This window comes from Monodon monoceros, unplaced genomic scaffold, assembly GCF_005190385.1.
Source record: "Monodon monoceros isolate NGI ecotype Baffin Bay Population unplaced genomic scaffold, NGI_Narwhal_1 Super_Scaffold_15, whole genome shotgun sequence".
NCBI lineage: Eukaryota > Metazoa > Chordata > Mammalia > Artiodactyla > Monodontidae > Monodon > Monodon monoceros.
In genome coordinates, this window is record NW_021703771.1 from 69420366 (window position 1) to 69556280 (window position 135915).

At 38.3% G+C, this 135915-nt stretch overlaps 1 protein-coding gene across 1 annotated transcript; it reads right to left on the minus strand.

Moving 5' to 3' along the window:
* Positions 1–3081: 3081 nt before the first annotated feature.
* Positions 3082–109058, minus strand: EPM2A (EPM2A glucan phosphatase, laforin). Its single transcript, XM_029223377.1, has 4 exons — positions 108758–109058; positions 51609–51783; positions 13472–13713; positions 3082–5497 (listed from the first exon to the last, which is right to left on the minus strand). Exons 1-4 carry the CDS (start codon positions 109056–109058, stop codon positions 5220–5222), a joined length of 996 nt encoding a protein of 331 aa, XP_029079210.1. The 3' UTR covers positions 3082–5219.
* Positions 109059–135915: the final 26857 nt, after the last annotated feature.

Consider the following 135915-nt stretch of genomic DNA (forward strand, 5'->3'; position numbering starts at 1 on the left):
AGTGTTTTACTGTGACTGTGGTCTGACATCAGGCTAAACCGGTAAAAACAGGAAACTCAGTCCATTCTGATCCCTTCTTCCACATTTCCACTCTTCTCCAACCTGCCTGGTTTTTCATTCATCATAGTCTACTGGAAGCTGTTTTCTGTAGTGTTATGGTTTGAACTGCATCCTCACCAAAATTCATATGTTGAAGTCCTAACCTCCAGCACCTCAGAATACGACCTTATTCAGAAATAAGATCTCTGCAGTGTAACTAGTTAAGACAAGGTCATACTGGAGTAGGGTGGGCCCCTAATCCAATGTGACTATACCAGTCCTCATAAGAAGGGGAAGTTTGGACACAGACACACACACATAGGGAGAATACCATGGGGAGGTGAAGGCAGAGGTTGGGGTGATGCTTCCACAAACCAAGGACTGCCAAAGATTGCTAGCAAATCACAGAAACCAGGTGAGAGGCCTGGAGCAGATTCTCCCTCAGAAGGAACCAACCCTCTGATACATTATCTTGGACTTCTAGCCTCCAGAACTGTAAAACGTACATTTCTGTCGTTTAAGCTACTCAGTTTGTAGTACATTTTTATGAAGGTCCTAACAAACTAATACATGTGGTGTGCCCAGAATTCATATAGGCGCTTCTCCACCAAACCAGGAGTGAAACTGTCCTATTTGCCTTAGAATAAGGTCACATTTTCTTTGTGCTTTCTTATCTGTCAAATGGGATAATAATAATATTTACCTCGTAGGATTTGCTGGGAAGATTAAATAAGCTCCCAAGTATAGGTAAAGCACTTGGAGAAAAGTGCATGGACCATATACGCTCTCAAGAGTTACTAGTTATTCTTGGCCTTGACTCATTGAGCTACATGCCAAGCTCCATTACAGGCACTGTAAGTACATCACCAAACAAAACAAATACAAATTTTGGCCTTTATGATTTTTACATTTGTAGTGAGAGGATGTAGAGAATAAAACAAATAAGCAGATTATGTGATATACTGGCCAGTAGTAAGTTCCACGAAGAGAAATGAAGCAGAGAATTAGGAGAGGGAGGTCTGGGATTGGGTGCGGCAGTTTTCAGTAGGGTGGTCCAGAGAGGCATCCCTGGAGGAGGGATGGGAGTGAGGCATGTGCTCGCCTGGAAAAAGACCATTCCAGGCAGAGAGAAGAGCAAGTGCGAGTGCCCTGAAATAGGAGCCTTCATGGAATAGGCAAAGAGCAAGAAGGCCAGTGTGGGGAGAGCAGAGTGAGGTGGAAAGTAGTAGGAGGTAAGGTCAGAGACATAACAGGGGACCAGGTTGTGTAAGTTCTTAGAGGTCTTTGGCTTTTATTTTGAGCGACATGGCAAGACTTTGGAGGTTTTGAACATGGGAATGATATGATCTGACATACATTTTTAGAGGATCACCCTGGCCACTGTATGAGAATAGTAGAGGCAGCGGGAGAGGGAAGGCATGACACAGGCAGAGCAGGTAGGAGGCTGTTTCTGAGGTCCAGTCTAGAGATCATGGTGGCTCTACCTAGGGTGGTTTGGGGGAAGAGGTAAAACATAGTCAGGCTATAGATATTTTAACAGGAGAGGTGACAGGTTTTCCTGATGGATTAAATGTGATGTTTGAAAGAAAGAATGGAGTTAAGAATGTCTCTGAGGTTTGAACCTGAGACTCTGGAAGCATATTTCCATTAAACGAGTTGGGAAAGAGTGCTGGAGTAATTGGGGAAGGAAAGAACAAAGTTGTTATTGTTGTTCTGCTTTTTCCCTTTATTATTATTGCCATTATTGTTGTTGTAATGAGAGGTAGATGCATCAGTCCTTCCCACTTTATTCTTAGTCCCATCTCCTATCAGATTTTCTCTTTTTCCCAGCAGGTAATAAACCTCTGTGCATCCCTCCCCTCTATTTGGTCAGCACATTACATCAAACTGGTCCCTTTTCCTACTGTGATTTAGTCCCAAAGAGAAGTATTATAGATGGATACTTAGCATGACCCCCTATCCTGGGAACATAAACTTGACCCTAAATGCCTGTTTCTACATGCACATCTTCCTTCTCAATCCCCCCAATACTATCGTTATGAAAGGAACCACCTGCTTTTTCTTCTTTTGGAAATTTCGCTGCCCTTTGCTTTTTCTCATTTTAGCCACTTTTCTTCCACTTACTCTAGTTTCCATTAATCTTCCCACCAACTCTTCCCCACTAACAATACTGTCTGCTCTCACTCCCATGAACTTTCCTATGACCCCTCAATACCGCAATAAATCTCCTGACCTATCTACCTAGCTCATCCCTTTCCACCGCCCTCAACTAAAGCTTTTTGTGGCAGGAAGACCCATTTGAGGTCTCTGAGACTTAGTTTGCTCCTCTATAAAATAAAGGAATTAAACAGATTATCTTCAAAGATACTTTCAGTTTTAACTTTTGATCAAACTGACTCTACGTTTAGCTATTCAGTATTCTTTCATGTGTGGAAGTTCTCATTTCCTAGCTAGTTCGTCCTCGATATTTCCTTTCATTACTTCTTTATAGGTTCCAAAGTCCTAACCACATTTTTTCATCATTATTTCTTAGGCCAAGCCAAGTGGTTTTCACCCACACCTTAATGTTGGTCAAAAGAGTGTTTCTTTTCTTAAATTTTTCCTAACATTAGCACACAAAATAATTGAAGGATAATGTTTCAAGTCTAAAAGAAAGTAAACTTATTGGGACATCTCTTTACCCTGAGTGAGATCTTATGTTGTTCTTTGAGAAATCTGTGACTGGAAAGTTTTGTTAATGCCAGTGACGAGCAGCTAATGGCACAACATCTGCTTTGATTTTTTCTGACACACCCTTGAGCTTTCCATCCTCACTTCTCTGTGGTGGCCTCACCTTTGACTTTCTTTTTTCCTGTAACTGCCAGTTTTGATCAGCTAATGAGAGCGATAAGGAAAAAACAATTTAGCTCAACCGAATGCCTCTTTTGACAAATAAGGAAACACAGTTTGTTCTTCTGGATTTCAGACTAAATTAACAACATTTAAAAGAAAATCCTGTACACAGAGGTCATTTTTAATGCTTTTATTTAGCAAAAGTTCCAGGTGATTTTGAAATACATTGGACATTCCATTCACTGAGGATGAGACGTTTTTCCAAAACATTTTCAATAGCCCTAAACTGATTATGTCTATCAAAGCAAAAAAGGGGAAAATCCACCCCCAAAAAGTCTTTCTATGGTGGAGGTTACATAGCTGGACTTCGTAGACATTCAAGAAACTCTCACACACACACATTTATATAATTAGTTAGAAATATTCCATTTTTAAGATTAAATTTTACATAACACATTATGACTAGGGGTTACTCGAATACCATAGTTATTTCTACCTATTTTTAGCAAGAGAACTAGACTTCACATTACTTAATCCTGGCTTATAAATCTGACTTTGTAAAACTGTAGGATACATGTGTACTGTCTAGTCTTTTCTGCCCAAATTAAATGCCATCGCCTTTGAGTCCCAGTTATAAGATGCCTCTCCCTCCTCTGAACTCCACTGGGACTTACCTTTCGTCCTGCTTTTCCCCATACTTCCTAAATCAGAGTCTCTCATATCTATCAATAAATGTTTATGGAAGAAAAGGAGGAGGAGAAAAATAAATAAGCATTTTAGTTTAACAGAAAAAGTATGGGCTTTGAGTCAGACAAATCTAGTTTTGTATCTTATTTTATCTATTTATTCACCATGTGATAGAGGACAGTTGATTTAATCTCTCTGGGTCTTAGTTTCCTCATCTGTACAATGGAGAAAATAAAATCTCCCTCATAAGGTACCGTGAAGATTACATTAAATAAGATTTAAAGCACCTAGCACATAAGAAGTACCCAATAAAAGTTACTTCCCCTTCCGCATTCCAGCAAATCATTACTAGTTCAATCCTGCAGTGCACCTGATTGAACACAGGGCTTTTTCTAGGCTATGAGCATTTTGAAGACAACATCTTATTAATCTTTATATTTCCTATAGAACCCAGGATAGTGAGTTGCATAGTCTGGAGGCACAGTAACTGTGTTTTGTATTAAACTGAGGGATAACGCCTATGTTATCATTCCTAAACTGTGGATCACTCCTAAACTGTGGAACAATTGTCTGTGGACTTTGGCACTTGGGGCTCTTTTGGGAATACAGCTCCTCTTGTGAGCTATGTATGGCTCAGGCCACTCTGGCCTTGAGACAGCCCCCATGGTTTAAATTAGGATAACTACTTTCCTGAATTCTATGGCAACTGATCAGAACGCTGTTCCATTTCTTACTGTAAAAACTGCTGCAAAAAAATCGACCTTCCTCTGACAGAGACTGAACTTTGTGCTGGCAAAACCACAGGTTGTGTTGAAAAAAAAACGGAGTCAAATAAACTCAGGTGATAAACTCCAGCTTGTCCCTCACCAGCCATGAGACCTTGGGCACGCTCCCTCTGCTTCCGGAGCCTCAGCTAAAACAAATAGAGATAATAATGCTACTGAGGCTGTCACACAGGGTTGTGGGTAGAGAAGGAAGGCGAGGCCTTGGAACACATTTTAACAACCATGAAGCAGAATGCAAAAAAAAAAAAATCTAGAAAGTCATCACTTTGGGTCATATGAGGCTCTTACTTTATCATAGCCTAGGCTCCCGCCCACACTTATTCCCTTCTTTGGTCAAATGACCAACTCTCTTACTTTATAATTCCATCTCAGTTCAGCAGAAAAGCTGAGCATGTATGTACGTGTGTGTGTGTGTACGTGTGTGTGTGTGTGTGTGTGCATGGACACACGCAGTGATGCCATCTACATAACTCCCAACCTTTTCTTCCGCAAGACAAGTCACAACGCAACAAGCAAGGGCGGTCATGCATTCACAGTACCGCAAAGCAGCCACCATGCTGCAGGGGCCGAGCCACCTGCAGGCACAGAACTGCACCCATTCACTTTCTGTCTGATGCCAGAACCACACTGCACAGTCCAGCTGCTTGTGGACTTTTCTTGTGTGTCAATTACAGCTTCCTTTGTAAAATATTCCAAAGAAGATACAGCTCAACCAAAGCGTAACCAAAAGTCAGTGCCAGACTAAAGAAGGCAGGTCAGGGGAGAAGCCAAGACCCGTCTTTCCAGTTGAGGAAGAATCTTGGTTTCTAGGTCATTTACAAGCATCACTCCAGACTTCGTAAGGAAACCGGGAGGGAGGGGAGGCAGATCCATCACCTATACATCGCATATAGAAGACCGAACCTTCCCAAATTTCTGATAAAAGTCTTCCTCTGCCCGGGCCAAGGCGTCTTCATCAATGTACACAGCCGGCCTTTTGGCCACGAGGAAGTACTGCACCTTCCTGCGATTCCATCCCAGCACGTACTGGAGCCAGCCGCAGATGGCGGCGGTGGAGCGGCCCACCCCGGCGTTGCAGTGCACGTACACGGTGTGTCCGTTCTCAAGCAGCGCGTGGAGGAGACACACCGCCTGTGGCAGCATCTGGACGCGGCCTGGGATTGAGAGAGCACAGCACAGACCGGTGAGAAGTGAACTCCGTGTTGCCGCTAATAGTCACTCCTCCAGCGCACCGAGAAATCACAATGTTTTGGCGGGAGGGGCAGGGATGTCGGAGCTTGCTTCACTCCTTTGTTTTGAAAGAAAAGGTGAGACAAGACCAAAACCTGCTAATTATAAAGTGGAAAGAGCAGCCAGAGGCAATAGGTCAGCTCTGAACCTTCACTTGATTTTCCTTTGAATGACGTCTGCATCCGTGCAAATCTCCCTTCAAAGATAATTTCACTACTGCCTATCCTCAGAAGAATGGATTTTTACATTCATCAGAATGGCCTGTACAGATTGGGCAGAGGTTTAAAGGATTTCAAAGAGAAGCTCACAGGTCCTGTCACCTGAATTTCCTTTAATCCAAAAGGATCTTCCAGGTAAATCCAAAACAGAGTTAGTCCACATTGGTTAAAGGAGTCAATCTGGCTCTTTCAACATAGGCTAATTTTAATTTGTCCAATGAAATGGCTAACTTATTAACTGATACATGTGGGATAGCCAGTCATTCATGTATTCCCTCACGATGCAGTGTGTATTAAAACGGATTCAGGGCTTCCCTGGTGGCGCAGTGGTTGAGAGTCCGCCTGCTGATGCAGGGGACACAGGTTCGTGCCCCGGTCCGGGAGGATCCCACGTGCCGCGGAGCGGCTGGGCCCGTGAGCCATCGCCACTGAGCCTGCGAGTCCGGAGCCTGTGCTCCGCAACAGGAGAGGCCACAACAGTGAGAGGCCCGCATACCGCAAAAAAAACCCAAAACAAACAAACAAAAAAACTGATTCAATTTCTCCTTTACTGTGCAATTATGATTATAGGTGTTGCTGCTCTATGGCTACTATCTTGATGATTAGAGGATCCAATGTCTTCCCCTCGTCACACTGAGACAGGATATACAATGCTCTGCTGAGGCTCGTTGGACTCAGGCCCTTTTCATCATTCTAGGGACAAAGAGCCCCCTAAAACCAGCACACTCCTGGATGCCTGGAGTTTCTTCTGCTCACAGATTCTCAGAGCAAAATGAATTTAGTGGATTATTTTGGAGAGTGGAGGATGGTCATTATAAATTGCTTCAAGAAGCAAATAAAGAGGGAAACTATACAGAGTCCTGGATGAAAACTCTGTGCTATGACCTCACATTCTCCAGCTGCTCTCGTCCTCAACCACATGGAGACACCACAGTCCTGGGGCGATCTTCCGAGGGCCACAGAGAATGCCCTGTCCAGCCCTCACATTGCCATCCCGTTGGATGACGGCAGAGGTGGGAAAAACCCCTCCCTCAAATGGTTTCATGAGGCCTGGAATTCTCCCATGAGAGCTGCTCAAGGAAGTTTAGACTTTCCTTAGATGTCCTTTTTTAAAATGCCTTGCAGGGACCAACACAACACATTGCAATCAGGCATCACCACCTTAGAAGGAGAGAGTTACCAAAATCCCATTGTGGCCTGAAGTCACCTCCCTGCTGGGGCAGCGGGTGGGAGGGGGCTAGCACTTAGCTTCAGGCTCAGCCTGCTCTGGGATCAGAGCAGGAGATCTATATGGAAGCCAGATAATATTCTAGTTTCTCCTGGTGCTCTGTTGCTGCCTCTGACTAAGGGATCTGAAGGCCCCACGCGGCAGTTTAGAGATGCTTTTAACAGGAATGCTTGAGGCAGAGCACACTTTGAAGCTCCTGAAGCTCCGTCTCTTGCCAGTACCTGTTGCCACACTTTCATGTTCCCTGCCTTGTCCCTGAAGGCATCTGAATTGGAGACACACCAGCTCCAAGCATTGATTGATTTCTCAGAGTCCAAACATAAACTTTAATTGATCTATGCTTCTGCGCTTGATTGCAGGGTGATCTGAGGTTAGAGCTAGGTGGGCCTGCCATTCAGTCAGTTACTCATGGTCCTCTCCTAGAGGCAGTAAGTATCTCCGGAGATGTAACAAGGCAGAAGACACCATATGTACCAGAGAGGTGTCTCGCTGTGTGTCTCAGGGAAAGGACTATTTGGTCCACCATTTGAGTTGAGGGATCAGAGGCGGCAAAACCTCCAAGGTCTGTTTGAGTGGCCCTGCTGATAAGGGTGAGGCCTGTTCAAGGGCACAGCTTTTGTTCCGCTGAGGGCATGTTAGAGGTTTACTTCAAGTGATGTTGTCCAGGAAGGGAACTACCAGTGACGGATCTGGGAAGCTTGGGTCACTCCTGCTTCTGCCACAGTAGGCATCACTTTTCAAGTTCCCTGTTACGGCTGCCTCTCCAGTTACCATGTTCATTGCCAGGAAATAAACACAAACATTTTTAATATGGGTTTTCATCAAATGCCAAATACACAAGTAAACCACAGTGGACATTTGCAGGAGGAGCTGCTGCAGAGTCCCAGAGTCAATGCTCAGCTCTTGCAGCATCCATGGAGCCAGCCTGCCCCGGCCACGTCTATATGGACCCATCAGGATCCCTTCCGCTGACCTTCACTCTGGCCAGAGGTTCCCCAAGGAAGGGTCTGCACCAAATGGCCGAAATGACCTAGTATCTCCCCCTCTCCTTTTTATCTGTAAAAGATTCTTCAACAGGTATGTACACAGCTTAGAAGGTGAAAAGGGATTTGTGTTAGTTTAAGGTTCAGTGAGCTCAGACACATAATCCTGGAATGTAAATGTCAGCTGCCACGTGGAAACTCCAGCAGGCTCCCAGTTTAAACACAGGTCTCACCCACCAGTGGTCTTCTCCTAGAATCACTCGGCCGTCCCACTTAAGAACTGTCAAACAATTATTTAAATGACATAAAGAATGAATAAAGAATAAAAAGGAGCACCGGAGAAGCAGTCAGTCTAGGGGGCCCACCCCTCTCAGCCTGGCTTCAGCTGGAGCCCTCCTTTACTTTGACCCTGTTTTGATTGATGACAGCTAACACATACTGAGCCTTTTCTACCTGCCAAGCGCTGATCTAAGCACTCCGTGTGCAATAGCTCCTTTATGGCTACCTCTCAACAGCTATGAGGTTGGTACTATTATTATCCTCAGTTACATCTGAGATTTGCCCAAGGTTATTCCCTAATGGCCACCTCCAACCCAGCCATCCAGATTCTAAAGCCTCTGGTTTTAACCTCTGTACTACTGTCCTTCCCTAACCTACCTGGTCAATGGCACTTGCTAGCCACTATGCTGTCAATCTGAATTTTCAGTCAGTCCCTGCTCCCCCACTTACCTGGTCATGCTGCGGCTCTCACTCCTGTGGGACAGTAACACCCTCCATGGGATTCAGCGCCTCTGCCCCTACCCTAGAGGGGCCATCTGTGCCCTACAGGCGCATGTCCTTCTGCTTGAAAACCCATCCTAGGGAGGCTGAGCTAATACGTAACCCACCAAGGAATCACAAGACAGTCCCCAGGGTCAGGGCTCACACAGTAAAGCCAGTGTCAACCAGATCCCCTAATTTTTATGTTTCATATATTTAGGCTCCATATAGAATTTAATTTGATAAAATGTTTCCATTTTTAAAAACAATAACACCCCAAGGCAAAAGAGAACCACTGATTTTTTAATGTGAAATATTCCAAATTTTAAGTGTTGGCAACTAAGTTGAAAATTTTAAAGCCTGTGCAGGTCCAACAAAACACTCTACCATCTGCGATTCTTACTTTGGAATTTAAAACAGGCCTTGACTCTCCACAGATGCTCAATAAACACTCATTAAATACATGAATTAAAACAATGTAAAAAAACCCGTTAATACCGATTTGATCTGAGACAGTCCGAGACCCCTCTTATCTAAATTTCTGGTCCACATCTCCTCCAGGCTAATCCAACTCTGGAATGATTAAAAGCTACCTGAAAACATGCAATGAGCAAGCAAGCACAGGTGAGAAAGGGGACAAGGGCATGGTGGGGCAGCCTGAGGCATGAGGGGGCCTGAAATAAGTGGAAGTGGGGGGTCCCTAAAGATATCTGAGGTTGACCTAAGTCTGACCCTGAACGAAATCATTCCTGGCACAACTTTCAGCCTTCCAACACACACACACACACACACACACACACACACACACACACACACACACACATCTTTCCTTTCTTAATCCAGAGGCAGATTTATGGCTGAATATATTACTATTTTATTTGAGCATATCTTCTTTTCCTTAATATTGATAAGGTCTATGTTATCTGTAACACCCTTTGGTAGAAACTGAAGAACTTGGCACTAATATTATAGTCCCAACTTTGGAATTTTGAAAGCACTTTCATATCAATTATTTTATTCTATTGTTATAACCGTGTAAGTCTGCAATTATTATTCCCCATTTTCCAAGTGCAGGAACAAGCCTGCCCGTATCACACGATGGTGATAAGGCTCAAGCCCGGGCGGTGAGGCTCCAAGGCCAGTGTCTCCGCCTCATGGCAGCACTGAATTTAGCATGCTGGGTCAGAGAAAGAACTAAGACTGTGACCACAGATGGGTGGCTCTGGGGAGCATGTTAACCCATTTGGGAGACAAGGGTAAACCATTTGTTATAAACAGCACTGCGCTTACAGAGGTCAAAACCCAATCTGAGTACTTCCCGTGTGAAGGAAAACTGACTTTTAATGAACAGATTTTATGTTTTCAGGTGAGTGCTAGATTTGGGAGCTTTTTGTTCCTCAGGTGAAAGACACAAATCAAAAGAAAAGAAAAGAAAAGGAAAACCCTAAACAGCCCCAGTCCCACTGCATAGGACAAAAAGTACAAGAGAAAGAATCGATGGCACAGTTGACTGTACCAGGTCTGTGACAACCAGTGGTGACAGTCAGGCCTAACAAACTGTCTTCTTTCTCAGACTTTATCTGACAGCATTATGCTGCGGCTCAAAACACTTCCAGATGGATTTTTCTCTAGAGTTCTAAAAATATTCAGCTGAATTAATCTGTGTGTTCATTGTGCTAACGTTGTGAGCCACAGAGATTGATCTATTGGTCAGAAATTCCTTGGCGACTCAGGAGTGTTGTTAACTCTTTGATTACTCCCCCAGGTTATGCTGAACCAAAGAAACCCTTTATTTAGTCTTGGGATTTGGCCTTTTTCAAGTGGGAGCTTTCATTTTGCTGCCATTTCATGTTTCCAAAGTGCCTCAGGGTGGAAGACGCTCCGTTGTATGACTGGGTCCTGGTGACTCCGTAACCCCCCCCCCCCCCCACCCCCGACAAAGGTTTTAATACCATTACAGCGGGTCTTTGGAGGTAGAATTTTCCACCAGGCTTCTGTATATTCCCAAACTATCAAGCAAATTGCCTATCAGTCAGCAGGGTTTTGGAGAATCAGTGCATGGGGTGGAGCGGCTATATTCATCTCAGCTTCTCTGAGCCTCGTCTCACATCCTACTCCAACAGGATAACAATGCTCTAAGATGACAACCAAAGAAGCAAAAATCAAAACACTCCCAAGAAGCTACAGGCACACTGTCCTAACGACCTTCTCCATTTTGAAACCAGAGAAACAAACTGGACAGGGCAAATATGACCTAGATTCGACCAGGGCTCTTCTGTGCAAGTAAGGTGGGTTTTTTTTTTTTTTTTTTTTAATTCCTTGAAAAAAGACAGAGCTCTTGCAGCTGAATCAAGCTCCTTTGGATCGGCATTAATTACCAAGAAGAGTAACCAAACTATCTCCTCCTTCAGGAAGAAAAATTATACATCCCCAGTGACAGTTCAGTTCAGACAGACCCACAAAGGGGTCTAGCCCGGACAGGAGGACCATAAAGATTCATTAACAGCCAAGATGGCCAAGGTCCTGGGACACTCTGGGGTGACAAGCTACCTCCCTGGAAACTCGTGACTTTGTCTAACTCCAGCTGACGATGTACGTGACAGACTGAAGTGCGGGTGGTGGTCTGCAGAAAGTGCATGAAGAGTCCACGTGAGCACGTAGAGAAGCTTCATCATATGGTGTCAGGAGCAATGTTCTGAGCCTGACTGCCTGGGTTGAAATCCAGGCTGTGTCTCTGCTATGTGACACAGGCCAGGTTACTTAACTTTTTTGTACCTCATTCTCTTCCTCTGCAAAATGCAGATAACTGCAACATCTGCCTGGACTCTTGTCTTGAGAATTAAATGAGTTAATGTATGAAATTACTGAGAAGAGTGTTTGATACATAATGTACTTTGCGGAGAAGAGGGCTGATGATAGAGACGCTTCCTCCCTGGCCATCACTGTCTTCCTTCTTTCCCCCAGAATAGCAGTTCACCAAACTCCCTCAGCCTGCACCAGTCCATAGCTCTCTGCTGCCCCCTGCTGACATCTGGTTGATATGATTCGTGTAACTTGTTCCCTTGGCTCCACTCCTTTCTACAAACAAGAACCCTCCTCCACAGCCAGGCTGACATACAGATCGTTCCTCTAAAATACCATGCCTCTGGGCCTTGGCTGTTTCTTCCACCTGGCATGCTCTTTCTCCCTCTACCTGGCCCTGCCACGCCCACCTCAAATCCCAGGATACTCATGTAGCCTCCCTGCGCTCTGCCGTAAAAGAGCTCCTCCCACGCTATAACCCTCCTAGTGCGCAGGGCTCATCTCTCTCATCACATTCTTCTTTCTACTATAATTAGTTTTGAACTTGCCTTACTGCCTCTTACCATGAGATCAAAAGTGTGCCTTGGGCTTCCTTGGTGGTGCAGTGGTTAAGAATACGCCTGCCATTGCAGTGGACAAGGGTTTGAGCCCTGGTCTGGGAAGATTCCACATGCCACGGAGCAGCTAAGCCCATGAGCCACAACTACTGAAGCCCGGGCGCCTAGAGCCCGTGCTCTGCAACAAGAGAAGCCACCGCGATGAGAAGCCCGCGCACCGCAAGGAAGAGTAGCCCCCGCTCGCCGCAACTAGAGAAAGCCCGTGTGCAGCAACGAAGACCCAACACAGCCAAAAAAAAAAAAAAAAGTGTGCCTATTTATCTCTGTTTCCCTGGCAGCATCCATGTCACACCCTACTTCCCTCTTCACAAAGACACGCTCAGCCAGTGTTTGTGCAGTAAATGAAGCGTCACTATTGCCACCCTGCCCCGAGCTGCGTTCTCTCTCGTCATCTCTCACCTTACCTACTGCAGTCGCCTCCTAACTGGCGTCCCCAGATCAGCTGGGGCCCACTCTGACATTCTCTACACTGCAAACGAAGGGCACTTTTAGAGGGGAAAAGAAAAGTTAACTTGACATCTCCCAGCCTCCCGCCCTTTCAACTGCTTCTCACTGCTTTAGGATAGCATCTAAAGTTTTTATTGTGCCCCAAATCCTGCAAGACTCTGTTCCCTCCTTCCCAGCCCTGCAGCCAAACTGGCCTTCTTTCAGTTCCTCCAACACTCTGTGCTCTCCTGCAACGGGAATTCTTCCCAAGCTGTTCCCTCTGCCTGGAAGCCTCTTTCCCACCTCACCCGTGCCAACTCCCGCTTCAGATCTCAGCTCAAACACACCCGAGAAAACCTTCTCTGGCCCTTCTTCCTAGGTCTGATTTGCCTGCCTAGGCTCTCACAGCAATATCTATGTATCTTTCAAACCAAAAACTCATCATAGCTTTACAACTCTATTTGTAGTCATTTGATTAACGCTTGTCTGCCCTATAGAACTAGAAGCTCCATGAGGACAGGAGTTGTGCCTGCTTTTCCTCACTGTTGTATTCCCAACCACCAGCCTAGGGCCCCACACATAGTTGATACACAGTAAATACATGTTTAATGAATAAATAAATCGAAGGACCCATGTTAAACAGAATCTAAGCCAAGGTGTCAAAAGATATATATATTAAATATATTAAACCAAAAACCTTATATTTATTCCATATCTGTCATTCACGTTTAGGTCATTCAATTATAGACAGCAAGGTAGGTAGGTAGATAGGCAGACAGATAGACAGACAGACAGGCGAAAAACCAGCAAGGGCTTCTTTGAAACACATTCAATGAGGAGCCAGAAAGCTCCTTCTCATGCTTACCTTCAGTGCTCATATCCGGTGTCGGCATCCAGATGTAGGCCAGGCCTTCTTCCTTATACAGCTTAATCATAGTGTCAGGAGTCATGGGTTCTGGGTAGCGGTTACAGCCTGAGGAATTCTGTACAATATCCCATTCTGTCTGGAAGTTCATTACAGCCGTAATCCCCAGTTCATGCTTCAGTTTGATGGTTACATGTTCCACTTGGCGAGGGCAGCTACCCAGCCAGATATTTGGTAGAATTCTAATAAGAACACATGGAGTCAACTATTACTATTGTTGGTGTTATAGGAGCTGCATAAAACATGCAGTGTTAAAAGGCAATTAACCTTTAAAGCTGGAACAGGAAAAGCTGTATTAAGAATATGAGAACCAATATTATTAGCAAAAGACTGAAATACTGGTGGTGGTGTTTTGGGGGAAACAAATGATTCAATTAACTAGAACGCCAGGAAATAAGCATTAGCAAACCAAATCTAGCAATATATTAAAGTACGTCCACCAAGTTATACCTATTCCAGGAATGTATATGTGGTTCAATACTAGGAAACCCATCAACATATTTCAAATACTAACAAATTAAATGTAAAACTCCTATGATTAATTCTGGAAAATATGTGCTAAAATTCAGCATTCATTCCTGTTTAAAACTCTATACAAAAATTTCAAATAGCATGAGGTTAACATAAACTAATAATCAACAATCTTCTTGTAAATAAAATCAAAGTAAAGATTATTTCCATCAGTAACAACATTGTATGATTCACCTAATGCTACAATGTAAGAAGAGGAAATGTAACTCTGAAAAAGAGATTAAACTACAAAAGCTATGAAAAATATTAAAAGTATTAAGATATCTGGATGAAGAAAAATATAAAAAATCAAGCAACCATTCTCTGTACTACCATAGCCAGGTAGAAATAGAATGGGAGGACCAGGGAAAATTTCATTCAAAAATAACAAAAAAGGCTTCCCTGGTAGTGCAGTGGTTGAGAGTCCGCCTGCCGATGCAGGGCACACGGGTTCGTGGCCCGGTCCGGGAGAATCCCACATGCTGCGGAGCGGCTGGGCCCGTGAGCCATGGCCGCTGAGCCTGCGTGTCCGGAGCCTGTGCTCCGCAATGGGAGAGGCCACAACAGTGAGAGGCCCGCGTACCGCAAAAACAAAACAAAAAACAAAACAAACAAACAAACAAAAAACAAAATTATAAAACATCTAGGAATACCTTTAACCAGAAAGCACTATAAAATTTTATTAGAGGACATTACGAAAACAACAACAAATAAATAGAGAGACATACTGTGATATTGTGATTTATAATAAGAAATATATATTTGCTCTTCATAACCATTTCCGGCACAGAGCTCCTAAAACCATTGAAATTTCCTAAGTGATGAGAGCTGTAACGGTGTCTTTTGTTAATGAGGTAACTTTTGGAATACACCCAAGCATGGAGACTGGTTGCCAGGGGGTACCAACCTTGTGATTAGAGAGTTGGAATTTTCATCCCACCCCCTGACCTCCTGGGAGGGAAGAGGGGCTGGAGGTTGAATCAATCACCTTTGGCCAATGATTTTATTACTCATGCCTATGAAATGAAGCCTCCATAAAAACCCAAAAGAACAGGGTTTGCGGAGCCTCCAGGTTGGTGAACACATGGAACTGAGAGAGGGCCCTGCCCTTTTCCCCATGCTTCACCTAGGTGTCTCTTACATCTGACTGTCCCTGAGTTACATCCTTTTATAATAAACTGGTGATCTAGGAAGTAAAATGTTTATCTGAGTTCTGTGAGCTGCTCTAGAAAATTAATGAAACTCAAGTCTAAGGAGAGGTATGGGGAATCTCCAATCTGTAGCCAGTCAGAAACACGGGTAACAACCTGGGTTTGCGACTGGCTTCTGAAGGCAGGTTGGGGGCTGGGTCTTGTGTGACTGAACCCTTAACCTGTGGAATCTGATGCTGTCTGTAGGTAGGTAGTGTCAGAATTGCATCGAACTGCAGGACACCAAGCTGGTCTCTGGAGAATTGCTTGGATATGTGAGAACACTCCCTACCCCGTACATTGGAATTAGGTCCCAGAACCCAAAAGATATACCATGCTCTTTAGTTGCAAGACTTAAAATCATAAAATGTAAGTATCTTAAAAATGTAAATATTTTCCAAATTAATATATAAATTGAACACATGTTATTATAATCTGTTGCATATGGTATATGTTGTCTTGTTCACTGATTATTTCACATGCGTACATTCTCTCCAGAACTAATAGGTGAATAATCTATTTCAAACTTTACTTGATTCATGTAACCTAGAACCTTACTAGGTTCATTACAGGGCGTTCAGACTATAGTCCTTAGATGACAGTGGCAGGCATCACGGATGCTCACCAGTGTTCCCAGGTATCCCCTTTCAAGCACGGAGGACTAAACTTCCTCTCCACCTCAAAGCTAGATATGGCCACATGACTTGCTTTTGTCGATAAAACGTAAGCTGAAGTGACCAGTGTGACTTCAGAGGGACATACTTAAGACCTTATGCATGATCTTCCACTCCCTCTTTCCCTGCTGCAATGAGTATGAAGGCACATGTGGATGCTGAGCTTCTAGGAGCTGAAGTCACCCGGATGGTAACCTAACTCAGGGAGGACAGCAGCCCAGAGAGCTAACGGCTCATTGTGTTAAGCCAATTTGGGCATTGTTTGTTACCACAGCCTAACTTGACTTGTTCTGACTAATATAAAGCCTAAATAAACTAATTGCTTAAAGTCTCTAATATGCAGGGAAGAAACAGAGCAGAGGCACTACACTTTTATTTAGTTACTTTCATTTTAAGTTTAGAGCAGTCATTCTCAATTGGGAACAGTTTTGCTTCCCGAAGGATATCTGACAGTGATTATGGGGACATTTTTTGATTGTCACACTGGGTGGTGCTACTAACATCTAGTAGATGGAGACCAGAGATGTTGCTAAGCATCCTGCAATGCACTGGACAGCCCCACAACAAAGAATTATCTTCTCCAAAATGTCAATAAAGTGGAGGTTAGGAAACCTTCATTTAGGGGAATAAAAGTGGACTAGAACTCTTTACTTTTTGTAGGAAGAAAAGGAATGTGGAGCTGGAGTAAGACCAACATACCTGACACAGAATTTGTAGCTCATCAGCTACAATATTCTGATGATAATATGATTCCATGTCATATTTGGAAATATGTAAGTATGCATGTATGTGTGTATATGAAGAGAGATATAGAGAATGAAGCAAAAGCCTAATATTAGATAGCTGAGCAGCAGGATAACATGTTAAGTGTGGCATAATGGAAAGGGCACTAAACACAAGCTAGAAAAACTAGGTTCAAATACCAATTTTAGCACAGTATTTTTAAAAGCACTTGGTAATAACTGTCTGACCTTAGGCCAACCTATTTATCATCTCTGAGCCTTTGGTGTGCTCATCTTTAAAATGGGTCTCAAAATAACTAATTCACAGGAATTTTGTAAGGAGTAAATACAATTAAGTAATGTATTTGAATAAGTCTGACACTAGTGGATACACAATAAATACCAGTGGAGTTTATGTCTAGTTATTATAATTTACCTATTTTAGTAATTTATTTGATATTGAAATGACTATTTATATAATTTTTCATTGTCCTATATATCCTTCGTTTGAATGCTGCAGAGCGTAGACTATTCACCCTATTTTATAATATGAAATCCAGCTAGTTATTCTCCTTTGGTTGTTGTTGTTGTCACTGTGGATGTTAACATTAAGAAGCCAACTGACTAATCCTCAAATGTGGGTATTATTCATCCTCAATGAAAATATCTTACAAGGGCGAGCATCATCTTTCTAAAGCTTGAACCCTACTTACTCTCCAAGAGAGGATAAACCAATTTTTATTGCCGCTTGGGTTCTAAGTATAATAGGTTATTAGGAATTTCCTTGTGGATATTGAGGATTATTATGGAAGCAATAAAAGGATACAATTTAAAACAAAGAGAAACCCAGGTGCTGTGAAGAAGGGCACAGGATCCAAAGGTTTTTTTTAAACTTTATTTCTGACTCCAAAGAATTCTCAGACACCCCATTGGGCCCAGTGAACTGAGAGAAAGACCACCAGCAGGGACACATTTAGAGTATCCCAGAGCTATGCTTGGCCAGGACACTGTTAGCTGAGTATTTTATCTTTGCAGGAATGGAAACTTCACATCCCCTGGGTCGTTGCCCCTACACTCCGGCTGTTCAGTGAGAGTAGGAACCTTCCCCTGTGTAGATGTTCCATCCTTCCTTCCATTATTCCATAAAGATTCCTCCTGCAGCAACCTGCTGGATGCCTAGTAGGTAATAGTGTTGGGCTGCTTTACCTATACTTTGGGGTTTAACTGAGCGTACTTGAGAACACTCAGCTGGAAAAAGAAGGAAGCGGACACCTCAGTTATACAACCTTCTGAACAACAGTGTACTTTTACTGTCCGAATCTTGAAGTGGACTGGTTACATATTAGAATGAATATTCATGACAGGTAAGCTAAATTCCAAATGTTATCCAGAGTTCTCTTGAGTACTGTACTCTTTGAGTGGGAGCATTTAGTATTCAACTAGTAAATAAATGCCAAAACAAAGTGGTTGGCATGCCAGATTTGCGTATATACCAAAGAGTAGTTCATAGAGAGATATAAAGGGTAAATCAGGACACTTGACCCTATAAAATAAGAAATCAGAATCCAAAACCAGACTCAATATATAGATCACATTGTGTTGCTAAATAAAAAGGTGTTATTTTATCATCTCATTCAGCCCTGGCCTTCAAATGCATTTAAACTAGCCAGTAACCTTAAGAAACTCAGAACAAATCAAAGATTAATAGGTCCAAAGTTGGTACCCTAACATATATATTTCCCACATCAAGTTTCTAATGGAAATAAGCCCTTGAAATACACACCCACACATACTCACACACAAATAACACCAGTTTCTATACCAGATACTTCCAACTTTTACTTAACATAATTAATTCTTCCTCTAACAATGCTAGAAGTCAGAGTACATATTCAAGAAATTAATATAAAATAATTCCTGATTTTTTTAGAGTAAGATGTTCTGAACCTAGGAGGTGGATAACTAAAGATAAATTCTGAAAACAAGCAGTGTAGTGAAGGATAGAGAATTGAAGTTGTAAAGTAAATTATACTGAACCATTACATGGGATATAGAGACAAAATACTGGACTTGTTGGAAACACACAGATCAATAGATTCTACTTAGACAGCTAAAGTGCCCTTTATATGCATCCTATTTCAGTTTGTTGTCTCTAATAGTAGGTGATACATTTCTAGTTACACGATACACTACAGTAATAAGATGCATGATGTCCTTTCTAAACAGTAATTAAACTTTTACTTCATTCAAAAGAGAATGACTTGACACCATTAAAAATCAATTTTTACTGATCTCATCTTAGTTTTAATCTTCTTTTGGTGTCAATGATACTTTAAATGATTTTTTACATCAGGATTTTTTTGTAAAGGTGAGAAGAAATTTATTGAAATATAAGATTTAGGGAATAAAAAATCTTCTGTAAAGGTAGTTTTAATGCAAGACATACCAAACCTCAAAGATACAATAACAGAATAAAAAGCAGAGCTTAGGGCTTCCCTGGTGGCGCAGTGGTTGAGAATCCGCCTGCTGATGCAGGGGACATGGTTTCGTGCACCGGTCCGGGAAGATCCCACATGCCGTGGAGCGGCTGCTGGGCACGTGAGCCATGGCCACTGAGTCTGCACATCCGGAGCCTGTGCTCCGCAACGGGAGAGGCCACAACAGTGAGAGGCCTGCGTACCACACACACACACACACAAAAAAAAGCAGAGCTTACAATTATATTGTAAACGACATCATAAAACTTCCAGAGAACTAGTTTATGAATAACTCACTATCAATCACGAATTACAGCAGAGATTTCTCACAGCTCCACTATAGATTATTTGGAAAGGTCAAAGAGAAACCACTGTACCAAATGGGCATTGACACTCAGTCAACCCAGAACAGAAGTTCCCAGATCTGGCTTTGCATTCAAGTCACATGCAGTGCTTTTATAAAAACTTCTATTACCAGGATCTACCCCAGAGATACTCATAAAGTGGCTCTAAAGGGAGGCCTCAGATTCTGCGAATTGATTCTTACTTTATTTTTTTAGAAATTAACCATATTACATATATTACATATGTAGCTAGATTCCAGAACCACTAGCCTAGCAGATCCCAATAAACATCCAGGAGGAGCTGAGTATACAGATCTCAATACCTTTTAGTAGCGGTGAAAAATATGGAGATGAGAGGATGTGGACTTGCTCAGCTCTACACATGGACATATAAAGTGAAGCCCTTACTTTCTCCAAAAATAGTTTCAAGACTGCAACTGATTCCTAGACAGACAGTGAAGAATGGGAAACTCTGTTATAAGAGAGTAGTTGTGAGAACATGTGTCTTTATGTTTAATGCATATTATCTTCCAAAACATCAAAACTAAATCTCTTTCTGAGTCATGCCAAATACTTAACACAGTTATATCCACTAAGAATGTATTATAGTAGAAAAAAATTATTCACTTGGGTTTTGACTATTGCCACTATGATTCAACAAGATTGAATTTAAATAAAATCCATCCTAGTCATATCACAACTTGGCTAAAGACCAGGGGAAAGAAATAGATGGCTGACATTCTGGAACCTTACTTTCTTGGATTGCAAATCAAAATCAGTTTCATTCATTTGAGTGAATCTGGATTTGTGGTCCCAGGTAATCACATCGCAATACTACACCAATTGCTTCATTTATCAGGCTAGGACCTACGGTACAACAGCTACTGAAGCATATGAATCAGAATTCACTTGCTCCATCTCAGCTGTCAGTTAAAGGAGGCCTCACTGGCAGTAATGAGTACATCAAGCAGAATGAGCACCCAAGCACTTTTCAAAAACATCACAGGGTACGGACAGGAGGAGGGAGCGTGGAAAAGACAAGAGATATCAGGAAAGGAGACAGCTGAATAGACTCCACATCGCGGGTTCCATCCTTAATGGCCACAAGAAATGGCAGAATAGCCTTTTCCTGAAGGTGAAAATTAGCATTATTTTTTGTCCACAGGAAAAAAATTAGGAAAACCACAGGAATGGTGGGATCAATGTATGAACATAGGCTTTTGTTTATTTCTTATCACACCAAGAGACCACAACTCTTGAATTGTAGCACCCTCTTCTTAGCCATACAAACACAGCACCATTTCAAAGACAGAGAAAATGGATTTTGCTGAGGTTCTTCACAAAATCCAGCTAAGAATTCAGGAACAAAAAGAGATTAGCACATTTCTTAAGATGCATAATTGTGCTGCATTTTACCTTATTTATTATTTTATGGGCAATTCGATGTGCAATTAAAATGTGATCTGGCTTTTAAACAATAGGTGAAGAAAATAAGTCTATTAGTGCCGTAATTTAGATCTCATTAGGCGAAAAGCAAGAGAAACATTAAAATCAACCTCTAGTAAGCTCCAAGCTTCATTAGCACATATAGCTCCTTCCGCTGAAAATGTGTTCTCTGGTGTCAGGTGTTAAGTTATTAATGCCAAATTTCTACCCCAAAAGGGTGCTTATAACAGACTCCAGTTAAGGCTGAATAACTGCTCAAAGACAAATTCCAATTTAAAGAATGATGCTAATTAACTTCCTCAATAAAAAAGTTTTTGTATTTTTTTTTAAAGATTTATTTTTTTTTTTGGCTGCATCAGGTCTTAGTTGTGGCATGCGGGATCTTTCATTGTGGCATGCAGGCTCTTCATTGTGGCGTGTGGGCTTCTCTCTAGCTGTGGCGTCTGGGTTTTCTCTAATTGTGATGCATGGGTTCCAGAGTGCGTGGGCTCTGTAGTTTGCAGCACGCAGGCTCGCTAGTCGAGGTGTGCGAGCTCAGTAGTTGTGGCATGCGGGCTTAGTTGACCCACGGCATGTGGGATATTAGTCCCCAGACCAGGGATCAAACCTGCGTCCCCTGCATTATAAGGTGGATTCTTTACCACTGGACCACCAGGGAAGTCCCAATTAAAAAGTTTTATTATAGTTTGCTTATGGGTCATAGACTACAGTCTATATAGAGCATATATGAATTTTTATAAGTGCAGTTAGTTTCTTAGATTTTTTGGATGTGCTGTGTAGTTTTTGGCCACATAAAGCAAATATTTTTGACATGTTCTTTTATTTTCTACATTATAAAATGCCATTTAAGTAAATTAATTATGAAGGTCTGTTATGGGTTGAATTGCATTTCCCCAAAATTCCTGTGTTGAAGTCCTAATCCCTTAAAATGTAACTTTATTCAGAGAAGGTTCTCTACAGAGATAATCAAGTTAAAATAAAGTCACTAGTGTAGGCTAATTCAATAGGAATGGTGTCCTTATAAGAAGGGAAAATTTGGACACAGGCACATATGGAGAGAAGATGATGTGAAGATAAAAGGAATAAGATGTCAATCTCCAATGCAAGGAAAGAGGCAGATCCTTTCCTCACAGCCCTCAGAACAAATCAACCCTACAGACACATTGATCCCATACTTTTAGTCTCCGGAACTGTGAGACAATGAATTTCTGCTATTTAAGCCATCTGGTTGGTGGCACTTTTTTATGGCAGCCCCAGGAAATGAATATAAGGTGTAAAATACAGACTTAAAATACGTACAATTATCCAGACTCTTCAAATATCCATATATCAGGTGCACTTAAAGTTAAGCATTTGAATAGATATTTTTCACCTTTCATCCTGATGTTTGGAATTCTAAAATTGCAACTAACGTTTGATTGTGGTGCCAAATTGTTCTTTATACACAATACTACCCACACTCCTTCCTTCACTCAGGTCCTTCAATCCATCACCTGAGTACCTCCAACGTAGGGGAAGAGACCATCAGGCCCCTGGCTGGGCTATTTGTCTTTTTTCTTGATCTAATAACTCAGTTCTAAAGTCCTGAGGTATCTATCAACAGTTCTGATAAATACAGTAGAGTCTTGGGCCCCTTTGCTTGGCTTTCAGGGAATGAGCCTCATTGGAGAATTACCTGAAATGTATAAGAGCACAGTCTCTCAGACTCATGATTTCTTCAGACCCTTAGTCCCATAGAGTTTGTTCTTCTTATTTTTGCATATGTATTGGCCTGAAATTTGGTTTATATGCCGTATTGACAGACTGTACTGGTAAATACGGCAACTAGCACACTTCACTTTCTTAAAGTCAATCACAAGGTACCACAGACTAAGACAAATAACTAGGCTAGCAGCCTCAATTGGTTCCCTTGATACAAGTTTCAACAAAATGTTCCATTAAAATATCGTCTTGGCATGTTAATTTTGTTTCCAATGCTGAGCATTCCTTGAAAGAGTAAAATGTCATGTTTAATATTTCTTCACATAATGAACTTGAAAGGATTTCTTCAAAATTAATCACTTGCATAATGAATTAGGAACCACAGAAGATCAAGGAAGTAATAAAAAATTAAGCATGTGAAATTTTTTATATTTATTCTACAGTCATCCTTTCTATTCAAGAAAAGTGTAATGATGCCTGCTTTTTGCCAGGTACTCAACAATTGGTGGTGAGCAAGACAGTCAAGGTATGCCCTTATTGGAGCCTACTTTCTTTGAGGAAGACAGACAATAAATGAATAAATATCCAAAATGTATAAAATTTATAAATTAATTTGTCATGTGCTATTGAGGACTTAAACAGGGAGTTAAAATAGAGAACCACAGAGGAATCAGAATTCAAGTAAGACAATCAGGCAGTTCCTTCCTGAAAAGGTGACATTATTTTTTTTAATTGAAGTATAGTTGATTTACAATGTTGTGTTAATTTATGCCATACAGCAAAGTGATTCAGTTATGCATATACATACATTCTTTTTTATATTCTTTTCCATTATGGTTTATCATTGAATATTGAATATAGTTCCCTGTGCTGTACAGTAGGACCTTATTATTTATCCATTCTATATATACTAGTTTGCATCTGCTAACCCCAAACTCCCCCCTCATCCCTCATCCACTCCCCCTCCCCCTTGGCAACCACAAGTCTGTTCTCTATATCTGTGTCATTTCTGTTTTGTAGATAAGTTCATTTGTCTCATATTTTAGATTCCAAATATAAGTGATATCGTATGGTATTTGTCTTTCTGTTTCTGAATAACTTCACTAAACATGATAACTCTAAGTCCATCCGTATTGCTGCAAATGTCATTATTCCATTCCTTTTTGTGGTTGAGTAGTATTCCATTGCATATATGTACCACATCTTCTTTATCCATTCATTTGTCAATGGACATTTAGGTTGTTTCCATGTCTTGGCTATTGTGAATAGTGCTGCTGTGAACATAGGGATGCATGTATCTTTTTGACTTCCAGTTCTGTCTGGATATATGCCCAGGAGTGGATTGCTGGATCATATGGTAATTCTATTTTTAGTTTTTTGAGGAACCTCCATACTGTTTTCCATAGTGGCTGCACCAACTTACATTCCTACAGACAGTTTAATGTCCCTTGAAAAGGTGACATTAAAACTGAGACATGATATAGAGGGACTTCCCTGGTGGTCCAGTGGTTAAGACTCCAAGCTTCCACTGCAGGGGGCACAGGTTCTATCCCTGGTCAGGGAACTAAGATCCCACATGCTGCTTGACATGGCCAAAAAAAACCCAAACAAACAAACAAAAAAACCCCTGAGACATGATGTAGAAAAAGGAGCAAGACATACAATGTTTTATGGTGAGGAAGAGAGGTATATACTTTAGGAACCAAGAGAAACGTAGAGACAGGAGTGAGGGGAATAAGGAAGAAGTGTGGCATGAGACAGCTTGAAAAGACCATGCCAGGCCTCATTGATGTACTAAGGAATTTGTATAAGAATATAAAAGCAATGAAATGTCAATGAACGATATTTAAGTATAGGAGTCACATGGACTTATTTCATAATTTTTATAAGGTGACTCTGGCTGCTATGAGGAAGAGGGAAGACCTTTTGGATAGTGACAGCTTTGAGTATAGTTAGTGGTGCAGATAGAGAAGTGGATTAATTCAAGATGTACATTAGCAGTGGAACCAACAGAACTTGCACATTAATTGGATGAAAGGATTGAGAAAAGGGAAGATTATAAAATGACTAAGTTTACTAATGTAATATTATCATTTACAATTGCTTAAGCAGGTCTGCCCTCAATGAAGCCTATCTCTCTAAGTTTCCTTACTACATATTTTTACAAGTTTCAGATTAACCAACATTTCATTGACTAGACATCATGCTAATGGCATCCATATGCCCAAAGTCTTGAGAATATCAAACTATTCAAACTTCCTTTCAGTTTTCCACTCAACTCTTTCATTTCTATTATGGAACTGTTAATAAGGTAGGGGTTTGTTTTGTTTTTTTGATGTAAGAACTTTGTACAGAGGACATGTTGCCCATCAATTACATTTAACTCACATCAAGGAAATATCCATTGTAGGCAAAGTGATACACAATGAAACTGATTGATTTATTTAATCAGTTCTCTAAAGAGTTAGTTTTTAAAATTTATTCTTTGCACCTGTGGGTCGTTATTTCAGCTCTGGAACAAAAATGAATTTAGAAAACAAGATGGTTGGAAAAATGAGAAAAATGATTTTTTTTCTTTTTTATGTTAATTCTTCATCATTGCCAACTAATCATTTGATTTACTGAAATACAAGGAAGTTCTATTGTGAAAGGAATTCTATTATGTACTTTGAGCCACAGTAGGCGCTTTCCTTATAATTTTCTTGACCCAAAAAACTCATCTGGGGTATTTGTATGGTTATTATTCATCTAGACCAGTGTTTCTTAAATATTAATGTACAGGGCTTCCCTAGTGGCACGGTGGTTAAGAATCCACCTGCCAAAGCAGGGGACACAGGTTTGAGCCGTGGTCGGGGAAGATCCCACACGCTGTGGAGCAACTAAGCCCATGCACCACAACTACTGAGCCCGCATGCCAAAATTACTGAAGCCTGCGCGCCTAGAGCCCGTGCTCCGCAACAAGAGAAGCCACTGCAATGAGAAGCCCGCGCGCCGCAACGAAGAGTAGCCCCCGCTCGCCACAACTAGAGAAAGCCCGCGCACAGCAACAAAGACCAAGTCAGCCAAAAAATAATTAAATAAATAAATAAATTTATAAATTAAAAAAAAGTATATTAATGTACAGAGGAATCATCTGGGGATTATGATAAGATGCAGAGAGTGATTCCGTAAATCTAGGTTAGAGCCTGAGATTCTGCATTTCCACAAGCTCCCCTGTAATATCAATGCTGCTGGCCCTTGGAACACACTTTGAGTAGCAAGGAGTACTCTAATAGTGATATTTAATCTATATGCTATTATGATATCATTCTACAATAGATCAGTGCAATTCATAATGCTCAGGTGCACTGAGAAGTAAACAAAATAAGGTCCCTCTTGCAAGTAGAAGCAAAAAGAGAAGCATTTTATCTCTATTGTTGATACTAATACTAGATACTAATAACTGCAGAGAGGCTTGCTATTTTTAAAAATTCTACTAATTACAGAAAAAATTTTAAGTCTCTTTAGCCCTCTTTCTTGATTTCTCAGTGAAGAATCTGTAGGAAGCCAAATGGTTGTATTTACATAATGACCTTCCTTGGTTCTAAAACATTCCTCTTTTCTCCTTATTTACAGTGCTCACTGGCCTCTTGATAGGGGGAAAAATTCCCTTTTGTGTTATCTTTTTAAAGTGAAGCTTGAGATTTTTTACATGTGGATGCTGAAAACTGGGGATGATACACGCAAGGCTTGAAATTTAGGGAACACCAAGGAATTTAAATGGTTGAGAACTCTGATGCAATTAGCAGTGTTGCAGTCAGGAGTGTCAGGAATTAGATAAGCTTCCAGAAAGACAAACAGAAACACCTCCTCTCCCCTATGAGATGTAAGTAGTTTAGATGACAGGTACAGAAGAGAGATTCATAGCTACAAATACTGTAATATTGGGACTGAGAAAATCCCTGGGAAGTTTTGCTTCTTTCATTCAGCCTGGAATCAGGGCACATATATTTCATGAGGACCAAAACAAAGTCATGACAGTCAATAAACCCACTTAAAGAGGTACAAATCAAAAAGGCCTTTGTTTACTTTATGTTACCCACAGATTCTGAGAATCCATAGATAGGGAAGAAAATCCACAGATATGCCAGATATCAGTGATACTTGGTCTACTTACATTATTTCTAACTAGGAAAGGTCTTAAATAAACAGTCGGGCATGTAGTCTAATACAATTCACAAAGAGAATTAAACACCAGTAATACCCAAACTAAAACTGTCATATTTAAATTGGTGAATTTCAAATAACCCTAATCATCACGAGAGTGAATTCAGTTATGTGGTGCCCTTATATGCAGTTAATTCATTCTGGCAATACCTTCACAATACAGATTTATTTCAGATCATCCATTCCACTGAGCATATATTAGCTTCCATCCGTTGAAGTGCTTAATTGGGAAAAACTGGTCTTACATTTTTTAAGCTAAAATTGTCTCTTCCATGTTTCATGGTCAAGGACATCATCGCCTCTGACTGCTGTGCTTAGATGTTTTCAAGATTTTTCAGGAACATTATTCTGCATTCACACCTGGGCTTAAGTGTGTGGAGAAATGTTTGGATTTCAAACTTTTGAAACATATCTGATATCTAAAACATCTGTCCCTTAAATAATATAAATCATCCATAGGCTTCTACTAAGAGAATTCAGTCCAGCAGCCAGAGACCCAACACCTATCAAGTCCCATCTGACATAGTTGATATTTCACAGTTTAATGTACACTTTCTATCTCTGTCTCAAATTACCTCCCTATTACATCTATCAAATTACCTCCCTATGGGCTTCCCTGGTGGCGCAGTGGTTGAGAGTCCGCCTGCCGATGCAGGGTACGCGGGTTCGTGCCCCGATCCGGGAGGATCCCACATGCCGCGGAGCAGCTGGGCCCGTTGAGCCATGGCCGCTGAGCCTGCGCGTCTGGAGCCTGTGCTCCGCAACGGGAGAGGCCACAACAGTGAGAGGCCTGCGTACCGTAAAAAAAAAAAAAAAAAAAAAATTACCTCCCTATTACATCTATCAAATTACCAAATTACATCCCTATTCTATTATCCCAAATTACATCTCTGTCCCAAATTACATGTATCCTATTGATCACTTCCATTATCCCACATACTCCTAGTTTATTCATACTTATGCTCTGTTTCCCTCATAAACTCTGTGTCCTCTACAAGCCTTAAGTGTGAGTGTTTCTCAGGGTTCCAAACTCTGGTCTCTCTTCAATTTATATACTCTTAAGTTATCTCACTAATATACGTTGCCATCTATAACTGCCATCTACATGCTGGTAAATTCCAAATCTACTGCCTCCAGCTCAGACCTCAACGCTCTATTGGAATTCTCCACTTATAGTCCCGTAAGTATCACCTGAACTTGTATTCACCATCTTCCAATCTTTGCTCCCGGCCCACAAACCTGATTCTCCCCAGTTGCTCTAGATTTCCATGTATTGTGCCAGAAGCTGCCCAGTCACCTAAGCCAGGAAACTTTTCTTCCTTCTTTCTGCTTCCCCTCTCTACAGTCATTAACCCAGTCATACAAGTCAAAAAGCTGCAGAATTCTGAAAAGCTGCAGATTCGGTCCCCTGTTCTCCATTCCCATTGCTTTCCTTCACAGCCTCAACACTCAAGAAGTGAATTACACTAACAGCCTCCTAAGTGATCTCCCAGTCGGTCTCCCTTCTACATTGTAGCTAAAGTGATCTTTCTAAAACACAACTCTGATCACATGACCCTACTGCCGAAAATACTAAGGTGACTACCCATCACTTCCATATGAAGTCTCAAGTCCTTGGCCTGACCCTTTGGAATCTGACCCCGACGTAGGTCTCTCATTCTGAAGCCCCATATGAACCCCACCGTCCAATTTAGGGGAGATACTTGTAATTCTTCTGAAGCACCACGCACTCTCCCTTCCCTGACATTTATCCTGCTGTTCTTCCTCTTGGAATGCATTTTCACTGCTCATCTACCTGATTAAACCTATTCAATCTTCCTTGGTCCTCCTTCTTTGTGTTCCCATAACATATACACACCTTTATTTCAGTCTCTGACCTCTCTCACTAGAAATTTTGGGTTTTCTGAGCATTTCTCCCACTGTACTGTGTACCCCTTGAGAACAAGCATGACATCTTATTGATCACCTTATTTCCAGAACTTAACATCGTATCCAGCATAACGTTAGCAATTAAAAGCAAACAGGTGATTGAATAAATGAATGAGTGAATGAACAACTGTAGAAATGTCTTTACTTACTCAAAATATTTGGTTCATTCAACTACATGATGGTTCTTACAACTATCACCAATTGAACAGCATTTCTATAACTTTTGCAAAACTGTGGTGAAGATATTTTTAATTGTGTTATCCTAAGGATATATGTTAAATTGCTGGTTGAAATTAATTTAAAAATAACAATTTTCTCTGCAGACAAAGTGAAAGCTGTTTTTAGCCAAAATATAAAACTATATTTATATCTTTTTTTTGCCTTAACTACCAAAAAAGTTAAAGACAAATTTAGTGTTCAGTAGTAGTAATTAGACCATCTCAAGTCCCTGCTAATTTCTATCCCATTTCCTCTCATAAATGTTCTATTTCTATCCTAAATTACTTTACTACACATGATTTATTCTCTAAATTCTTCTATTATAAATGATTTTAATATTTGTAAGTAGGTAGAGAATGGTGGCAAAACCTAATCCTTCAAAATATGTATTTCTTCCACCTTAAGTCCCAGGCATTAAAGAGTCACATCAGGGCTTCCCTGGTGGTGCAGTGGTTGAGAGCCCGCCTGCCGATGCAGGGGACGCGGGTTCGTGCCCCCGTCCGGGAGGATCCCACGTGCCGCGGAGCGGCTGGGCCCCGTGAGCCATGGCCGCTGGGCCTGCGCGTCCGGAGCCTGTGCTCCGCAACGGGAGAGGCCACAGCGGTGAGAGGCCCGCCTACAGCAAAAAAAAAAAAAAGAAAAAGAAAAAAAAAGAAAGAAAAAAGAGCCACGTCAAAGTGAAGACTGAGGGCGGGAGGGGGACGAATTAGGAGTATGGGGTTAACAAACTACTATACATAAAATAGATAGGCAACGAGAATTTACTGTATATCACAGGGCATTATATTCAATATCTTGTAATAACCTATAATGGAAGATAATCAGAAAAAAAATAACAATCACTTTGCTGTACACCTGAAACTAATACAATATTGTAAATCAACTATACTTCAATTTTTTAAAAAGTCAAGACCAGCCTCTATCTGAGCCATACAGACTTCTGGCAACCTATCAGAATCTGAGTTTTCTGGTTAGTCTGGTTCTGCAGCTATGCACGTCGATCCAAACATCCCACTCACATAAAACTGACTGCATATTATAGCCACCAGTACAATTTATCTGCAATGCTGAAGTTCCACTCATGCTTGGAATGTGGTCACATTTTTATTAATTATAACCCATGGACCATAGCCGTAAGTTTCATTTCATGCCATGTAGCATTTTAAATGTTAGCTATTAATGCAGGTGGACAAATTTAGCAGACGATAACAAACGTGATTCACAATCCAGCTCCATACAAGAACCTCATGGGGGTAGCTTTTGAAACACTAAAACCAGGTCCTCAATTAAAATGTAATTTCTGAAGAAGTAGGGTGGGGCCTACCATCATTTTTTCCAAGTACCCCAAGTGATTCTACTGTACATTGAGACTTGAGAATCAATGGCTCAGTGCCGGGGAAAGAGGTCCAAGTTAGAGATAAATATTGGTCATATTTCTCTTAACAGAAGATTGCCTATCAGATTTTTTAAAGTGAAAATAATTCTACTTTTTAAAAATCAAACTGTATTTACCCCCACTGAAATGAAGCTGGTTATAAAAGCCTGAATTAAAAAGGGAAAATTAGAGACGATTACTCATTTTTAAAAGGATTTCTGTCTTTACAAAGGATTAATTCGAGCATTTCTTCAAGTACCAGGTGGTGATTTAACTGATTTGTAGACTGGTCTCAGTTATTAATTAGACTTGTGACCTTTGCAAAGTCACCTGAATCTCTCTAGACCTTGCTTTTCCAATGTGTTAACTGAGAGAACTGGATGAAAGAAGCACTTTCTTAGCTCACAGTTTCCCAGAAGTGTCTAGATATTACACAGAGGTGGAAGGGTAGCTGAGGGCACAGACCCTGGAGGCAGACTGCGTAAATTTGTATCGAGGCACCACTAATTATGCTACCTTGGGCAGATTAATTAACCTTTCAGTGCCTCACTTTCATCAACTATAAAATGGTATTAACAATACTACATACTTCATAGGGCTTTGAGATTAAATGAACAAATATATGTAAAAGCGTTTAGAATAGTTCTGGGCACACAGTAAGCACTATTAAAGCATAAATTATCATTCTTATTACTTATATTCCACCCCTGAAGAAAGTCAGGGCCTTGAGTATTGCTAATGTATTGGTGAGCCTCTAAGAAGGGGGAACATCATGTAGCACTTCAAAGATATATTTGACCAGTTAACCTTTGATTGCAGGGGGACAGCTGTCTATGGATCACACATTGGGGAAAGCTGGACTGCATGATTGCCATATCCCTTTAAACACTAGTATTGTATGACTCATCCCCATGTCTTAGAGACCCAGAAAACTATGGCCCATGGGCTAAATCCAGACGACCATCTGTTTTTGTAAATAAAGTTTTCAGGGAACACTGCCATTCTCATTTGTTTACATATTTCTATATCTACTTTCACACTACAACAAAAGAGTTGAATAGCTACAACAGAAACCATATGGCCCACACAGCCTAAAATATACACTGTCCGACCCTTTGCCAATCCCTGCTTTAGACGTGTAATGTACTGCAAAGCCTACAGCTCTTCTCCATGGTAACTTAATCGAGACAAATTTTATTTTATGAATAGGCATTTCTATTCCATCGACCCAGTTGGCTGGAGAGAGGAAACAGTCATCAATGTGGGATGCAAAAAGAGACTGGGTATGGGGGTGGGAGGTTCTCGATTATATGGTCTGGAAAGGATAAACAGCAAGGATCATAGAGGAAGAACTGCTGATGGCGAAAAAACAGAAAGCAATTGGAAAAACAGAAGGTGACCCAAAGACCCTGACACTAGTTAAAGGTGCTGACATAGGATGGGCATCTTCTCCCATAACCTTCCAAAAGTCTACTCATCCTCCCTAAAATATTAGATTTCTTTTATAATTACTACTATTAATCAAGTACAATCCTAGAAAATGCTTTTGTTATGCTATTTGTTTCTTTTTCTATTAATTTTTATTGGAGTATAGTTGCTTTACAATGCTGTGTTAGTTGCTGCTGTACAGCAACATGAATCAGCTATACATAGACATATATCCCCACTTTTTTTGGATTTCCTTCCCATTTAGATCACCACAGAGCACTGAGTATAGAGTCCCCTGTGCTATACAGTAGGTTCTCATTAGTTATCTATTTTATACATAGTAGTGTATATATGTCAAATGTTATGCTATTTGTTTCGTTATATAATTATTATCCTAATTTTAGAGGAATAAACAGCAAAGTTCAAGCAACTTTCCCATAGCTGATCAATGGCTGAGCTCTTAGTCAAAACTAGTTTCACTGATCTCAGATTTTCCATTATGCCTCAGCTGAAGTTATTTGGTTTTAGACATTCTCTTAAATGCAGATAAATGCTAGATAAAATTCTGATGACCAGAATTTTTTATGCACTATTCTAAATAATTGTTTATCACTGGGCAAAGCTTTACTGTTTCTACCCATACAAACAATCTATCGATCTCCACAAGTTTAGCTCTTGGGTGGGGGTGAGGGAGGAGGGGAATGGATAGGCAAGGTGATATAAGGAGTCTGACTGCATTCTGCATAGATAGGCAACCGTGTTGAAATTTATCAAGAAAGATAAAGAAAGGAATCCATTCAGGATGAACAGAAACACAGGAAGCTACTGAAGAATAGACAAAAATGCACTGTTTGAAATGGCAGCTGCAAATCTTATCACTTATATTCCACTGCTACAAAGACTAGTCAGCTTTTCTTAGCTAAATGTGAATTAGAAGAAATATAATTTAGTGTTTAGAAAATATGCCTAATTTACCACCAAACCTATATAGCTTTGTCTTGAAGTAAGGAATTCTACATCAGCTTTTTAAAATGATGGTGATTAAGTAGACTACAATATACTTCCAGTGTTCTGTTCTTTTCATTATTTGTGGCTCTCTGATGAAAAGTAATTATGCTTTAACAAATTTTCCTCTTAGATGTAATTTGGACCGCTTATCTGAGATTCTCAGAAGGGAGCTGACTTGACAACTAAAAGAGAACACCTGTTTCTATCAATGTAAAGGAAGCCTTCCTGAGAGGCTTTTCCTCTGCTTAGCAAGGCACAACATTTCTACAACGAGAAATACTGAGTGATGCATTAATGAATTGCCTTCTCTATTTAGCAAACAGAGCCAGGAATTAAATGGTATATCTTTATATTTACATAAGGAAAGAAAGAATGGTCATGAATATAAAAAAACAAAAAGAGAAAAGGGAGTGTGGCAGTGACTGAGAGGACTGAGCTACACTGATGTCTGCCCTAGTGACCCGCCCACCTGCAATGAGATCTCTCAGCTACTCAGGTGCTTTAAAAAAAATTCACAATTTGGGATTCTGTTATTTTATTAAATAGGTCAAAGGGGATCTGCAGAAAAGGTTCGTGTATGTTTTATTGTTTCCAACACACACTGTGCGTGTGAAAATTCCATCCATCATCTTCACTGACGTTAAAAGCAGGCAGCTGGCACGATACTAACGGTTCATAAAAAGAGGATGGTCCCACTGCTTTATTGAAATACTAAATAATTCCATTTTCTGACTAGGGCAAGTGAAGCTTCAAATATACTTTTAAGAGGCTTTATTTATTCCTTTTATGATCTATAAAAAGGCTACACGGCTATTACTTTGGCTTTTCCATCCTGTTTTAATGAACATCTAAAAGCACTTTTACAAATACAATCTTTTGGTCTCTCTGCATTCTTGAGATGAACATCAACAAGTAAAATAAGTACAGTACCAAAGATCTAAGACACAATTTATGTGGATCTACTGAGAATCAGTTAATGGACTTCAAGGAAATTTGTTTTTCTTTGCCTATACGTTACCATCCCTTTTTGTTTGCCTCTAATGGGAATCTAATTTTCTTATGGAATAGTTTATGGAAACTATTGAAGGGAAATTCTGCAACAAGTTATTTTGGTTATTTATATTTGTAACACATTAAGAGCTTGCACCCTATCAATTTTTCTAAGTATCTGCAAGACTGGGTACATGAACTTTTAAAAACTTTTTATTGAAATGTAATATACATTAAAAATACACATAAGTGTTCTACTCAATAATTCTTTTTTACAAATAAGGCATTCATATAGCCAGCACCCAGATTCAGAAACAGAACTTCTACCAGGCCCTAGAAGACTCTCCTCACACTCCTTTTTACTCATCATAAAGATAACTGAACTTCTGAACTTCTCCTAATCCTAAAGATGTCAGTTCCATAGGGTCAAGGGTGGGCACATTAAATCTTACAAATCAGGAATTCCCTAGTGGTCCAGTGGTTAGGACTCCATACTCTCACTGCCAAGGACCCAGGTTCAACCCCTGGTCGGGAAACTAAGATCCCACAAGCTGCACGGCACAGCCAAAAATAAACAAATAAATAAATAAAATAAAATAAAATAAATCTTACAAATCCTCATTGACCCCCCAAACATAAGCCTGGCCTCAAAATTCTCCACAGCAATAATCAAGTCAGGAGATTAAAAACAACATCTAAATATATTTGAAAGTAATTCAAAATTCTATATCTAATCAAGTTGCCATCTATGTATAAAGACAATATGAAGACATATTAAATATGTAAAAGATTTAAGAAATAAACTCTCATGAATCCTTCTTGAAAAACTACCTTGTGACTTAATCTAACCAACCCAGTGATGACTTTAAAAAGACTCAGGAAAGATAATGCCCTTATATGAAAGATATGATGGTCAAGCAATTTATTTAAATATGTAATTAAATCTAAAGAATTGATTATAGTGACAAAACAATGTGTTGTCACTTATAAAAGTAAAGCTATACAATATTAAAAATAAATAATTATAAGGGACAGGGAAAAATCCCACTAATACTAAAAACTGAGGTTGTAGCCAAGGGATAGTGGGCTCTTTATCTATCTATGTAATAATATCTATGGTCTTTCAAAAGGAGGCCTCTCTGGGTGCTTTCAATTGATAAAATTGAATTTGAAGTAACAGTATGTTCACATTCAAAAGATAACCTATAGTAGAACAAGAAACATTCTATATATCTTCTAATTATCAGAAAGATGATCATATATAAAAGACAGAATGACAGGAAATGTTTAAAAAGCATTAAAAACAGGAGACTTAAGATGGTATAATTAAGACTGAGCATTTTATAACACTAAATATTAATGGGCTATATTTACCTATTAAAGAAAAACTACTCTCCCACTGATTCAAAAAACAAATCTAACTACATATTAAATATAAAAGGCAAAGTAAAAACAATGTAATTTGGAAATGGGTAAAGTAAATAGACAAAAGTTTATCTTTTTACTATTAATTTATCATTAAATTATTATTTGCAAAAATAAATCAAGGAACAAGATTTTAATAGAAGGCAAGATTGAATTCAAGGCAAGAATATTAAAGGATTTCATTTTATATTAAACTGAAAGATTTGATTATTTCAAAGGAGCCAACCTTCTGAGTAGAAAATTAAGATTGTATTTTATGACTTAAATGAATATAGAGCTTTTATTATCTATAAGTGGCCAAAGAAATTATTGACCTCCCCATATTTTTATCCAGGGAGAATTTCCCTACTGAATTCTGGAAGACAAAATAAACTTGTTGCTTGTTTATAATGCCAGTTATGAAAATAATTAAACACGTTTGGCACTTACTGTGTTAACGTTTTATCTCATTTAATCCTAGCAACAGCCTATTAAGGTTTAAGTTTACTATTAACATTCTCTTACAGATGATGCACAGCACTGAAGTAACATACCCAAAGTCCTACTGCTTAGGGAGTGGTAAAGCTGGAATTCAATCCCTGGCAGCCCAACTCAGAGCACATGCTTTTAATGACTACATTAAAATATGGTGGGAAAAAATAACAAAAACCCCATTCACACAGAATGGGATGCATGTACCTGGGATTCGCATCCAAGATGACCAGATACCAGTCTAAGGCTAAAAGTCTACCTGCACCTCTACCGATTGGTGGTGAAGGGCCCTCTGAGAGCCTGCAGTCCTAGCCAGGACTGGCTCAACACATTAGCTAGGCTGAATCCCATAAAGTGAATATGTCAGGGCTCCTCAAGATCACTCCAGGTTTGGTGATTTGCTAGGTGATCTCACAGGACTCAGCATATAGTCGTACTTGTACTGAGATTTATGACAGTAAAAGGATACAAAGGAAAATCAGCAAAAGGAAAAGGTGCATGGGAGAAGTCTAGATGAAACTAGGTGCACGCTTCCAAGAGTCCCCCAAACACACAGTGTAATTGCATAGGACATGCTTAATTCCTCCAGCATCAAGTTGTTAAAATAAATGGGAAGTATTGTCTACCAGGGCAGCTCATTAGAGACACCACCAATGGGTTTTTTGGAGGCTGGTATGTAGGTATCCTCTGCCCAGTATGTACCAAAATTCTAGATTCCCAAAAGGAAGGCAGGTGTTAAGTATAAACATATTCTTTGCACAGTTTAGGCACAGTGAACCACAAATAGTATTTAGGGAGAGTTTTATATCAGTGTGTGGGACCGTTTACTAGCCAAATTCCCAAAGACCAGCAAGAGGGCCAACCCTGCAAGCAGGCTTTTCTAAGAATAGGCAATTTCAGACCTGCACTATTCTTTTTCTGCACAATGAACATGAAGCATTCAACTACCCCGTTCTGAGTTTCCCTCTATGATTTGTGAATTGACACTATAATATTCTACAGTCCTATATTTTTAGTTTTCTTATAATTTAGATTTCTTCACCTTTCTCTACTCCCACCTGCTTACTCACTCTGTCCACTGAAATGTGTACTCATCTTCATTAGTTACTTCTGAAAAACACCCCCTCTGAACTGCTGACATTACAGAGTCAGACTCTCTGGCACTCTAGAGATTCAAAGAGGGGAGAAGGCATTGTGCCTGCTGGTGGCCAAGCTATGACTCTGTAGCAATTCAGTTATCATTTCCTCCACCCCTCAGCCCCCACCCCAGCACTGCACACGACCTACCTATGAGTTGTAAAACTTTTGGATAAGTTCCTAGATGGCAAGTAATAGTGAGCCACTGAATGAAGTTCATCATTCAATCTATACATATAACCATCAGTTATGTGCAAGGCATTGTGTTAAAAGCAGTGAATAGATGTGACACTGAATTCAGACATATATCCTACATCGAAGGAGTATATAGTCTTATAGGATGCATGATTAAATAACTTTTATATGAAATAAGAAGTGATGGATTACAAAGTGTAGGCACCGTAACTGGGAATACAACAGTGACTGAAATAGACAAAGTCTTCACTCTTATTACCAGAGAAAGGGCAGGTGGCATCAGAGAATGGGCCTAATCAATATCTGGATATGTCAACATGATGACACAATGTCATCATCATGGAAAACAGTTGACACAGGTACAGTGCTGTTGCCAAAGGAGCCATATGAAGCCAGATGGGATAATTTCCTGATCCAGTGTGACTGACTATGTTCTATCTGCAGAATGCCATGCATAGTATTCTAAGTCTCAAAAACATCCCTGCTCTTCAAGGCTCTTTAACACTCCTTTGACAGTGTGGCAGCATGAAATTTGCCCAGTCTTGTAGATAAAAATGGGTACAATTCAATACTGTACTTCTACAGGTCAAATAATCTCCTGAATCTTATGTTTATTAGTTTATTTTCAGGAAATGTTAGAAATTTTTTTCAGTGTCCTCTCATAAAACAAGGCAGGACTCACTTTAGAGAATGTTTATAATAGGTTTAGAATCAACAATAAAATTTGAAGAATGATAAATTACAATAAACAAAAGAATATGCTCCATCATTATTTTTTATTTGAGAAATTTCACCATTCTAATTTTTTTTTCCAGACATGTATTGTAATTTTTTTTAATGGAAGCTATGCTTCCTATCTAATGGACGGGATTTATTCTCATCATTAAGTTGTATTTAGGTTTTTCTTTCTGGTCTTTGCTTTTTCTCATTTACATTCTTTATTCCTTTTCTTCCATTTGCTCATGCTCCTTCTGTGCTGGCTTCTCTTAACCACTTGATCCATAATCAGAGATCTGACTTTCAATTTAAGTGGCATTTTTGTAATAATCTTTTTGGTCAGTTGGGGCCTCAAGCTACCACAAGGCAGGTTTTAATTAGAATTTTAGGAACACGAAGCAGCCTTTTGCTAAGATTTTCAAGTTCATTTTAAGGGCCAATTTCATGCTCTAATCAAAAGACTATCATTTCACTCTTAAGATAGCAGAAGATTTACAATCCCTCTTCCCAGAGTCTGCTGAACTCAGACATACAGTCACTCAGGTGATGTATCTCATGGGACTGCTCTTCAACTTTGTCCTAAACTGATAATACCAAATTCCCATCAGCTTAGTATATCATAAGACTACGTTTGTTCCTTTGACCGTCTGGAATAAAACTTTGTTTTCTTAATTTTTTAGTACACTAGCTACTTTTATGTGCACTCTATATTTGCTATTTTGATTTTCCCAAAAAAGCTATTTGAATTAGCAAGAGAGCAGCCTAAGACAAACATCTTTAAATAAGCTGAAGAAATTAGTCACTACGTTAAGCCAAAATTGCATAGTAAATACTGTCAGCATCTGTCCAAGCATGCAGTCATACTTTACTGTCTCTTTATTTTGCATTTTATTTACAGATATGCTCCGTTAAATGACTGACCTGTTCCGTACTAGCCCACAGCATTTTTTAAATTTATGGGCTTCTTATTTTTACTGAAGATCTGTTAGTTTGGATTCACCATTTACAATACAATAGATGGCTTTTGCTCCTAAACTCATTATTTCTCCTTCTCATTACAATTACTAGAACTCTGAGATAGTTTCAGTCAGAGAGTTAGTTCTTCCTTACTTTTACTTCTAAGCCTAGAAGAGGACTTTCCTATTCTTTTTCATTTAAAATAACTTTTTCTGTAATGGCATAGTTCCCTGAATTCCAGATGAAAGTTATGTTGTTTTCACTAAAATTCATTTCATAATTAAGCAATAAAAAATCTACTCTGGGATGACACATGCCTTATAAGGCTATTTCAAAAACCCATATATGTAGAAAAATCTACTTTGCCTTTTATAAGTTAATGTAGTGAAAAGCCATAATGGTTTTCTAAATTCAAAATCTAAAAGTGGCTTTGATTTTTAATTAAATTAATGTCAACTCTTAATCTTCCCAGTACATTAGGGGCTCTCATATAATTTTTTAATCTCCATTTTCAAGTAGTGTTTAGAAATATTTGTTTCTAGGCTTAGATACTTTTCCCTACGCAAATTCTAGGATGATTTTTCAGACTGTTGCAGGGGAGGAATAAATTCTTTTTCTAATACCCTTCTAGGTTCTCTGACTGGAGCTCTATAAGTCAGACTCACAAAAGACAGATTAACATGAGAAAAGCATACAAATTTATTTATATTAATATATACTTATTTAATATAAAATTTACAAGACACAGGAGCCTTCACAGGGACACAAAGACCTGAAGAAGTGGTTAAACCTGAGCATTTTTATACTAGGTTTGATGAAGAGTGGAGAGTAGTGGGAAAATGTAATAGAACAAAAGGATGTGAGCTAAGGGTGGTGAACTGGGGGAAACTAGCAAGGTATGTGCATTTGGATTCCTCTGTCTTCAGAGACAAGGACGCTCCTTTCCTCCAGGTGTAGGGGTATAGGGAGGGCACTATTCACACAAAGGTCTTGATACCTGCTTTAGGAGAAGCTCAGATACATGCTGTTTCTCAAATTCCTTCAGCTTAAAATATTTGATATCCTAAGGTGCCATATTTGGAGTAGCATATACTAAACCCCATCACTGTGAAACTGGACATACGCGAAGATTATATAACATGAAGTGTAACCAACCAGGACGTTATGGGCCTTCCCGGGACAGGCAACCCCCACTCCCACCCTCTGCTTTAGCTCCTCTATGAAGTACGGAGATAACAGTATCAGATGCACATTTCCCGGATAGTTTTACAGATGCTAAAGCCCCACCAAGTGGAAGAAATTAACACATCCCCTCTGCAGTACGGCGGGAACCAGGAAATATTTGCAACGACTTATCTGGCCTTTTACTTTACCTCACCATCAACCAATCAGAGGATTGTGCGGGAGCTGATCATACCCTGGGACTTCCTTCCCTTGCCTGGCCTTTAAAAATGCTTTGCTAAAACCCATCTGGTAGTTCGGGCTTTTTGAGTACTAGCTATCCCGGTCTCCTTATAGGACACCCTGCAGTAAATGCTGCACTTTCTTTCACCACAACCCGCTATCAGTAGATTGGCTTTACTGCATGTGGGCAAGTGGACCCAAGTTTGATTTGTCAACAATAGGCCTTAACTCACTCAGAGTCCCTTAGGAAATGTGATGGAATATCAGTCAATTGACTTGCAAACTAAATAGTTTAACGCAGGTAATTTCTTAGAAGTTATTACATCTGGGTCCAAAACATACTATAAAGTTTTTAAGTATATGTCAATCCAAAAAATTATAATGCCCACCACATAGATTTGTGTGTATTGTCTAAAATTATTACCCAACCAGGACCACCACATGTAGCAAGGCAGGCTTTACACTGCACAGAGTGAGTGGTAGCAGGGTGGGTGGAGAGGGGATTCACGTAAACTACTATATGAGTCATATATTCTGGAGTTGTGCACAGAAAAGGTCCTGGACCCAAGCCTCTATGAAAATTTATTTTGAATAGTGATAAAAATCTAAAGCCCAATTTTAAGACAGTGCTGTACTTTACCCAGAAGGCTTTTTCTGTACTTCAACAGAATAATTATTTAAAAGATTTTATTAGGGTGAGAAAATAAGAATGTGAGGTAAATAACACTTTTATTAATTTCCTTACTTCATAAAATGTTAAGCATCATGGTCTCTCCCTTTATTAAAAAAGTCTGTTCCTGAGAATTAAATATTAACTAAGTTTTTGTAAGCAAAGTCACATTTTACACATGGAGAGATTTCAGCAGGAATTCAAGACCTTGATTCACTCAAAGCCACTTAAAGAAAATAGGGTGAAAAATCTCAGAAAAGAACTAAATTAATGGATTAAGGTTTTCACAGTAATACATATTTGTTTTCTCTCTACTGTGGGACTATTAGCTTCTGAAGGAGAGACAATAGGTCGTGTTTAACTTTGTACCCCCAGTATCTGGCATCTGGCAAAAAGTAGGCACTCGAAAAATAGTTGAATAAATGAATGGAGACAGACCAAAGTCAGTTGATTACCACATTAAGAACAGAAAGTACTAAATGTTTTAAATATTTGTTTAGACATGGACTTCAATTCCATATTTTGGTCAGTTAATAAAGTATCAAGACAAAAATGAAGGAATGGAACAAGGACGTTAAGATAAGAAAAAAGGGGACAGGAAAAGACAGAGGGTAAAGGACCAACAGGGAAACAGGTACAGTGTAAGAGACAGTGGGGAATAAAAGGGAAGTGGGGGTAGGAGAAGAGTAGACTGGAAATACAGAAAACGGTAGAGAAATAGGAAAGGTGGCAAAGAATAAGGGCAAAACCTAATAGACAAAGGTGCATTTGTACCAAAAAATTTATGACTTGCCCTCCTGCAATCTGCAGCTCACCAGCGCCATGAATTTCAGAGTCTAAACTTCTCATCACTCATCTTTGAAATGTGAGTTAGCTGGTTAATTACTGTTCACAGTTTTGGGGTTGTTTCCCTGTAATTAATTTTTCTTAGTCATAGTGGCAGAGGCCAAAACAAAAACATTCCTATTATTAGTTCAGGCCAAGGAGTGATCCTTTCCCATCAGCTCTATCCTGATACTGTCTACCATCTAAAGCAAGAGAATCCTTTCACAAAGGGAAGAACACTTTTGTGATATAAACAAATACCACATCATTTCATTATTATTTAAGTTGAAAATTGTTAACAGTACCTAACACAGTACTGGGCACATGCTATACAATCAAAATGATACTTCTAAATTCAGCTTTTGAGGTTGTTGGGTTTTTTTTAAGTAGAGAATGTTAGTCTCATGAAAAGGGCATTCTGAAAGTTGGTGTTCTGATGTTCAAATCTATTTCTATAATCGATTACTTACACGTATTTTCCACTTCTGTGATACCATTTTTATCATCCTTTTTATTCCACCTTGACTTAATTAACAATATATTATTTGAATACCCTGAATTAAAGGGCAGCTCTCAAAACCCCAGCAACTGTAAATAGCTATGATGATGGCTGCAGATCCTTGATCAATGCATTGCTGACCCCTCTCAGAATGGTTCTTTCACTTTCACTGCATCCCTGAGGTTTTTTTGTTGTTGTTTTTAAACATCTGAAGTAATAAAAACTCACTGTCATGGCTAAAAGCAATGAGACACAGAAGAGGCCCTATTTTCAAACCTCTGGTAACGTCAGAAACAACAGATTAATCAAGGTGAACTTTAAAGGGACAGAGCGACGGAAAGAAATGGGACTAAGAAAATAATCCATGGTTCCCCCTGTTATCATAGAATAGCTAAGTGACAAGTGGCCAAGTCTATGTTCCTTCATTCTTCCCACTTTCTTCTCCATCTCCCTCCTTTTTTCTTTCTAATTTTTCTAGGATATGATGAAGAAGCAACTACAAACATACAAGTAGCTGTATAGATATAGATATATTTCACTTTGCACAACAAAATGGGTCCTTAAAAAGTTGTATAAACCTATTATTTTGTAACAAATTGATCATGCTTCTCTTTATCATTTTTGAGATGCTTAATTTTCATTCCTGATTAATCATTAATTTTGGCTTTAGGTTTGTTTCTCTTCCCTCCTAAAACTAGACTGAAAAATAAAAGTCTGGAAACAAACTCTTAGATCCTTGGGAAAGTCACGATTTATGTAAATTCTCTGGTAACTTCCTGTTTAATGCAAAAATGTCTCTTTGAGATTTGGGATTTTATATATTGTTTCCATAGAACTTAGCATGAGGAGTCACACCAACTATAACTAAGCTGGAGTAGCAGCAGAAAAACAATGTGATGTAGTTTATACTGGAAGATCCTCTCATAAAATGTCTTCCTCTACCATTAATAAGCCTATTCATAATGGGGCAGGGGGGTAAACATGTCTGAGGAGAGGGCGTAGCAATGGAAATGCCAGTGATTAAATTAAGAAGATTAATAATAATTGCTGGAGAAAAACAAAACAACCCAAACAAATTAATCTTTTGGAAGAAAGGGGTGTTGGGACAGGATCTGCAATCTAGGAAAAGGGAAAATGAGACAAGCAATTAATACTACAACTTAAGATTATACGGTGAGGAAGGATAATGAGGTAAGTTGATGCCTGAATAAATAGCAATTTCCAAAAAATGGCATAAAGATGCTGGGGGAGAGAAAACGTTTTGGGGAGAGAAAATGTTTTTAGGTACTTCTTATAATTAATTCAACTTCTTTTGACTTATACAAACTATCTAAACTTTAAACGTTGATTCGTGAAAATAAGCAGGAATTCTTTGTCATTTATTTGTGTCCAGATGTGTATTTGGATCAGAAGTTGATGGCAGAACGCGATGGTAGAAGAAAACAGAGCCCCCATTTCATGAGGAGGAAACAGAGGCACGTGGAGGAGAGTCTGAGAATGGGGTCAGCTGTCGTGACCTCAGAGCAGGACCTTGTAGAGTTGATTCCCATTTTGCTTCTCTACAACAGGAGGGGATACTGTGTAGGATGCCTTTTCTCTCATAGTCAGAAGTAGTTCAGGGTTATAAAGCATTATTAAGGTTTTACTTGCCCAACAGAATCCTCAGACAACACCTAAAATCCACCCCCTGCTTTCATTAGCCTGAATCTGAGTTGTGCCCCACCCAGCACTCTGTCAAACACATCATGTGGCTGCGGGTAGAAAACAATCCTTTCCTTATAAAATGGAGAGCCTGCAAAGTAGGTGTTACCAGTGTGTGTGTGTGTGTGTGTGTGTGTGTGTGTGTGTGTGTTGCTACACCCAGTACTTTTTTTCAGAGTATTTATCTACTACGTGGTGAAACACTTAGCATTTACATATGCTAATCAATTAAATTATTGATTCATTTATCAAGAACGATAAGTCTACAAGGCATTCAAAGAAAAAAATTAACTTTGAGAAAGAAGGTTGAGAAAGGCAATTCACAATGTATCAAAGGATGAGAATAAAGATCTTCCTCTTCAAAAAACGTCCGTAAACGTACAAGTCATTATAGGACCTTTACGATATAGAAATAGTCAACAGGAAAACTGATTATCTTATTTAGTATGTAACATATGCATTTTCACTACTCTTTCTTCACTGACCCCTCCTCCACGGGTTTCATAATCTTTGCATTCTGTTCAACCAAAGATGAGACTATATTCTAAGAAACTAATCATTTTCAGTCAATTTAAATGATCACAGGGATTGGCAAAGTGATAGAAATATACCAACCCCTTGAAAACAAGAAAGGAGCATTCCCCAATGTGTTCACTGACTCCAATATAAATAGATCCATTGTTCTTCCAGAAGTGGACCTTCCATAATGGCCAGCATAATAAATTTAATTCTAGCTCTGAAAAATATGTCATATAATTCCCAATCTACAAAGCCTCCATTTTAGCATATTACTTAGACTTCTTTCTGATCTGGCTAGAGTCACACAGAAAACTGTCAAAAATATTCTGTCTGTCTTCTGTACTCATTTAAAATGAGAGAATAACTTCTTTGTTTGTCATAGTCACTGTAATATTGGAATTGGGAGAGTCTTGTAAAAATAAAAATTCATGAGTCAGTACGTTCACATTCCATTAGTTACCCAGTCTATATATCTCATTCAAACGTAAAATTCTTCTCTCTTCTCACTCTCATCTGATGACCTTGCTTCCTATTTCATGGAGAAAAGAGAAGAAATCAGAAAGACGCAGACGTAGAGAATGGACTTGAGGACACGGGGAGGGGGAAGGGTAAGCTGGGACGAAGGGATAGAGTGGTATGGACATATATACACTACCAAATGTAAAATCGATAGCTAGTGGGAAGCAGCCAAGTAGCACAGGGAGATCAGCTTGGTGTTTTGTGACCACCTAGAGGGCTGGGATAGGGAGGGTGGGAGGGAGACGCAAGAGGGAGGAGATATGGGGATATATGTATATGTATGGCTGATTCACTTTGTTATAAAGCAGAAACTAACACACCATTGTAGAGCAATTATACTCCAATAAAGATGGTAAAAAAAAAAAATGAGAGAAGAAATCAGAAACTGAACTTCCACATGCCCTCACTACTTCGCTGACATACCTGCACCCATGCCAGTTCTCTGCTTCCTCAAGGACCATGGATGAACTCTTTGTTCTCCTGCATTCAGATCACTCTTGTTTACAAAAAGATTTTGCCCCTATGACTCTCCCCTTTCTCCTCTTAATCATTAATTTTTCTCCACTCTATGACATCATTGTCATTAACATCCAAACATTCTTTAACAGCACCCACCTTATAAATTACTTTCCCCTATCCTAAATTTCCTTGTTTCTCTGCTCTCTTTTGTAGTAAAAATTCATATTTTTATAGTAAAATTGCCAAGTTTTCCCCCCATAATGACTTAGGAATCCAAATTGCTTAACTTATATGATAGAATATTCCCTTTTTCTTACTACCATTCCTATAGACACAATCTGAGATCTGACAACCAAGTTCTCTCCTTTAATCAAGCTTCTCTCTCATTGGCCTGACAGAGACATTTCAATCATAATTTAAATAACAATGCTGTTGATAATATAAAGGCAGCAAAGATCCAGCTGCTTCCTTTATAATTGTACTGAACCCACAACAGCACTATCAGCAAAAACTGACTTCTCCATAAACTTTAGCAAATATGTTTTAAATAACTTCTAAGAAACAAGAATTAAGGGGTATGTTTACAATTAGTTCATATTACCATTAGGATGCTAATATCTATCACTAATTTTTTGTATGATACTGAAAATAAATCATCCCAATGTAACTATACATAATATAAAATATATAATCTATTTTAATATATTTAAATGTTTTATATAAAAATATGTATTTTAGGGCTTTCGTGGTGGCGCAGTGGTTGAGAGTCCGCCTGCCGATGCAGGGGACACGGGTTCGTGCCCCGGTCCGGGAAGATCCCACATGCCGCGGAGCGGCTGGGCCCGTGAGCCATGGCCGCTGAGCCTGCGCGTCCGGAGCCTGTGCTCCGCAATGGGAGAGGCCGCAACAGTGAGAGGCCCGCATACCGCAAAAAAAAAAATGTATTTTAATCATATGAAAAAGGGGACATCCATCAATTAAGTTGACCTCATAAAATATGAACAGCATTATCTATTTAGGGAAAAGGAACTCTTCAAGGAAATCTCACACACTCAATTAATACTCAATAAAAATCATTGCCCGATCAGAAGAACTCAGTAAGAAGGAAGATTATGCTGTTTTCCTTTCCTAGTAGGATGAACAATTATAATCTTGGTTTTACTGTTTAGAAAAATCTCAAATCATTCAATCAGATGCAAATAACAACTGAAATTAGATTCGTCCTTTGGCCAGTAATTTCTTGATTGTGAACTACAGAAGCAGGACAATGTAATTAGGTCCTGCGGCACACAGAATTTTGTGATTTTTCTGTATTTAGTCCAAAAGAGATCTCCTGTCAAAATTTGATTATGAATATAAGCAATGTAAAATATCATTTTATAATAAGTATTTACATACTTATTAGGGATTAATTGTAAAATGACTATAACGTATGTATATTTCCAAGTATTTCTGTAGTGTTGGACTGAATGTATGTCCTGGGCTACAAAAATGAAGGAAAGTGCCACCTAGAGGCAGCACTGGATTGCAGGCATTTGACGGCTGAATCTGAAACCAAAGAAGCTGATATGGAGTATAGTCACTGTTAAGTCAATATAATATATTGGCAAAATGTTGAATAAGGCTTAGCTTTTTAAATTAACTTTAATCCTTGATTATTTCCAGAACTGACTTCAGTATTCATCTAGTTTAACCAACTCACTTTGCAAATCAGGAAACTGAAATTCAGAACTGTTACAGGATTGTCCCAAGGTTGCCCTGTAGTAAATAAGAGAGCTGGGCTGGCACCAAGTTCCTCACTCTTTCTCGAAAGTAATTAATCCCATTCATTTGGAAAATGTGCTAGACAAAACAGTATCAAAAATGTGTGAAAGTATTGTTCTACAGTGTATAAAATAATTTTGAGGTTTGAAAATTACTGTATATCTTTTCTTTATAAGCCAAAGAGGCTGCAAACAATAAACGAGCTTTTATAATACATTTTCTAAACTGTAATATTTTTATAAGAATATAAGTGTGCCCTTCATAAAGTCTAATTTATGGCTCTTGAAATGCGTTTAATTGGCAATAAACCTTTTCAAGATACAGAAGATACAGCCCCTTTCCACTAAAGTCTAATTAAATTAGTTATCTGTGTCTTTAATGCAAACATTCATTCTTTTGCATAAAAAAATCTATTGAAGAGGAAGATGTAGTTTGATATCAAGTATAGGCTGAATATGGAAGTACACATTGATTTTTAAAATCTCATTCTAACATGGTAGAATCTTATCTGGGTCAGAGTAACACAATACAAACTAAATGTTAGAAATAAAGAATGTATTTACTATTTATTGAGCTACACTTTACGAAGTTTTATGTTAGACACTTTTAATACTTTATTTCACTTTGACTTTATTGCAGAAAATTTGATTTTACACATCTAACTTTCACCAAATCCCTTTAAAACAAGCATAAAGAGATTTTGTAGAAAATTAAATACATAAAAACCCAAGAAAGAGAGAACAGGAGCAAAGATAACAAAAAAAAATTGTGGAAACTGTAAAGCAATTGGTTGATTACTGAAAAATTTAGCAGACTGAGAAAAACTAAGTCCTAAGGCCAACAGTGGAGAAAGCTGAGAACTGTCTGGAATTACACTACAGAATCCCCAACAGGCTCAGAAACTGGGATTTCCAGGTACTTCTGGATGTGGGTGAAAAGAATAAGGGAAACTGGCAAGTCTGTTTAGAACGCAGCCAGACCCTTAGATTCATCTTCCCACTCTCCTCAGCTGGGACACTTTCCCTCCCCAGTCCTGACAAAAGACTGGAGGTTTATTCTCTGGGGAAGGTTAAACAAGTCTCTGGACTGGAAGACACTCAGATAATTAAATGAAGAGCTCCCAGAAAACAAAAATGATAGCAACAATAAAAAACTAAATAGTAGGGCTTCCCTGGTGGTGCAGTAGTTAAGAATCTGCCTGCCAATGCAGGGGACACGGGTTCGTGCTCTGGTCTGGGAAGATCCCACATGCCGCGGAGCAACTAAGCCCGTGAGCCACAACACTGAGCCTGCGCGTCTGGAGCCTGTGCTCCGCAACGGAAGAGGCCACGACAGAGAGGCCCGCGCACCGCGATCAAGAGTGGCCCCCGCTCACCGCAACTGCAGAAAGCCCTCGCACAGCAACGAAGACCCAACACAGCCAAATATAAATAAATTAATTAATTGGGGGAAAAAAAACTAAATAGTAGTGATGGATGATTAAGTAAGTTGAGAAAATCTGTTAGAAAGGAGAGAAAAAAAAAACCCCAAAGATATGCAACATATAAAATACTCAGACCAAGTTTCCAATATCTAAGTAATAGGAGGTCCAGAAAGGGAAATAAATCATCAAAGAAATAATTCGAGCAATTTACCTTTAAACATTTGAAATTGCAGAATTTGCAGAATTTACAGAATTAAAAAATCTACTCACTGAGAGGTTAGCAAAATGCACAAAAAGTAACCACATCAAGACATTCCATTATGAAATTTCATAATATTGAAAATGAAGATTCTGACAGCTTCTCCAGAGTGGGGGGGAGGGAAACTCAGCTCAGACATAAAGGGTTAGGAGCCATAAAGGCTTCAACTACTCGGCAGCAAACCAGAAAGCTACACATTCTTCAAAGAAGACTTAGACATGTGTGAACAGTTAGGGGGTGTTAAGCGGAATTTACACAGGCATACAAATAAACATGTGGCATACCAATCTCATCAGAATGATGGCATAACTATGTTGGGAGGGTTGAACAACAGAAGGATGTCACTGAGGTTTGTGGGGGAAGGGGAAGAAAAAAGAGCTACATTTTCATTTTTCAGGTGTGAAATCAATAAATAATACCAAAAACTAAAATCAAGCAGTAATATAATCATATTATTTATCATTTAACTGAAAGTAATTAGCAAATAATCAGCTTAAAGATGTGAAAGCGGTTGCCTGTGGACAGCCCAAATGAGAGGAGGTGCGGACGCGGGGGAGCGGCAGACTTCTCTTCCTAATAAAGCTTGTAGATCTACTAGATTCATCAAACATGCACACGTACACCTTGAGTATGAAAGACTCATTTATATTTGCTAAATTAAATCTAAGTTCTATAACCCTTGGAAATGTAAAAGTAATGAAAAACAGGAGTTAATGGGTGGAAGCAGATGTGGAGGAAGATATAGGGGCAGTAACTCTCTTATCTTACACAGTAGGAAATCAAGGGGCACTGTCAAAAACGTACGAGTCAAGAAATAGAATTTTTATGAAGCTAAATAACAAAAGAATTTTTTCCATGAGCTTGGTAGGGATTGGAAGTGGGGAGAGAAGATAAGTGAGCTAAATTTCTCTCATGTCATAGAGGGGAATCAAAAGCTATTTTTAAACTGACATATTAACAAATAAAGTATATGCATATTATTTAAGACTTGGATTTAAGTTCCAGAAAAACTAACCATAAAATGGTTAAAAATAATCACTTCTGGTGAGTGGGAATGAAGGAAAGTATATTGAAACTTACTTTTCATTTAGCAGCCTCTTTGGTGTTTGAATTTGTATTTTGGCACATATTGTTGGTATAATAATTAAATAGACAAATAAAAATAAATCTATTAATAAATACTGGGTGGGTCAAAAGGTTCCTTCGTTTTTTTCCGTAAGATGGCCCTAGTAGTGTTTAGTTGTCTTTAACTTCATTCGAAACAATTTTGTTAGATTCTACATAACAGCTGTCATATCAGCATGAATTTTTAAAAAAGACATCAAAATTGGTGAATTTTTGTGTAGCCATTTTAATATTGAAGATGGAAGAAAAAAGCAATATTTTCGGCATATTATGCTTTATTATTTCAAGAAAGGGAAAAACGCAACTGAAATGCACAAAAAGATTTGTGCAGTGTATGGAGAAAGTGCTGTGACTGACTGAATGTGTCAAAAGTGGTTTGCGAAGTTTCGTGCTGGAGATTTCTCACTGGACAATGTTCCACGGTCGGGTAGACCAGCTGAAGTTGATAGCGATCAAATTGAAACAATAATTGAGAACAATAAATGCTATACCACGTGGCAGATAGCCAACATACTCAAAATATCCAAATCAAGCGTTGAAAATCATTTGCACCAGCTTGGTTATGGGAATCGCTTTGATGTTTGGGTTCCACATATTAAAGTTAAGCAAAAATACCTTCTTGACCATATTTCCTCATGCAATTCTGTACTGAAATATAATGAAAACATTCCGTTTTTAAAACAAATTGTGACGGGCGATGAAAAGTGGATACTGTACAAGAATGTGGAACAGAAGAGATTGTGGGGCAAGCGAAATGAACCACCACCAACTACACTAAAGGCCGATCTTCATCCAAAGTAGGTGATGTTGTATATATGGTGGGATTGGAAGGGAGTCCTCTGTTATGAGCTCCTTCCAGAAAACCAAACGATTAATTCCAACAAGTACTGCTCCCAATTAGACCAACTGAAAGTGGCGCTTGACAAAAAGTGTCCAGAATTAGTTAACAGAAAATGCGTAATCTTCCATCAGGATAATGCAAGACCGCGTGTTTCTTTGATGACCAGGCAAAAACTGTTACAGCTTGGCTGGGAAGTTCTGATTCATCCGCCGTATTCACCAGACATTGCACCTTTGGATTTCCATTTAGTTTGGTCTTTACAAAATTCTCTTAATGGAAAAAATTTCAGTTCCCTGGAAGACTGTAAAAGGCACCTGGAACAGTTCTTTGCTCAAAAAGATAAAAAGTTTTGGGAAGATGGAATTATGAAGCTGCCTGAAAAATGGCAGAAGGTAGTGGAACAAAAGGGTGAATACGTTGTTCAATAAAGTTCTTGGTGAAAATGAAAAATGTTTCTTTTATTTTTACTTAAAAAACCGAAGGCACTTTTTAGCCCTCCCAGTAATAGAGCAGATGATCACATCCTATCTAGTTTGATGTCTAGATTTTCACATGTTTATTTGGATAATATTTTATAAAGAGACAGCAATTTTTGTTTCACAGCTGGTCTGAAGCATAAAAGATACAAATGCTGATTTATGATATTTTAGTCTGGTTTTTATTTTTAATCCACTATGTAAGTACAAAGATTGGTAAAGTACTGTCTGGTCAAAATATGTTGATGCCAGGGTGTATACTTAATAAAAGAATTCTATAAAAAGGATCCTTCACATCTAGAACCAGAAAATCTCACACAGTAATTCACTGTAATTTACCTCCTCAAAGCACTGCAGGCCTATATAACCCTCCAAAGGGAGATACTGCAGTTTTACACACAGTGAATACTTCCATTGTCCTAATGCTACCCTTGTCCTACTTCTATGCTTATAAACATGGCACTATTTTTACCTTGAATAATGCATGGCTTGGTGGCCTGCAATATTAAAATAGAAGTCTGTTGTGTGCTTCATCTCATTGGTGTGCCCAGTGGCCTCAATCCAGTGTCCTATTGGCAGACAATAAACACCATCCACCAAGTTGTTTTCATTATAAATACAGCAACGGTCGTGGTGAGGCCCATTGCCTAGAACAAGAAGAAATGACAAACAAAACAATTACATCAATGTTTTGCTTAAACAGCCACAGAGTTGCTGATGCAAAATTAATAGTAAGATGAAAATAAATACAAAGCTGCATAATCTACAGATTTCAGTATAAACAAAAATAGACTAGAGTAACAGGGAACACAGTAACAATTTGTAGAGTCACTTACGAATTACATAGAGTCCTATGCTCCCTTTGAATACACGAATATTTCCAAAAGCATATTAACTCAGAATTTCTTGGGACCTTTCAGTGCCTTAAGAGCCTGTTGTGAGTCATTTTGTAGCCTGATAAGCTGCTGAAAAGGGTTTTTAAAGCCATTAATGTCCCTGCGCTGCATACTTTTATCTTCCTGGTATGCAAATTTATGACTAAAATCAGTAATAAAGTGTTTCAGTATCAGCTTAAGCAATCAATTTTAAAAAACACATTAATAAAACAAATATCACATCCAATCCAGTTTGCATGTAAATCAGTGGTTAGTATTATCTTCAAATGGGAAAACTAAGTATCACAGAGATTAACTAGCTTGTCCAGAACTAATAAGTGCAGAGCTATCAGTAAACTGATACCCCTAGACCCCAACTTTCAGGCACCTGACACCTTCATGCTGTTTTCCACCTACTTCACAAGCACCAAGACACACATCCTCTTTCCAGTGAGTGGAGCAAAAGAGGCAGAGACAGAAGAACATGTCTCTGAAAACACTACTTGCCGATATCACAATTCTCCCCAGTATCAACTACACTAGTAAACAGACCTTTTATTTCTATGAAAATTGTAATTTGTACATTATTTTTATTAGCCCTTATGTGACCACCCCATTTCAAATAATTCTTTTCCTTAAATTACCTAATTTCCATATATTGTCATTTATAAGAAAAACATGTAAGCAAAATAAAACGGGAAAAGTCACATTTATTATGAATATGAAAATTCGACTCATTTGTTCCTTGCTCTATCTTACAAAACATTTTACCTAAGGTTATTTGGCATAAAATCTCTTTTAAAAAATCCTTAAGTCATTGGGCATTTCTTTAGAATGTAACTCCCTTCCATCAGATAGAAGGTACAGGATGGCTCCTTTAATACATCATCATTGATCTTCCCAGCTCAGACTCCTCTTTTTCTCTTGATGGCTACAAGGCACTACACCTTGTAACTGCCCTATTAACCTTGATATTTAATAGATGAAAATAAAACTATACTAGCAATTTCACTTCTAGAAGTATATCCAACAGAAATATAAGATTAAAGAAAGATACATAGATGCATACGTGTGTGTGGCAATACTATTTTAATAGCAATACTGTAAACTACATAAGTTCATCTATACATTTTTCCACAAATATTTATTGAATGTTCACTATATGACAGGCATTATACTAAGTCATGTTAAAGATTTAGGTATTTCCCATAAGAGCAATGAAACATTAAAATATTTTAAGCAGACAGGTGACATGACCACATTTTTATTTTGAAAATATCTCTCTGGTTATAGAGTAAAATATTAATTCAAGCACAATGAGATTAGAAATAGAAAGTCCATTTAGGAAAATACTGCATTAACCCAGGAAAGAGATGGTAAAAGCTTGGATGTAGAAATGGAAAGGAGTGGGAAGATTCAGCAGGGAAAAGCCACAGGACTTGGTGATTAATTTGATATGGGAGGTGAAGAAAAAAGGGAACCAATAATGACTCCTAGGCTTCTGGCAAATACAACTCAATATATAGTGGTACCAGTCACTGAGATGTGAAATCTGGAAGAGTTGCAAGGAAAGATCATCAATCTGGTTTTGGCATTTGGGGCTTGAAGTGCTATTTAGATACAAAAGGAGATGTCAAGTAGAGAGTTAGAGTTATTGATTTGACACTCAGACCAGAGATCTAAACTAGAAAAATAAGTTTATGAGTCATCTAAGTATAGATGGTAATTGAGACAAGGATATAGGTGAGTCACAAAGAAAAACAATACTTTATACATTCTTTTATTTTTAATTTTTATTTATTCATTTATTTTTGGCTGTGTTGGGTCTTCATTGCTGCGCAAGGGCTTTTCTCTAGTTGCGGCAAGCGGGGACTACTCTTCGTTGCGGTGCATGGGCTTCTCACTGTGGTGGCTTCTCTTGTTGCGGATCACGGGCTCTAGGTGTGCGGGCTTCAGTAGTTTTGGCTCACGGGCTCTACAGTGCAGGCTCAGTAGTTGTGGTGCACGGGCTTAGTTGCTCCATGTCACGTGGGATCTTCCCGGACCAGGGCTTAAACTCATGTCCCCTGCATTGGCAGGCAGATTCTAACCTCTCCGCCACCAGGGAAGCCTTGAAAAACAATATTGATTGAGAAGAAAAGCCTTCTAGAACCAAGTTTAAAAGCATCTCAACATTTAAAAGCTGGACAGAGGGATTAGCTTACAAAGGAGGCACAGAAAGAGAAGCTGGAGAGGAAAACTAGAAGTGAGTAAATGAGGTGGGGGAGCATGATTGAAACTGTAAACATAGACTAAAAACTTGATGGATGCATGTCTGACTGTTAACAGTAGTTACATCTGAAGAATGTAATTGGGATGGAAGGACTACTTTCAACTATTTTGAATCCATTGGATTTGCTACAAAGGGAAGGTATTACTTTTTAGTAATAAAAGAATAATATCTATGGCTCCTACTGTTCAGTATAAGAGGCTTACAACAATTTAAATGTTGTAACTTAAATAAATTTAATTATCAAGGAGCTCAAATATACATAAATTACACTGTTCAAGCAAAAGTATGTATGTAACATTGACTTCCTAAGAATTCTTCATTCCTAGAATTAGTTTTCTGAATTATTCATTTTTACACATACATGTTTTAGGAGAAGTAACAAGACACATCTATCTCTCTCAGCCAGGGAGGTATCAGTGCAGGTGTAGGGGAGAGCAGGAACTCCCACCCCATTCAGTAGTAATAAGGAGTCCAATTCCTTCAGCTCTCAATGCAGATGGGGTGAGGAACCTGGGTAATGAGGTGATACCCCCATTCTCCTGCTGGAGCAGCATCAGAGGAACCCAGTTAAACCAAAAGGGGTTTGATAAGATGTACAGTCTCATTATATAATACTCAGAATGTCGAGGTTTCAATACAAAGTCACTCATTATATCAAGAATCACAATGATCTCAAACTGAATGAAAAAAGAAAAGCTCAAAAGATGCTAACATCAAGATGACAGAGATGTTAGAACTATCTGACAAAGATTTTAAGCTTCAACAATCCACTGAACACATTTGAAACAAATGAAAAATCACAAAGTCTCAGCAAAGAAATAGAAGATGGAAATAAGAACTAAATGGAATTTTAGAACTGAAAAATATCAGTATTAACAATTGAAATAATAACTTCAGGGGAGAGCAGAATGGAGGGGACAAAGGAAAGAATTAGCAAGCTGCAAGATAGAACAACAGAAATTACCCAATCTAAGCAACAGAGAGAAAACAGATTAAAAAAAAAAAAAAGAACAGAGACTTAGGGACCTGTGAGACTATAACAAAAGATGGAGTCCTAAAAAGAGATGAGAAAGAGGGTATGGTGGAAAAATATTTGAGAAAAATAATGTCTCAAAACTTTCCAAATTTGCCAATAAGCATAAATCTACAGGTTCAGGAAGTTGCACAAACTCCAAACAGGGTAAACAAAAAGAAATCCATGCCACAACACATCATAATTAAATTTCTGAAAACTAAATGCAAAGAAAAATCTTGAAAGTAGCCAGAGAAAAATAACAATTTAGGAAAACAACCATTCTAATGTCAGTAGGCTTCTCAAAAAAAATGGCTAAACAGAAGATCTCTATAAACAGAAAGGAAATTGTTGAACATCAGGAAAGAAGAACACAGTAAGAAAATATGGGTAAATACAATAGACTTTCTTTCTCCTCGTGAGTTTCTAATAAAAATTACAATGCTCTCTGATGTGGCCCTACATGGATGTAGCAGAAATATTTAAGGCAGTTATATGGAGAAAGGCAAAGAAATAAAGAGGGAAATAAGATTCCTCCAATTCATTTAAACTGTCAAAATGATGAAACCAGTTAACTATGACAAGTTATGTTTGTATAATGTAGGTAAATCAAAACGGAATTCTAAAAAATGTTTAAGTATGAACCATATTGCCATAAGAAGGCAGAGAAAGGAAACAGAGAGAGAGAAAAAAAAACCTCAGAAACAAAAAATACAATAGCAAACTTAAGTCCTAACATACCAATAATGTCGTTAAATGTAAACTGTCTAAATAAATACACATTAAAATACAGAGATTGTCAGAATAGATGTTTTTTTAGTGAACCAGCTATTTGCTGCCCAGAAGAAACTCACTTCAAATTATACAGGTAAGTGGAAAGTAAAAGTATAGAAAAAAATGCACCATGCAAACATTAATTAAAAGAAAGCAGAAATGGTTATATTATTATCATGTAAAGTAGAACCTCAGAGCAAAGAAAATCAGAGATAGGGAGGGAAACTATATGGTGCCAAAAGTATCAGTCCAACATGGATGGACCTTGAAGGCATTATGCTAAGTGAAATAAATAAGACAGAGAAAGACAAGTACTATATGATCTCACTTAAATGTGGAATCTACAAAACAAAACACAGAAAAAGTGTTAAGACGTCTTTAGTGACTGAATGATTTAACAAACTGTGGTACATCGGATACCATAATTTAGCCAAAAAAAGGAATGGCCTATTGATAATGCAATAACCTAGGTGAATCTCCAAAAACTTATGCTGAGTGAAAAAAATGCCAATTCCACATACTGTATAATGCCATTTATATAACATTCTTGAAATAAAAAAAAAAAAATTATAGAGATGGAGAACAGTTTAGTGGTTGCCCGGGGTTAGAGGTTGGGGAAGGAAGAAAGTAGGTGAGGCTAGAAAACAGGAACATGGGAGATCCCTGTGGTGATGAAAATGTTACCATTGAGGGAACTGGTAAAAGATACACAGGATCTTTCTGTATTATTTCTTACAATTGTATGTGAATATACAATCACTTCAAAATAAAAAGTTTAATTAAAAAAATAAATAAATCTTGGTTTGTCTGTTTTTTCCAAATAGACTGGAGAATTTTTAAGTTTCCAACTCACTTTCTTTTCCATAGGACTGGCCTAAAAGTACAATGTATAACACATTGTTTACTACCACAGTAATCATTTACGCCTAGAAGTTCAGTTGACTTTTCCAGGTCTCTTCTACCTCATAAAGGAGTCAGCTGGCTGTGTTGTAACAAGGTTAAAGGAGTAACTTTGTGGCTTCTTTGGGGGGGGGATGGGGGTGGGGAGGGAGCTTGTAGGAGGTGAATTATCTGTTCCATTAGAGCCGCCCATTGCCAGTCATTCATTAGCATTAATTTAAAATAAATAAACATACAAACAACTCACTAAGGCAGGATAAACTAACGTGTTCTTGGCAGAAAAGTAGAAAACGGTTGGTTTAATTAACAATAAACACCTATTTCCTTAGAGCAGATTTGGCCATAATATTATTTGTTCACTGAAGCAAGTTAGGTAAGTTAAAATAAAGCAAATAAATGTGAAGGAGTAAGAGGCCTGCTTTCTGGCACTCCAATTAAAGACAGAGAAGTAAGAAACCTCAAAAATTTAAAAATCTGGACTAACACATTATTTTAAATAGTTCTATAAGTTTGAAAGTTCAAGTTAAAAATGACTTTTTTTATAAACTCAGAAGGCTTGAAATTATATTGGACAAGCAAAATCTATTGGATAGTGTAGTCTACTTAAAATTACAATTCTAATTATTTTGCATATGTTATTTTATTTGAATCTATCCTCTTTGGAGTTTAATTACCTTGCAGTTTCTATTTCCAGCACATGAACATCAAGTTTGAACCTAACACATTAATCTCTAATTTTAGCTAGTAATTCACCCAAATCAGATCTCTCTCATGCCCCATCTGTTACTTACTACTTCAGAAACTATTGGTGCATAAAGCTGTACAAATATGGTATAATCATTACCAACTCTGGTATTTTGATTTTCTGTTCCAATGGCAAAAGCAAAACAAACTAAAATGCAAAAAATCTTTTTGTTCAACCAACTGCCTCTTTGAGAGAGTGGATCCTGTTCCGCTTGAGCACTTTGGTAAATTGCAGTATGCAACGGTAGAAAATAGCTGAGTTTGGGAGTAGCAATGGGAGACAGGTAAACTGCATGATAGAATAGAGGACACAGGTGCGATCAACAAAGGAGAGATGGGGAAAAATGGTGTGAAGATTGAGAAGGAGAAGGAAAGGTGAGATGGAGAAAGAGATGGAGAAAGAGAAGAGAGAAAGATGCAGCTGGCAAACTACATAAAGTGAGTAATCAAACACATTGGTCATGAGACCACCAGAGAGCAGGTAAAGGCAAGCATTTTAATACTTAATTTAAAGTTGTTTTTGCCTTTCTGTAATATTCCTCTCTACTCCTCCCACCCAACCTTCAATTCAACCTACTGCATTCACACACAAATTTCTTGCGTGGAGAGACAGAGAGGATAGTCCATTAATGAAAATTTATTTAAAAACTCAATTTCTTGCCTGTGTTGATGATGTATAACAGGGCAACAAGAAGCTTTATCTGCTAAGCAGAGCAGAAGCAGGAAAGCAAATGTAAATCCTTACAGGAGGATTTAAACCTTCCCTCCTACACAGGCATCTTAGAGAGGGTTCCATCCTCCCCAATCTATAGGAACAGGGACTTAGATAGATATACATAGATATATAGATGTATAGATATTTAGATATATAGATGTCATAAGGAGGAAGACCACAGTTAAAATCTAACTTACGTAATTATACAGTCTTTACAAGCTTTCAGAATCTGTACACACACAACAAAATAAAATTTTAAGGGGCTTCCCTGGTGGTGCAGTGGTTGAGAGTCCACCTGCTGATGCAGGGGACACAGATTCGTGCCCTGGTCCGGGAAGATCCCACATGCTGCAGAGCGGCTGGGCCCGTGAGCCATGGCCGCTGAGCCTGTGCTTCCGGAGCCTGTGCTCCGCAGCGGGAGAGGCCACAACAGTGAGAGGCCCGCGTACCGCAAATAAATAAATAAATAAATAAAATTTTAAGAAAGAAAACAAGGAAAGCTAATAAGAAAATAATAAATAATACAAGATTTAGGAAGAATATTTTGATTTACAAGATTTTTATCTCATTTGATTATAGGAACGCAAAACCCTTAAATGCAAAGAGTTAAGTAGACAACACTTCATGCTAATGGTAAAAAAATGAAATTTGGCTAATGAAAATTAGGAAATCAATGACTACCTGTGGGTATGAAAAAAGTTCTATACTAACTCAGGTAGGTATGTAGACAAAAGTCCAGTTTCTATATAATAATATTGCATTAAAATAATAGGAGGTGTATATAGTCGAGTGCCATGCCAAGAGTTAAAGCTAAAATAACTCCTAGGAAAAATCCAATACAAAACAATCCAACAAATTCAGGAAAGAGCTCCAAGAGTTTTCAAAAAATCTAGAAACAATAAATGCTGGAGAGGGTGTGGAGAAAAGGGAACCCTCTTACACTGTTGGTGGGAATGTGAATTGATACAGCCACTGTGGAGAACAGTATGGAGGTTCCTTAAAAAACTACAAATAGAACTACCATATGACCCAGCAATCCCACTACTGGGCATATACCCTGAGAAAACCATCATTCAAAAACAGTCATGTACCAAAATGTTCATTGCAGCTCTATTTACAATAGCCCAGAGATGGAAACAACCTAAGTGTCCATCATTGGATGAATGGATAAAGAAGATGTGGCACATATATACAATGGAATATTACTCAGCCATAAAAAGAAACGAAATTGAGCTATTTGTAATGAGGTGGATAGACCTAGAGTCTGTCATACAGAGTGAAGTAAGTCAGAAAGAGAGAGACAAATACCATATGCTAACACATATATATGGAATTTAAGAAAAAAAAATGTCATGGAAAACCTAGGGGTGAAACAGGAATAAAGACACAGACTTACTAGAGAATGGACTTGAGGCTATGGGGAGGGGGAAGGGTAAACGGTGACAAAGCGAGAGAGAGGCATGGACATATATACACTACCAAACGTAAGGTAGATAGCTAGTGGGAAGCAGCCGCATAGCACAGGGAGATCAGCTCAGTGCTTTGTGACCGCCTGGAGGGGTGGGATAGGGAGGGTGGGAGGGAGGGAGACGCAAGCGGGAAGAGATATGGGAACATATGTATATATATAACTGATTCATTTTGTTGTGAAGCTGAAGCTAACATACCATTGTAAAGCAATTATACTCCAATAAAGATGTTAAAATGAAGAAATAAATAAATAATAAAATAATTATAATGACTACAAAGACACTTAGCAATGATGAAAATAGGAACTAGATTTAGAGATAATAAGGTTTTTCTACAATAGATAAGAAAATATTATTGTTAAGGAGGCTAGAGTTTGGAGGACCAGAAAGGAAAACATCAAATGTGACAGGATGATTACGGTAACGAATCAAACATCTGACTCAGGGTGTGTGTGTGTGTGTGTGTGTGTGTGTGTGTGTGTGTGTGTGTGCGCATGTGTGTGCGTGTGTGCGTGCGTGCATGCAAATATGTATATGTGTGTGTGACTGTCTTTCAAGGTAAAAAACTGATTATTATTGGTGATCATTATTTTTATGGCCAATAGTAAGTTGAAATGTGATACATAAGCATCATCCTTTCTGTAAATCTGTACACTGTCTAACCCTTTCAGTCAAAATTTAGACAATTACTTGATAGAACCACAAGTCAGGGGTCTCCAAGCTTTGTACATAATAGGTCTGGCCTCACTTGCTCTCATTAATAATCAGACTTAAAACGATTCATATATTCTTCAAATCCTATGAGACGACAAAAGTCCTTGAGATGGTTGTTTAGTAGGCAGGTGTGATGTGTTGGTTCTCTCAAAGGTGAGCTTGAGGTGTGCGGAAAACAGGAACAGCAGGAGTGATTAATAAAGCTTAGCCTTGGGTTCACACTCTACCAAGTCTCCAGAGGGGATCTTTTAGGTAAAACTCCCCAAAGAGGCTTGATCAGTTCCAGCTAAGAATTTTAAAAAAAAACTTAACACCTGCCAAACCATACAGAGCAGAAAACATTAGAAGGGAAAATTTCCATGATTATAAGAAGATATAGGTGAAGTGGAGGCTTAGATCAAGCTAGGTTGAAGAAATATAATTTTAAAATGGTTATGGGAAAAGCAAAATTCAATAGTTCTTTTCTTAAAGATTTACTAATAATTTAATATCTCATTGTTATGAACTAAATTATGTACCCCCAAAATTTATGTGTTGAAGCTCTAATCCCCAATGTGCCTGTAGCTGGATATAGGGCTGTTAGGGAGGGAATTCAAGTTAAATGAGATCATATGGGTGGGGCCCTAAACCAATAGGACTGGTGTCCTTATAAGAAGGGGAAGAGAAACCAGAGATCTTTCTCTCCATGCAGGCAAAGAGGAAAGGACACGGTGAGAAGGCAGCCATCTGCAAGCCAGGAAAAGAGTCCTCACCGGAAACCAAATCTGCTGGCCCCCTGACCTGGAACTTCTAACTTTCAGGACTGTGAGAAAATTAATTTCTGTAATTTAAGGCACCCAGTCTATGGTATTTTGTTATAGCAGTCTGAACAGACTAATGCACTCATATATGTGAAACATTCTAGAATTTAATCCAGTTAATATCCAAGTATTATTGAGAGCTTGTTGTATATCGAGTCCTGTGGTAAACTGAGGTAGACAAATGAAATTTAAAACATGATTGTCACAATGAATTGACTATTGTTGATTAGACAAAGGTTACACAAAGCAATTAGTGAATGAAACAAAACTAAACTAAATGTTGAAAATAATTTAAAAACTACTCAGGACACTGATACATGAGCAGACTGTTCAAGGACTGCAAATAAGCTGCATCTCCAATGACATTTTTCAGTGTATGATGACTGGAATGCTATGTTGAGATTTATTTTAAGGAGTAATTGGCTCACTAGGAAACTATGATAGATTTGCGGTGTGTACATGGATATAGAAGACTAAAATAGAATATCAGTATGAGCTACATCTACTGAGAAAAGTTTTGTGATAAAGGGGATGGGTCTCAAACTGTGATGACAACAGAGTATGCTTTAGATACATAACAAAGAGCACAACAATGTATGAATGAGTATGATTCGAAGAAGAAAATAGATAACAAGAACAAATGTTTACTTCAGTGGGTAAAGTGACAACATAATATGGACTCATAGGGAGTTCATATTACTTACCAAATTCTAAAGCAAGCACTGTAAAACAACTGGATTTCATGACTTGGAAAAGCAGAAAAGAGAATTACCACTTTTCTAACCATTATTTAGGAAGTCAGACTTTTTTTATTGCAGACAATTTACATTAATTAGTGATTCATGAGGATACACACATCTTAAAATGGGAAGCATCTCAGAGATTGAAGATTCTCTTTAAAAACATCCCCAAAATGTCATGACCAGGCAATTATGCTTCCACTTAAAATTAAATACAATAACAGAGCTCTCCTTTTTATATAATTTTTAGAGAAAATCTGAAACTTATATTGTTCTTAATAGGCTTACTCAAAGCATCAAGACTGAATTATTAATAAGTCATTCAATGTGATGATAATCTAGAGAGAAGCCAAAAGATTTGACCACCTGATTTGAAGTGATCAAATCTTTTGGTAGCTAATAATGCCATGACTCAAGGGATTAAACAAGATGGCAATATTAAAATGCTCCATCTCTGCATAATTGGATATATTTCTACATACTGCATTTACTTTCTATAGTCACATGCAGAGATGTTTATTCATATGTTTAATGTATTTTTATTTGATTTCTCTAAAAATTTTTAATGTTGATTTTCCTACTGTCATTTAAATAATTTTTATAATAGTGTCTAGACTTCTGTTGTTAAATTGTCAGGTCAATTTTTCTCTCCATAGCACTCCCAGAATTGACTAGAAATTTCATTGTGTTTCATTGTCTGAACACAAATCCAAGTCACACTATAAAAATAAAGCATCTATATTAATATTAGACTCATAAATTCCTCTGAGCAAATTTCACTACTTCATTTGACATACTGTGAAGCCCACGACAAAAGCTCTCATGTCACCTATCTTTGTGTACTTTAAGTCAAATAATGCTGAGGCAGAAGGCAATACCTTCCCTAGTAGCCATATCTCAAGTGTCCAACATTTGGATGCAAAGAACATAAAATAGTCATATTCATCCCAGGAACTCTGAAGAACGTTGAGGATTATTTTACATTTAACACCATCCTAACCCAGCTCACCCAGCAGACAGGCATTTTAGTAGTTTCATAGTAAGTAAATGCTTTGGCATGAAATCTCTCTTCAATTATGATTTTCTAGAATGTGGACTAAATGGTTTAATGAGACATTCCCTTTAGCTGATCTAGATCTGATGTGAAAACCATCTCTGCTTCATGCTTTGGTTTCTTCCATGGCAAAAATATTTTTTTGATAGTATAGAGATACAGCTGACGTAAACATCATAGAGGCACTGCTCTAGTTACTGAAAAGAAACTAGAAATGAACAGCTAATTGAATAAAGTGGTCAAACAGTTTTAAAGACTAAATTGTTTCTGAAATTGATAAGCCAGATTAAAACCTTTTTAATGATACATATAGGCTGTAAAAAGAAAAGTGTCAATTAGGTAGATTATCTTAAAATTTACCAAAGCCATAAACTACACATGTATAAGAAAGAGTTGATAAAGAATTTTGCTTCTCTGAGTCCTACATCTGACTACAAGCAACAGAAAAACTGACTAACAGTGACTTCAACAAATACACATATATCTCTCATGTAACAAGAGGTGCAAAGCCAGGCAGTCCAGAACTGGTGAAATACCAAGTGCCTTCTAAATGTCTGCTTTGCCATCCTTCACACATTGACTTTGTTGTCATGCTTGTCAACCCATGTTCAAAGGGTGACCTCTAAACATAATGTCTGACACTCCACTAGCCATGAAGAAGAGTGAAGCGCCCTTGTTCCTTTTCATGAGAAATTGAAAGCTTTCCTGGGAGCCTCACCCAAAAGACTTCTCACATCTCATTAGCTAGAACTAGGCAACACGGTCATCCTTAGACCAATTGTTAGCCAAGATGAATAAGAGTACCATAACTGATTAAAGTAATAATGTTTCATCCCACTGCTACCAAAACAAATCAGGATTTCTGCTATCCTGGGAAAGCTGGGGAAAACAAATGCTAATTAGGCCACTGATGGTAATGGTAGTGGTTTGGAACACATCATCTTTCTCCAGCAGATCATTTTGGAAGATAAACCACATTTCTTTAGGTAGCACTTGTCTCTACCTGATTTAATTCAATAGTACCCAATGCATTAAATTTTTAATTGTAAACTATTTTTAAATAAATCAACAGGAAAATAAATCAACTAAAAGCATTTTAAGGTTTTAAAACCTTAAAAATTGCCCACACACGATCCCCTCACCCAAAAAAAAAAAAAAAAGAAAAAGAAAAAGAGAGAGAGAGACTACAGGCTCTCTAGTTCTTGACTGTGCCTGTCTTGTATAACCTCTTTGCTATCACACAGACTCTCCTCCCTTCTACTCCTAGCCTTAAATCTCTCCACATCCTTCCTCTTCAAGTTTTCCTTTAGTCTCTGCCCCACTGCCCTCTCTGATAACCTGCTTTTTCTTCTAACTAGGCTGGTCCCCAACAAATACCCTCATTTCCCTGTTCAGTCTTCAGGGACCTACAATTTGGCATCTGCCCTCATCACCCCACTGGAAAAAAAACTTTAAATGAAGTCACCTCATGTCAGATTCATTTTTCACCTTTCTTCACCTGCCTGCAGCATGTAATGACAGTGGCCACTCTGCTCAAAGTCTCCTCTGTTGGCTGCATAATACTCTTTCCCAGGACGGCAGTATATTATAGCAGTTAAGTGCATGGACTCAAGGTCCAGACTCAGACTCCATCCCATGTTATACCATTTACTGTTTGTAAGTAGTATTAAGAAAGTCATTTAAGCAATCTGTGCCTCTGTTTTCCTGTTTGTGGAAAAGGGATTGTAGCACTATCTATCTCATAGGGCGGTTGTGAGGAAAGCCAATCAGATGATCCTTTTAAAGATTTAACCCAGGACCTACCACAGTTGGTGTTCAATAACAACTCAATAAGGACTTTTGACTAGTCTTCTCTTACAACTCTTCCACTCCTAGTCTGTTTGCAAAACTGTTTACTGATTTGCAAAACAGGTATACCCCTAAAATAAGTCCAAATTGTTTTAACAGCTCTGTCCAGACCTACATGTTCCAAAGATAAGATCACCCATTTTTTTCCAGCAGCTCACCTAGTTTACAAATTCTGATCAATCTCTTTCCAAACCATGCTAACTTCTCCCTAAAACCAAAACTAATTGAAACCCCCAAATCTTTTCACTTTGAATTGTTCTCAAAGCAAATTCTCTAGTTCTCTATTTTTATAAAATAACTTACTAATGCAAATACAAGACTTGACTTTTATTAATTTCTTCTCACTGGTTTATTCCTACTTTGGGATTTAATATTTTTCAAGACTGCTGCTCTCAAATGAAATAGCAACTCTCTCTCCCAGTTTTCTCTCATCAGCAAGATTGATAAGCATGCTTCCTAAATTACTAATAAAATTATTTAGCAGGAAAGGACCTAGAATAAAGTGACTTGTGAAATGCCAGTTGCATTCACCCTCATGTTCCTACTGGTTTATTAATCAGAGCACTTTAGGTTCAGTTGTTCAGCTTGCAATGAATCCACCTAATTAATCTATTAGCCAGCCAGTCGTTTCCTAATTTGTAGACAAAGAAATTGAGAGGTTTTTCTAAAATCCTTAACTAAGATACACTGCTCCTCCATTTTTTCCCTTTGTACAAATGAGGATTGATATTTGATGAGGTAAAACTTCTAAAACAATTTTTAAACCTGCTTTAAAATATGTAATGATGATGAAATACCACAGTTTTGTTTTGTTTTTTTTTAACTACTGTGGGTCGTAAATCCTTTCGATAAGCAGTAAAAAGCTATGGATCATCTTCCACAAAAAATTTTTTTAAATGTTCATGCACACAGTGCAAACAGCTTATCACTATCCTGTATATTAGAAGAGAGGAAATTTGATTCATAACTATGACCATAAGAGAAAGAAATGAAATTTTCATTAACGTATCAATTCATGTTTAGACATCTATCTAACATTTTTTTCCTCCGTGAAAACAGCAACAGTTTATTTGGCACAAAACTATTAAAATTTTCTATCAAATGTCAGCCATTTAAAAATAAGATTTCTCTATCCACACCATTTTATAAGCAACTTTTCAACAGCCTAAGTTTCAAAGCAGCTACTTTCTCTTGTACAGAATGCAGTGATTACGGGAGTTTAAAACTGCACTGATGGTCTCCTTACAACTAAAAACTAGCAATCCATTATACTGCTAAAGAATCTTTATATTTTTTTCATGCTACAGGGAAAGACTACTCTAGTAGACCTAGACCATCACTTATATGGAAGCCTTAATATCAACAGAAGTCAGCAAGGAATAACTTATCAAGCTTTACAAGTATACTTTTCCTATTTAACTCATCTTGTAGAATTAATTTTCTAAGAAATTCTGACGCAAAGTAAACTGATATGGAACCATGACAACATGTTTCACAAACATGTCATAGACGTCAAAAGATTCAGCATAACAACTTTATCATCTTAGGATACACAGGATAAAATAAGCATCAGTGGTATTATCAGTCAAAAACGTCTACATGAGTTTATTGAAAAAAATTGTTAAAGCATTCACAAAAAAAGCCAGTGGCAAGATATTTGTAGGTGATTTTACTGATTTTAATTACCTACATCAAACTAATTTACCTACATCTGAGCAAAATTAGGTTACCTAACACTTCTTCCCAAAAGACGCAAAAGCTCTGCATAAATTGCTAAGCCTTTGCGATTGTCCTCACATATATGTCATTAAATCACTTTTAAACAAACGGTAACAGTTTCTCAGAATTGTTTTGGGAGATAGGGAGTGCACAGGATGGGAAAGGGTAAAGATAAGGTTGGGAGAAAATGAGATGGTGATTAAATTCTTTTCTTTGAGATTAATGCAAACTATAAAATTATAGTAGAGTACAAGTGAAACACTGCCACCCAGTGGACTTAAAATATAAATAAAATCTTCAAATTTGAATGAAAAGATTGCCAAGAATTTCATATCACTTTTCAATTGGGATAATAGAGCTTAATAATTTTCAAAGTATTTTCAAATATATTATTCCTCAAAAAAAAAATCCCGTGGGACAGATAGCAGACGTGTGAGTACATTTTTTCCTGAGTCTGAGATTCTAGCAGATTCCATGACGACTGAGTCCTATGCTTAACCAGCAGCAAAGGAAGCGCTGGAGCCCAAAGCTTCTGGCTCTCAGTCCACTGTGCTTACACCACACAGCTCCTCCTAAAGAGACTCTGACATCTCTTCCTTTGTCCAAACCCTGTATTTCACAGAGGAGGAAAGTGAGACTCAGAGATTATCAGGGTTTCTCAAACATTTCTAATATATAGACTGGCATATATAATCTATAGGATATAGATTAAAGCAGAACCCTACTGTCATAAAAATTCTTGTATTTTTTCCTTTTAAAATTTCTGTGGAATCTGTGTTCTCTTCCATATCATATGCATGTCTGTTTTAATCTGAAAATAATGAGGTTTTTTCCTCAAAGATCTTTTACAAAAATGTTGCTTTAAGACAATGGTGCATTTCTATCCTGTGCTACAGACTCACTAGTCCAGGACCACATCAAAGATGGGAAGACAGAGAGTATGACTGTACTAGTTCGAGACACCGGGAAATTGCCTTGTTCAAGTCCATTCATTCATCAAGTACTTAATGAACACCTGCCAAATGCCCGGCATTGTTTTAGATCCTAGGACATACTGTGATAACAAACAAATCTAAGTTAGCAGTGGCATAGAAAAGCACTTCTCTCCCATGCTAGAGCTCATTGTAGATTGACTAAGTAAGGGCTCTTCTTCACATTGCCAATATCTTCATATTGGGACCATCAGACAGAGCAATCATTTTTAGAACATCAATAGTAATCTCTTGTCAGAGAGAAAAAAGCGAGGCAAAACAACAGGAAATGACACACATCATTTCCTCTTACACTTTATTGACCAAAGCAAGCCACGTGACAAAGGTATACTTCTTTAACAGGGCAAAGAAGAATAATCCTCCCACAGGGAGATGGTGTGGATATTGGTAAACGGTAATCATCTACACACCCCAACTTTTCCAAATATGCTGAGAAAAGGTGGTGCTGGGTAACACAGAGGAAAGAGGTCAGATCCCTCAATATATGGGATGGGAATTCAAGCAACTTTACTTAAATATCAAAAGAAAGGGTTATCACAGAAGCCTAGAGGACTTGGAATATTGATGCTTCAGATATGTGAGATATAAATGAGTGTGTATTAAACAAGTAGACAGAGAAAAGGGATTTATAATATTTGTAAGTATGAATTACAACTCTTAGTTCTGGACATAGCACTTTATCAGTACAAACTCACAGAAGCCGCCTGTGCTCAGTGAAGGATACCATATCTCATCAGAAGCAACATGGCAGGGTTATTTAATTTACATAAACACAAAACTATAGCCAAGTGGGTGGGGTATCAGAGCCAGATGTATGCAAATTATATCCAGTGTCAACTCAAATGGATGCTTAACTTACAGGTATGTGAAACCCACAACCAGTTAAGTGGGGTCAACAGAGCCAGCAGGTGCCCTAATCACATATATGACCAAAATATATGAGTTCACTAAACTGCATGTTATTTTCGTAGCTCAAAAACACTTGCTCTAGCAGGAGGGATGCATATTGTTCCTTCCCTCTGCCAATGGTGGAAGGTTAAGTCTCTGACCAGAAGCTCTAAAATGAAAACCTTCATACTGAATCTAACCAACACTGATAACCTAGACAGCTGCCAGAGAAAAAGAAAGCAACCTTACCTACAAATGCCACCAATGGACCGTGACAGACACCCCTTAGAGAGTAAGAAACTCATCCCCTATATCCCTAATCCCAAGAAGTATACATATGCATGTGTGTGTTGTGCATTAGTCATAAGATTTTTTTAGACAGATTCAATAATTTTACATTATACAATCATTTGTTGTACTTAAGAATTATATAATAAATATAAATTATTTCAAGAGGTTACCTCTAACTGGTTTTCATATTATTCCACCAAAGCCAATGGAATAATGTGGCATAGTTTGTTGCGGATCTAAGACTGCCATGCTTTTGAAAGAAATCCAAGAAAAGGGTACAGCACTAATAAAGAATTGCATAAAATATTGGGGAAAAATAAGAGTCTAGGTGGCTGAAACTTAGACTTTCTTTGGAAGTGGCAGGAAAAGTACAGGCAAAAGTAATTTTTTTAAATACATAATTGCCAGATTATAAGGAACCTGAAAGGTCATACTACGAAGTTCAGACTTATTTTATAGGAAATAAGAAATCATCAAAGAATTTTTAATCACACATGGGCTATTATCCAATCTGTGCTTTAGGAAAACAGCAGCATGGAGGAAGGAATGAATAGAGAAGGGATGCAAAGGAATTAGATCTGTAGAAGGCCAGTGAAATGCAAAGGAACCAAACTTTGGCAAGAGGCAGGAAGATGAACATAAAAAGGGGCGGGGTGCAGATTGAAATACTGCAACTGCAGAAGCACTTTTAGTGATTTCCCAAGCCACTCGCTTATCAAAAGCACCTGGGGAAACTGTCAAATTCTTATTCCCTGGACAATTCCAGAATTATTAAATCAGGGTCTTTAAGGATGTGGCCTAGAAAATGCCCCAGGGGCTCATGATGCAGGCAGCCCAGGCTAAGAAGTCCGTATGTTTCCATATACTTGAGTGACTAAGCTATATTGTTTTAAATTGGGAACAAAGAAAAACAAGCTTTGCAAAGGTTGATTGTAAGCTGAGGTTTGAATATATTCAGTTTAAAGTACTTGCAGGACATCCATATGAAAAAGTCTTGTAGACAATAGACTATATAAGCTTGGAATGTAGAAAAGGGATTAGAGGACACCTTCAAGATGGCGGAAGAGTAAGACGTGGAGATCACCTTCCTCCCCACAGATACATCAGAAATACACCTACATGTGGAACAGCTCCTACAGAACACCTACTGAACGCTGGCAGAAGAACTCAGACTTCCCAAAAGGCAAAAAACTCCCCCTCATACCTAGGGAGGCCAAAAGAAAAAAGAAAAAACAGAAACAAAAGAATAGGGACGGGACCTGCACCAGTGGGAGGGAGCTGTGAAGGAGGAAAAGGTTTACAAACACTAGGAAGCCCCTTCGCGGGCGGAGACGAGGGTGGCGGAGGGCGGAGCTTCGAAGCCACAGAGGAGAGCACAACAACAGGGGTGCAGGGGGCAAAGCGGAGAGATTCCCGCCCAGAGGATCAGGCCCGACCAGCACTCACCAGCCCGAGAGGCTTGTCTGCTCACCCGCCGGGGCGGGCGGGGCTGCGAGCTGAGGCATGGACTTCGGCCGGAGCGCAGGGAGAGGACTGGGGTTGGCGGCGTGAACACAGCCTGCAGGGGGTTAGTGCGCCACGGCTGGCCGGGAGGGAGTCCGGGAAAAACTCTGGAGCTGCCGAAGAGGCAAGAGACCATTGTTTCAGGGTGCTCGAGGAGAGGCGATTCAGAGCACCACCTAAACGAGCTCCAGAGACGGGCGCGCGCCGCGGCTATCAGCACAGACCCCAGAGACGGGCATGAGACGCTAAGGCTGCTGCTGCCGCCACCAAGAAGCCTGTGTGCCAGCACAGGTCACTCTCCACACCGCCCCTCCCGGGAGCCTTTGCAGCCCGCCACTGCCGCGGTCCCGTGATCCAGGGACAACTTCCCCGGGAGGACACACGGCGCGCCTCAGGCTACTGCAACGTCACGCTGGCCTCTGCTGCCGCAGGCTTGCGCCGCAGGCTCGCCCCGCACGCCCGCCCCGCACGCCATGCCCCTCCCTCCCCCCCGGCCTGCATGAGCCAGAGCCCCCGAATCAGCTGCTCCTTTAACCCCGTCCTGTCTGACCGAAGAACAGACGCCCTCCGGTGACCTACATGCAGAGGCGGGTCCAAATCCAAAGCTGAACCCCGGGAGCTGTGCGAACAAAGAAAAGAAAGGGAAATCTCTCCCAGCAGCCTCAGGAGCAGTGGATTAAATCTCCCCAATCAACGTGATGTACCTGTATCTGAGGAATACCTGAATAGACAACGAATCATCCCAAATTGAGGCGGTGGACTTTGGGAGGAACAATATATATTTTTTTTCCCTTTTTGAGAGTGTGTAAGTGTACGCTTCTTTGTGTGATTTTGTCTGTATAACTTTGCTTTTACCATTTCATTTGTCCTAGGGTACTGTCTGTCCATTTTTTTTTCTTCTTCTTCTTTTAGTACAGTTTTTAGCACTCGTTTTAATTGGTGGATTTGTTTTTTGGTTTGGTGGCTCTCTTCTTCCTTTCTTTCCTTTTTATTCCTTTTTAATTTTTTATTTTAATAACTTTATTTTGTATTATTTTATTTTTTTCTTCCTTTCTTTTTTCTCCCTTTTCTTCAAAGCCATGTGGCTGACAGGATCTTGGTGCTCTGGCTGGGTGTCAGGCCTGTGTCTCTGAGGTGGGAAAGCTGAGTACAGGACACTGGTCCACCAGAGACCTCCAGGCTCCACGTAATACCAAATGGCAAAAGATCTCCCAGACATCTCCATCTCAACACTAAGACCCAGCTCCACTCAACAACCAACAAGCTAGAGTGCTGGACACCCTATGCCAAATAACTACCAAGACAGGAACACAACCCGGCCTAAAATCATAATAAGGTCACAGGCACCCCAAAACACAACCGGACATGGTCCTGCCCACCAGAAAGACAAGATCCAGCCTCATCCACCAGAACACAGGCACCAGTCCCCTCCACCAGGAAGCCTACACAAACCACTGAAACAACATTAGCCACCAGCAGCAGACACTAAAAACAACGGGAACTGCAACCCTGCAGGCTGCAAAGAAGAGACCCCAAACACAGTAAGTGAAGCAAAATGAGAAGACAGAGAAACATACAGCAGATGACAGAGCAAGGTAAAAACCCATCAGACCAAACAAATGGAGAGTAAATAGGCAGTCTACCTGAAAAAGAATTCAGAGTAATGATAATAAAGATGATCCAAAATCTTGGAAATAGAATGGAGAAAATACAAAAATCGTTTAACAAGGATATAGAAGAACTAAAGAGCAAACAAACAGTGATGAACAAAACAATAAATGAAAATAAAAATTCTCTAGAATGAATCAATAGCAGAATAACTGAGACAGAAGAACGGATAAGTGACCTGGAACATAAAATAGCAGAAATAACTACTGCAGAACAGAATAAAGAAAAAAGAATGAAAAGAATTGAGGACAGCATCAGAGACCTCTGGGACAACATTAAATGCACCAACATTCAAATTATAGGGGTCCCAGAATAAGAACAGAAAAAGAAAGGGACTGAGAAAATATTTGAAGAGATTATAGTAGAAAACTTCCCTAATATAGGAAAGGAAATAGCTGATCAAGTCCAGGAAGCACAGAGAGTCCCACACAGGATAAATCCAAGGAGAAACATGCCAAGACACATATTAATCAAATTATCAAAAATTAAAAACAAAGAAAAAATATTAAAAGCAGCAAGAGAAAAACAACAAATAACATACAAGGGAATCCCCATGAAATTAACAGCTGATCTTTCAGCAGAAACTCTGCAAGCCAGAAGGGAGTGGCAGGACATATTTAAAGTGAGGAAAGGGAAAAACCTACAGCCAAGATTACTCTACCCAGCAAGGATCTCAATCAGATTTGACAGAGAAATTAAAACCTTTACAGACAAGCAAAAGCTTAGGTAATTCAGCACCACCAAACGAGCTTTACAACAAACGCTAAAGGAACTTCTCTAGGCAGGAAACACAAGAGAAGGAAAAGAACTACAATAACAAACCGAAAACAATTAAGAAAATAGTAATAAGAACATACATATCGATAATTACCTTAAATGTAAATGGATTAAATGCTCCCACCAAAAGACACAGACTGGCTGAATGGATACAAAAACAAGACCCGTATATATGCTATCTACAAGAGACCCACTTCAGACCTAGGGACACATACAGACTGAAAGTGAGGGGCTGGAAAAAGATATTCCACGAAAATGGAAATCAAAAGAGAGCTGGAGTAGCAATACCCATATCAGATAAAATAGACTTTAAAATCAAGACTATTACAAGAGACAAAGAAGGACACTACATAAGGATCAAGAGATCAATCCTAAAAGAAGATATAACAATTGTACATATTTATGCAGCCAACATAGGAGCACCTCAATACATAAGGCAAATGCTAACAGCCATAAAAGGGGAAATTGACAGTAACACAATCATAGTAGGGGACTTTAACACCCCACTTTCACCAATGGACTTTAACACCCCACTTTCACCAAGATCATCCAAAATGAAAATAAATAAGGAAACACAAGCTGTAAATGATACATTAAACAAGATGGACTTAATTGATATTTATAGGACATTCCATCCAACAACAACAGAATACACTTTCTTCTTAAATGCTCATGGAACACTCTCCAGGATACATCATATCTTGGGTCACAAATCAAGCCTTGGTAAGTTTAAGAAAATTGAAATCATATCAAGTATCTTTTCCGACAACAACGCTGTGAGACTAGATATCAATTACAGGAAAAAATATGTAAAAAATACGAACAAATGGAGGCTAAACAATACACTACTAAATACCCAAGAGATCTCTTAAGAAATCAAAGAGGAAATCAAAAAATACCTAGAAACAAATGACAACAAAAACACGATGACCCAAAACCTATGAGATGCAGCAAAAGCAGTTCTAAGAGGGAAGTTTATAGCAATACAATCCTACATCAAGAAACAAGAAATATCCCAAATAAATAACCTAAACTTACACCTAAAGCAATTAGAGAAAGAACAATAAAACCCCAAGTTAGCAGAAGGAAAGAAATCATAAAGATCATATCAGAAATAAATGAAAAAGAAATGAAGGAAACAATAGCAAAGATCAATAAAATTAAAAGCTGGTTCTTTGAGAAGATAAACAAAATTGATAAACCATTAGCCAGACTCATCAAGAAAAAAAAGGGAGAAGATGGGCTTCCCTGGTGGCGCAGTGGTTAAGAATCTGCCTGCCAATGCAGGGGATCCAGGTTCGAGCCCTGGTCTGGGAAGATCCCACATGCCACGGAACAACTAAGCCTGTGCGCCACAACTACTGAGCCTGTGCTCTAGAGCCCGTGAGCCACAACTACTGAGACCATGTGCTGCAACTACTGAAGCCTGCGTGCCTAGGGCCTGTGTTCCGCAAAAAGAGAAGCCACAGCAATGAGAAGCCCACACACTGCAACGAAGAGTAGCCCCTGCTCTCCACAACTACAGAAAGCCTGCGTGCAGCAACGAACACCCAACCCAGCCAAAAATAAATAAAATAAATAAATTTTTTTTAAAAAGGGAAAAGACTCAAATCAATAGAATTAGAAATGAAAAAGAAGAAGTAACAACTGACACTGCAGAAATACAAAGGTTCATGAGAGAGTACTACAAGCAACTCTATGCCAATAAAATGGACAACGTGGAAGAAATGGACACATTCTTAGAAAAGCACAACCTTTCAAGACTGAACCAGGAAGAAATAGAAAATATAAACAGACCAATCACAAGTACTGAAATTGACACTGTGATTAAAAATCTTCCAACAAACAGAAGTCCAGGACCAGATGGCTTCACAGGCAAATCTATCAAACATTTAGAGAAGAGCTAACACATAGCCTTCTCAGACTCTCCCAAATATAGCAGAGGGAGGAACACTCCCCAACTCATTCTACAAGGCCACCATCACCCTGATACCAAAACCAGACAAGGATGTCACAAAGAAAGAAAACTACAGGCCAATATCACTGATGAACATAGATGCAAAAATCCTCAACCAAATACTAACAAACAGAATCCAACAGCACATTAAGAGGATCATACACCATGATCAAGTGGGGTTTAACCCAGGAATGCAAGGATTCTTCAATATACGCAAACCAATCAATGTGATAAGCCATATTAACAAATTGAAGGAGAAAAACCATATGATCATCTCAATAGGTGCAGAAAAAGCTTTCGACAAAATTCAACACCCATTTGTGATAAAAACCCTACAGAAAGTAGGCAGAGAGGGAACTTACCTCAACATAATAAATGCCATATATGACAAACCCACAGTCAACATCGTTCTCAATGGTGAAAAACTGAAACCATTTCTTCTAAGATCAGGAAGAAGACAAGGTTGTCCACTCTCACCAAAATTATTCAACATGGTTTTGGATGTTTTAGCCACAGCAATCAGAGAAGAAAAGAAAATAAAAGGAATCCAAACTGGAAAAGAAGAAGTAAAGCTGTCACTGTTTGCAGAAGACATGATACTGTACATAGAGAATCCTAAAGATACTACCAGAAAACTACTAGAGCTAATCAATGAATTTGGTAAAGTAGCAGGATACAAAATTAATGCACAGAAATCTCTTGCATTCCTATTCACTAATGATGAAAAATCTGAAAGAGAAATTCAGGAAACACTCCCATTTACCATTGCAACAAAAAGAATAAAATATCTAGGCATACCTAAGGAGACAAAGACCTGTATTCAGAAAACTATAATACACTGATGAAAGAAATTAAAGATGATACCAACAGATGGAGAGATATACCATGTTCTTGGATGGGAAGTATCAACATTGTGAAAATGACTATCCTACCCAAAGCAATCTACAGATTCAATGCAATACCTATGAAACTACCAATGGCATTTTTCACAGAACTGGAACAAAAAATTTCACAATTTGTATGGAAACACAAAAGACTCTGAATAGCCAAAGCAATCTTGAGAATGAAAAACGGATCTGGAGGAATCAGGCTCCATGACTTCAGACTGTACTACAAAGCTACAGTAATCAAGACAGTATGGTACTGGCACAAAAACAGAAATATAGATGAATGGAACAGGATAGAAAGCCCAGAGATAAACCCACGTACATATGGTCACCTTATTTTTGATAAAGGAGGCAAGAATATACAATGGAGAAAAGACAGCCTCTTCAATAAATGGTGCCGTGAAAACTGGACAGCTACATGTAAAAGAATGAAATTAGAACACTCCCTAACACCATACACAAAAATAAACTCAAAATGGATTAAAGACCTAAATTTGAGACCAGACACTATAAAACTCTTAGAGGAAAACATAGGCAGACCACTCTATGACATAAATCACAGCAAGATCCTTTTTGACCCACCTCCTACAGAAATGGAAATAAAAACAAAAATAAACAGATGGGACCTAATGAAACTTCAAAGCTTTTGCACAGCAAAGGAAACCATAAACAAGACCAAAAGACAACCCTCAGAATGGGAGAAAATATTTGCAAATGAAGCAACTGACAAAGGATTAATCTCCAAAATGTATAAGCAGCTCATGCAGCTCAATATCAAAAAAGCAAACAACCCAATCCAGAAATGGGCAAAGACTTAAATAGACATTTCTCCAAAAAAGATATACAGATTGCCAACGAATACATGAAAGGATGCTCAACATCATTAATCATTAGAGAAATGCAAATCAAAAGTACAATGAGGTATCCCCTTACACCAGTCAGAATGGCCATCATCAAAAAATCTACAAACAATAAATGCTGGAGAGGGTGTGGAAAAAAGGGAACCCTCTTGCATTGTTGGTGGGAATGTAAATTGATACAGCCACTATGGAGAACAGTACAGAGGTTCCTTAAAAAACTAAAAATAGAACTACCATATCTGCTAGCAATCCCACTACTGGGCATATACCCTGAGAAAACCATAATTCAAAAAGAGTCATGTACCACAATGTTCATTGCAGCTCTATTTACAATAGCCAGGACATGGAAGCAATCTAAGTGTCCATCGACAGGTAAATGGATAAAGAAGATGTGGAACATATATACAATGGAATATTACTTAGCCATATAAAGAAATGGAATTGAGTTATTTGTAGTGAGCTGGATGGACCTAGAGTCTGTCATACAGTGCGAAGTAAGTCAGAAAGAGAAAAACAAATACCGTATGCTACCACATATATATGGAATCTGAAAAAAAATGGTTCTGAAGAACCTAGGGTCAGGACAGGAATAAAGATGCAGACGTAGAGAATGAACTTGAGGACACAGGGAGGGGGAAGGGTAAGCTGGGACGAAGTGAGAGTGTGGCATGGACATATATACACTATCAAATGTAAAATAGAGAGCTAGTGGGAAGCAGCCGCATAGCACAGGGAGATCAGCTCAGTGCTTTGTGACCACCTAGAGGGCTGGGATAGGGAGGGTGGGAGGGAGACGCAAGAGGGAGGAGATATGGGGATATATGTATATGTATAGCTGATTCACTTTGTTATAAAGCAGAAACTAACACACCATTGTAAAGCAATTATATTCCAATAAGGATGTTAAAAAAAAAGGGATTAGAGCTAGAGCTATAGCATCACAGGATTGGAGGAGGTCTTCCAAAGAAAGAACATAATATAACAGGTGATCCGAGGAAAGACGCTTAAAGAGCACTTACACTGAACAGTAGTGCACAGAAAGATGAACATGTTAATATTAGGGTTGGCCAAGAAAGGATAAATGTATTTAACAGATAATTCCATTAAGCCAAATTGCTCCACTTGTTTACAACAAGTGAAGCACTATACAAAACCAATTCATGCATTTCAAAGTAAAAGCTTCAATGTTCAGCCCAAGTTAGATGTACCAGCTGCCTATTCTATAGTTTTCTATTATCCATCCAAATATCTGCATCCATGCCACCTCAGGAGGCAAGAGGGAGGGGATATGGGGATATATGTATACGTATAGCTGATTCACTTTGTTATAAAACAGAAACTAACACACCATTGTAAAGCAATTATACTCCACTAAAGATGTTAAAAAAAAAGAATGCAATAGAAAACAAAATAAAAACATGGACTCTCAATAACTCAACATCTGTAAGGCAAATAGCCCAATTAAAAATGGGTAAAAAGATGTGAATAGACATTTCTCCAAGAAGATACACAGACACGTGTATCTTCTGATTGACAAATGGCCAATAAGCATATGAAAAGATGCTCAAGATCATCAATCATTCGGGAAATGCAAATCAAAACCGTAATGAAATACCACTTCACACCCTCTGGGATGGCTAAAATAAAAAATACAGAAAATAACAAGCACTGTCAAGGATGTGAGAAACAGAAACTCTCATACACTGTTGGTGGGAAAGTAAAATGCTGCAGTCACTTTGGAAAACAGTTTGGCAGTTCCTCAAAAGGTAAACAATGGAGTTATCATATGATTCGGCAATTCCACTTCTGGGTATACACCCAAAAGAAGTAAAAACATCCATCCACACAAAAACTTGCGCACAAATGTTCATAGCAGCATAATTCAAAAAGTGAAAATAACCTATATGTCTGTATGGGCTGACGAATAAACAAAATGTGGTGCGTCCACACAATGAAATATTACTCAGCAATAAAAGGAGACGAAGAACTGAGACATGCTACAACATGCATGAACCTTTGAAAACATTATGCTAAGTGAAAGAAGTAGGTTATACAGGGCTACGTACTGTATGGTTCCATTTATATGAAATACCCAGAACAGGCAAATCCATAGAGACAGAAAGTACGTTAGTGTTTGCCGGAGGATGGGGGAGGGAGGAATGGGAACTGGTTAGTAATGAGTACAGGGTTTCTTTTTGGAGTGGTGAAAATATCGGGGAATTGGTGTTGGTGGTTACACAGCTTTGTGAATAGGCTGAAAATCACTTAACTGTACACTTTAAAGGGGTGAAATTTATGATATGTGAATTATATCTCGGTAAAACTGTTAGAAACATACGGACACGGGACACGGGGGTGAAGGGGGGGTGGGATGAATTGGGAGATTAGGATTGACATACATACACCACCATGTGTAAAATACATAGCTTGTGGGAACCTGCTGTATAGCACAGGGAGCTCAGTTCGGTGCGCTGTGGTGACCTAGATGGGTGGGATGGGGGTGGGAGGGAGGTCCAAGAGGGAGGGGATATATGTATACGTATAGCTGATTCGCTTCATTGTACAGCAGAAACTGACACAGCATTGTAAAGCAACTATACCCACATAAATAAATACAGTGGCAACAACAACAACAAAAATATGGATTTCCAAGCTTCATCCTTGGATATTCTGTAGTCTGTGATTGACCCAAGAATCTGTATGTTTAAAAAGCTCCCCTGGTGATCCTAATGCTCAGTCAGGTTGGGGAATCATTGATGTACCTAGAAACTTCACCAGAGAGTTACTTGAGTTACATTTTAAGAAAAAGAAAAGATGCCAACAGAGAGAGCTCAAAATGAGCAATGCAGCAAGAGAGGCTATCTCTCCCCAAGTCCTCCAGGTCCCGAGAAAGAAGGCCCTCCTGTGGATGCCCCCAGACCCCTGCAGACCCCATTCCCACCCTCCTCACCAGATGCCCCTAAAGCACCTCCCTCAGGATTCCTTTACCAAAAACTGATGTTCCTACACTTCACCCCACCCCATCCCAGGACTCCCAAGGAGCCCCTCCACAAAAGTGTGAAAGGCTTACATGCCTCTGAGCCCTCAGATCTGGGCTTTTTCCTTCTCAGTTTAGTAAAACCATGACTCTCACTTGTGGAGGATAAAGTCAGGGCACCAATTTCCTGTTGGATTCACATCAGGCAGGTTTTAAAAAATAATTTTGTTTTTATTTTCATAATTACAGAAAGAAAATAAACGAGGGAAGATTCTCTTCTTTAAATACCAAGTTCAAAATATTCTGCCTTCTATAGAGACTTTCCCATCCTCCTCCCTTTCCTGATTTCCCACCAGGATAAACTTGCTCCACTACACTCCATAAAGATCTTCAGATTTCTGTTACAGTCCTTACTTGACTGAAAGCCTTTTTTTTTCCTCTGCTAGAATATGTCTCTTAAATGCAAGACCTGTGATTTTTCATCTTTGTTTGCCAGCACTTATTGCAATTCCAGGTGGATAACTGAGCCTTAAAATTGTGTTAGATGAGTTGAATAAATGAATCAATACTGATTATGATTTCTTAGGGGTTGTTTTTCCTAATTGAGTTAGGGAAAGTAAAGAGATCCTTTCTCAAAGGCTAAAACCAAAATAAGGTTTTAAATAATACTAAAATTCGAGGTTTAATGGTATTAATATATTTGTATTTTCATGGCATCTTTTCCCTTTGTAATAGCAGACTACCTAGAAGAGTTACTTTTTTAAGTTTGATTTGGATTATGTCCCTCTACATTGCCCACACCTAATTAGTTTGATCCACTAATGAATTCTAAGTACATCTCTCTGAGAAATAATAAAACCTCTTCAACCACAATCAAAAGACAATATTATCAAGTGAAAATCTCAGATTCAGATTACTAAACAGATTAAGTAAAGACAGAAGTCTGTGCAAAAAAGTATACACACCTCTGGGGTAAAGGACTTCTAATAAATTTTTTATGGGATACTCCTTCATTGCAAATAAAATGTGAAATGTCACCAAAAAATAATAAAGATAAATAAACTAATGACAAAATCTTGTCAATATTTTAATACAAAATATTTATCACTTCCATTTACATAGAATGTTCCTATATATTAACTCAATTCTTCCCCATAATTATTCGGAACTAGTAAGTTTTAAAGCAACACTTTAAACCGATGTCTTTTGCACCACATTCAGAATTTGCACAACCTCAAAATTCAGTAGGTGATGTATAGAATAGTTCTGAATCTAAGATCAGGGAAATAACAGTGTTAACTCCCAAATATAATTTTCTGTATACAGGAGCCTGAATTATTCTAGTTCTGGATAATGACTTTCACTCATCAAATAGATTTTTAGTGATTGCAGTCAATAAAGGTGGTAGTAAGTTGGTAATTTATGGCAAAAGACACAAATGTAAATGCTATATTAACCTTTTCCAAAGGTACAAATCTACAACTATAACATACAGAAATTTTGGCAATAACAGATCAAATGATGATCTATTATTTCTCCTAGAAATAGCGTAGAGCCTTTTACAACTAAACTGAAAAAGGAAATGATTTCAAAGTAACCATTCCTCTGATTCTCTATGGTTTAATTAGCTAAAATTTGGAATAAAGCTCTATGTTAATGTGACATTATGATTTAACATTTAAAAACATGAAGGTCATAGAATTGAAAATGTTAAGCTTCTCATTTTGTTGTATACTGGCTGTACTACAGACCTCAACTAGCTGGATACTGGCCCATGATCCCACCATCAGAGCAGAAAACTGAGAAAATGTTCTACATAATGAAACTCGAATTGATGATCATCTTGGAATAACGAAACACTTTAAGGAGCTTACGAGTATGGAAGCACTGGCACCAACACTGGTACCAAGACAGAGCCACCACTCACGCCCGGCAGCGACCCACACAGCTAGTCAGACCTGACCTGCCAGCCAAGCCCATCTCTTGAACAGAAAGTTGAAATCTCCTCAGGCTTCTTTCATCTCATTAAGCTATCCATCTCTGGCTTTCTACAAATCACAATTTATAAATCTTTTTCTCATTCACTCTCATGTCCCAAACACTCATGAGCATTATCTTTACACAAAGAAACATAATTAATGAAGTATAAAATCTGCACCATACGCATTTCACTACCCTAAACTCCCCACCACAAAATGTTATACTGGTTTAAACTAATGCTTTATCCAGCTTATTATTTTGTCTCTACAGGAGCACAAAGGAACATTTAGTTGTTCTACCACTTTTTGAAAAAAACTTTCCATAGCATCCCTCCCTCCCCACTGTGTGAGCATGCGACAACATTTTCTTTAATTTCCCCTAAAATGAGAACCCCATTCTGCTTCTGGGGTCATGAATAAGTCATCTAAAAGCAGCAAGGATTTTCATTTCGGCTCCCATTCAGCTCTCTGGCAAATGATGGAGGGTCAGGTACTGGGGAAGATGGAACGAGAAACTGCAGTAATATCTATTCCTGGATTATTTTAGTCTGGCACAACTTATTCTGGACATACGGTAGACCGTGGTTTGGTCCCAGAGCAGAGAAAAAAATGCTGTTTATTCTGATTTAAATACCATTCTTATTGACGTTCTCGAAACTTTGGGTCGTTTTAGCTGAAGCAACACATTAAATAAATGCTCTGAAGAAAAAGAAGGTGGGAAGAGGATTAAGAGAATGTTAAAAGAAAGAACCATTTGGAACAGAGTCTCAACTCACTTCTCCATTTTTTCTCATTTTTCTCCATCAGTTCCCTTCTCACTGATCATGCAGAGATATCCCAGATATTACACAGCCACCGTGAACTTCTTCTCACCTATGAAGTCCCAGAGCTCAGAGTTTATATACAGGACATTAAAATTCACTCACCAAATCTCCATGCCCTGCCTAGCAGAGGTGATGTAATCTAATCTGGAAGGAAAAGTGCTAAATCATGACACCAGCCTTCTAGCCCAGTGTTTCTCACAGGCTAGCAGTGTGTGAGCTTAACCTCTCTGGGTCCCACTTTCTCCATCAAAAAATAAGGAGGGGGCTTCCCTGGTGGCGCAGTGGTTGGGAGTCCGCCTGCCGATTCGGGGGACATGGGTTCGTGCCCCGGTCCGGGAAGATCCCACATGCCGCGGAGTGGCTGGGCCCGTGAGCCATGGCCGCTGAGTCTGTGCGTCCGGAACCTGTGCTCCGCAGCGGGAGAGGCCACAGCAGTAAGAGGCCCGCGTACCGCAAAAAATAAAAATAAAAATAAAAAAATAAGGAGGGTTAATTTGATGATGTTATGGTTCAACATAGATTCAGGTTTCCTTGGATGGTTTCAGGTGATCAAGGAACAGTAAAATTAAACCTATTGTAATTTTTAGTGAGTAGCATTTTTCACTCAACGGTAATAAACTATTGTCAAAATGAATATTTCTCTTGACCATTTAATGCGTCACTCTTCAAAGTTTTATTTATACTTGTCTTTCATATCTATTTCATTAAGCTATCTCATGTAACTCTCTACCAGGTACCAGTTTATATTCCCTTTTTAATGATTCCTTTGATAGTTTGAGCGTAGTAGGCATAGTCAAACCCAGTCTTCACCAAGGCGTAGCACAGTCAGAGTAGAAGCACAAGTAGAAATGGGCAATGCAAGTAATTGTCAAGAGTTTGCAGCGTGGTCTAGAATATACTGGAACATTGGTATAGTTTGGGGTCAGCGTATGCAACAGTCCAATATTACATAAAACCGATGCCTCTGTGAACATAAACTGTCTTTAAGATCAAGAAATTTCGTCTTAGTAAAAATGGAAAGGCAGAGGTAGTCCAGCTGCCAGAACTGCTGGCTATCTTAAAGTTATACCTACTACCTTGTTCTGGACACCTTACAAACTAGGCCTCACGCAACCCTGGTGTGGTTGTTAATCATCCCTTTTTAGAAAGAAAGAAACAAACTCATGAGGTCAAGTAATTCATGTAAGGTTACACAACAAGTCTATGGCAGAACCTGGAGTCTAATCTGGGTTTACCTTACTGCAAACATTTGTTCTTTATACTATGGTGTCCCTCTATATTGCCTTCCAAATAGATGTTTTTATCTTGAATACAGATAACAGTGAAGTAGCTCTAGGGTAAGTGTTTCTACCCAAAGGCAAATGATAACATTCTTTAATAATTTAGAATGTAAAGAACAATTTGATGAATTAAATAAATATTGGAAGAGATTTGCTATTGGTATCAGTTGAATTGTGTCCCCAGAATTCACAGGTTGAAGCCCTAATCAATTCCCAGTTCTTCAGCGTGACCTTATTTGCAGAGTCTTTACAGTGGTAATAAAGTTAAAATGAGGCCACTGCGGTGGACTCTATTCCAATATGATGGGTATCCTCATAAAAAGAGGAAATTTGGACAGAGAGACACATAGAGAGAAGGTGATGTGAAGACACAGGGAGGAGAAAACCACCTGCAAGCTGAGGAGAGAGAGCTAGAACAGATCTTTCCCTCATGGGCCTCAGAAGAAACAAATCCTGCTGACACTTTGATTTTGGACTTCTAACCTCCAGAACCGTGAAATAATAAATTTCTGTTGTTTAACCCATCCAGTCTGTGATAGTTTGTTATGGCAGCCCTAGCAAACTAATGCATTATCTTAAAAACATAAAGTTGCATGTTGATTTGCTTAATCTTCTTAAATTATAATAATAGATTATTTAAGGATTAGAAATTTTAACATGTCAATTCTACTCTAACACAATCTTTGTAGTGGCATGAAAGGTAATATGAAATGAAGACAAATTACAGTTTTTGCAGAGGGATAAAAGTGGAGTAAGAAATAGTGATAATTTGAATGTTGAATTTATGGCCATTAAAATCTAAGACTAGGATGCCTAATCCAGAGTGTAAATGAGTGGAAACAGAATTTAATGCCAGTTTATAATTAGTTAGGAATCTTCAGCATGAAAGAAGCTATTACCAAATAAAATAACCTAACTTTAACAAGAAAGATATAGGTTAGACTATACATATATGTGTGTGTCTGTGTGTGTATACACATATATACATATATACACACATACATAAATATATTAGAAATAAATTAAATAACAAAATCAGGAATTGCCATTTCACAAAATTTTTAATAATATGCTATAAAAATATCTAACAGTAAACTTTTAAAAATCAGTCAGAGACTTCTCCTGCCTATAAAAGCAACAACTAGAAAAATGGCAAAATATATGAAACAACGGTTTTGAGATGTTGAACAATAGGCAGTGCAGGAGTGAAATCTCTGAGAAAAGAAAAACAAAGTGAACAGTATGAATGCCACAGATTTCTGCCTATAGAGAAGTTCTGAACCATGACACAGGGATGGAATCCCAAAGAGAACCCAACAGTGTCACTGATCGAGGAACTAGAAATACAAATTTGGGAGAATGAAGTAACTAGAATTTGTAGGGTCAAATTCTAGAGATGAGAAAGCCATACAAAGAGGTCCATAAATCTTCATAAAGGTCTCGGGCTTCCCTGGTGGCACAATGGTTAAGAATCTGCCTGCCAATGAAGGGGACACAGGTTCGATCCCTGGCCCGGGAAGATCCCACATGCCGCAGAGCAACTAAGCCCGTGCACCACAACTACTTAGCCTGCGCTATAGAGCCCGCAAGCCACAACTACTGAGCCCGAGTGTTACAACTACTGAAGCCTGCGTGCCTAGAGCCCGTGCTCTGCAACAAGAGAAGCCACCGCAGTAGAAGCCCGCACACCTCATCGAAGAGTAGCCCCCGCTCGCCTCAACTAGAGAAAGCCTGTGTGCAGCAACAAAGACCCAACACAGCCAAAAATAAAAACAAATAAACTAATTAATTTTAAAAAATCTTCATAAAGGTCTCTTAGATTCTTTGGTTTCATGCCTATCTGTGGATGCATAAGTTGATATTTGACAGAGCCATACAAAGAACAAATGACAAGAAAAGAACAATTTCTGAAAATTGTAAGCCAAAGAATTGGCAGAGCTCACACAGAACTGGGAAACATTTGAGTTTCCACCAGATAGAGTGGGAAGATCTTGTTTAATATGTGAAGCATCCAGCAGAGAGCACAGAAGGATCATTGCTTAGTAGTGGGGCTAAACTAGTCCTACAGTAAAAGTTACTGCAGTTATGCTCTTATAAACCTTCAAAAAAAACCTCAGAAGGAACAATAACTTAACTGCTATAAAAAAAAATCCCAAACTCTCTTTGAAACAATGTAAAACTACAATGTCTACAATCCAAACAAAAATCAAGAGATATATAAAAGTTGATTTATTTCCTATATACCATCAATGAACAACTGAAATTTAAAACTGAAAAAATTTTAAATACACCATTAAAAATAGCACCCCCCCCATTTAAAAAACTTACGTATAAATCTAATGAAACATGTACAGGATTTGTATATGGAAACTACAAAACACTGATAAAAGAAATCAAAGACCTAATTAAATGGAGATATATTCCATGTTCACAGATTGAAAAACTCAATAGTATTAATATGTCAATTCTTCTGAACTTGATCTATAGATTCAATGCAACCCTAATCAAAATTACAGCAAGCCATTTTGTAGATTCAACAAATCGATTCTAAAATGTATACGAAAAGGCAAAAGAACAAGAAAAGCCAACATGATACTGAAGAGGAACAAACTTGGGGGACACACACTACACTATTTCAAGATTAGTATTAAGCTACAGTAATCCACACAGTGTGTCACTGGTGCGAGAATAGACACAGATTAGTGGAACCAAATAAAGAGCCAAGAAATAGACCTATGCAAATCTAGTCAACCTATTTTTGATTAAGGCAATTCAAAATAGACAGAACAGTATTTTCAACAAATGGTGCTGGAAAAATTGGACACCTATACATGGAAAAAAAAAAAAAGACCTAGGTACAGACTTTACACCACACATAAAAAGTAACACAAAATGGATTATAGACCTACATATAAAATGCAAAATTACAAAACTTCTAGAAGATAACATATGAGAAAATCTAGATGACCTTGGATTGGGGGAAGAGTTGTTTATTCAAAACCACAAGCACAATCCATGAAAGAAAAACATGGTAAATGGGACTCAATTAAAATTAAAATTTTTACGTTATAAAAGACACTGTTGAGAGAATAAAAAGACAAGTCATAGACTGGGAGGAAATGTTTGCAAATAACATATCTCTTAAGAGTTTGTATCTGAGATACACAAAGAATTCTTAAAAATCAGTAATAAGAAAACAAACAACCCAACTAAAAAATAAAGAACTGAGCAGACATCCAATTAAAGAAGTTACACAGATGGCAAATAAGTATATACAAAGATGCTCAACATAATTTATTTTTAGAGCACTGCAAATTAAAGCAGTGAGATACCACGACACACCTATTAGAATAGTTAAAACCCCCAAAATGAACAAAACCACCTGATGAGAATGTGGAGCAACGGGAACTCTCATTTATTGCTGGTGGGAATGAAAAATGCTATGGCCACTTTGGATGATGGTTTGGCAGTTTATTACAAGGATAAATATAGTCTTATCATATGATCCAGCAAATCCACTCCTAGGTATTTATCCAACTGATCTGAAAACTTCAGGTTTATGTAAAAACTTGCACATCAATTGCAAACTATTATATATAGAATGGATAAACAACAAGGTCCTATTTTATGGAACAGGGAACTATCAATATATTCAATAATTCAATATCCTGTAATAAACCATAATGGAAAATAATATGAAAAATAATATATATTCATATAATATATATATGGCTGAATCACTTTGCTGTATACCAGAAACTAACACAGCATTTTAAATCAACTATACTTCAATTTTTTTAAATGTGAAAGAAAAGACACCAAAAAAAAAAAAACTTGCACATCAATGTTTATAGCAGCTTTATTCATAATCACCAACCCTGGAAGCAACCAAGATATCCTTCAATAAGACAATGGATAAACAAACTATGATGCATGCACAAAATGGAATATTACGCAGCAATAAAAACAAATCATCTAACAAGCCACAGAAAGACATGGGTAGATCCTAAATGCATATTACTAAGTGAAAGAAGCCAGTCTGAAAAGCCTACACACTGAATGATTCTAATTATTTGACATTCTGGAAAAAGCAAAACTATAGAGATGGTAAACAGATCAGTGGCTACCAGAAGTTTGAGGATGGGGGAGGCTTGAATAGACAAAAGACAAGGGAATTTTGAAACTATTTTATATGATATTATAATGGTGGATGATATACAACTGTGCATTTGTCAAAACCCATAAAACTTTATATTACGAACTGTATATCTGTTCCCCATATATACGCATACATATTTCTTTGTTCTGTTGGCTAAGAGGGCCTACAAGCAGCAATACCCCGGAAGCAAGGAGCATACTCAGTGCCCAGATCTTGGTTTCTAATACCATTCTACAATAAAACAAACCAGAACTCTTTGGAAAAATGGCTGATTTAGCATGAGGGCAGGAAATACAAAAGATGAGCCTGGAGTACTTTGCAGTACCAGAAAGTAAGGAAGTGCTCAAGTTGAACAAACAAAGAAACAAACCACATACACAATGATGCGAGCAGCTCAAAGAGCCACTGGAGCCACTGAAACAGCTCTCAGTGGCCAAAGCTGGATCAAACTGAGCAACAAAATAAATAAAATACTAGAGGTGGGGGTAGCGGATGGATGGGAGGGTGGGCAAAATGGATGAAGGGGGTCAAAATTCCAGTTATAAAATAAACAAGTCATGGGGATGTAATGTACAGCATGGTGACTATAGTTAATGATACCATATTGCATATCTGAAAGTTACTAAGAGCAGATCTTAAAAGCTCTCATCACAAGATAAACAAATTTTGTAACTATGTATGGTGACAAATGTTAACTAGACTTACTGTGGTGATCATTTTGCAATATATACAAATATTGAATCATTATATTGTATACTTGAAACTAATATAATGTTAAATGTCAATTATCCCTCAATAAAAAATAAATACTGAGATTATAACCCAAAGTATAAAATAAATATCTATGAATCCATACCAAAATCAAAGGGATTGAATAAATAAATAATTGGAGGAGACAAATCCTGCATGCAGATGGGTCCCAAGTAATTTATGAGGATAGCCCATCCTTAAGGGGGTGGAGCATAACTCCTCACTTCTAAACTGTAGGCTGTGCATAATGAATTCTTTCCGAAGAGTACAGTATTGAAAGAGAGGGGGAAAGAGTAACTTTACCGGGGAGAAGATTAATAGACAACTTACCTCAGCCAGGTGATCAAGGTGAATATCAACAGTGGTAAATCATGTTCAAAGTATGTACCCTTGATATGATGTGATAAGAAAGGCAATTTACCTCTATGATCTTCTTCCCAAAAGCCCACAACCCCAGTCTAATCATGAGAAAAACACCATAAAAATTCCAGTTGAGGAACATTCTACAAAATACTTGATGAGTTCCTTAAAACTGTCAAGGTCATCTCAAAAACAACAGAAATCTGAGAAACCAACACAGCCATGATGACTAAAACATAATGTGGTATTGTGGATAGGATCCTGGAAGAGGAAAGATATGTTTAAAAAAAAAAATCTGAATGAAGTATAGACCCTAGTTAATAATGATGTATCAACACTGGTTAATTAATTTTGACAGGTATACTATACTAATATAAAACGTTAACAATAGAAGAGTGGGTGGGGAATGTATGGGAACTCTGCCCTATCTTTGCAACTTTTCTGTAAAGCTAAAACCATTCCAAATACAGTTAACATTTTAAAAATACATGCAGTATGGTCCAAAATGTGTAAAAATAAAATCCACAAATAAAGCTCCATTATATTAGGGGGAAAGGCATGAAAAGAAGCAGAGAAGTATTATTAATAACCAATAGGAAAATTAGTCAGTAGAAATCAGACCCAAATATAAAACAAATATAAGGGGACTAGAAGATATGGACTCTAGCTATAATTTCAATGTGGCCGAGAATTTAAAGAAAAACATAAACTAAATAAGAACAAAAGGAAAATATGCAAAAGAGTATGAATGAAACTTTCAGAGAAGAAAAATACAATATCTGAAAAAAAATTTCACTGGATGAGGTTAACAGCAGATTGTAGATTAGACCCTGCAGAAAGCCTCGGTCTCTTCATCTGTGTAAGAGGCAACTGAATTTCTTCCTCCTCACAGCGTAGTTGGGGAGAACAAAGGGTAATTTAGTTGAAAGCACCTAAGAAGTAATTAGCACATGACAGATACTTAAGAAAAACTTTGATCTTTCTGTTTGTGCTTCACTCATTCAACCAATATTTATCGAGCAGCTACTATGTGCCAATTACAATTGCAGGATATAAAAGAGTGAATAAAGCAGACATAGTCCCTACCCTCATAGAGCTCACAGTCTGGTGGGAAGGTATACATTAAACAAATAAATATTGTAGTTGATATCTTTTGTTTAAAATGTAGCAGACATTGTTAATTGCCTCCCTAAAATCAATTCTCCTTATTCTTGGTAAATAGAATCCTAATTTTCCTCAGGGCAGTAATGTGCTAGGCTAAATAATGTACTTTTCCAGTCTCTTCTGCAGTAGAGGTAGCCCAGCACAACCGTTCTGCCCAATTCTAAACATGAAAAGAAGTATTGCCATACCTCAGAGACACTGCCAATTCAGTTCCAGACTATCAAAATAAAGTAAATATCACAATAAAGCAAATCACATGAATTTTTTTATTGTCCAGTGCATATAAAGTTATGTTTACCCTATGTTGTAGTCTATTAAGTGTGCAATTAGTATTATATCTTAAAAAACTATTTAAATACCTTAATTTTAAAATACTTTACTGCTAAAAAATGCTGACCATCATCTGTGTCTTCAGCGAGTCATAATCTTTGTGCTGGTGGAGGGTCTTGCCTCGATGAGGATGGCTGCTGACTGATCAGGGCGGTGGTTGCTGAAGGCTGGGGTGACTCTGGCAATTTCTTAAAATAAGACAACAGTGAAATTCCTCACATCAATTGACTCTTCCTTTCATGAACAATTTTTCTGTAGCATACAGTGCTGTTTGATAGCATTTTACCCATAACAGAACTTCTTTCAAAATTGGAGCCAATCCTCTCAATCCCTGCTGCTGCTTTATCAATTAAGTTTATGTAATATTCTAAATCTTTTGTTGTCAGTTCAACAATCTTCACCAGGAGTAGATTCTATCTCAGGAAACCGCTTTCTTTGTTTATCCATAAGAAACAACTCCTCATCGTCAAAGTTTTAACATGAGATTGCAGCAATTCAGTCACATCTTCAGGTTCCACTTCTAATTCTAGTTCTCTTGTTATTTCCACCACATTTGCATTTACTTCCTCCACTGAAGTCTTGAACCCTTCAAAGTCATCCACGGGGTTTGGAATCAACTTCTTCCAAACTGCTGTTAATGTTGATATTTTTACCTCTTCCCATGAATCACAAATGTTCTTAATGGCATCTAGAGTGGTGAATCCTTCCCAGAAGGTTTGCAATTGACTTTGCCCAGATCCATCAGAGGAATCACTATCTACAGTAGCTATAGCCCTATGAATTGTATTTCTTAAATAATAAGACTTGAAAGTCAAAATTACTCCTTGATCCATAGGCTACGCAATGGATGTTGTGTTTGCAGGCATGAAAACATTAATCTCATTTTACATCGCCATTGGAGCTCTTGGGTAACCAAGGTGCATTGTCAATGAGCAGTAATATTTTGAAAGAAATCTTTTTTTCTGAGCAGTATGTCTCAAGAGTGGGCTTAATATATTCCATAAACTATGTTGTAAACAAATGTGCTGTCATCCAGGGTTTCTTGTTCCATTTACACAGCACAGGCAGAGTCATTTTAGCATAATTCTTAAGGTCCCTAGGATTTTCAGAATGGTAAATGAGCATTGTTTTCTAGATAAATGGGGATACCCACGGCTGACATTTCCATCCTTCCCGCTCCTCCCGTGTTCCACCGAATGCATATGTGATGATTAGAGCAGCAGCTGCTGCCTTGAGGGAAAAGCCAAGAAAATGCAATGACACCTCACCTGACATCCACGAGCTATGGCCCATTTCCACTGCCACCCACCAATGAACTTTTTACAGCAGAAAAACAAACCCTTATTTTTTAAAGCAAGGGCTTGTTGTGTTTTCTGTTAACCTGTGGCCCACTGCATTCCAATCTGCCTCTGAAACAGTACATGCTTTCTGGGGCGGCGGGGGTGGGGGGGCAGTTCCTCCTCCCAACTCCAGGAAGTGTTTGTTGTTGGAAATGCTCATCACTGTACTCCCACTTCCTTGGCAAGAGTGATTGGTTCCAACAAGGTGAATTTCAGTCTTTCCCCCAGATTTTTCTAACTAGAGCTGGCAGAGAAGATTATATTTTTCTTCTCTGGTTCTAAGTATGTAAGCCCAGAGCTCTGTGTGGAGAATCCAGCTTGACAGAGTCAGTTAGCTTCAGAAAATGAAGTTCCTGAGTAAAGCAAATGCACAGGGAAGAGAGAGAAAACTAGAGGGCAGGTGAGGAAAGAGGTTGGACCCCATGCGTCTTTAATTTGGTTATATGAGTTAATAATATTTCTTTTATAGGCATGTTCATACTCAGTTTCTATTACTTGCAATCAGAGTCCAAGCCAAAATAACTAATGCAATTTTAAACTATAATAAGAGATATAAGGAAAGAAACAGGTGCTGTGAGAAAGAATAAGAAGGTAGTTAGAGAAGACTTATAAGAGGAGACGTAACAAATAGATGCCAACCTGGAAAAGAGTTGAAGGAAAGGTTTCTCACCTGCCTCCTTCCACCCCACCTTACCCCTAACATGAAATAAGTGTGCTGTAAACACAGTAGAGAATGGCTTTCCTGGAAAGGGCCCTAGTGTGGGTATAGGGGCTAGATATCTGAACAGAACAGATCTTGAGACATCTATGGGCCCAATGACATACCTGAAGATGAGAGAAAAAGGCAACACCATTCAGGAATAAAACAGACTGAAATATCTCTTCCTATAGTCAAGTTTTTGTTTGTTCTGTTTCTTTACTTTGCTAATGATAAGGACCTGGAGCCTGCTAAATCCTCAACCATTAACCCTAAGTGAAGAAGCCTTCCCCTCCACAAAATCTGCCAGATTACATGGTAGCCCATGAGTGTCCACCCATTTAGAGAAGATTTTGGATAAACATAAGCAACTTCAACAGGGAACCAGCACAGCTGCCTATACAAATCAACATAACCTTTATTCATAAAAATGAATGGTCACCTAGGGATTACCAGATACTTGAGGAAAACCCTTAGCATTAAAAAAAAAATTGACTACAGAGAGGGAAAAAAAAGTTAATGCAAGACAAAAACAACTTTTAATCAATTCTATTTGATGTCCTTAGAAAGATTCAAGTGTAAATTATCCATACAAGAAAAACAATCAGCTCTGGAAAAAAAGAAATCAGAGAACAACAGAAAAAAAGGTGGGAGATTAAAAATACAATTGCCAAAAATTTCAAAAATATAGTGTAGGGAGTAAATGATGGAATGGTTAGTGTTAAAAACCAAACAGTGATCTGGAAACACAGCCAGGGAAATCTATTCAAACAAAAGATGGAAAATACAGGAGAAAAGTTAAGAGATACTCACATAAAAGCAGAAGGTACAATATATGGCTAACAGACATTTCAGACAAAAGAAGAGAGAAAACAGAGAGGAGGAAATAAAGGAATAATAGAAAATTTCCATGAGTTGAAAAAAACAATTTCTGGAATCAAAACAACCAACCAATTGTCAAGTCACAAGAAGAACAACAACAACAAACTCAGATACCTCCTGGTAAAATAGTGCAAGGAGAAGTGTTAAAGCTTCAAAAGAGGGGAAAAAAGTGGCTACAAAGAAATGGGCTTAGTTTGACATCAGAAATATCAGCTACAACAGGTGCTAGAAGGTACTGCGGCAGTTCCTTCAAAGGGAAAATTATTTTGAGACTGGAATACCAGATGACTAATCAAGTGTGAAATCAAAAGAAAGACCTTTTCAGGCATTTAAAGACTCAGAGGGCTTCCCTGGTGGCGCAGTGGTTGAGAGTCTGCCTGCTGATGCAGGGGACACGGGTTCGTGCCCCGGTCCGGGAAGATCCCACATGTGGTGGAGCAGCTGGGCCCGTGAGCCATGGCCGCTGAGCCTGCACGTCCAGAGCCTGTGCTCCGCAACGGAAGAGGTCACAACAGTGAGAGGCCTGCGTACAGCAAAATAAATAAATAAAGACTCAGATATTTTATCACCCACTTACTGTTTCTTCAAAATTATTTGAGGGGAGACGTTCAAGATGGCAGAGGAGTAAGACGTGGAGATCACCTTCCTCCCCACAAATACATCAGAAATATATCTATATGTGGAACAACTCCTACAGAACACCTATTGAATGCTGGAAGAAGACCTCAGACTTCCCAAAAGGCAAAAAAACTCCCCAAGTACCTGGGAAGGGCAAAAGAAAAAAGAAAAACCAGAGACAAAAGAATAGGGATGGGACCTGCACCTCTGGGAGGGAGCCGTGCAGGAGGAAAGCTTTCCACACACTAGGAAGCCGCTTCACTGGTGGGGATGGGGTGAGGGGGAAGCCCCGCATTCCGTGCCCCTCCCTCCCCCCGGCCTGCATGAGCCAGAGCCCCCTAATCAGCAGCTCCTTTAACCCCGTCCTGTCTGAGCGAAGAACAGACGCCCTCAGGTGACCTACACGCAGAGGCGGGGCCAGATCCAAAGCTGAACCCCTGGAGCTGTGTGAACAAAGAAGAGAAAGGGAAATCTCTCCCAGCAGCCTCAGGAGCAGCGGATTAAATCTCCACAGTCAACTTGATGTACCTGCATCTGTGGAATACCTGAATAGACAACGAATCATCCCAAATTGAGGAGGTGGACTTTGGGAGCAACTGTAGACTTAACCTTGCTTTTTGCATCTAATTTGTTTCTGATTTTATGTTTATCATAGTTTAGCATGTAGAATTTATTACCCTTGGTAGATTTGTTTATTGATTTGGTTGCTCTCTTCCTTTTTTTTTTATATATATTTTTTCCTTTTTTGCTTTTTTGTGAGTGTGTATGTGTATACTTCTTTGTGTGATTTTGTCTGTATACCTTTGCTTTTACCATTTGTCCTAGGGTTCTGTCTGTCTGTTTTTTTGTTGTTGCTTTTTTTTTTTAATATACTTTTCAGCGCTTGTTATCACTGGTGGATATGTTTTTTGGTTTTGTTGTTCTTTCTTTCTTTTTTATTCTTTTTTATTACTTCTTAATATTTTTAAAATAATTTTAAAATTTAATAATTTTTTTCTTTTAATAACTTTATTTTATTTATTTACTCTTTCTTTCTTTCTTTCTTCTTTTCTCCCTTGTCTTCTGAGCCACGTGGTCAACAGGGTCTTGGTGCTCTGGCTGGGTGTCCCAGGCCTGTGCCTCAGAGGTGGAAGAACCGAGTTCAGGACACTGGTCCACCAGAGACCTCCAGGCTCCACGTAATATCAAATGGCGAAAGCTCTCCCAGATATCTCCATCTCAATGCTAAGACCCAGCTCCACTCAACGACGAGCAAGCTACAGTGCTGGACACCCTATGCCAAACAATTAGCAAGACAGGAACACAACCCCACCCATTAGCAGAGAGGCTGCCTAAAATCATAGTAAGGTCACAGGCACCCCAAAACACACAACTGGACATGGTCCTGCCCATCAGAAAGACAAGATCCAGCCTCATCCACCAGAACACAGGCACCAGTCCCCTCCACCAGGAAGCCTACACAACGCAACCTTAGCCATTGGGGGCAGAAACCAAAAACAACAGGAACTACGAACCTGCGGCCTGCAAAAAGGAGACCCCAAACACAGTAAGTGAAGCAAAATGAGAAGACAGAGAAACACACAGCAGATTAAGAAGCAAGGTAAAAACCCATCACAACAAACAAATGAAAAGGAAAGAGGCAGTTTACCTGAAAAAGAATTCAGAGTAATGATAATAAAGATGATCCAACAGCTTGGAAATAGAATAAAGAAAATACAAGAAACACTTAAAAAGGACCTAGAAGAACTAAAGAGCAAACAAACAATGATGAACAACACAATAAATGAAATTAAAAATTCTCTAGAACGAATCAATAGCAGAATAACTGAGGCAGAAAAACGGATAAGTGACCTGGAACGTAAAATAGTGGAAATAACTACCACAGAGCAGAATAAAGAAAAAAGAATGCAAAGAATTGAGGACAGTCTCAGAGACCTCTGGGACAACATTAAGCACACCAACATTTGAATTATAGGGGTCCCAGAAGAAGAAGAGATAAAGAAAGGGACTGAGAAAATATCTGAAGAGATTATAGTTCAAAACTTCCCTAATATGGGAAAAGATAATCAAGGCCAGGAAGCACAGAGAGTCCCATAGAGGATAAATCCAAAAAGAAATATGTCACAACACATTAATCAAACTATCAAAAATTAAATACAAAGAAAAAATATTAAAAGCAGCAAGAGAAAAACAACAAAAAACATACAAGGGAATCCCAATAAGGTTAAGAGCTGATCTTTCAGCAGAAACTCTGCAAGCCAGAAGGGAGTGGCAGGACATATTTAAAGTGAAGAAAGGGAAAAACCTACAAACAAGATTACTCTACCCAGCAAGGATCTCATTCAGTTTTGGAGGAGAAATTAAAAGCTTTACAGACAAGCAAAAGCTAAGAGAATTCAGCACCACCAAACCAGCTTTACAACAAATGGTAAAGGAACTTCTCTAGGCAGGACACAAGAGAAGGGAAAGACCTACAATAACAAATGGAAAACAATTAAGAAAATGGTAATAGGAACATACATATCGATAATTACCTTAAGTGTAAATGGATTAAATGCTCCCACCAAAAGAAATAGACTGGCTGAATGGATACAAAAACAAGACCCAGATATATGCTATCTACAAGAGACCCGCTTCAGACCTAGGGGCACATACAGACTGAAAGTAAGAGGATGGAAAAAACTTTCTCATGCAAATGGAAATCAAAAGAAAGCTGGAGTAGCAAGTCTCATAGCAGACAAAACAGATTTTAAAATAAAGACTATTACAAGAGGCAAAGAAGGACACTACATAAGGAACAAGGGATCAATCCAAGAAGATATAACAATTGTAAATATTATACACCCAACATAGGAGCACCTCAATACATAAGCCAAATGCTAACAGCCATAAAAGGGGAAATTGACAGTAACACAATCATAGTAGGGGACTTTAACACCCCACTTTCACCAATGGACAGATCATCAAAAATGAAAATAAATAAAGAAACACAAGCTGTAAATGATACATTAAACAAGATGGACTTACTCGATATTTATAGGACATTCCATTCAAAAAAAACAGAATACACTTTCTTAAGTGCTCATGGAACATTCACCAGGGTAGATCGTATCTTGGGTCACAAATCAAGCCTTAATAAATTTAAGAAAATTGAAATCGTATCAAGTATCTTTTCCAACCACAATGCTATGAGACTAGATATCAATTACAGGAATATATCTGTAAAAAATACAAACACATGGAGGCTAAACAATACACTACTAAATGCCCAAGAGCTCACTTAAGAAATCAAAGAGGAAATCAAAAAATACCTAGAAACAAATGACAACAAAAACACGATGACCCTAAACCTATGGGATGCAGCAAAAGCAGTTCTAAGCAGAAAGTTTATAGCAATACAATCTTACCTCAAGAAACAAGAAACATCTAAAATAAACAACCTAACTTTACACCTAAAGCAATTAAAGAGAGAAGAACAAAAATACCCAAAGTTAGCAGAGGGAAAGAAATCATAAAGATCAGAGCAGAAATAAATGAAAAAGAAATGAAGGAAACAATAGCAAAGATCAATAAAATTAAAAGCTGGTTCTCTGAGAAGAGAAACAGAATTCATAAACCATTAGCCAGACTCATCAAGAAAAAGGGAGAAGACTCAAATCAATAAAATTAAAAATGAAAAAGGAGAAGTAACAACTGACATAGCAGAAATACAAAGGATCATGAGAGATTACTACAAGCAACTCTATGCCAATAAAATGCACAACCTGGAAGAAATAGACACATTCTTAGAAAAGCACAACCTGCCAAGACTGAACCAGGAAGAAATAGAAAATATGCACAGACCAATCACAAGCACTGAAATTGAGACTGTGACTAAAAATCTTGCAACAAACAAAAGCCCAGGACCAGACGGCTTCACAGGCGAATTCTATCAAATATTTAGAGAAGAGCTAACACCTATCCTTCTCAAACTCTTCCAAAATATAGCAGAGGGAGGAAGACTCCCAAAATCATTCTAAGAGGCCACCATCATCCTGATACCAAAACCAAAGTCACAAAGAAAGAAAACTCCAGGCCAATATCACTAATGAGCATAGATGCAAAAATCCTCAACCAAATACAAAAAAACAAAATCCAACAGCATATTAAAAGGATCATACACCATGATCAAGTGGGGTTTATCCCAGAAATGCAAGGATTCTTCAATACACGCAAATCAATCAATGTGATAAACCATATTAACAAATTGAAGGAGAAAAACCATATGATGATATCAATAGATGCAGAAAAAGCTTTCGACAAAATTCAAAACCCATTTATGGTAAAAAGTCTACAGGGAGTAGGCATAAAGGGAATTTCCCTCAACATAATAAAGGCCATATATGACAAACCCACAGTCAACATCATTTTCAAAGGTAAAAAACTGAAACCATTTCCTCTAAGATTAGGAACAAGACAAGGTTGTCCACTACACTACTATTACTCAACATAGTTTTGGAAGTCTTAGCCACAGCAGTCAGAGAAGAAAAAGAAATAAAAGGAATCCAAATTGGAAAAGAAGAGGTAAAACTGTAACTGTTTCCAGATGACATGATACTATACATAGAGAATCCTAAAGATGCCACCAGAAAACTACTAGAGCTAATCAATGGATTTGGTAAAGTAGCAGGATACAAAATTAACGCACAGAAATCTCTTGCATTACTATACACTAATGATGAAAAATCGGAAAGAGAAATTCAGGAAACACTCCCATTTACCACTGCAACAAAAAGAATAAAACACCTAGGAATAAACCTACCTAAGGAGACAAAAGACCTGTATGCAGAAAAGTACAGGACACTGCTGAAAGAAATTAAAGATGATATAAATAGATGGAGTGATATACCATGTTTTTGGATTGGAAGAATCAACATTGTGAAAATGACTATCCTACCCAAAGCAATCTACAGATTCAATGCAATCCCTATCAAACCACCAATGGCATTTTTCACAGAACTAGAACAAAAAATTTCACAATTTGTATGGAAACACAAAAGACCCCAAAAGGCCAAAGCAATCTTGAGAAAGAAAAACGGAGCTGGAGGAATCAGGCTTCTGGACTTCAGACAATACTACAAAGCTACAGTAATCAAGACAGTATGGTACTGGCATAAAAACAGAAATATAGATCAGTGGAACAGGATAGAAAGCCCAGAGATAAACCCATGCACATATGGTTACCTTATTTTTGATAAAGGAGGCAAGGACATACAATGGAGAAAAGACAGCCTCTTCAATAAATTGTTCTGGGAAAACTGGACAGCTACATGTAAAAGAATGAAATTAGAACACTCCCTAATAACATACAGAAAAATAAACTCAAAATGGATTAATGACCTAAATTTGAGGCCAGACACTATAAAACTCTTAGAGGTAAACATAGGAAGAACACACTATGACATAAATCACAGCAATATGCTTTTTGACCCACCTCCTAGAGAAATGGAAATAAAAACAAAAATAAACAAATGGGACCTAATGAAACTTAAAAGCTTTTGCACAGCAAAGCAAAACATAAACAAGCTGAAAAGACAACGCTCAGAATGGGAGAAAATATTTGCAAATGAAGTAATGACAAAGGATTAATCTCCAAAATTTACAAGCAGCTCATGCAGCTCAATATCAAAAAAACAAACAACCCAATCCAGAAATGGGCAGAAGGCTTAAATAGACATTTCTCCAAAGAAGATATACAGACTGCCAACAAACACATGAAAGAATGCTCAACATCACTAATCATTAGAGAAATGCAAATCAGAACTACAATGAGGTATCACCTTACACCAGTCAGAATGGCCATCATCAAAAAGTCTACAAACAATAAATGCTGGAGAGGGTGTCGAGAAAAGGGAACCTTCTTGCACTGTTGGTGGGAAGGTAAATCGATACAGCCACTATGGAGAACACTATGGAGGTTCCTTAAAAAACTAAGAATAGAATTACCATGTGAGCCAGCAATCCCACTACTGGGCATCCCACTGAGAAAACTCTTAGGAAGAGTCATGTATCACAATGTTCATTGCAGCTCTATTTACAATAGCCAGGACTCAGAAGCAACATACATTTCCATCAACAGATGAATGGATAAAGAAGATGTGGCACATATATACGATGGAATATTACTCAGCCATAAAAAGAAACGAAATTGAGCTACTTGTAGTTAGGTGGATGGAGCTAGAGTCTGTCATACAGAGTGAAGTAAGTTAGAAAGAAAAAAACAAATACCATATGCTAACACATATAAATGGAATCTAAAAAACAAACAAACAAAAAAAAACGGTTATGAAGAACTTAAGGGCAGAACAGGAATAAAGATGCAGACGTAGAGAATGGACTTGAGGGCACAGGTAGTGGGAAAGGTAAGCTGGGATGAAGTGAGAGAGTGGCACGGACATATGTACACTACCAAATGTAAAATAGATAGCTAGTGGGAAGCAGCCGCATAGCACAGGGAGATCAGCTCAGTGCTTTGTGACCACCTACAGGGCTGGGATAGGGAGGGTGGGAGGGAGACACAAGAGGGAGGAGATATGGGGATATATGTATGTGTACACCTGATTCACTCTGTTATAAAGCAGAAACTAACACACCATTGTAAAGCAATTATACTCCAATAAAGATGTTACAAAAAATGGTAATAGGAACATACATATCAATAATTACCTTAAACGTTAATGGATTAAATGCTCCAACCAAAAGACACAGGTTTGCTGAATGCATACAAAAACAAGACCCATATATATGCTGTCTACAAGAGACCCACTTCAGACCTAGGGACACATACAGACTGAAAGTGAGGGGATGGAAAAAGATATTCCATGCAAATGGAAATCAAAAGAAAGCTGGAGTAGCAATACTCATATCAGATAAACTACACGTTAAAATAAGGAATGTTATAAGAGACAAGGAAGGACACTACAAAATGATCAAGGGATCAATCCAAGAAGAAGATATAACAATTATAAATATATATGCGTACGACATAGGAGCACCTCAATACATAAAGCAACTGCTAACAGCTATAAAAGAGGAAATAGACAGTAACACAGTAATAGTGGGGGACTTTAACACCTCACTTACACCAATCAACAGATCATCCAAAATGAAAATACATAAGGAAACAGAAGCTTTAAATGACACAATAGACCAGATAGATTTAATTGTTATTTATAGGACATTCCATCCAAAAACAGCAGATTACACTTTCTTCTCAAGTGCACACGGAACATTCTCCAGGATAGATCATTTCTTGGGTCACAATCAAGCCTCAGTAAATGTAAGAGAATTGAAATCATATCAAGCATCTTTTCTGACCACAATGCTATGAGATTAGAAACGAATTACAGGGAGAAAAACATAAAAAACACAAACACATGGAGGCTAAACAATACGTTACTAAATAACCTAGAGATCACTGAAGAAATCAAAGAGGAAATCAAAAAATACCTAGAGACAAATGACAATGAAAACACGACGTTCCAAAACCTATGGGATGCAGCAAAAGCAGTTCTAAGAGGGAAGTTTATAGCTATACAAGCCTACCTCAAGAAACAAGAAAAATCTCAAGTAAACAATCTAAACTTACACCTAAAGGAACTAGAGAAAGAAGAACAAACAAAACTCAAAGTTATCAGAAGGAAAGAAATCATAAAGATCAGAGCAGAAATAAATGAAATAGAAACAAAGAAAACAATAGCAAAGATCAATAAAACTGAAAACTTGTTCTTTGAGAAGATAAACAAAATTGATAAACCATTAGCCAGACTCATCAAGAAAAAGAGGGAGAGAACTCAAATCAATAAAATTAGAAATGAAAAAGGAGAAGTAACAACTGACATAGCAGAAATATAAAGGATCATGAGAGATTACTACAAGCAACTCTATGCCAATAAAATGGACAACCTGGAAGAAATGGACACATTCTTAGAAAGGTATAACCTTCCAAGACTGAACCAGGAAGAAACAGAAAATATGAACAGACCAATCACAAGTAATGAAATTGCAACTGTGATTAAAAATCTTCCAACAAGGGCTTCCCTTGTGGCGCAGTGGTTGAGAGTCCGCCTGCTGATGCAGGGGACGCAGGTTCGTGCCTCGGCCCGGGAAGGTCCCACATGCTGTGGAGTGGCTGGGCCTGTGACCTATGGCCGCTGAGCCTGCGCGTCCAGAGCCTGTGCTCCACAACGGGAGAGGCCACAGCAGTGAGAAGCCTGCGTACTGCAAAAAAAAAAAAAAAAAATCTTCCAACAAAAAAAAGTCCAGGACCAGATGGCTTCACAGGTGAATTCTACCAAACATTTAGAGAATAGCTAATATCCATCCTTCTCAAACTATTCCAAAAAATTGCAGAGGAAGGAACACTCTCAAACTCATTCTACAAGGCCACCATCACCCTGATACCAAAACCAGATAAAGAAAAAGAAATTTTCTTTTTTCTACAAAAAAATAAAAAGAAATTTTCTTTTTTTCTACAAAAAAAGAAAATTACAGACCAATATCACTGATAAATATAGATGCAAAAATCCTCAGCAAAATACTAGCAAGCAGAATCCAACAACACATTAAAAGGATCATATACCGCGATCAAGTGGGATTTATCCCAGGGATGCAATATATGCAATTTCAATATATGCAAATCAATCAATGTGATCAATCAATGTGATACACCATATTAATAAACTGAAGAAGAAAAACCATATGATCATCTCAATAGATGCAGAAAAGCTTTTCACAAAATTCAACGCCCATTTATGATAAAAACTCTCCAGAAAGTGGGCATAGAGGGAACCTACCTCAAGATAATAAAGGCCATATATGACAAACCCACAGCAAACATCATTCTCAGTGGTGAAAAACTGAAAGCATTTCCTCTAAGATCAGGAACGAGACAAGGATGTCCACTCTCACCAAAATTATTCAGCATAGTTTTGGAAGTCCTAGCCACGGCTGTAAGAGAAGAAAAAGAAACAAAAGGAATGCAAATTGGAAAAGAAGAAGTAAAACTGTCACTGTTTGCAGATGACATGATACTATACATAGAGAATCCTAAAGATGCCACCAGAAAACTACTAGAGCTAATCAATGGATTTGGTAAAGTAGCAGGATACAAAATTAATGCACAGAATCTCTTGCATTCCTATACACTAATAATGAAAAATCTGAAAGAGAAATTCTGGAAACACTCCCATTTACCACTGCAACAAAAAGAATAAAATACCTAGGCATAAACCTACCTAAGGAGACAAAAGACCTGTATGCAGAAAACTATAAGACACTGATGAGAGAAATTAAAGATGATACCAACAGATGGAGAGATGTACCGTGTTCTTGGATTGGAAGAATCAATATTGTGAAAATGACTCTACTACCCAAAGCAATCTACAGATCCAATGCAATCCCTATCAAGTTACCAATGGCAGTTTTTAAAGAACTAGAAAACATCATCTTAAAATTTGTATGGAGACACAAAAGACCCCGAATAGCCAAAGCAGTCTTGAGGGAAAAACACGGAGCTGGAGGAATCAGACTCCCTGACTTCAGACTATACTACAAAGCTACAGTAAGCAAGACAATATGGTACTGGCACAAAAACAGAAACATAGATCAATGGAACAAGATAGAAAGCCCAGAGATAAACCCAGGCACCTATGGTCAACTAATCTATGACAAAGGAGGCAAAGATATACAATGGAGAAAAGACAGTCTCTTTAATAAGTGGTGCTGGGAAAACTGGACAGCTACATGTAAAAGAATGAAATTAGAACACTCACTAACACCATACACAAAAATAAACTCAAAATGGATTTGAGACCTAAATGTAAGACCGGACACTATAAAACTCTTAGAGGAAAACATAGGAAGAACACTCTTTGACATAAATCACAGCAAGATCTTTTTTGATCCACCTTCTAGAGTAATAGAAGTAAAAACAAAAATAAACAAATGGGACCTAATGAAACTTCAAAGCCTTTTCACAGCAAAGGAAACCATAAATGAGACCAAAAGACAGCCCTCAGAATGGGAGAAAATATTTTCAAATGAATCAATGGACAAAGGATTAATCTCAAAAATATATAAACAGCTCATGCAGCTCAATATTAAAGAAACAAACAACCCAATCCAAAACTGGGCAGAAGACCTAAATAGACATTTCTCCAAAGAAGACATACAGATGGCCAAGAAGCACATGAAAAGCTGCTCAACATCACTAATTATTAGAGAAATGCAAATCAAAACTACAATGAGGTATCAGCTCACATCAGTTAGAATGGGCAGCATCAGAAAATCTACAAACAACAAATGCTGGAGAGGGTGTGGAGAAAAGGGGACCCTCTTGCACTGCTGGTGGGACTGTAAATTGATGCAGCCACTATGGAGAACAGTATGGAGGTTCCTTAAAAAACTAAAACTAGAATTACCATATGATCCAGCAATCCCACTACTGGGCATATACCCAGAGAAAACCATAATTCAAAAAGACACATGCACCCCAATGTTCATTGCAGCACTATTTACAATAGCCAGGTCATGGAAGCAACCTAAATGCCCATCGGCAGATGAATGAATAAACAAGTTGTGGTACATATATACAATGGAATATTACTCAGCCATAAAAAGGAATGAAATTGAGTCATTTGTTGAGACGTGGATGGATCTAGAGACTGTCATACAGAGTGAAGTAAGTCAGAAAGAGAAAAACAAATATCATATATTAACGCACGTATGTGGAACCTAGAACGATGGTACAGATGAACTGGTTTGCAGGGCAGAAGTTGAGACACAGATGTAGAGAACAAATATATGGACGCCAAGGGGGGAAAACCGCGGTGGGGTGGGGATGGCGGTGTGCTGAATTGGGCGATTGGGATTGACATGTATACACTGATGTGTATAAAATTGATGACTAATAAGAACCTGCAGTATAAAAAAACAAACAAAAACAACTAATACTAAATTTTCTTTGGGTTATTTGTATGGAAATATGTTAATATAAATGTTTCAGACATTACATGAAATTTCTAAAAATCTTATATGTTCTGGTATAATGTTATAAGTCATTATTCTAGTTATTACTTTAAAATATGTATCTCAGAAATAACTAAATTTCCTTGTCAATTGCATTATTATGAACTTTCACCAAATCTTTAACCACGGTCATTTTGAAGTCTTTTGTCATTTGCAGACAGTTCTGGGTGTACTCTGATGTTTTTACAAAAATGTTCCTATAAAAGTGTTTCATCTTCAAGGAATTCATGGAAAAGACTCTGACAAGTACAGGTTTCTGGTAACTGACTATACTGCTGAAGTGAATGAATGAGCATTTTCACAACTCTAATGGAAAACTGATGAATTTATAAAAGTGCTAACAAAAGATCAAGATGAAATAAAAATTAATTACATGGGACTGAGTGAACTGATGAGGATGATTATAATTTTTGTGACTTTCTGCTTGAATAAAAAAAAAATCCCACAGAGACTCAGAGGCAAAAAATATACAAATCAATTTTCACTGCAAAGTAAAGGAGCTGTTACAGTGGAGGATTACTGGAGTGAATGTCAATATTATGACATAGTGTGAGTGTGTTTCGTGTTTGGTAATTGCAATCATTGTTGCTTTTGTTGTGGCCATCCATTTACAATGTTTGATGTCAGTTTATTTATCTCTTGTAAAAATAAAATACAGGGTGTGTATGCAAAAAAAAAAGTATGAAAAAAAACTAAAAAAAAATTATTTGAGGATATAATCCAATGAAATGATTAAGACATTCAAGAAAGTGGAAGATTTGGAATCCTTAACAATGCAACACACATCGGAGTTCAATTAAAAACAACAAAAATAAAAGTCTCAGATAGCTGTGCTCAGAAAGCTATATATTAGTGAAAATTGGAACAAAAATCCCAATTCTTCAAGGAAAAGAATGTTTTCAAAAAGTGAGGAATTTGCATTCATCCAATACTGCATTTAAGCTAGGAAATTTTGATGATCAACATGCTATTTCTGTTTTTAAAAAGTAACTATAAAGTTTGAAACAAGGTGTAGAACATGGCCACCCAAATATAAAGTAAAATGAACTCTGGTATCACTTTAAATAAAAATCTGAGCATGATTTACAGTGTAAGAGAAGAGAGCTTTTCCTCCTGGTACACAGGTTTCATGTCACAGAATTATATTTCCAAACTTTCAATGAGTGCAACTGAACTACTTAGTTCCACACTAATTATTTCCTAATCATAATAGTAACAATAACAAACACTTATTTAACACTTAATATATGTCTTATTCTAAGCTTTTTAGATTTATTAGCCAGTTTAGTCCTTTCAACAACAGCACAGTAAAGTGACTTGCCCAAGGTCACACACTGGTTGGTGAAGCCATTCTGGCTCTAGAATCCTTGCTCTTAAAAATAGGCTATGCGGGCTTCCCTGGCGCAGTGGTTGAGAGTCCGCCTGCCGATGCAGGGGACGCGGGTTCGTGCCCCGGTCCAGGAAGATCCCACATGCCGCGGAGCGGCTGAGCCCGTGAGCCATGGCCGCTGAGCCTGCGTGTCCGGAGCCTGTGCTCCGCAACTGGAGAGGCCGCAGCAGTGAGAGGCCCGCGTACCGCAAAAAAACAAACAAACAAAAAAAATAGGCTATGCTGCGCCTCGTGATGCTCTTTGTTAACTTACAGTTCTTAGAATCAACCTATCCACCTAAAACAAGAAGGCACAGCAACAGTTATAAAACAGAATACAAATTATATATTAATAGAACTTAATGTAGAAATGATGATTAACCAAAGTAAGGAGAAGGGGAGGAATGTGTAGGTGAGTTATTTTTCTTATCCTTTTACATAGGAGTAACTTTCTATGTAACAGAAGCATAATACAGAAATTTCTATATAATAGAAAGTCAACAATAAACTACATATATGCAGTATAAAATAATAATACAAAAACCAGCAGGGAGGAGAGAGATAATGAACTTGAGCTAAATTCCTCATATTTCACAGCAAGTATGATGGTTAATTTAATGGATATACAGCAGCTGTCAATAGATATTTTCTAATTTTAATTTAAATGTAATATATAACTTGTATGGTAACTCAGAAAATCTAAAAACAGAAAAATTCAAGTTGCTATATTAAGAAATAGCAATATAAGCAAATTATTCAGAACTTTGGGAGGAAGAGCAGAAAAACTAAAAATAGAAAAGGAGACAGACTGGGGAAAGGGAAGAATCTTTCTTTTTTACCATCCTAATTTTTATTAAAATGATCAGATATTACTTTATTATGAAAAATAATTATATGATACTATTAATAATAGTAATATCCTGTAAAGAAGGGCACAATTGATGAGAGTACCTTTCAGTTCTGGCATCGTAATACAAAAGGACAATAAATGTCACCAGACCATGAAACTCAGTGGGGTACAAAAAGAGGAACAAGGAAAAAATATATATATATAAACATATTACAGAACACTCATGCTCTTTGCAGATTCTTTGATTCCACATCATTATGGGCTAAGTGGCCCATTTTTGTCATATAAACTTCCACAGAGACACTTCATCCACTTTAGACAACTACTGAGCCACACATACTCCAATCCCCAACTTTGCACATTTCATTTAAAGAAAGGACTGTCTAAATTCACACATCGCGGGCAGGATTCTACGCTGGCATAAAGTTTTCAGGGAATAATTTGGTAGTCCTTACTGGAATGTAAAATATGGCCACGCTTTGACCTAACAGTTTCACTTCTCAGAATCTACCATACAGGAACATTCCCAAATGCTCAAAGATAACTTTATACACGGATTTCCAATTAAGCTATTACTGTTTATAACAGAGGAAGACAGAAAACAACCTAAATGCACATTGGTAGATGCAGAATATTTCATTACCATTTAAAAAATGAAATATACATTTATACGAGTGGCACTAAAAGGTATCCGCAACCTTTACAGAGCAAGAAAAAGCAGGATAGAGAATAATATATTAACCAATTTATGTGTGAGATAGATACATGTCATATATTGGTCAGTGTGCAGTGGACTCAGGGTGTGTGGAGGACACAAGTTTTTACTTTGTACATTTTTTGCTTTTGTTTTTGATATTTTACAGCCAGCATGTATTGTTTTTATATTTTAAGAAATCAGAGCATATCTCAACTGTCATATATTCGGGGCTTTAAAAAAAAAATCAAAAAGAGAAACGCTCAATGTTTTTCCAGTAGTTCATTCTCAAATCGAAAAGAAGAAAAAAAAATACACTAGAGATAGTACGTTGCAAGTTAGGATTAGCGAAAAGGGTAGCTTCACTGGTTGGGTCATTCTTTAGTGAATCGGGGCAAGAAAATGAGGGCACAAAAACAGTCAAGGCAGAGCTGAGGAGCGAACCCAGGGGCGGCGGGGGACCTGGCAGTCCGGGGACCCGCGCAGGGAGGACGCGGAGGGCGAGGGGGACCGAGGCCCCAACCGGGTCCTGTGTTTGTGGGAAAGAGGTCGGAGGAGCAAAGACCGAAGGGGAGGGAGGACAGAAACCCAGCCTCCATCTAGCGAACCTGTCGGGTGCGGGAGGCGCGGCTGGGGCGACAGCTGGGCGGACAGAGAAGGGTCAGCCCAGGGCGTCCGGGGAGTTCAGACAGCTTGTGAAGCCCGAGAGCCGGGCAAAGCGCCCGGGAAGTCGCGGCGGGGACTGTGGGGCCCGCCCCAGGCCGAAGCCGAGGCCCAGGCCAAGGCCGAGGCCGGGATGCAGGCCGGCGCAGCTCCCAGTACCTTCCCATGAGAGCTCTCCTCCCGGCTCGCGCTTCAGGAACTTGTACCAGAACGTGTCCACGCGGCCCGGCTCCGCCCCGTCCTGCGCCGCCTCCTCGGCCGCCAGCTCCACCTCCCCGAGCCACAGGCCCGGTTCCTGCAGCGCCAGCGTCCCAGCGCCCGCTGCCGTGCCCGCCGGCTTCAGGCGCACCGCCCCGCGCGGCTCCCAGCGCCCCAGCTCAGGCCGAGACCCCACGACCAGCAGCTCCGGCCCGGCTCCGGCCACCGCGGGCGGCACCACCACCCCGAAGCGGAACCGCATGGCGGCGGGCGGCGCGCTTCCCGGCCTCCAGTCTCCCTGCGACCGGCGGACGCGACCCGAGCGCCAGGCGGCAGCGGCGATTGGGCGGCGGCGCGCGAGGCCTGGACGCGCGAGGCGCGGACGCTGGCAGGAACACGTGCGATGCTGTACCTTTTTTGGGCTGCATCACGCGGCCCAGGAGCCCGAGGATGATCCAGGCCTGGGCCTTTGGCCGCGGGAAGTGGTCAGCTGGGGCCACCGTCTGTCTCTCCCGGAGAAGAAGCCTGGCCCTTGCCCGCTGCCTCTTCCAGCGGCTCCGCGGACGGCTGGGGACGCATAGGAAGCAAGGAAAAGGGGTTAGGAAAGGAATAAAACATCTCATAAGCCCCGAGATTTTCCAGTAATCTTTCCAAAAACCTCGAAATTATTTTTGTGAGGGTCATAGGAAGAAGAGAATGGCATATAGAAAGCAGCCTCCACAATAGTGAAGCTGGGGAAAGATCCTGCAGCGCTGTCTGGAGAGCTCCAGACCTTCAACAGGTCACTTATACTCTCTGGGCCTCAGGTTCTTACCTGTAAACTGAGGGTATAAAATAATGATCTTTAAAGACCCTGACGGCTCTAAAGTTTTTCTGATTAGTGGAAGAGGCGCCATTCAGAGCCCAGAGCTCAGTGCAAAAACACTGAATACTTTTCCCTTGCCTAGACCAATTTGATGCCTGAAATGACACATGATCACTTTCCTTTTTTGAAAGAGTGTTATAATACTTTAGTACGTATAAAAATGGGTTTAAAGTAAATATTTTCAAGCCTTTCCAAGGTAAAACAAAACCCCAAAACGGTAATTCTATGACTGTAAATATATGACTGACAATTTTTAAATGGCATAAAATAAAGCTTTTTGCTTTGAATTTGCTTTCAGTAAAAGTCAGTAATATTTTTTCAACTTAAAACATCATTCTGTGTCCAGAAACACAGGCTTATAGTTATTTGATCAAAAGAAAACTGTTAGGGGTAGGGCGTGGAGGAGGGGGGCTTTAATTTTGGTCACTACCTTAAGAAAACCACCTGTCCTGTTTACATAATCTGTTACTTTTTGATTCTTTATTAAAATTGTTCTCGTGGTCTTAACATTTCTATATTCATCAGCACTTAACATAGCAATCTTATGTGAACTAAAGACACACAAAGACACGTCTTTACCAGTATTTGAAAGCTTGTGAATAGTGGGGGGAAGTCAAAAAATTTCAGACATTCAGAATATCATAAGTAGAACAGAAAGAAGTACAAAAATGTAAACCATACAAACTCAGTCTCTCTGTGGAACAATTAGTAAACTATTAATACATTTCACTTTTAAATATCGATATTCCACTCAGTGTTTGGTTAGTTGCTAAGCTTAGGGATAAACACAAAGAAAAATGTGAAGACAGCAGGGCTGGCCAAATACAGCTGATTCAGTAGCAAAGCAGACATTAAATCACAGTGACAAGTGAGTCCGTTTATTCAAATTGCTGCTACAAAATATTCTTAGAGTAATTTTAGGAAAATAAGAGTCATTTGGCCATGCAAGGACCCTGGAAGCTGACAGTTCAGAACTTTCTTGTGTTCTGCCATGCTGCTGTGTTGTGTACTTTCCAAATGGCATTATTCCCATCAGCTCTTTCAAGGGGAATACTGCCCATTCTGTAGATGAAACAATGACAAAAAAGAAAACAATATATTTTTTCAATAGACATTATTTCCTTTTCTCCTCTCTCCTCGTAAAGAAGTTGCATAATTTTAACAGTTGGAAGCACCCTTTTAAGCCCGTAAATAAAATTTATAACAGCTTATTTTATGGCATGCATGGATTTAAATATAGTACGAATGTGACGGCTACATTGCGCCCCAAGTAAAATGCAATTGGAAAGAGAGAAACACCAAAATATAAAAATACATATTTTAAAGTTTCAATCATACTTTGACTGTCAATCATTTTAATTTATTAACTATGATAGTTATAATAGTTATGGAGCCCTTTTTATGTGCCAGATACATGGTTTTCATATTCATATTATCTCATTTAATTCTCTCACCAATTCTATGAGATAACTGCAATTGTTATCCCTATTTTTATATGCGAGAAAACAAGCAAGGAAGGTCCAGTAAACAGCCCACAGCAAGGAAGGGGCAGAGCCAGATGCTAAAAGACACCCATTCATCTTATAGTTAAAGATAAGATAATATAACATAATATTTGATTTCTGATAAGTAAATCATTTACAGAATGCATTTAAATCCCAGCATATTTAAATAAGTTATTCTCCATTAATTCTTAATAAAGAAATGAACTTTCTGTAAATATTTCCTGTGACTAAATTCATGCTTAGGAATGATGGAATAGAAGAATCATAAGTGGCAGTCTAAACTGATCAATGAGATCTGTAAAGACATAAATATCTTGGTATCTAAAGTGGATTTGACCTCAGGTTCTAGAAAATGGTCATTTTTATGCCTTAATATGCCTATCCTGTTGGCAGTAGTAACACAGATTTAAGAAGGCAAGGTGAAAAAATTTACCAATTATTAAGCTGTGTTATTCCCAACTCATTTTCCTTGTTGAGTTCTCTATGTAAGATTTCTTTTACATTTCAATGACTCGGGATATTTATTAAAAGAGATTAGTTATGAAATCCATTTGGGGTCAGATTCTTGATGCTATAATGACAAGCTGAATTTAGAACAAGAATTAGCCCAGCAGAGTAACATAATTCTGATAATAATTTTTAAAAGACCAAACTAATGTGTTGTCATTGAATTTCATTTCTATAGTGCTATCTTGTATATAACTACAATGTATCTTAAAGAATGGGTGATAAGTTCAAATTTAGAGTTTCAGGATCCAATTCAAATGCAAATTCTTTCAAAGCCCCCCCAGGGAAAGCTCTTACTTGGATCTCTGGTAATTTATGTTTTCTGAAGCAATCTTTCACTAGTCAGTGAGTTATCATAAGTCTTTCCTTATAATATTGTGTATGTATCTACACACTCACTGATGTAAAACATATTTCAACCAAGTAGTTTAGGGACCATTATAAGTATTAGTTTATTACTTGTCAGAACATACTGAGTTAAATGTGTCACATATACTATTTCCAATTTCATAGCTTAAAAAAAAATAATAAAAGCAAAACCAGACAAAACATTCCAGGGAGAATTTGAATACAGCTTAGAGATGTTTGCATACTGCAACTGACTTTTTTCTGGCTTGGAAAATTGTAGGTTAGGCTACTTGAAATCTCTTTGAGGATCTGGAGCAATAGAACGATTTGAGCTATACCAGGCTTTGTTCAAAAATCCCACAACATTTCTCAACTATTTAAAAAATCCATGTCCCTTTTTGGTATATATAAAAATCTTCTTGGGGCTTCCCTGGTAGCGCAGTGGTTGAGAGTCCACCTGCCGATGCAGGGCACACGGGTTCGTGCCCCGGTCCGGGAAGATCCCACATGCCGCGGAGCGGCTGGGCCCGTGGGCCATGGCCGCTGAGCCTGCGCGTCCGGAGCCTGTGCTCCGCAACGGGAGAGGCCACAACACTGAGAGGCCCGCGTACCACAAAAAAAAAAAAAAAAAATCTTCTATCTCCAGGAGATTCCAATAATTCGACTTCCCACCCCACACAGTCATAGGGAAGTACTGCATTTTCAGTGCATCAGCAACAGCCAGTTTTGTCATGCATATTTCTCTGTAATTTATATGATCAAAAATGTTGTTAGAAATGCTCCAAGTATAAAATTACAATGAAATGTATGCCTTTTCCAAAGACATTGACTCTGCCCCTCCCCTCAAACATCCCTCCCTCACACATCCCTTCCCACTATCCATATTGTAAAACCCACCTCCCTACACTTCTCAGTTGGAAACCTCTACGCAACAGGTCAGTCGAGCCTGGGCTCTGTTAGGCAATGATCTCAGCTGACTTTTCCTAGGGAAAGTAGTGGGCCAAGCCAGGTGCCCAGACCTTGAGGTTAGAGACACCAGCTTAGAGCGTCCTTCAGTGGTAAAAAGATCCTTCTAGGTCTGGGGTAACTTGAATGGCAGGCTCATTAACACCTTTCTCAAGGAGGGTAGCGGGCCTGATAACTCAACCCTTGGGAATAAAAGAGTCATGGCTGGAAGGGAAGATCTGAAACTCCCAAGGGAACTTTCAAAGAGTTTGAGAAAAAGGAAGGAGGTTAGCTGGAAGCAGAGCTGACTCATTTATCCTTAAATGGAGAATGGAGACTAAAGTGGAGGAGGTGGGCAATTGTTAGTGGGAGGCAGGCCAGGAGGCAAACCTGAAAGTACTTTTTAAGAATTTGAGCACACTGTAATTGACCCTTTGCTTATTTTTCCTCACCATTGTATGTGTTTGCATTAAGAATAAAAGTACTTTAAACATGAAACCATTTAGGGTGCCTATTTCTAAGATTGGGAGAGGAAGGAAGGCAGAAAGTTGTTTAGAAGACATTCCTTTACTACATCATCAGCTGGACAAAGATCAGGATCCTGGAGAGGAAAGTAAGCATTGGTGGGAGCTATAAAGGAGAAGCCTGAGGTGAAACCCCATCGGCCTTCAAGAGGAAAGAAAGGATAAAGCAGGATCTGAGTAAATGCCCTGGGCCTTCCCCAAATCTCTAGTTCTTACTAGGACCTCAGGAGCTCCCTGGAAATGCAGAAATAAGTTAGAAGGAGGGGGTGTCCTCATATTTTAATCAATGGAACAAGCCACTTTTTAAAAGATATATACTTGTCTAAGCATGCATTATGGACATTGTCCAAGTATAATTTTCCAGAATGAATCTCTTGCAAATTAAGGAGGGAACCAGCAGGATGGTAAAGATGGTTCAAAAAGAATTCAAGATGCAATGTATATAGACACTGAAAGACTGCTAGAAGTTTACTAGGTTAAACACAAAATTGATTAATTTCCCACGAGGCAATAAAAATGTGACCTTTGGGTTTATCTATTCTACCACACAGAAATCACTTGCGTCTTTAACAGGTAAACATTTAGAAAATTTAATATATAACTTTGGGAGTAGGGCCCTAATCAATGGTAAACAGTAACATAAATCAAGACATGAAGAATCTCATAAAAAGCTGAATAATTCTTGAATGCATCTGGTGGACACTGCTCCAGACTGCCCAACATGTAGTCAATCTTGCATCTTACCTCTAAGTTTTGATTATTTTTTATTAGCAATATATAATAATAATAAAAACTTCTCATTTATTGAGTGCCTATCTACCATGAGGTAGGCACTGCGCTGGATGTCTAACATACCTTATTTAAGCCTCTCCACATTTCCATGACATAGTTATGATCTCCATTTTACAGAAGAAGGATGAAAGTTTCTGAAACATTAACTGATTTGCCTCAGGCCATACAGCTAATAAACGACAGAGCCAGGAACTCTACCCAGGAATGTCTCTCTAGCCAGGGACTCAGCATGTGGTTGTGCAGTTAAGATACTGCACGGAAGCACTGGGCTGGAGGGATCAGTGGGGGCTGAAACATAGCAGATGCTCCACTTGCAAAGCCTTTTCCTCTGGGTGCTTTTTCCTTCCCATAAAATACCTGCTCCTTGGTAAGCCTAGTGCCACAGGGTAAATCTGTAGAAAGCCATGGGGGCTGAGAGTGCCCAGGGGTGACATATGTCACTACTTCCTTCTCCCAGAGGGAAATACTCCCAGTTCCCACAAAGGTATGTACAAGCTAAAGCCCTGATTCCAAAAGTATAAAAAAACAAACAACGCAATTAAAAAACGGGCAGAAGAGCTGAACAGTCATTTTTCTAAAGAGGAAATGCAGATGGCCAACAGACACATGAAAAGATGCTCAACATTGCTGATCATCAGGGAAATGCAAATCCAAACCACAATGAGATATTACCCCACACCTGTCAGAATGGTTATCATCAAAAAGAACACAAGTATCTTGTATTGGCGAGGGTACGAAGAAAAGGGAACTCTCGTACACTGTTGGTGAGAATGTAAGTTGGAAAACAGTATGGTGGTTTCTCAAAAACCTAAAAATAGAGCTACCATATGATCCAGCAATTCCGCTCCTGAATATATATCCGAAAAAAAAAAACACGAATTCGAAAAGATACATGCACTCTAATGTTCATAATGGCATTATTTATAATTGCCAAGATATAGAGGCAACCTAAGTGTCCATCAACAGATGAATGGATAAAGAAGATGTTTATACACACACACACACACACACACACACACACACACACACAATGGAATACTATTCAGCCATAGAAAAGAATGAGATATTTGCCATTTGTAGCAACATGGATGGACTTCGAGGGCCTTGTGCTAAGTGAAATAAGTCAGACAGAGAAATACAGATAACATATGATATCACATATATGTGGAATCTAAAAAATACAACAAACTAGTGAATATAACAAAAAAGAAGCAGACTCACAGATATAGAGAGGAAATTAGTGGTTACCAATGGAGAAAGGGAAGTGGGGGACAATATAAGGGTAGGGGTTTAAGAGGTACAAACTATTAGGTATAAAGCAAGCTACAAGGATATATTGTACACATGGGAAATATAGCCATATTTTCTAATAACTATAAATGCAGTATAACCTTTAAAAATTGTGAATCACTATATTGTACACCTGTAACTTATATAATATGTATATCAACTATAATTTTACTTCAATTTTAGAAAGTAGCCAAAAAAACAAGAACAAAAATAAAGGCAGACCAGACAGTCTGCCACATAATATTGTCATAGACACAGTACCACAGTGCAACGTTTGTGTAAGAAGGAGGGAGGGGAAGGGGACAAGAAAAAAAACTCTTTAAAAAAATGTAAAAAAAAATTAATGACAAGAAAAGGGAACCCTAATACACTGTTGGTGGCAATGTAAATTGATACAGCCACTATGGAAAACAGTATGGAGGCTCCTTAAAAAACTAAAAATAGAACGACCATATGACCCAGCAATCCCACTACTGGGCATATACCCAGAGAAAACCATAATTCATAAAAACACATGCACCTCAATATTCATAGAAGCATTATTTACAATAGCCGGGTCATGGAAGCAACCTAAATGTCCATCGACAGTGGAATGAATAAAGTAGACGTGGTACATATATACAATGGAATATTACTCAGCCATAAAAAGGAATTAAATTGTGTCATTTGTAGAGACAGAAGGACCTAGAGAGTGTCATACAGAGTGATGTAAGTCAGAAACAGAAAAGCAAATATCGTATAATATAACACATATACGTGGAATCTAGAAAAATGGTTTAGATGACCTTAGTTGCAAAGAAGAAATAGAGACACAGACCTAGAGAACAAATGTATGGATACCAAGGGGAAAAGGGGTAGGGTGGGAAGAATTGGGACACTGGGACTGACACATATACATTATTGATACTATGTATAAAATGGACAACTGATGGGAACATGCTGTGTAGCACAGGGGACTCACCTAATGCACTGTGGTAACCTAAATGAGGGAAGTCCAAAAGGGAGGGGCTATCTGTATGTGTATGGAGGATTCATTTTTTTGTACAGTGGAGGCTAACACAACCTTGTAAAGCAACCATACCCCAATAAGAATTAATTAGAAAAAATTAATGACAACTGTTTAGACACAGTTTGGTAAATCTCAGTATTTTTACTCATTAGCACAGATCCTTAGCAAAATTACAGCTATAAGCAGATTATATATAACAGCCTGGACAAATACAGATGTATCTAACTAAATGTAGAACAGTAGCCTAGACTTTATACACATGCGCTGTGACAAGATTGCCTGGCTGTAGGGGTCTGCCATGTGGCGGCTTCCGCTCCCTCTGCTAAGACCTAGTTCTGCAAGAACTTCACAGGAAACTTCACAGCCGTTCTGTCACTCTGGGAACTCTGAGAGATGAGTGAAACAGGAAACAAAAATTCTACTGCTTCCTTCCTTAAAAGGAGGCCAGAGAAGGCTATGATGAGGGAAACAGTTTACTGAACCCGACTGAGCACATTTCACTTCAATTTATAAATATTACCAGATGGAGGGAGGCTCTAGTCTCTAGGCCACCGCACAAAAAAGAACTTGCAGAATGTACCCAAAAAAAGCAAGTAAACTATTATAGCAGCTTATATTGCACATTTAAGTCATCTGAGTTTTGAACCCCTGCTTTTCAAAGGAAAACACACATAAACCTGCCTCCTAAAAATCTAGAAGAGAAGAATTTTTTCCCTTCAGCATACACAAAGGTAATGATTTGCACTTTGCAGTGGTGGATAGGAAAAAAGACCTTTTCAGATTTTTTCAAATCCCTCCAAAAGAGGCAACTAATTCACATCAGACAATCAATATACAAATAATGTTGAAGTAGACAGCATTGGATTAGGTGACTTGGACCTCACAAATATAAGATGTGATCCTTGCCCTCAAGGAGTTGCTGGTGCAGTTGTTAGAGATAAATACACATGAAAAGTTGAGTTACATCACAGATATTCATTTTTTTCAATATAAAGATACTAAATTACTTGTCACAGAGCAATGACTGACAACTAGAAACAGGAATCATAGAGGTCAGAACAGGATTGAAGCACCAAGGACCTGGATGGTTTGGTCCTTGGAAGCATAAAGGTCATAAAGGACCCTGGAAACAGAACGTGGGAGAGACAATAAACAAGAGATGAAGGTGAGGGGACACGGATATCCCAGGTCAGAGAAATGCATCCACAAAAGCAGAGGCAGAAAACCTCAAAACATGTTTAAGGTAAAGTCATTTTAGAGGAGCAAAGGATAAGGATCCCAAAAATCATTTTTCTCAGATAATTATATAACAAACATGTATTTTGCCTTGGTTACATTTTAGAGAAATCGTGCGCTTTAACTCATGTTCCACATTTTACAATTTGTAATAAAAAATAATGGATAAAGAGACAAGCATGTTATAGTAGTTCTATAAGGAAGAAAGGGAAAATAAAAGGGAAAAGAAAATATTTTGGGTGTTTCATGTCCATAGAGAGAATATCAAACTTATTAAAATCAAGAGGTGAGGCATTTCACGTACCTTAGTTCAATATGAAGATGAGTTCATTTATGCAATTTCATAACAGCAGAAATGAGTAAATTGAAAACTGATATACTTTGCTCATTGCCTCCTTCAGTAAGTATGTGAGTACATCACCCACAAGCTTATCACACTAACAGTATTAATCATGGCAAGGCTAAGATACATTTAATCATCTCATTTAGTTATCAAACTTTTTGAAGTATTGGGTTAGGTACACGAGATTGCTTTTTTAAGTAAATATCTTTGGGATGCAGTAACATTCTTTTTAGAAAGTGTGATTTATTATCACTTTGAGGGAAGGATCAATTTTCCAGTCTTTAATTTTCAATAAATGTCCAGCTCTGACATAGTCACTGCCCCGCCACTAAATTCATCAGAAAAAAAAATTCTGTGGTTTAATTAAGTTTGTATGTCCCAGGTGGAGTAGCAATTGATTCTATAATTCAATTTAGAAATTCCTCCATAGAATAAATGAAAACATAATTTGTTTTACCAGATTAATGGCTTTAATATTCAGTCAGTTTAATATAGTTAGTTTACCACATTGCCCCTAGTTAGAAAATTCAAAGAACTGTTATATTTGGAACTGCAGATTTTTAAGAGCCGTCTGGACCTCCATGTTCCAGCCTCTTTGTTTCATATACGAGCAAACTGAAGCTCTTATAAAACCAATTTTTAAAGTTTCCATTCATTTGTTTTCACCTATAGATCTAGATTCCTAAAACATGAAGGATTATCTGAGAGACACACTTCCTCTTATTTCCATGCTTTTCATTCTCACTCCCTTTCCTGAAGGACTAACTATGTGGTAACCTCATGTCAATGATACATCCACCAGAACATACTCAATCCATGATTGATAATAATGTATTCATTATGTTGTGCGAGCATCACCAAAATCTTAAGTCCAGAACTTTTCATCAATCCAAAAAGAAACCCCATACGTATTCATAATCAATTTCCCTCTTCCTCCATCTTCTGGCAATCCCTATTCAACTTCTGTCTCTATGGATTTGCCTGTTCTGGAAACTTCATACAATTGGAATCATCTTAAGGGTTCCACTGTTGTCTCTGAGATGTCTTTACAAGCCACTGACATCCAGCCTACAAACTTTGATGCTGGTACTTTCTTTTTTCACTGAACTTATAGTTGCATTGTTTTCTCTCACCTGAATCACATGCCCACCTTTTGTTTAAAGCAGTAGGTAGATTTTGAAATTTGAAGTTTGATACCTTAGTGATAGTTGTTCACATCAGCCTGTACCTGTTTTAAATATTGTATAATTATTTGAAGGGGTATGGCATCTCTCTTGCCTTTAGTTGCATCACCTGGCATGTGATAAACAAGTCTTTTGCATGTATCTTGGTAACAGAACAACTCTGCTTCACCTACTTGTGGCAATCTTCATCAGGTTCCATAAAGCACTTGGATATTGCTTTGCATGAAAATAGGGAATTGTGATCTTTCCACTAATGATAAATACTTGTTTCAATAGTATAAAATTTACATTTTGCTGATTCCTTGCCTATTTTGTACACAAGAAGTTTTCAGATTCTAGACTGGGTCATACTGTAATCTTTTTGAAGATATTTTGAAGGGCAAACTCAAACATGTGTAGTAACAACCAAGCACACAGTTCAAATCAAGTGGCAACAATATGGAGGGCTATGATTAATTCACCACAGTGATTGCCCCAAGGCAGAGGTCAGCAGACTTTTTCTGTAAAGGGCCAGATAGTAAATATTTTAGGCTTCATGGGCTATATGGTTTCTGTCGCAGCTATTCAACTTGTAGCACAAACACAGCCATGGTCAATATGTAGAGATAATGAGCATGGTTGTGCTCCAATAAAGCTTTATTACAAAAACAGGTGCAGGGTATTGATTGAAGGAATGGGCACATGAGCTAAGCTGGTCCAATAAGATTTCTTCCCCAAGTGGAAAAGGAAAGTTCTTTAAATATCAGACTTTAAGACTAAAACTGAGAGCTACTTGTATCAAAGTTTCTAGCCTCATGAGGACAATTAGTCTGAGAGAATGGAGCTAACAAAGACAAGAGACAGAATCATCTCAGTATTCAAGGCTGTAAATCCAACTTTTTCCTGAGGTCAACACTTCCCCTGCCTTCTGTGCTTTGGTTATATGTATCTACCTAGTCACTTTTTTTTTTTTTTTTTTCAGTACACAGGCCTCTCACTGTTGTGGCCTCTCCTGTTGCAGAGCACAGGCTCCGGACGCACAGGCTCAGCGGCCATGGCTCACAGGCCCAGCCGCTCCGCGGCATGTGGGATCTTCCCGGACCAGGGCACGAACCTGTGTCCCCTGCATCGGCAGGTGGACTCTCAACCACTGCGCCACCAGGGAAGCCCTCACTTTTTAGGCATAAGCTGATTCAACTTGTTTTCTTATGCTTATGATCCCTGGCTATGCAATCTTATTTAAGTTCCCAAACTCTGTCGCACTTTCTTCACTAATAAAATGGGAACAAAAATGAACCTGCTTCACTGGGTTGATGAGGAAATCAAATGAGATATCATATACAGGAAAGGGCTTAGAACAATGCTTGGCAGATAATAAACCCTATGCAAATATTATCATCATTATCGTCATTACCATTGTTAAGAATTTGGTTGCTTGCAAAAATATAACATATATCTAGAATGTTACATTTTCATTAAAATACAGAACAATTAGTTCACACAGGCAAAACTCCTTGGCAAATCTAGCTTATTAATTTTCCCTTCGTAATAAGGGTTGTGATGGCAGAGGAAGGAAAGAACTGTCAATAATATGGATTTTAAGGCTGATATTTTCAGAATTCAGGAATACATGGGCCATAAGAATAGGAAAGTGAAGTCTATGTTTAAAATGCAAGGGCTAAAAAGTCAGATTGCTTTATTTCTTAGCTAAGTTACACAGATCACCTAGCTGGCATATGTTCACTAGTAAATTGGATATGCAATAATATGTCCCCATTAACCTTTTTTTTTAACATCTTTATTGGAGTATAATTGCTTTACAATGGTGTGTTAGTTTCTGCTTTATAACAAAGTAAATCAGCTATACATATACATATATCCCCATATCTCCTCCCTCTTGTGTCTCCCTCCCACCCTCCCTATCCCAGCCCTCTAGGTGGTCACAAAGCACTGAGCTGATCTCCCTGTGCTATGTGGCTGCTTCCCACTAGCTATCTATTTCACATTTGGTAGTGTATATATGTCCATGCCACTCTCACTTCATCCCAGCTTACCCTTCCCCCTCCCCGTGTCCTCAAGTCCACTCTCTACATCTGCGTCTTTATTCCTGTCCTGTCCTTAGGTTCTTCCCATTAATCTTTAAAACATATTAATGTTTCAGCAGTTTGAGATGCCAAGGAGAAAACTACCTGTGCAAATCCAGACTAGTCTTAGAACTAGTTAAATAATTCCTATCTATTAAAGAACATTGAAAACTTTCATTTGGTGATAATCATTTCCTTATTTCTCTTTATAGCTTTATTTCCTACATACACATCCATAATATAGTGTAGCAGAGGTTACTAGTATCCCACTCATATCCCCTAGCAATTACTAGGGTTAAGTCTCAAGCCCTATCATTTCATGATAGGAAATGAACTATTCTTCTATGAGAGGAAACAATTTATCAGATGTGCTACATGGCCTAATACATACAGGAAGAAATTGAGAGGATATGCCTGAAAATGAGGGGGTGGAATATAAGCTGGATATAGTATTGGCTTATTAATTTGAAGGCCCTCTCCTGTGATTCAGGATGTACCATCTTTAGCAAGGTCTCGAGAGGTCAGTCCCAATACATTGTTGGAATGGCTCCTTCAAATTTGGGGGAAAAGATGGTACATAGTGAATGATGTGAATGTCAAAATTGCTTTGGCAGAGAGAGTATTGAGGAAGGGATCAGAGAACTTAACGGGGTGAGCAGGCTAGACTAAATATTTAGAATATAGGGTAAGAGAAGCCACCAGCTGACCACGCTCCTTGGGGTTTCCCAGAGGATATCCTTTTACTAAAGCAATAAGGAATGCACTACTAAGGGAAGCATCAGTATTTGAGAATTTCTGTGGCAGCTCTTCTTTGAAGCCAGGGCTAATGGTGGAAGACACTGCTTTGGGACTGAGCTTTTCATTGTCAGTGAGAAAAATAAGAATCTGGAAGAGAAAATGGCAGGTGGCAGGCAGCCCATTGACATCAGAAGGGAAGTGGATATATCATCAGTTGAAGGGGAGACATGTCCCCTCAAGGAAGGACTTTTCAGTGCCTCAGCAAGTACTTACATAGTGATTTCCAAATCCTTCCACCAAAGGGCCATACACAAGTACACTGCAGAAAAGAAAATACCTATATCTTTTAAGAACTCTTAGCTATTGGATCTGACTTGAAACTGTCAGGAAGTCAAAATATCATGGATATGCAATCAGAAAGGAGGCATTCAGAGATCTGTTGACAATTGGAGTCCTGGTCCATGTCCATTTCACAATGAGTCCAATGGGTCCATGAAATCATCCATGGTCATTTCCCCAGTCCTTGAGTGTATAATTGGAAGGGATGTACTTAGTAACTGGTAGAACTGGTTAAACTTAAATTGGCTCCGTAATTGTGGAGCGCCATAGTTAATTTTATGTGTCAACTTGACTAACCACGGGGTGCCCAGATTAAACATTATTTCTGGGTGTGTCTGTGATGGTGTTTCCAGATGAGATTAGCATTTGAATTAGTGGAATCAGTAAAGTAGATTGCCCTCCCCAGTATGCGCGGTATCATCCCGCAGAGGGAGGGCCTGAACAGAACAAAAGTGGAGGAAGGAGGAATTCTCTCCTTCCTGCCTGGATGCTTGAGCTGAGACATAAACCTCCTGCCCTCGTGGTCCTTGTTCTCAGGTCTTCAAACTCAGGCTAAATCACACCACTGTCATTCCTGTGTCTCCAGCTTGCAGATGGTAGATTGTGGGACTTCTCAACCTCCATAATTATGTGAGCCAATTCCTTATAATAAATCTCTTCCTCTCTCTATATATATCCTATTGCTTCTGTTTCTCTGGAGAATCTTAACTAATAAGTGGAGTAAAATCATAATTAAAAGTTCGTAGAAAATTATGTATGTCCTTGAATGCCTTCACTTCAGGCAAGACAGACTCTTCTATTTTTATTTTTCTTTTTTTTTTTTTTTGCCGTACGCGGGCCTCTCACTGCTGTGGCCTCTCCCGCTGTGGAGCACAGGCTCCGGACGCGCAGGCTCAGCGGCCATGGCTCAGGGGCCCAGCCGCTCCGCGGCATGCGGGATCCTCCCAGACCGGGGCACGAACCCGCGTCCCCTGCATCGGCAGGCGGACTCTCAACCACTGTGCCACCAGGGAAGCCCAAGCCAGACTCTTATCCTGGATGAATGGGAGAGATTAGTGTCTCCCTCAAAAATGTAAAGGATGCAGGGACACGACTCCATCATATCTCCATTTAATTCACTAATCTGGCCTTTGAAAAAATCATATGGATCATGATGGATGATGGCAGAATACATCACAGCCTTCCCGGAACTATGATAACTCTCCTGATCTCGAGCACAACATAGTTCAAGGGTACCTCAGTCATCTGGACTTTTCTCAGAACTCCACTGTATCTGATAGTAAAATAATTGGAACTGAGGATCAAGAAGTTGTAATACTCTGGATGCCTTTGCAAGGCAAAATGCACACCAGAGGGTTGGAAATAATTCTTTCAAAGATTCAGAGGTCTGCAATGCCAAAAGAGTGTTTTCAGATTCAGTAGTCTGAGATATGCCAGCATATCCCCTTGGAAGTAAAGAATTGCACCTTGCAACTCCTACAACTAAGAAGGCGGCACTTTTGTAAGCCTTTCTGAATTTTGGAGAATACATACCACACGAGAATGTTGCCTCAACCCATTCACTGGGTAACTTGGAAGATCACCAGTTGCAGTTGAGCCAGAACAAAAAAGGTCTCTGCAGCAGTTCCAGTATATGGTACAAGTGACAATGCCTTTTGTAACATAGGTCCCATCTGATCCCATCAAACTAGAGATGTCCGAGGTAGATAGCAATGCTGTGTGGCATCTCGGCAAACCCTGGAGCAGTTCTCCAACAAAAATTAACAGGAAAATGTGCATAAATATCTTAGCTTTCCCCTAAAATAAGTTAATTCTGGTGCTTTTTCACTGGCTCCCTTGAGTTCCCTAATGGGACTACACTCTAGTCATCCATAGTGGTAGCTGGCTTGAAAAACACCATATATTGTCTGCTTCCACTTCTTGCCTATTTATTTCTCCACTTCTACTGCTATTTTTCTTTCCTTCCCAAATAAACTATTGGATTGACCCATAGTTGCCATTTTTGCAGGTCAAAAAATGAATATCACTAGTTTCATACATTTCAATCTAATATTTGAGCTTGAATCCTTGATTTAGGATCTGCTTTTGGGGACACTCATACTAAAAAATTGTTTCACCTATTTTTTGAATTTTGTATAAATGAAACCATACTGTATACACTCTTCTGTAACTTAAGTCTTTTGCTCAACATTATGTTTTTGAAATACATTCATATTGGGGCATGGAAGTTCAATTAATTTTGTTTATGTACAGTATATTTCATTGTTTGAATATCTCACATTTTATACATTTTGTTGTTAATGGAGAGAATCATTATTCTCAGTGTGGTCCAATTATAGACAGTGGAGCTACTAAGAGCCTGGTATATACATTCTGATGTACATGCACAAGTTTCTCTGGGGTATATAACTAGAAGTAGAATTGCTAAACCACAGCATATGTTTGTATTCTACTTGTTCTTTAAAGAATACTCAAAATAAGAAAAAGTAACCTTTACTAGGGTACAATCCAGTGCGTACAGTATCTTCCTAATCCCTGCTTTCTACACAGCATATCTCCGAGTTGAGAATTTTAATTCTATGCAGCCCTGGGTGGGAAAGAAAACAGAGGCTTTTGTTTCCTCTTAAGAGTTATCGCCTTCTATATTTTCTCCTCGAAGAGTGTAATCTCCGTAAGTGTTCTCTTTTCTTACAAATAAATAAACCCAATTCCTTTAGTTATTTCTTCATAGAGACTATGCCTCTAATTATTTCCATTAATCTCTTCTGGAGTGCCCTCAAATTTTTCAAATCTAGGGTAACCGTGAAATGTATTGTCCAAAGCAGGTCAATTTTGAGAATGGAAAGAGGTATTAAAATAATTAACAGTGCTAACAACAGTGTAAACAAGATCCATCTTAGGCAAACCAGAATGTACTTTATGTGTGTGTTCTCGGACCAAATATGGAATGCTTCTGGAGGACTGGCTCATATTAAGTATTAAAGAGAAGGGGTTGGCTACATGACACATTCCCATTTACAATCTCAGTCTCAGAGACATTACTGTGAATTTATTACGCCTAAGTAACAGCACATAATGGTATTCCTAAACAGCAAGGGCAAAACATTGGTCTCTTAGCAGCAACGAAAAAATACTAACTAGGTTTCAACTGTGCCCTTTAGGGAAATTGTGACTGCATATTTGATCTTCCATTTAGTAATAGACACAAATCTCATGGTAATTTAGTATTCAAAGGAGATTTTTCAGAAGTATTAGCTGGTTGCTAAGTAACGGTAAGAAAGAAGGTAAAATGGGGGAAATTTTGCTAACTTCCCTTGTATTCACTGGCTTCAGAAAACAGTTCTCTTATAGATAGGACCCGTTTGACAATTTGTACCTGGGAAATTGAAAGTGTGACACTTTTCTGCAAGAAGAAATGTGCAAAACAAAACTATTTTAGGCAAAAAGAAATTTCACAGTGTTAGTATTTGTTTATATGGAACAGCCTACAATGCATCTCACTGCTTAGATAAGTGAAATATCTGAATAAAAAAGTAAAATATTTGGGGAAAAGTCTAATTGCCTCAGAAACACTTGGATTTTCTCAAATAATTTGGTAATAATAATAGAATTGGCCATTTAATAGGAGCTGCCTTGTGGTGGTCACTAAGCTTCAAACTTCAGTTACATCACCTAATAAAATCTCCTTAATTTTCTTAACTAGAAATTATGATCACATTTTGCTGTTTAAGATACTGAAGCTCAAGTGGTTAAGTAAATTCTAAGTGGCTGAGCCAATATTTGAACCCAAAGCTTTTTGACTCCAAAGGCCTTATGTCTTTTATAAGATATTTGCAAGGCTTTGACTTTATTTGCTACCACATAAAAGATGCTACAGTTCAGGTGACATTAAGTTAATAGAGACAGAAAACATATTACTGAGACTTGAGGATGTTAGTTTACCAAAACAATTCAAAATATTTAAGCAGAGATTTAGGGGCCCACTTTAAAAACCAATCTACACTTTCCTTGAAAGTATATTTCTAAGCTTAAAAAAATTAATACTTAAACATTAAAGAGGTTGATGTAATCTAGGAAATAGAAAAAATTCTATTTTAAAATAAATATTGAATTTCATATTCTTCGGAAGTCAATTTAAACAATGTCAATTTAGGAAAAAATATGTATTAATTAGTAGAATAATGTAGATAATCAAGTAGGAGGAATTTAACGTCCAAATTTACAGAGGTAAGACATGTTTTTTGGTTGCCTCTCAAGTCTATCCAATTTTTGTTATGACAAAATTTCACTTTGGTGGATAAACTTTTAGTTCATCTTGTACTTTTGTATTTTAATTTAGTTTAAAACTAAGATAAATAAAAGAAGGTAGGCCAGAGGATAAGAAGATTAGAGAAAAATGGTGATTAATTTATGGAAATTAGATGGAAAGGATAAAATGAAAGAGAAAAAATTTATTATGCATGATGGGCAATAACATCAAAGTCTCATATTATTCTGAAGCAGAAAACTTGAAATCATTGGAATAATGCCCCTGTATAAACTTTTTCAAGATGAATTGAAGCAGAAACTATTCTTTTTCATTGTTCTTCTGCTCATTGCCCATCATGCATAAGAATTTTTTTCTCTTCCATTTTATTATTTCCATCTAATTTCCACCTAATTTCCATAAATTACTCACCATTTTTCTCTAGTCTTATTACCCTCTGGCTTACCTTTGTTTATTTTATTTATCTTACTTTGTAACTTCTAGAAAATTCTTTTGAAATGCCTGAACCACATTAGCTGTCTTTCTTCATAGTAAAGTGATCCATTATTAAAAACAAAGGTCATACTTTAAAGAACTATATTTATTTTGAACTTTGGCCTTACTGAGGATAAATACAAAATAAATTATTATGGTTTAAGGAAAAAAGTTTTCAGTAGTAAAATTACATATAAGTTCCCAAATGTAATACATGCCACATCTTCAGTGGAAAAATATTAAAAATGTCAAGATAACTTTTCTGCTCACTGTCTAGGTATGATTCTTTTATTGCTATCTAAGCTAAAGATAACACATGAAGGAAACTCTGGACAATATTACGAACTTAGTGTCTCAAAATCAAGAATGATAGATTTCTGAGAAACTCATATGATTTTAAAAGGCAATGTTAGGTAGCATTTTTCTGGATTTCTGAAAATTGTAAAGTAATAAAGTAAATTTAATTGTCTGATTCTGCAAAAGGAATATCATTTCAATCCCTGACCAGTGAAGATTTGATTTTGAATGCCTTAAAGATTTGGTTAAATTATAATATCATACGGTTTGGGATTGGCAAATCCTAAAGAGAATTTGTGAGTCTTTTTCAATAAGATGGCAAAAACACACATCTCTTAGGATAATAACCTTTCAAAGTAGTTTGGCTCTGTGAGGGCGGGGGACGTGTATTTAAGAGCACTAACAGGCCTGGGAATGGGGAAGAGAGATCACTCTCGTTGTGGGAAGAAGCAGACATGAGCAGCTCCAAATCACAAGGACATGGATACGAACAGTGGCTACTAGGAGATCACCTCAGGGGAAAGATGACAGGAGGATATTTAATCTACAAATTGTGAACAAACTGGCTTTTTACTTAAATATATAAGCGGGAAAAACTTTAGGTTTATTAGTATTAAACCAGTGGTTATTTATAATCAGTATCTGAGGCAATTGTAGACAAGCAGATGGGCTGATGACATGTAGCTGAATATGCTTTTAAAAATGAAATTATTTAGTAAATGTCAATTGTCAGGAGCTAGCAATGTGACTGTAACATAAACATTACATTTGTGCTTGATAAGGTCAAACTTTTTGATGCTTAATGGCTATCTGTATCTAGATAAATAGAAAGATATTTTAAAAGATGCTTTTACATTTTATTATATGTGTGGCAAAATGGAATTTTTTCTCTCCTTTCTTCTCAAATTTTTTCACTTAATGATGTACACACACACACACACACACACACACACACACACACACACACACTCTTATCCCACTGATCCCTTCAGGCTCTGGTCCATCCCAAAACAGAATAATCCAAAACGAAATTTTAGGATTTGACAGAGCATAGAAAAGATTCAGAGACCCACATAGGTTATGCTATAAAAAGCAGTCTATTAGTAAGAAAAAGATTTGTCTCATGAATGTTTCTCTTTGAAAACTAAAGGAATCAAAGCACTCTCCACTCAGGAAGAAACTAAATGGGAAAAGAGGTAATCTGGTCACAGCGTCTATGCTGCTAACAACCAATCGATATTCATATAGATATAAAGAAGTTATTTTGAAAGGAAAGATGAGGAAAGCTTCATCCATGTTGAATTGTGGTACTTGCAGGCCATCCAGGAGATGTGAACTGAAAGACAATTAGGTCAATCACTATAGGGTTTAAAGGAGGTTTAGATTTGAAAGTCACCAAATCCAGAGTGCCTGAAGGTGAAAAGTGAATGTAATTATCCAGTTAAATGGTTAGAATGAGTGGAGAAAGGGCCAGCTTCAAGGATGAAGCTCTGGGGTGCCCTGGTATTAGAGAAGAGCCCTGACACTGGGAAAGACCATTTATTCATTCATTTGACAAATATTTGTGTGTCTGCTCTATGTGATGCAGGAGCTCGGTAGTGGGAAGACAAAGAAGATATAGTCTATGCCCTTGAGAAGTCCAGTTAAGAGCAGCCACAATAAATTAAAGGAAAAGTATGAGGAAGTAGTTAAGGAAGATATGGGAAACAAGAGTTTCAAATGTCACAGAGTTCAAGTAAGATAGGGACAGAAAAATACACTAGTGGAATTGGCAATTAAAAAGTCTTTGCTGATGAGACGTCCCTGGTGGTCCAGTGGTAAAGAATCAGCCTTCCAGTGCAGGGGCAGTGGGTTTGGTCCCTGGTTGAGGAACTAAGATCCCACAGGCCACAGGGCAATTAAGCCCATGTGTGACACAACTACTGAGCTTGTGTGCCTCAATGAGAGAGCCCGTGTGCCGCAACTACAGAGCCCACGCACCACAACTGCAAAGCCCACACACCTTGGAGCCTGCGCACCACAACAAAGAGCCTGCATAGCAACGAAAGATCCCGCATGACCCAATGAAGATCCCGAGTGCCACAACTAAGACATGACGCAGCCAAAAAAATTTAATTAATTAATTTTTTTAAAAAGTCTTTGCTGAGAATGGTTTCTTTGCCATTGTTGTAAGGAAAAGTAAATTGCTCAGGATGGCTAGTGAATGAGACATGAAGTAATTAATACAAAGTGAGGGTAAACTATTCTTTCAAGAGGCTTGCCATGAAGAGATATGATGAGATAGAGAGAAGAAAGGAGGGCAGTGAAGCACATATGGAAGCTTCTGTTTATTTTAAGATGAAGAACACATCATATTTACAAGCTGAGAGAATGTTTAGTATGGAGATGGAATTTGAATGTACAGGGCAACAAATGCTGACTGATGAAGCATATTTCCCCTAAGGGGTAGGAGAGGAAGATGGGAGCCAGAGCACTGATATAAGAGATTAACTTTGTAACCAATTAGGAATAGTATTTTAAGAAAAAACAAGGGGGAAGAGAAATAAAGATAAGTACACATGCAGAAAAAGTTAGAATAAATATGGGAAGGAAAATACTGGGTCATCTTACTGAGTCTTCAGTTTCCTGTGATGTTACAAGCAAGTCTCCTGACTGAGAGGGAAGGAATGGAGATGCTCTAGACAGGGAATGCAGAGTGGCTGAGTAGCTCTGCCTGCCCTTTGGTGTTTTGTTTAGAAAATACTTTCTTGACATTGACCCTCAATGAGAGCAGTGAGCTAAAAGTTTCCATGCACCCTTTGATACCAGGACTTTCTAGGGTTCACAGTATACCTCCTTAAGAAAGCATTGATTAAAGTTGAAAGAAGAGCTGAATGATGGTAGAGAGCAGTAATGCCAATGCCACAATACAATAAAGAGTTACTATTTTTAGGAAATTATTTTAAGAGGTAAATGTTTCAGTAACCCAAGGTTTGCGCTGTCCTCAAATTCTCAACTCCAGTGTCTCTTATACTGCTAATTTTGCTATGGTATCAAAGATCCAAAGTTTGACAATAATGCACTGTTTAAAGTTCATCACTATGTAAGCATCATTTCCACTCACTGGCTTTCCAGAAAAGTTTGGTTGAGTAGGAAAAAAGGAGAGGACATTGCGGTCAACATGAAGAGGATGGTAAATAACCTAAGTCTATTTCTGTGCCGCACTCATTAACGGATAACTCTCACTGCTGAACCATTTACTGTTGCAGGATTATCAATTATTAAGTGCTTATGAGTTGTGATGCTGTAATCAGTTTAAAAAAAATTTACCCATGGATAAATTTTTTTTTTTTTTTTTTTTTTTGGCGGTACGCGGGCCTCTCACTGCTGTGGCCTCTCCCGTTGCGGAGCACAGGCTCTGGACGCTCAGGCTCAGCGGCCATGTCTCACCGGCCTAGCTGCTTCGTGGCATGTGGGATCTTCCCGGACCGGGGCACGAACCCGTGTCCCCTGCATCGGCAGGTGGACTCTCAACCACTGCGCCACCAGGCAAGCCCCCCATGGATAAATTTTTAATGCAGAAGGAAGCAAAGATAAATGAAGAAATTATGAGTGTTACATCTACTCTGCAGCATGTAAATGAGATTAATGTTCTGAACATTTCTGTTTGTAACAACATACAATTTTGATGATCAAATTAAGAGCAGACAGAACAAAGCACACGTCAAAATTTCAAAACCCTATGTAGGTTAATGGTAATAAACTCTGTGAGTGGATATTTTAAATTGAGATAGGGCTTATGCCACAAAATTACCCTTTTTAAGTGTAAAATTCCATGCTCTTTAGTATATTTACAAAATATTTCCACCACCCCAAAAAGAAACCCCATACTCATAAATAGTAACTCCCCACACTCCTTTTATCTCAGCCCTGGGAAACCACTAATCAACTTCCCTTCTTTATGAGTTGGCCTATTCTGGATATTTCATATAAATGGAATAATGCAATATGTGACCTTTTGTGTCTGGCTTCTTTCACATAGCACAACGTTTCAAGGTTCAACCAAGTCATAAAATGTACCAGTACTTCATTTCTTTTCACTGCCAAATAATATTTCATTGTATGGATATACCACATTTTTAAATCCATTTATCATTGACAGACATTTGTGTTGTTTCCACCTTTTGACAAATAATTATAAAGTTCCTGTGAACATTTCTGTACAAGTTTGTATGTGACCATATGTTTGCAATTCTCAGATATATGCTTCAGAGTGGAATTGCTGGGTCATACAGTAACTCTATTTTTAACTTTTTAAAATTAAGAACTTTTAAACATTAAAATTAAAACAAAGGATAGTCTCTTCAATAAATGGTGCTGGGAAAACTGGACAGCCACATGCAAAACAATGAAACTACACCACTGTCTCACACCATACACAAAAATTAATTCAAAATGGATTAAAGACTTGAATGTAAGACCAGATACCATAAAACTCCTAGAAGAAAACATAGGCAGTGCACTCTTTGACATCAGTCTTAGTGATATCTTTCTAGATATGTCTCCCCAGGCAAGAGAAACAAAAGCAAAAATAGACAAATGGAATGACATCAAACTAAAAGACTTCTGCATAACAAAGGAAACAATCAATAAAACAAAAATACAACTTACCAAATGGGAGAAGATATTGGCAAATAATAATTCGATAAGGGGTTAATATCCAAAATATATAAAGAACACATACAACTCAACAACTAAAAAACCCAACAACCCAATTAAAAATGGGCAGAGGAGCTGAATAGACATTTTTGCAAAGAAGATATAACAGATGGCCAACAGGCACATGAAAAGATGTTCAACATCACTAGTTATTAGGGAAATGCAAATAAAAACTGAAATGAAATATCACCTCACACCTGTCAGGATGGCTATTATAAAAAAAAAAAAAAAACAAGAAATAAGTATTTATTGGTGAGGATGTGGAGGAAAGGGAACCCTCATACACTGCTGGTGAGAATGTAAATTGGTACAGCCACTATGGAAGAGGTATGGATATTCCTCAAAAAATTAAGAATAGAACTACCATATGACCCAGCTATCCCACTTCTGGGTATTTATCCAAAGAATATGAAAACACTAATCTGAAAAGATTTATGCACTTCTATGTTCATCGTGGCATTATTTGCAATAACCAAGATATGGAAACAACCTAAGTGTCCATCAAAGTATTAACAAGATGTGGTATATATACACAATGGACTACTACACAGTCATAAAAGAAGATGAAATCTTGCCATTTGCAACAACATGGACGGACCTTGAGGGTTTCAGGCTAGGTGAAATAATTCAGATGGAGAAAGACCAACATTGTATGATTTCACTCACATGTGGAATATAAAAACTGATAAACAAATGAACAGAAAAACAAACCAAAAAACTGAAATAGATGAACAAACCAAACCAAACAAAAACAAACATGTACATATAGAGAACGTAGTAGTGGTTATCAGAGGGGAAGGGGGGGAGGGTGAAATGGGTAAAGGGGATCAACTGTATGGTGATAGATCAATGGAACTAAATTTTTGGTGTTGCGCACGCTGTAGGGTACACAGAAGTGGAAATATAATGTTATACACATGAAACTTATATAATGTTACAAATCAATGTTACTTCAATAAAAATTTTTTTAATTTTCAAAAATACAAAAACTTGGGCTTCCCTGGTGGCGCAGTGGTTGAGAGTCCACCTGCCAATGCAGGGGACACGGGTTTGTGCCCTGGTCCAGGAAGATCCCACATGCCGTGGAGCAGCTGGGCCCGTGTGCCATGGCCGCTGAGCCTGTGCATCCGGAGCCTGTGCTCCGCAATGGGAGAGGCCACAACAGTGAGAGGCCTGCGTACCGCCAATAAATAAATAAATAAATAAATAAAAATAAAATAAAGCTAAAAACAAAATTTCCATACTTTTTCCAAAATGGCTACAGCATTTTACATTCTCATCAGCAATGTATGAGGGTTCCAATTTTTCCACATTCTTGCCAATGCTTGTTTTTTCCCCTACTTTTTATGTACAGTTTTTTTGTTATAAACTTATTTATTTTTATTTTATTTTTGGCTGCATTGGGTCTTTGTTGCTGCATGCGGGCTTTCACTAGTTGCGGCGAGCAGGGGCTACTCTCTGTTGCAGTGTGTGGGCTTCTCATTGTGGTGTCTACTCTTGTTGCAGGGCATGGACTCTAGGCTGCGTAGGCTTCAGTAATTGCAGCACGTGAGCTCAGCGGTTGTGGCTCACAGGATCCAGAGCTCAGGCTCAGTAGTTGTGGTGCATGGGCTTAGTTGCTCCACAGCAAGTAGTATCTTCCCAGACCAGGGCTCAAACCTGTGTCCCCTGTATTGGCAGGCAGATTCTTAACCACTGTGTCACTGCGCCACCAGGGAAGTCTTTCCCTACTTTTTAATTATAGCAGTCCTAATGGGTGTGAAGTGCTCTCATTGTGGTTTCAATTTGCATTTCTCTAATGACTAATGATGTTGAGCATCTTTTCATGTGCTAGTTTTCCATTTGCATATCACCTATGGAGAACTGCCTATTCAAATGCTTCATCCATTTTTTATTTAGGTTATTTATCTTTTTGTTTTGCATTCTTTACATATTCTTTATACTGCATGTATCAGATATACGACTTGCAAATATTTTCTCCTATTCTGTAGATCATCTTTTCCTTCTCTTGATAGTGTACTTTGACACAAAAAGTTTTTAATTTTGATGAAGTCCAGTTTATCTGTTTTTAATTTTATTTTTGTGCTTTTGGTGTCATATACAAGAAAACATCACTTAACCCAAGATTGCAAATATTTATGCCTATGTTATTTTTTCTTCTAAAAGTTTTATAGTTTAGCTCTTAAATTTAGATTGCTGGTCCATTTTGAGTGAATTCTTGTGTATGTTGTGAGGAAAGGGTCTAACTTCCTTCTTTACTGTGTGGATATTAATTGCCCCAAGACTATTTGTTGAAAGTCTTACCCTCATTGAATTATCTTGGCTCCCATGTTGAAAATCCTTAAATGTAAAAGTTGATTTCTGAACTCACAACTTTATTCTACTGGTCTATATTCCTATCCTTATACCAGGACCATACTGTATTGATTACTGTAGCTTTGAACTAAGTTTCAGAATTGGAAAGGGTAAGTCCTCCAGCTTTGTTCTTTTTCAAGATTGTTTTGGCTACTCTGGGCCCCTTGTATTTCCATATGAATTTTAGGATTAGCTTGTCCATTTCTGGAAAAAACAAAAAGGCATTTTGGAGATTTGTTAGGGATTATATTTAATCTGTAGATCAGTTTGGGGAGTACTGCTATCTTAATATTGTGTCCTCACAGGACGTTTTTCTATTTGTTTAGATCTTCTTCAATCTTTTAAACAATATTTTGTAGCATTTTAACATATGTTTTGAACTTCTTCAGTTAAATTTATTCCTAAGTATTATTTTAATGTTACTGTAAATGAAATTGATTTCTTAATTTCAAATTCACATTGTTCATTGCTACTGTATATAGAAATGCCGTTGATTAAAAAAAATTTTTTATTCAACTTATTTAAACTTGATCTTGTACCCTGCAAACTTGGTGAACCCATTCATTAGTTCTAATAGTTCTACGGGAAGTTTTTAAATGAGTTTACTTGTTACAGGTCTACTCAGATATACTATTTCTTCTTGAGTCGGTTTTGTTAACTTGTGTCTTTCTAAGAATTTATCCATTTCATTTAGGTTATCTAATTTGTTGATATAAAATTGTTCAGAGTGTTCCCAATTTTTTTTTTTTTTTTCTGTAAAAGACACATTAATGTTCTCTCATTCATTCTTTGTTCTCGTAATTTGAGTCCTCTTTGTTTTTGCTTGGTCAGTCTAGCTAAATATTTGTCCATTTTGTTGATCTTTCCAAAAAACTAACTTACGGTGTCATTGATATTTTCTATTCTCTATTTCATTTATTTCTCCTATAGAGTTTATTATTTCCTCTTTCTATTTGCTTTGAGTTTAGTTTGTTCTTTTTTTTTCCCCTGAGGTTCTTAATGTAGAAGATTAGGTTATTGATTAGACATATTTCTTCTTTTTTGATGTAGGCATTTATAGTTATAAATTTCTTTGTAACACTGCTTTAGCTGAGTCCCATTTGTTTTAGTATTTTGTGTTTTTATTTTCATCCATCTCAAATAACTTTCTAATTTCCCTTGTGATTTCTTATTTGATCCATTGGTTATTTAGGAGTGTGATGCTTAGTTTCCACATATTTGTGAATTTCCCAAATTTCCTTCTATTATTGTTATCTAATTTCATTCCATTGTGATCAGAGAATGTATTATGTGTGGTTTTAATCCTTTTAAATATATTGCTTTATGTGTAAATTATGATC

Bases quoted from the DNA above. Each gene is read 5' to 3' on its own strand.
- EPM2A (XM_029223377.1), bottom strand. From the start codon at position 109,058: ATGCGGTTCCGCTTCGGGGTGGTGGTGCCGCCCGCGGTGGCCGGAGCC. The intron at 13,714-51,608 runs GTAAAAATAGTG...TGTTCTTATTAG, and splicing joins CAAGCCATGCATTATTCAAG to AATTCTACCAAATATCTGGC. The intron at 5,498-13,471 runs GTAAGCATGAGA...TCTCAATCCCAG, and splicing joins ACCGGATATGAGCACTGAAG to GCCGCGTCCAGATGCTGCCA.